We start from the raw sequence: 144179 nt of genomic DNA on the forward strand, positions 1-144179 counted from the left end.
AAGACCTTGATGTTGTGAACATGTGCTTAGATCAGTGTTTCCCAACCTTGGGCCTCCAGCTGTTTTTGGACTACAACTCCCATCATCCCTAGCTAGCAAGACCAGTGGTCAGGGATGATGGGAATTGTAGTTCAAAAACAGCTGGAGGCCCAAGGTTGGGAAACACTGGCTTAGATCCTTTCTGGAGTTTCAAGAAAAGCTACTGACTCAGGTGGACCAGTAAATACTTTGCAGGACACTAGAACACCTGTAATAATAAGTCTTTCAAGAGTTCAATAGGATAAGATGGGCTGGTGACTATTCCTATTTAGCTGGTTTTTCTGTGTTAATTTTTGTTTGTAAACCTGTCATGCTTTGTAACCACCAACTCCAGCTCCCAAGAGGGAATGTGTACTTTGTTGTGTCCCTGCCCTGAAGAGCTATCAGAGAAGGAATCCAGGAAGAAGAGAGGGTAGATAATAATAATAATAATTTTTTATTTATACCCCAACCTTCCCGGTTTAAAAACTGGGCTCAGGGCGGCTAACAGCAAATATAAAACATTGATTAAAATGTGACTTAAAAGCAGCATAAAACAGCATAAAATACAACAAAAAATGCAGCATCAATATCAATAAAATTCAAAAATCCAGAGGTCATTTTGGGGGAAGAAAAAAAAACTAGTCAGTAGACATCAAATGATGACCAGGGCTAACTGGCCAAGTTGGTCCTACTAGGGCCAGCAAGGAGACCAGGGAAGAATTTAAATGTGGGGTCCCAGAAAGGGTTTCTTCATAGAAGAGGAAAGGGAAAAGGGAATAGAGGATCAGGCTAATTCAAATTGAAGGTCAGGCGGAATAGCTCTGCCTTACAGGCCCTGTGGAAGGAGATCAAGTCCTGCAGGGCCCTAGTCTCATGGGACATAGCATTCCACCAGATTTGAGCCATCACTGAAAAGGCCCTGGCCCTGGTGGAGCATAGTCTGGCGGAGAAAGGGGGCAGAGAAAGGGGCATAGCTCAGTGGAAGAGCATCTCCTTTGCATGCAGGAGGTCCCAGGTTCAATCCCCAGGTATGGCTGGGAGATAACCCCTCTCCAAAATCCTGGATCACCACTGCCAGCCAGTGTAGACCAGGGTTTCCCATGCTTGGGTCTCCAGCACTCTTTGGACTACAATTCCCATCATCCCCGACCACTGGGCCTGCTAGCTAGGGATGATGGAAGTTGTAGTCCAAAAAAACCAGCAGGAGACTCATGTTATGTACTGACGTTCTCACCCTAGGCCAGCAGGGGGGGTACTGTAGATAGTTTTCACTCAGGTCCACATATGCAAATAAGGGATTGAAAGTGACGTTCAGTGATTGGATAGCTACAGAAAGTTGGTACAGTTACGTTGTACTGGAGCTCTATATAAGCAGGCTGGCTGAACCCTTCAGTTCAGTTCTGTTCTGGCCTGTGAATAAACAAGAGCTGTTTGAAGAATCACTGTGATATGTTCACCTACAACTTAACACCTCAAGCTTGGGAATCCCTGGTGTAGACAGTTCTGAGGTAGATGGGCCCATAGACTTAATCAGTATAAGACATCTTCCTGTATTTCTAGAATGGAACAAATAGGAACCTGAGCAAAGTGTGTTGTGTTGTTGTTTAATCATTTAGTCGTGTCCGACTCTTCGTGACCCCATGGACCAGAGCACGCCAGGCACTCCTGTCTTCTACTGCCTCCCGCAGTCATGCTGGTAGTTTCGAGAACACTATCCCACCATCTCGTCCTCTGTCGTCCCCTTCTCCTTGTGCCCTCCATCTTTCCCAACATCAGGGTCTTTTCCAGGGAGTCTTCTCTTCTCATGAGGTGGCCAGAGTATTGGAGCCTCAGCTTCACGATCTGTCCTTCCAGTGAGCACTCAGGGCTGATTTCCTTCAGAATGGAGAGGTTAGATCTCCTTCAGTCCATGGGACTCTCAAGAGTCTCCTCCAGCACCATAATTCAAAAGCATTAATTCTTTGGCAATCAGTCTCTACTTTTTTTAGCAAAGTGTAGAGAGATGAAATAAATGCCCTTGAAAAAGAAAGGCTGGGAACTGAAGGCAGGGCAAGGTGAGGTAGGAAAAGCTCAGACATAGTCCAAGGACAGGAGACTTGGAACTGGAAGAACTCCCTTCAAATACCATCCTCTGAGTTGAGCCACTTAAGTGCTTTGGAATTGCAATTTACCCATCATTCCTTCTGACTTATGAACAAACTGCAGGGGTGTAGAGGGTGTGTGTGTGTGTAGTTGTATTGTTAAGAACCTGGCAGATTCCCCACTCTCTTCATTGTGTTGACAGCTGTGAAATGTTGAGCACAGCACAGAGAAATTATTCATTTTCCTGGAAAGCTGACAGGCTCTCCAACACCTCCTCTTGCTCCCAAATATTTCAGGTTGAAAAAACAATGACTGGTGTGTGTGTGTGTGTGTGTGTGTGTGTGTGTGTGTGGTGTTTTTAACTTGCTCCTTCTTGCTGTTAATCTCTCACAATGGTATCACGCTGTTATGCTAATAAGAGAAAACCCTAAATGATTTCAAATCCTTTGCCTTGTCACTAAGATACCACTAGTACACAGAGAGGGAGACAAGGAGATGTTTTTTGGTGGAAACTTATGTGTTGTGCTTTAATGTTGCAACATACCCTGGGACCTTAGGGTGAATGGTGGGTAATAAATCAACAACAACAACAAAACAACAACAAGAAGAAAGCAGTTAAGCATCACTAAATAGAAAGGAAAAGAGGACCCAGATCTGAAGTGGGACCTCCTGCTGCCATGCCGCCAGAGCACGATTTCTGTTCTCATCTTGAAGCAAAGTTCTTAACCCGAGATACTATTTCTGGGTTAGCGCAGTCTGTAACCTGAAGCGTATGTAACCTGAAGTGTATGTAACCTGAGGTACCACTGTATGTACATACACCCATACAACTGAGATTTGGGCTACCATAAAAAATTGACCCTGAGGCGCCTCAAAGGGCAACTTCAGCATTTCCCTAGTAAGCTATTTTATTCTAGAGGATGATCTGTGCCTACAAATCTGGGCACAGAATCTGGCTACTAGCCAGGTGTGAGCTGAGCAGGGGTGCCAACCTGAATAAAATGTCGAGGGGGCCCAGGTAAGCCGCACCCTGCATAACTGATCACAAGACGCAGCACATCCAGACCATTTGAATGGCAATGCCCATCTACTTTCGGGGGCCCCAGACCCCTCAAATATTTTACTGGGGGGGCAAAGGGACCTCAACCCCTAGGAGTTGGCTCCTATGGAGCAGAGTATTATACGTGTTAAGTTGTGGGTGAACATATCAGATGACACAGCGATTCTTCAAACAGCTCTTGTTTATTCACAGGCCAGAACAGAACTGAACTGAAGGGTTCAGCCAGCCTGCTTATATAGAGCTCCACTACAACGCAACTGTAGCCACTTTCTGTAACTATCCAATCACTGAACGTCACTTTCAATCCCTTATTTGCATACGTCGACCTGAGTGAAAACTATCTACAGTACCCCCCTTCTGGCCCAGGGTGAGAACTTCAGTACATAACACCATGGAGGAGAGCAGCCATGCCCCTTTCAGTTGCTCCAATGCAAACAAAATAAAACAACTCTCCTGCCTCTATCCAAAGGAGAGAAAAAATCCTAGCCAAGCTGTGCTTATTTTTATTTTTATTTTTGCAGGTTAATTAGCGGCCTTAATTACACCCTAGCACTTCCTCTGGGGTTGTGCGTTGATTCTTTTGGCTGTGAAAGGATTCCCGGGACCTCACACACACGCCTTCACTGTTGGTAAATAAAAACATGAACCCTTTCTCTTTCAGAGAGACTGGGGACTTGGCCACATTTCCCCCCAAAGATGAAAGTGATTCTTGATCACACTGTTTGGTTCAGAACTGCAGAAACCCCTCCCTCCGTCCCTCCCTCCTTCGCTCCTCTAGCAATTGACATTTTATTCACAGCACCACACATCTCAAACATCCTCAGTCCTCCCCCCCCCCCGCTGCCCACCCACTTTTCCCTTTGCAGCCAGCACAATTCATGCTCCGAGTCTCTCGGCTCTCGCCAACTCCTCACTTGCGGTGGGAATTAGTGTATAACAGGGCTGGAAAAGGTGTTTAGGAAGACATCATCCCAGGGGTAGGCAAACTAAGGCTTGGGGGCTGGATCTGGCCCAATCGCCTTCTCAATCTGGCCCGAGGACGGTCTGGGAATCAGCGTGTTTTTACATGAGTAGAATGTGTCCTTTTATCTCAAATGCATCTCTGGGTTATTTGTGGGGCCTGCCTGGTGTTTGTACATGAATAGAATATGTGCTTTTATTTAAAATGCATCTCTGGTGAAATATACTGGGAGTCGAGAGTGGATTTCATGCTCTTTATTCAGCTCAAAGTGGTGAGGAGTAATGGAAGTTCCCCCAGAATGTCTGCTTTATATACATTATTTACACAATGGGCCCCACGTGATTGGCTAATTCCAGAATTCTCCTGTAGGCCAATCAGGTTGCAGATTCACTTCCACCTGGAGCTGGATTGGGTGGCTCCTGCGGACCAATCATACTGCTGCATTGTTCTAGGACCAATCAGACTGCTGCATTTTGGATCCTATTCAACTCAGTACATAACATCTGGGTTATTTGTGGGGCATAGGAATTCATTCATTCCCCCCCTCCAAAATATAGTCCGCCCCCCCCCCCCAGGTCTGAGGGACAGTGGACCGGCCCCCTGCTGAAAAAGTTTGCCGACCCCTGACTTAGAACGTTGCTTCCACCTGGTGCCTGTTATTCTACAGACCAGCAATGTTACTCAATGGTCGATACTCAGCTTGCAGAACTAAACCCCCTTAGAGCATTCAAACCACATTTTTAGTGTTAAATGAAGACTTAGGAAACCATAAACACAACAGCAATGTAGAAATCTGTGCCCTGATGCCGCTTGCTGAGCTGGCATTTTTTTAAAAAAAGTTGCTGGATTACAAAAATTAGCACCCACATAATCACAATGGTGGAAACAGAAGAGCGGTTTGAGATTCTGCGGTATAAGCCCCAGAAAAGGAGAGCTATAATCTACACACTGACTTGAAATCGCTCACTGATCTCTAGTTATTATTATTATTTTTTAAAAATGCAGGTGTCTTTCTTTTGCCTTAAATTTTGCATGTGGAACAGTTCTTTCTTTTTGCTTGACAGAGGGCAAGCACGGCTGCGTTGTACGGAATTCAAACCAGACAAAAGAGGGGGTTTGACTCAGAGGAGTGGCAAGGCTGTGACCCCTGCTCCTAAGTGTGTTTCTTATGAACTGGCACATTGGAACCGAGCCACTGAACGACTGAATAATGTCACCAGAGGCTGTTTCCTACACCCTGGGCTGTTGATGCTCAAAAATGCCAGCGAAGGCTCCAGACCAAACTGTGCTTCCCCTGTCTTGCTGCAGTGTGATTCTTCCCCAGGCTGGAACAAGAAGTTCTGTCCTGTAAACTCTGAATCGGAAGGGGGGCGGCGGCTCTCACAATGCTATAAAAGACTCCATTTTGGGCCCCGATGGAATTAGTGTCGTCTTGCCCAGATTCCTGATCCAGGAGACATTCTGTGTTCACAAATGTCATCCTTTAAGATGGGAATTGGAAACCTTGGGCCCAGGAAGAATGTGGCCCTGCAGACCTCTCTGTATGGCCCTCAAGACTCTCTCCAGGTGCTTCCTAGCCACACATCCTGTCTTCATGCCACACCCCCTTCCCCACCTTCCATTTCAGTTTTTGAGCCTGCTATAATTCATTTTTAATGTAATTTTCACTAACATGGGCGTTTTTCTACACACTTGACCCTGGTGTATGCATTTTTTTGCGCCCGTTACTTGGCTGCAGAACTGCGTTGCAAAATTCAGACAAGTAAGAATTCGGGGCAGAATTGTGTTTATGTTTGCATATTGTTTCAGAAAATTAGGAAGCTTTGCCTCAATATAGTAGTAGTAGTAGTAGTAGTAGTAGTAGTAGTAATAATAATAATAATAATAATAATAATAATAATAATAATAATAATAATATATTATTTATACCCCGCCCATCTGGCTGAGTTTCCCCGCCACTCTGGGCGGCTTCCAATCAAGTGTTAAAAACAATACAGCATTAAATATTAAAAACTTCCCTAAACAGGGCTGCCTTCAGATGTCTTTTAAAAAGAAGATAGCTGCTTATTTCCTTGACATCTGAAGGGCGCCACTACTGATAAGGCCCTCTGTCTGGTTCCCTGTAACCTCACTTCTCGCAATGAGAGAACTGCCAGAAGGTCCTCGGCGCTGGACCTCAGTGTCCGGGCTGAACGATGGGGGTGGAGATGCTTCTTCAGGTATACAGGACTGAGGCCGTTTAGGGCTTTAAAGGTCAGCACCAACACTTTGAATTGTGCTTGGAATTGTACTGTGAGCCAATGCAGATCTCTCAGGACCGGTGTTATGTGGTCCCGGCGGCTGCTCCCAGTCACCAGTCTAGCTGCCGCATTCTGGAGTAATTGCAGTTTCCGGGTCACTGAACTGCATTTCTTCCCTCATTCTTAGCCCAATGGAGATTACTTCTGAGTAAACATGTTCGGAACTGTGGTGCTAATAAACAAACCGCTACAGCGTGTTCTCCTTCATAGAGAGCATGTGTTTCGGTGGGGTCTGACAGGCCACCCCTCTGTTGCTGGGCGGGTTAGTATGGATGACCATCCGCAGTGATCGGGCGGTTGGGTTACTGGGCAAATTTTGGTGTTGCCATTTAGGGGGACGGACCAAAGGTTATAAAATTAAGTCATGCAGCACTGACTGGGCTCTTTTGCTGTGTGCATCGCATCACCTGCCCACCCTTCCTAATCTAGGGCTCTTGCGTTTGACCTTGCTATGCCTGTCATGGGGTCGTCTGCTTTTGGAGCAGGGGCCTGGTAGGAATTTTGTCCATTTGGCTGATTGGCTAGTGCCATTTGGTTTTTTGCCTACCGCATAGCAAATCGACACAACTTGTAAGGTTGTGGTTAAAGGTAAAGGTAAAGGGACCCTTGACCATTAGGTCCAGTCGTGACCAAATCTGGGGTTGCGGCGTTCATCTCGCTTTATTGGCTGAGGGAGCTGGAGTACAGCTTCCTGGTCATGTGGCCAGCAGGACTAAGCCGCTTCTGGCGAACCAGAGCAGCACACGGAAACTCCGTTTACCTTCTCGCTGGAGTGGTTACCTATTTATCTACTTGCACTTTGACGTGCTTTCGAACTGCTAGGTTGGCAGGAGCAGGGACCGAGCAACGGGAGCTCACCCCGTCACGGGGATTCGAACCGCCGACCTTCTGATCAGCAAGTCCTAGGCTCTGTGGTTTAACCCACAGCGCCACCCACGTCTTTTAGGTTGTGGTTAGGCATTGGTTAATTTTTGGTTGGTGGAGGGGCGAGGATTGGCAGTGCCTGCCCCTCCAATGCTGCTGCTCTAGGGGAATTCCTTTAAAGGAATCCAGGGGCTCGCCATTCTTGTGTCCGTACCCCTGAATGGGGTTTAGGGCCGTGCAAGCCCCAGGGAGGATGCGGGGGGGGGATGAGGGTCTGGTGCCCATCTCCATGCTCTCCCCAGTATTGTTTTCCCTTACTGGCTTCTGCTGGAATCCAGAAGTCAGTTCTGTCCTTGGGCATGGGGACAGACAGTCATAACCAATGCCTAAGCAACCACTCACATTTCTGTATTTTAATAAAGTTGTGGCCCAAATTATGCCAAAAACCTTAAGCAAAAATTATGTGTGAATTGTGAATTATTTAGGGGTGGCTTGGGGACCTCGACACACAACAGACACTCTGTAGAAGATGCAGAAACTTACCATTTGGCATCGCCAAAGGCTTGAGACAAGCTTCCCCAGCCTGGTGCCCTTGAGAATCCAGCATCCTTGACCACAGGGGCGGTTGGGAACTGGAATCCTACAATCTCTGGAGGGTACCAGAGGGTGGGCCCACATTGTGCCTCCTTCTTGGGAAGAAATGAGTTGCTGCCTTATTTATAACACGCCACAAATCATGCCTGGGAATGGCCACCATTTTGGAGAAACATTTATTGCCCGTGGACAACATGATTTACAAGTGCCGGCTCAACGCCCCGAAAGCCGAAGGGAAACAGATTGTTGGCATGACAAAAAGGTATTTAGCACTTTATAAACAAACCCCTGTTGCATTTCCTTTGAAAAATAAAAGAAAAGGGCAGCCTACCCGAAACCCCTCAGGAAGGAGAGAGATGTTTTCTGCAACTGTTCCAGGCAAAAACGTCCTAGACGACAGTCAGCGAAGCTCACTGGAAATCTTTTCGGGAAGGGCCGGTGAAAAACATTGTCGCTTCGTGATTAGAGCTTCCTAAATCAAGTTTTGCTGGCATGACATGAAGTGAACATGGGCAGTAAAACCGAGGAAGTACATTGTGCTTGTGTCCCGGCCTGGACACGGAGAGGTTATGGGCGAACCGAAATGTCAGCTGGCTGGGATTGTCTTGGTTAAATCCCTGGCCTTGAAAGGTGGGAACTGATCATTCACAGAGGGGGATGTAATCTACAAACTCAACCTCACATTGAGCTCTTCTGGTTCCAAAGACGGACATCATGCGATGGCAGCAGCTGCAAAGAGCCACCTTGGCTTTGGGGCACCATGAGGGCGAGACCTTCACCTATCCATTTCTCAGTCTTCACCATCCAATTTCCAGAGCTCCCAGTGAAGGGGGATTGTTAAATCACCTGGGAATTGTAGCTCCAGGAGAGGCATAGGGTGGGGTCTCCTAAGAACTCTCAGCTCCCTTAACGAACTACGACTCCCAGAATTATTTTGGGGGAAACGAAAAAGAATGTTCAGAGTAGTATCTCAGTGCTTTAAATGCATGTAGCGAATGTTATGTACTGAAGTTCTCACCCTGGGCCAGCAGGGAGATACTGTAGATAGTTTTCACTCAGGTCCACATATGCAAATAAGGGATTGAAAGTGACGTTCAGTGATTGGATAGTTACAGAAAGTTGTTACTGTTGCTTTGTAGTTGAGCTCTATGTAAGCAGGTTGGCTGAACCGTTCAGCTCAGTTCTGTTCTGGAAATAAACAAGAGCTGTCTGAAGAATCGCTGTGTCGTCTGATATGTTCACCCACAACTTAACAATGAATGCAGTCTTGGTTTTTAGCGACATGCTGTTGGGCTACCCATGTGGTACTGCAGTCTTTTTGGGAATGCACCCAGGGGATTTTGGGGGATTGGTAATTATTGTTGAGAGTAAGGGTGAGTGTGTTTGTGTGTGGGGGGAAATGTGTGCTGGCATAGGCTGGATTGACATTAAGTTGTGTTGGTGGGTGTGGTATTTGTTGGCAGTGTAGCTAAATTGCAGCTGGGAAGCCAAATCATGTGTGGTACCGACTCTTTTCTCAAAATTAAAACAATGTCCAAACACTTGTTAAAATATTCAACAGCTTTCTACTTTGAGAACATATAGCTAAAGAAAAAAATATGCAAAGTATTTACATTCGCATGCTTATCCAAGCATGGTCTAAGTTTTCCTTAGCTGAAGATTACAGCTTCTTCCTTAAACATTCAAGCAAATCTGTGTATTTCTCTCTTTCTGGGGCTTGCATGACCCAGCAAGGCCACACAGTTGCTTCTGGGAGGTTTCCACTTTCTCCTTCCAGAAGACTTCTCCTTGCTACTTTTTTGGGAGAATGTCAACGTCTGTACTTCTTTCTGGCACATGCATTCACACAGAAACATTACCACTCCTCTCTATTGTGTTGAGAGAGAGTGTTAACTAACACAGCCTCTTCTCCAACGTTCATGGAGATGCAGCCCTTACAGTTAAGTCACTCACACACCAAACAAAATGGAGAACAGAATAAGATACCTCCTGTGGGACCAGTTAACCAGTCACACAAGAGTTACTGGGGAACATTCCAGAATCAAACACACAACAATGCATTTAAGCACTCCCAATTTCAGAAAATTAAATCACTATACTTAACATAATTTGTGTGGGCATAGAGTAAGTGGAAATCTATTTTATAGATTTTTGATGTTTCATCTGTTTTATTGTGTTATGTATTTAAATGTATCGTTTGCTTTTCTTTGCAAACCACTTAGTCAAATGAAAAGCAGTCTATAAATATTTGAAAGAAACAAACAATATTACACATTTTGTTGAATGAACCAGCTGTTTTGAGTCTTGGGAGTTTGCATGTGCAGTCATTAGTGATAAGGCCCTGGGAGACCAGCGTTCAAGCCTCTCCTCAATGCTGAAGCTCATTGGATGGTCTTGGGTCAATCTCAGCCTATCCTAACTCATGGGGTTGGTGTGAGGATCATAGCTGTCAACTTTTTCCTTTTCTTGCGAGGAATCCTATTCGGAATAAGGGAATTTCCCTTAAAAAATGGGAAACGTTGACAGCTTTGGTGAGGATAAAATGGGAAGGGAGAAGCTATGTGAACCATCTCAAGCTCCTTGGAGGAAAGAGTGAATATAAATGCACTTAATAAACAATGAAATCAAATAATTTGCTCTCTATCAACTATGCATCCTGTTCAGTTGGACATCAATAGCCCTGGAACCTATAAACCAGGGGTCAGCAACCTTTTTCAGCCGTGGGCTGGTCCACCATCCCTCAAACCATGTGGTGGGCCAGACTATTTTTATTTTTTTTGGGGGGGGGGTGAATGAATTCCTATGCACCACAAATAACCCAGAGATGCATTTTAAATAAAAGCACACATTCTACGCATGAAAAAACACGCTGATTCCTGAACCGTCTGCGGGCCGGATTGAGAAGGCAATTTGGCCACATCTGGCCCCCGAGCCTTAGGTTGCCTACCCCTGCTATAAACCTCCACATTCCCCCAGCCTCAAAGCCATCGAGATCCACCCTTTGGACCATCAAAACCTTCCAGGACCTACCCTTCCAAACCCTGTTAGGTTTTACCACCCCTGCCCATCAAAAGCTTGCAGGCTCCGCCTGTTATCTAAGCCCCAGAAGACCAGGTATTTGTGAAACGCCTGTTTGGCAGCCCTAACTGTTATTCGCAAGGCTCAACCAAAACAAACAGGTCTAATGAGAGGATTATGTGTGTTGGACATAATTCACCGATATCTATTCTCTGCGCAATGCAGCGAGGGCAGGAAAGGCCAGTGGTTGTTTGTCCTGCACATTCTTTGCTTGCATTCTGCAAACAGATAAATACCGCTGGAACAGCATGGCGGCAAATACTTGGCATATTTAGTTGGTGATGATCTGCAGGCCTGGGCCCAAGGAGTTTCAGAAGATCTGGAAAGAAGCCAGTTCCAAACCCAAACCAAACTCTCTCTCTCAATCTCTTCACATCTCCCCTTTCCCCTTTTGTGCTTTGGGATTGCTGTGGAAAAGGAGTTTCTGCTCATCAAACACACCCCAGAAGCTCTCAATATCCCCAGCCTTGGCAAGAGCCCAGGGCCCTGTTCTCAGCCCATTTGTCAAGTGTTATCGGCTGAGCGCTGACTCCCACCAACAAGCAAATCCTACGTATCCTTTCTCAACTGCCAAGGCCTCCTGGAGAGCCTTGATAAACCTGACTACGTTAATCAAGGGATAGTTTCCCTTAAGCAACATTTCTGCGTGAATGTGAAGACTTCTACTTTGGAGGAATTCCAGGTGGATTCCGAAGCAGCCCCCCAATACTGGAGTGTAAACGAAGGAACATATGAAATGGTCTTATTTCCAGTGTGCACTCAGATGTGGGGGGTGTTGCCTTTGTTTTCCTGATTACAGTGGTACCTCGGGTTAAGTACTTAATTCGTTCTGGAGGTCTGTTCTTAACCTGAAACTGTTCTTAACCTGAAGCACCACTTTAGCTAATGGGGCCTCCTGCTGCTGTCGCGCTGCCGGAGCATGATTTCTGTTCTTATCCTGAAGCAAAGTTCTTAACCTGAAGCACTATTTCTGGGTTATCGGAGTCTGTAACCTGAAGTGTATGTAACCTGAGGTACTACTGTATAATGCTACCGCTTCTGTCCCCAGTGTGGTACTGTAGTTAGAGTAGGGGTCAGCAACCTTTTACAGCTGTGGGCCAGTCCACCGTCCCTCAGACCATGTGGTGGGCCAGACTATATTTTGAAAAATAATAATGAATGAATTCCTATGCCCCACAAATGACCCAGAGATGCATTTTAAATAAAAGCACACATTCTACTCATCTAAAAACACCAGGCAGGCCCCACAAATGACCCAGAGCTGCATTTTAAATAAAAGCACACATTCTACTCATGTAAAAACACACTGATTCCCGGACCGTCCATGGGCCGGATTGAGAAGTCGATTGGGCTGCATCCGGTCCCTGGGCCTAAGGTTGCCTACCCCTGAGTTAGAGTGTCGGACCAGGACCCAGGAGACCAGGGTTCGAATCCCTGCTAGGCCATGAAGCTCACAGAGCTGGGCAGTCACTGTTTCTTGGCTTCGACATGGGGATGAAATAAGGACCTGTGATCTGAAGTAGCAGGGCTCTTCTTCCATTCCTCCTCAAGTCGTACGAGCAAAGATTGAGCTCAAGAAGTTTGGGCAAAACTAAAAAAGAAAGACAGCATCTTAAAAAGTAGAGACATCACCTTGCCAACAAAGGTCCATATACTAAAAGCTATGGTTTTCCCAGCAGTGATGTATGGAAGTGAGAGCTGGACCATAAAGAAGGCTGATCGCCGAAGAATGGACGCTTTTGAATTATGGTGCTGGAGGAGACTCTTGAGAGTCCCATGGACTGCAAGAAGATCAAACCTCTCCATTCTGAAGGAAATCAGCCCTGAGCGCTCACTGGAAGGACAGATCCTGAAGCTGAGGCTCCAATACTTTGGCCACCTCCTGAGAAGAGAAGACTCCCTGGGAAAGACCCTGATGTTGGGAAAGATGGAGGGCACAAGGAGAAGGGGACGACAGGGGACGAGATGGGTAGATAGTGTTCTCGAAGCTACAATCATGAGTCTGACCAAACTGCGGGAGGCAGTGGAAGACAGGAGTGCCTGGCGTGCTCTGGTCCATGGGGTCACAAAGAGTCGGACACGACTAAATGACTAAACAACAAAAAAGAAAAGCTTTTCTGTTCACTTTTTGAAATATGGCAACCCTGCATATATATTTAGGCAGTCCCTAAATATATCAGCAGCCTGCTGGGACACTCTTGTAACAGTTTACACAGCAAACGGGAAGCCGGTGTTGTACTTCATCAGCAGGAGGGATTGTTCTCTCACGGAGAGTCGCCTCTTGCCAGCAGCTCAGAAGTGAACATAATAAAAGCAGAAATACTGTGGAGTAGTCATAATATTAACTCAGATAACAATAGGTGGCTTGAGCCTTGTTGAGAGACACGCTGAGAACTGATAGCATGGACAATCTGGACGGCAAATGTGTTCCCCTGAAAGATCACCAAATATTAGGGTACAAAAATAAAACCTCAGAGATTTGGGAGCTATTCCATCATAATAATTTTACTATTTATACCCCACACATCTTACTGGGTTGCCCCAGCCACTCTGGGAGGCTTCCAACATATATATAAAAACATAATAAAACATTAAACATTAACAAAATACCCTTCCCTACACAGGGCTGCCTCCAGATGGCTTGGGGATTGCATAACTCCATATCTTCCAACATTTTTCGCATGAGAATAGGGTAATCCTAAAGAAAAGCGGATAGGGACGCGGGTGGCGCTGTGGGTTAAACCACAGAGCCTAGGACTTGCCGATCAGAAGGTCAGCGGTTCGAATCCCCGTGACGGGGTGAGCTCCCGTTGTCAACCTGCTCCTGCCAACCTAGCAGTTTGAAAGCATGTCAAAGTGCAAGTAGATAAATAGGTACCGCTCCGGCGGGAAGGTAAACAGCATTTCCGTGCGCTGCTCTGGTTCGCCAGAAGCGGCTTAGTCATGCTGGCCACCTGACCCGGAAGCTGTACGCTGGCTCCCTCGGCCAATAAAGTAGATGAGCGCCGCAACCCCAGAGTCGGCCACGACTGGACCTAATGGTCAGGGGTCCTTTTACCTTTACCTAAGGAAAAGCGGGACATTCCAGAATCAAATTAGAAACCAGGACGGCTTCTGTGATTCTGGGACACTTGGATAGGAGCCTCATAACAACTCCCAGCACTCTTAACAAACTACCCTTCCCAGAATTCACTGGGGGACGCCATTACTGTTAAGGGTGCTGAGAGCTGCACTTTTCATGGTGGTTTAACAATCCCTCTTCCCAGGGAACTCTGGGAACTGTAGTTCTGTGAGGGGAAAAGGGCGTCTCCCGACAACTCTCAAAGCCCTTCGCAAGCTAAAGCTCCCGGAATTCTTTGGCAGAAGCCATGACTGTTTGAAGTGCTTCAAATATGTGGTGTGTCTGTGGCCTAACTTAGATCCATCATTTTAATGGCTCTATTCTGGGTAGAACTTGTTGTTGTTTAGTCGTTTAGTCGTGTCCGACTCTTCGTGACCCCATGGACCAGAGCACGCCAGGCACCTCTGTCCTCCACTACCTCCCGCAGTTTGGTCAGACTCATGCTGGTAACCTCGAAAACACTATCCAACCATCTCGTCCTCTGTCGCCCCCTTCTCCTTGTGCCCTCCATCTTTCCCAGCATCAGGGTCTTCTCCAGGGAGTCTTAGTTGGACACAACCCTTTGTTTTGTTACGTCAGTGGGGGCTTGTTTCTCACTGATATACGCAAGCATATATGTTTATATATAAATATATTGACAGAGGGCAACTAATACGTTTTGGAGAGATGCAGAAACACACGAGTGGCAGGGAAGGCCAGTACTGGCACTGGAAAACATAGGGAATTAACATTAAACACTGAAGCAGCAATTATGGTTGCTTAACACACAGTGAAATTGTCAAATGTTTCGCCAGACCAAGAGCCCTGCGTTCATTTCAAAGTTTGCTGGTGGTGTAATTTCGCGGCAGCCTAGAAATGCGTCTGTGCCCCTCTCCCCTGAAAAAATTTAATAGTCTCTCCCAAAAATAGGGTTTCCAATAGTGAAGATCTGAACAAAGTTGTTGAGGGGTTTTTTTTTGGGGGGGGAAGCCTTTGCTTTCCCCCGATTTTTAAAAGTAGCACTACTTGTCATATGTCCGAGTTTCCCCTGACATTACGCCAATTCCCAGACATGTCAGGAAAGACCCAGACACATGGCAGCCCCACCAAAACTCTCACTTGGGGTGGAATTTGGCAGCAATTCTATTTAAAAAAAATTTTTTTATTCTCACACACAGTTCCTCAAAAAACAGCCGTGGTTTTTTTTGGGGGGGGGTGTGGAGGGAGACAAAGTTGTTGTGACAGGACTAGCCAAAAGATCTTTCCCCCTTCACATCTGCAGTAGGAAGGGGTGTGTATCTTATTTTATCACCCTCTTCCCCACTTCTCTTCCCTGTCAGCTCAAACATTTTTCTCCTCAGCCCGGGCCGCATCTCATGTGTTTTGAAACCATGACAAGAGAATTTGCAAGAACAGTCCAGGGTGTGCGGAAATGCTTTCCTAACAGTAGTTTGAACATATTTGGTATGATTCATTTGTTAATTCTACAAATGGCCTCAAAAAAAGAGAAAGTCTTCTTTCCTGCTACAAATACAGTCAAGAGCCACCCTGAATTCCTTCGTTTGCTGCTTCTGTGGGGAAAATAAATAATAATGCCTAATGTTAATCTTCGGGCCTTTTTTTATTTACAAAATGGCATGTCCACTAAGTACAATATATTTTGCTTTAGAAATAAAATCTGGAGCTGCAAGGAGCATCGCCAAAGGCACGTACTACTACGTTATGCTGAAAACATTTCTCCTAAGTTTCGTATGCATTTGCTTTGCTTAATGGAAATTATAGCAAAGTGTAACTCAAAAGATATGCTGAAAGACACATTTCACTTCTGGTAAACCGAAGGCACAAGCGGGGAACAAGATAACCTTCCTGCAGTCCTTTGACTTCTCCCCACATCCAACCACCGCCGCCCCCAAACCTACTTCGCCGAAATAACAGAATCCAGCCCCAAAGTTGACCACAAACATTTCAAGCCAAGCTCCAACAAGAAGGAACCGGGCAGCGTCTCATCAGGAAAAGGCGAAGCTCTTTTCACCAGTGAAGACTGAGCGGCCACAAGAGAAACCGCCCACCTCTTGTCATTCCCCCCCCCCCCCCATACGTTCCTAGATAATGCATTTGATAGAATTACTGGAAACGCTTCTAGGGACGTTTCAGTCTAGACGTTTCGGTCACCACGGAGATCAGCATCTCCCCTGGGCAAATTCTCTCCTTAATCCCAGCCATATTGTCTGCTGGAATGGCCTGTGTGAGTCAGGGCCGTCTTGGAGATGATTTTCCCTGCCCATAATCCACACTGCTTACGGCTTGCCAGCTGGGCAAAGGAAACTCGCAACGCTGTGGCCTAGCTTCAACCTTAACTGCACTGTGACCGAGCTTCACGTGGTAACTCGCAACAGCTTTAAGGTGGGATCAGTTGCCAGAAATTCCTGCAGGGATTTGAGGCCTTGAAGGAGCAATTTATACAGTCATACGTCTGGTTGTGAATGTGATCTGTGCGGGATGCACGTTCGCGACTGCAGCAGCGCATCTATGCACATGCGGGTTGTGATTTGATGCTTCTGTGCATGCGCAAAGTGCGATTTAGCATTTCTGCGCAAGCACGACCCCTGAAACCTGGAAGTAACCCGTTCTGGTACTTCCGGGTTTCGGCGGGTCTGTAACCCGAAAAAACGCAACCTGAAGCATCTGTAACCCGAGGTATGACTGTACTGGGATAGCCACCATCGTGCTCTCTGGATGCTACTGGACTCCTGACTCCCATCAGACCTTGGTTCAATGGCCAGGGGTGATGGGAGATGCATTTGAGCAGTATCTGGAGCAGGCATAGGCAAACCCCGGCCCTCCAGATGTTTGGGACTACAATTCCCATCATCCCTGACCACTGGTCCTGTTAGCTAGGGATGATGGGAGTTGTAGTCCCAAACATCTGGAGGGCCAGAGTTTGCCTATGCCTGATCTGGAGGGACTCAGATGTTCGCTAGCTGCCCAAAGTGGCAACCCAGCCAGATGGACGGGTTATAAGTAATAAACTATTATTATTACCCTTACATGGAGTGACCCAGTCCCAGAGCTCAGAACCCTGGCAAAACATTAACTGGGTAGCCAAAGCCGTGTCCTCTGTTTTGTTTGACTACAATTCCCATCCTCCCCGATCACCATGGACAGCGGTCTGGGATGATGGGAGCTGGAGTCCATCAACAGATGGAAGACGTATCACTTTGGCTCTCCCCGATAGATGCCAATAAATCTGCGTCAGCAATGTGACCCTGCCTCCTTAGGCGGTGGAGAGGTGTTGCGGTTGTCATTTTTTAAATAATAAAACTGGTTGCAGTGGAGCAGGAAATATAGCTTGCAGTTAGGGTAGGACAGTGGTGGTAGGGACCATTTTCCACCAAAGAGGCTTGTCTCCTGGGGGGCAAAAGTAGAAGGACCAATGGACCTGACTCTTAACTTTTGTTATTATAGGCTACATTCCAGCTGCAAAAGTCAGAGGTATCTGTACACACCTCTCCTTCTATCCAGGCAAACAAGGGGCAGATTCCAGCCAGGCAAAAGCACCTGAATGGGGTTACTGTGCCCCTGAAGGACCAGGTGCGCAGCCTGGGAGTCATTTTGGACTCACAGCTGTCCATGGAGGCGCAGGTCAATTCTGTATCCAGGGTGGCTATCTACCAGCTCCACCTGGTACGCAGGCTGAGACCCTACCTGCCCACGGACTGCCTCGCCAGAGTGGTGCATGCTCTAGTTATCTCCCGCTTGGACTACTGCGATGCGCTCTATGTGGGGCTACCTTTGAAGGTGACCCGGAAACTACAACTAATCCAGAATGCGGCAGCTAGACTGGTGACTGGGGGTGGCCGCCGAGATCACGTAACACCTGTCTTGAAAGACCTACATTGGCTCCCAGTACGTTTCCGAGCACAATTCAAAGTGTTGGTGCTGACCTTTAAAGTCCTAAATGGCCTCGGCCCAGTATACCTGAAGGAGCATCTTCACCCCCATTGTTCTGCCCGGACACTGAGGTCCAGCGCTGAGGGCCTTCTGGCGGTTCCCTCATTGCGAGAAGCAAAGCTGCAGGGAACCAGGCAGAGGGCCTTCTCGGTAGTGGCACCCGCCCTATGGAACGCCCTCCCATCAGATGTCAAAGCGATAAACAACTACCTGACATTCAAAAGACATTTTAAGGCAGCCCTGTTCAGGGAAGTTTTTAATGTGTAACATCTTAGTGTATTTTTGGTCTTTGTGGAAGCCGCTCAGAGTGGCTGGGGAAACCCAGCAAGATGGGCGGGGTACGAATAATAAATTATTATTATTATTAAGGTGCAGAGCAGGACCGGTGAGGGGTGTGCCCTGTTTGGGGTGGGGGAGGAATCCTAAGGGCCAGAGACAGAGAGAGCTGGCAGGCCACATATGCCCCCAGGACTTGGGGTTCCCCACTCCTGGGCTGGAGCAAAAATAGAAAACAAGGAGGCAGTTAGCATTCAGGCCACTCTGCACACTGATGAATACTACGCGAACCTTGCAAGTGCAGACATAGGAAGTACCCAAATAACTATCTAGGTCAGGCATCCCCAACCTGCGGCCCTCCAGATATTTTGGCCTACAACTCCCATCATCCCTAGCTAACAGGACCAAGTGGTCAGGGATGATGGGAATTGTAGTCCAAAACATCTGGAGGGCCAAAGGTTGGGGATGCCTGATCTTGCTACTTCCTGGAGCTTCTGACTGACAGACAGAAGCTGTGCCTGAGACCCGGAGGTAAATGTTAGAGAGCCAATCAGCGATTGACAAAGGGGCACAAGCAATGGCATACAAAGGGATGGCGAGAGAAGCTTGGGTGACTCTCTTGACTTGGATCCCGGTGGAATTTCTACGGGGGACTTGCTTTGTTGCATTGTTGGTTATCCACTGAGATCGGGGCTGACAATCTAGCTACCTTCCCCAGTGGAAGATTGTGTCTTTGGAAGAGTAAGAAACCTTTATTTTCGCCTATTTTTTATCTGCTTCTGCGAAGTCTGGACAGGGGCGGGGACACACTGTGGGTGCGTCCTTGATAAAGCTTTTGTTCAATTTTTGCAACTCAGTCGTCTTCGCTGCACCAATTTGGTTTGGCCGTTGGATAAATTCGCAGGACCAGGGAAGTTGAATGGATGGGTTGCGGGGATATCCGCAGTTCAGGTCCTGGCAGCTCCTTAAAAAGGCCATAAAATGTTTTGGCAAGCCAGCTGTCATGATTCTAATATCTAGACTGTTTCAAAAGCACACTTAGATGCCCATCACGACGATGTATTGTGACCTGGCTTGCAGTGGGTGGCCTTTGATGCTTAAGAATTACAACTGGATAGTTCTCATTGTCCAACAATATTTTGCAGCTTGGATAAGGTGCCCCTTAGTGCAGGCACCAGTATACCCACCAGTACCTCCATAAAGGTCTCCATAAATATCACCTCAAAAATTCTCTTTGACCTCAGCTCCCATGTGTGCTGGCTCAGCCTCCTCTACACTGGACATGCCCCTTTAAAACATGACATTTCACTGGGTGCCAGGATTGGATGCCCATCGTCTGTGTGGCGTCTTCTTCCCTATTGATGGGATGGTTGGCTGGCGGTGGGGTAAGCCCCCGCCATTTTATGACTCTGTTTCTTATTCGGCTCTCTAAGAAGTGGCAACCGTTACGCCACACCACTGCAGCGGCCATCCTGTGCTATGTCACGTCCCGCCCAACGGCTGCCATTTTGTGACGGGCACCCACGGCACTTTCTCGGCATTCCAAATGGGCCTAACTGAGGCCTTCCTTGGTGGAAATAAGGGAGGACCAATGCTCTTGACCAGGCATAGGCAGACTCGGCCCTCCAGATGTTTTGGGACTACAACTCCCATCATCTCTAGCTAACAGGACCAGTGGTCAGGGATGATGGGGGTTGTAGTCCCAAAACATCTGGAGGGCTGAGTTTGACTATGCCTGCTCTTGACTTGGGTCTCTTGGTAGCCAGGAGTCAAAGGACCAACAAAAGGTTGAGGTAAAAAAGAGGGAAAATAATAATAAGCGTTGGCAGTGATACCCTTTGGTCCAGAGTGTTTGGGGAGCCACTAAGTTAGCCTAATGCTTGATCACGCCATTAGGAAGAACAGTTTCTTCTCTCATTTTTGTATGTGTGTGTGCTTGTGCACTCCGGTTTCCTTGATTTAGAACGGAGACAGTGAAAAAGAGCCAACTGTGGGCGCAGTCGGCGTTGTTTAGAAGCAGATACAATCGCAGGACGTGGATTGGATTCAGAAACGGAACTTGAGTAGATGTTGACAGATTTACTGCTCTCTCTCCCCGCAGCTTGTTTTGGCTGTCAAGGTTGGCTCTCCATTTTCACACGCGGCACGCAGCGCAGGCCCAGATGCGCGAGTGCGCACGGCCACTTGTTTACAACAATGGGAAGGAGGAGCGTGCGGCGCGCCAGATGGAATCCTGAAACGTCCTTCGGCCTCGCCGCGTGCGATGGCAGCACGCACGGCACCTTCCGGGGTTTTCCTATCGCTGTGGGAACGGGCTGGTTCTCAGTCGTTGTGGGCCGCCGCGATCACAGGATGGGTTCTGTACCGTTCCAGTCGATGACGGCGCCTTTCCACCTAAAGGCAAAGCAGAATTGTTTACTTGGATGGGTTTTAAGGTGGAATTACCACAAGACTGGCGAGGACCAGTTGAAGGAGAAATTAACAGCTGACCGTGAAAAACAACATGCAGGATCAGCCCCATCTAGTTCAATATCCTGTTCTCACACGGGACAACCAAATGCTGAGGAGATGTGCAATGCAAGCATGATCTGAGCACAAAAGCCCCTCCTGGTATTCAGAAGCATGACTTGCCTCTGGCTCTCCTCCCTTTGAGGTTTAATAATAATAATAATAATAATAATAATAATAGTTTATTTATAACCCACCCTCCCCAGCCAAGGCCGGGCTCAGGGCGGCTAACACCAGGTATAAAAACAAATGATTAAAATACAACTTAAAAACAAGATTAAAATGCAGCCTCATTTCAAACTCAAATCAAAAACTTTTTTGGGGATGAAAACCTCAAGTCTTCACCAAGGCTAACTATCCAGACTGGTCCTACGTGGGCCAGAAAAAAGCCAGGGAAGTCCCCAGATAGGAGTTCCATCACAGAAGGAGAAAGGAAAGAGGAAAGAGGGGGAGGAGATCAAGTTGATTCCAAGCCAAAGGCCAGGCGGAACAACTCTGTCTTACAGGCCCTGTGGAAAGAAATCAGATCCCGCAGGGCCCTGGTCTCATGAGGCAGAGCGTTCCACCAGGCCGGAGCCATCATTGAAAAGGCCCTGGCTCTGGTTGAGGCGAATCTGACTTCCTTAGGGCCCGGGACCTCTAGGGTGTTGCTATTTATGGACCTTCATGGATGCTTTAGCTGAGATTCCTGCATTGCAAGGGGTTACTCTTGGGGTCCCTTCCAACTCTACAATTCCACGAATCTATGATGCCAGAGCATAGCCACCATGGTTGGCATCCGTCAACAGACCTCTCCTCCTCTGTGAGCTCGGCCAGTCCTCTTTCAAAGCCATCTGTCCATCACTGCCTCCTGTGAACGTGAGTTCCACAGTTTAACTAAGTGCTGCGTCCAGAAGTACTTTATTTTTGTCTGCCTCGAATGTCCAGCATTCAGCTTCCCTGGACATCAGGGCTAGATTCGCCATTTTAAGCAAAACAAGCCCGTGCTCAGGGCATCAAGGGAAGGGCGGCACCCCAGATATTTTCCCGTTGCTGGATTTACCATGGACTGTATCACAGAGTTGCAGGGCTGGAAGGGACACCAAGGGTCATCTAGTCCAACCCCTGAAAATACAGGAATCTCAGCTGAACAAAAATAATGGCGTAGCTGACCAAAAATAAACGTTATTTTATACAAATACACCAAAATGAGCATTATTTCCCCTCTTACTGTAGGTTTCGTTTCATTTCGAAAAATCAAATTTTATTTTAAGCTTTATTGTTGTTTATATTTCGAATCAGATATATACAGGGGCACCAAAATCTTTTAAGCCCTTAGGACAGGGGTCAGCAAACTTTTTCAGCAGGGGGCCAGTCCACTGTCCCTCAGAACTTGTGGGGGGCCGGACTATATTGGGGGGGGGGAGAATGAATTCCTATGGCCCACAAATAACCCAGAGATGCATTTTAAATAAAAGCACACATTCTACTCATGTAAAAACATCAGGCAGGACCCACAAATAACCCAGAGGTGCACTTGAAATAAAAGGACACATTCTACTCATGTAAAAACACGCTGAGTCCCAGATTTAGAAGGCGATTGAGCCAGATCCGGCCCCCGGGCCTTAGGTTGCCTACCCATGATTTAGGACCTCTAAAGGACTTAATCTGGCCTTGCTAGATGTTCACGAGAGAGGGAGAGAAAAAAACTTCTCTCTATTCACTTTTTCCATGCCCTGCTACCATCCTGTCGCCTCTCACTCGCCTTACAAAACGGAACTGTTGTTCCTGAGTTGAGAGTCAAGATTCTGCGACTGAATGAGGCAAGTGAACCCTCTCAGGAGGAGCGCCTCGGCCCAACGATGACGTCACATGAACCGCCATTACAATGGGAGCTCATCAGCAAACGCTTCCTGCCGGTGGCCTTCGCAAAAGTGCCCCGAGGCTTGAATCAGCCTGGACCGATTGTTCTCTTAAGGACTCTTTTGACAGTCATGTTTATTTATGGCTATGACTTCAAAGGAGCTCCAGCGAGGAGCCAGAATCCTTGAAATACACTTGGGAGTTCAGTGGAGAGTCAATTCTCGCTTCTAAAAGCTTTTGTAACAGTGCAGGTTTGCCGCCTTAATTGACTCGGGAGTCAGTCCGGGAATGCCAACTGCACATCTTGTTTAATTTCTTTTATGTCCTCCAAACACGTATCTGTTTTTTTTAAAGACACAAAGGCCTCTCCGGGTCTCTGTTCTTCCCACTGTAACTCCGCACACAGATGCTGTAGAAACTTGGGTCTCCCACTGTTTTGGGACTACAATTCCCATCATCCACAGCCGCTGGTCCTGCTAGCTAGGGATGATGGGAGTTGTAGTCCAAAAACAGCTGGCGACTCAAGTTTGGAAAACCCTGTTGCAGATCATGCAGCTTTTGTGTCACATGTTTGCTTGGTTTTTGCTTCTGCATACGTTGTTTTGAATGTGCAAATAAACGGGATGCAGGAATCGTCTGACTTCCTTGATTTCCACTACGTATTTGTAGGGTCAGATGATTATCCTGAACCTATCTTCAGACAGACAACCTAGACAGCATCTTAAAAAGCAGAGACATCACCTTGCCAACAAAGGTCCGTATAGTTAAAGCTAAGGTTTTCCCAGTAGTGATGTATGGAAGTGAGAGCTGGACCATCAAGAAGGCTGATCGCCAAAGAATGGATGCTTTTGAATTCTGGTGCTGGAGAAGACTCTTGAGAGTCCCATGGACTGCAAGAAGATCAAACCTCTCCATTCTGAAGGAAATCAGCCCTGAGTGCTCACTGGAAGGACAGATCCTGAAGCTGAGGCTCCAATACTTTGGCCACCTCATGAGAAGAGAAGACTCCCTGGAAAATACCCTGATGTTGGGAAAGATGGAGGGCACAAGAAGAAGGGGACGACAGAGGACAAGATGGTTGGACAGTGTTCTTGAAGCTACTAACATGAGTTTGACCAAACTGTGGGAGGCAGTGGAAGACAGGAGTGCCTGGCGTGCTCTGGTCCATAGGGTCACGAAGAGTAGTAGTAGCCATTAGAAATAAAAGGAGTTATGCTTCACAGCTAGCTTCCGCGTTATTTATACTTTGCACGAGTCTGGTGCTCACAATGCACAGTTGTGGGTCCAGTGCATTGGGACCTTCTTTCCAGAACTGGAAGGTCTCTGAAGGTGCTCCAGTCGCGTTGCCCAGTCGGGGCAGAACCAGTTGTTGAGCCCAGTCGCTGACATCGGTCGAAAGGCGTACTGACAGATGGGAGTTGTAGTCTGACAACCTCTGGAAGGTACCAGGTTGTGGGGAGGCTGACCTGGGATAGCTCCGTCGGTAGTGCATGAGACTCTTAGCCCCACGTTGAGCAAAAGAGCATCGCAGGGAGGGTTGGAATAGAACCTTTGCATTCCAGAGATATGCAGCCAAGCCAAGGGAATTCCAGGAGAGGCAGGCCTCAGGAGTTAACAAAATAAGACGGCTGCCTTAGAGATCCCGGCGAGATCAAAGTTGCAGCCTACCCTTCGGCAGAGCTAACAGAAGTTATTTCCTCTTGCTGGAGACAGTAAACAACAGGAGGATCAGGAGTGTGATATGAACCTCTCTCTCTCTCTCCCTCTCTTTTTTATTCCTTGGGGCGATGGAATACATTACAGCCACATGACATTCTGGGGGGAAAAGTCGAGAAAGGCACATTCCTTTCGTCTCTCAGATCAGAACTGAGCTTCTCGCACAGGTGACGGGAGTTGCAATGCAGTCTGAGGCTGGAAGCAGCACGAGGAAGGGTTGTGGGTCGTGTCTCCCAGTTTTTCATTTCATACATGTCAGAGGAGGATGACAGGAGACGCCCCAGAAGAAGGGTTTGCTCTTAGGGATTTGCAACACATTAAAAAACATAGTGTATCCCAAATCCACTGAAATTATTGAGCCTAGTCAGGCCTACTAAATTAGTCAAAAGGGACGCGGGAGGTGCTGTGGGTTAAACCACAGAGCCTAGGGCTTGCTGATCAGAAGGTCGGCGGTTCGAATCCCTGCGACGGGGTGAGCTCCCGTTGCTCGGTCCCTGCTCCTGCCAACCTAGCAGTTCGAAAGCACGTCAAAGTGCAAGTAGATAAATAGGTACCACTCTGGCGGGAAGGTAAATGGCGTTTCCGTGCGCTGCTCTGGTTCACCTGGACCTAATGGTCAGGGGTCCCTTTACTAAATTAGGCACACATCAAAGTAGGACTAACATGAAATGCCACTCATAAAAATGACAACATCACACCATTTATCAATTCGCACAAAATAACAAAATGTTTTGTTAATCCTCCATGGGCAAGGTAAAGGTAAAGGGACCCGTGACCATTAGGTCCAGTCATGGCCAACTCTGGGGTTCTGGCGCTCATCTCACTTTATTGGTCGAGGGAGCAGGCGTACAGCTTCTGGGTCATGTGGCCAGCATGACTAAGCTGCTTCTGGTGAACCAGAGCAGCGCATGGAAACGCCGTTTATCTTCCCGCCTGAGCGGTACCTACTTATCTACTTGCACTTTGTGCTTTTAAACTGCTAGGTTGGCAGGAGCAGGGACCGAGCAACGGGAGCTCACCCCGTTGCGGGGATTCGAACCGTCAACCTTCTGATCGGCAAGTCCTAGGCTCTGTGGTTTAATCCACAGTGCCACCCACGTCCCAATCCTCCATGGGAGGAGCAGGCAAAACATTCATTGTGCAAGGATTCCCCATTGCCATCAGATCTGTGCTGGAGGAAAAACAGTGCCTGTTCAATTTCTGGCTGCCATGCAACTGTTAAAAGCACAGGAGCCCTGCCAAGGAAAAGAAAAGCCTCTTGTAGAGGAGTGGAGAGAGTTGGTGTGTTGTCCGCACATGAACTGTGAAGGCTGAATATTTGGGTAACATATCAGATAAGTTTTCGGATGTTCTGAAGAGGAACCCCAATTGGCTTCTGGTCGCATTATCTCTGGCCAAACAAGTTGGGCTTTTGAAGCATTTAAAAACCCCTTGAATCTGTTTGAACAGAGATTACAGCAGGACAAAGATAAATACATAAACGAAAGTGTGTGTTTGCAGACGACAGTAATTTTATCTAACCTTCCGGAAATTATAAAAGTGTAAAGAAAAGAGAGTCTAAGGGAGGAGGGGGACAATTAGGCAGGTGTATTAGCAACAAAACAGGTTGCGATGTTTGAACAAAGGCTTTCATGGCAGCTGAAAAGGCTCCTCAAGTTCTCTGAAAATTGCACATAGGCTGCAGATAACGGCTTTTGCTCAGCAGTGTGCAATTTAGCCGGCATTGTTGGGAGACGTGGAACCGAGAGATGCCACCTGCATTTTCGGCCTGCAAGACTTCCCAACTACCATCTGACTATCACGTCATACCAAAAGGACTAATTGGCTGCAAGCACGTATCTGGCACTGAAGACATGCAACGCGCTTGAAAAAAATATGAACACAACAAAATAATTCTGGTAAGTGGAAGAGAAGATGATTAAGAAGAGTTTGGACTTGATATCCCGCCTTTCACTCCCCTTAAAGGTAAAGGTAAAGGTACCCCTGCCCGTACGGGCCAGTCGTGTCCGACTCTAGGGTTGCGTGCTCATCTCGCTCTAGAGGCCATGAGCCAGCGCCGTCCGGAGACACTTCCGGGTCACGTGGCCAGCGTGACGAAGCTGCAGCTGGCGAGCCAGCACCAGCGCAGCACACGGAAACACCGTTTACCTTCCCGCTATAAAGCGGTACCTATTTATCTACTTGCACTTAAGAGTGCTTTCGAACTGCTAGGTGGGCAGGAGCTGGGACTGAACGAAGGGAGCTCACCCTGCCGTGGGGATTCGAACCGCCGACCATACGATCGGCAAGTCCTAGGCACTGAGGTTTTACCCACAGCGCCACCTGCGTCCCCTTCACTCCCCTTAAGGAGTCTCAAAGCGGCCAACAATCTCCTTTCCCTTCCTCCCCCACAACAAACACTCTGTGAGGTGAGTGGGGCTGAGAGACTTCAAAGACGTGTGACTAGCACAAGGTCACCCAGCAGCTGCATGTGGAGGAGCGGGGAAGCGAACCCGGTGCACCAGATTACGAATCTACCACTCTTAATCACTACACCACGTTGGCTCTCCCTTCCCTAATGCTGGATTTCACCTACTTGGTCCGAATGCAGTGTTCCAGCGGAGGGATGAGGTCATTATCCTTTCCTTCGATGTAAGACTGTGAGGTATCTACAGGGAACAAATCAGACATCCATTAACATTGCCTGTGAGAGCATCAAGCATACTTAACGGCTGCACAATTACTTTGTTATATTGTGTTTGGATACCTGTGCAGAAATAAGTCTTGCTTCACAGCAAAATTTCTTTAGGCCCAGTGTTTTGGTCAAGACCACACCCAGTCTTAACCTGAGGAAAGGCTGACCCAAATCATCCTTCAGTCTCATCTAGGTTTTACTTAGGCTGCTGATTTTTTAGTTGCATCCTTGCCCGGGCACCAGGATATGTGCAAATTTATCGCTTTCTTGTTTCTATTTCCATTGTTGTTTCTGTTAGAATAATGCACATTTTCCTGGTGGTGCTATGGGGCCTCTTAAACTTGACTTGGTTTAGGGTTCCAGCATGTCTTTTTTTGGGTATAATTTTTATTAAATTTTCTGTTTTACAATTTGGTATGTTCATTTAAACAACCTTAAAATGTCAGCGACGTCCCTTCTTCTCTTTCCGTGGTTCATTTTGCATATATCATAAATCCCTGCATATTTTACATAAACTAAACCATTCAGTATTCCATTATTCCCTCCATCAAAACTTGTTTACACTGTTGAATTTATCTTAATGCTGCCAACGTTTTCAAGTGTACACAATTCCCCCCATATAATAAATAAACATGTTTCAATTTCCTTTATTCTTGTTCTTCTTGTTCTCTTATTCTATATGTTAGAATAACAAGTTGCACATATTCCATAAGTTTAAGTTGCCAACCCTCTTTAGTTGGGACCTCGCTTGTTTTCCATTTTTGGGCTAACAAAAAACGGGTCGCAGTAGAGGCATACATAGGGGGGTAAAGGAACCCCTGACCGTTAGTTCCAGTTGTGACCGACTCTGGGGTTGTGGCGCTCATCTCGCTTTACTGGCCGAGGGAGCCGGCGTACAGCTTCCAGGTCATGTGGCCAGCATGACTAAGCCGCTTCTGGCAAACCAGAGCAGCGCACGGAAACGCCGTTTACCTTCCCGCTGGAGTGGTATCTATTTATCTCCTTGCACTTTGATGTGCTTTCAAACTGCTAGGTTGGGAGGAGCAGAGACCGAGCAAAGGGAGCTCACCCCGTCATGGGGATTCGAACCGCCAACCTTCTGATTGGCAAGCCCTAGGCTCTGTGGTTTAACCCACAGCACCACCCGCGTCCCTTTTAGTGGCATACATAAATAACCTTTTTTGACACCTGGGAATTTCCATCTGAATTATCCCCAACAAAAAGAACTATGGTTGTTGTTTTTTTGGAAAAGTACTTGATTCCAGCATGTCTGAATCTGGCCCTGTTGCTGTGTGCTAAAAGGAATTTCCCCTTTCCTGTCTTCGGGCTGGAGAAATCTGATTGTCCCTTTGACAGAGGAAAAAGCAGGGGTGGGATTCGCCCCCCCCCCCCGCAGGAGATGGGCCCGGGGGCAACATTTTGGGGGCGCCTTTGTTGAGTGTGACCAGAGGCAAAAGCAAGCAGAGCAGCAACTGCGACCTCTGAAATGCAGGCATCTTTTGCCCAACATGGGACTTGAACCCATAACCCTATGATTCAGAGTCTCATGCTCTACCGGCTGAGCTATCAAGGCAGAGGTTTCTATACATAAACATCTCTCCATCACCCAGGCAAGCAAGAGGTAGCTTCAGAATTCAAAGACTTATCCCAGCCAGGCAAAATAATTCTGTCTCTATAAAATCCTTCTCTCTTTTTCCAGCTAGAGCTTTAACTTCCTTGGTCAGTTTTCCTGAAAGCTCTGTAGCCCATCATTTTGGGGACATATGCAAATGTTTTTAATAATAATAATAATAATAATAATAATAATAATAATAATAATAATAATAATTTATTTTATTTATACCCCGCCCTCCCCAGCCAAGACCGGGCTCAGGGTGGCTAACACCAGGTATAAAAACAATTGATTAAAATACAACTTAAAGATTCCTCATGCTAATTGTTGTGCAAAGGGTGGGTGGGTGGGATTTTTAGCAGGATCATGGCTGGGGAGGGAAGGGTTAAGCATCCCCTCCCTGTGTGGTTGCAGTACGGAAAAGTATCGCACCCTCCGGCCAGGCAGGGAGCTGGGACTTTTTAAAATAAAAGCCAGGCGTTTCTGCCAGCCACGAAACTGAAGCGCCATCTATTTGGGCCCTGAATTCGGCCACTGAAGCCACCTTCTGGCTATGTGATAAAGGGAGAAAGAGGCTGGCAGGGCCCAGCCCTCGGGGGGTCAAATGCTTTTGGAAACCAGAAGGGAGTTGGGGGAGAATTTCAGAGCTCAGCACCGAATTCCACTCCCCTGCGGCTTCGTTTTCCCGTCGGCTGAACGACAGCTCTCTGTTTCATAACACCCACTGCCTCGCTCCCTTGCAGTTCCTCTATGAATAGCAGCCCACAGCTCTGGAGCTATTGGCAGCCGGGGTTTCCAGGATGGTTAGACGCGTGGGTGCATTTGGAATGAAAGCAAAGAGTTTTCCTCCGTTCAAACTGTGACGCGACAATACGCCGAAGAACAAGGAAAGGGCTGGAAAAGTTTGAGCCTTGCAGGTACCATGGCAGCAGGCTGGGGGTGAAAAATGTTAAAAAAAAGCCAGAGTTATGAAGGCGTCTAAAGTGAAACCTAGTACATGAACCACAGCGGCAGGAAGTTAACAGGAAGCAGCTTTTCTCAAGCTTCGGACTACAATTCCCATCATCCATGACCACTGGGCTGGGGATGATGGGAGTTGTAGTCAACCACTTGGAGGGACCCGAAGTTTAAGGAGTCTGGGATGGTAAATAAGGAGAGTTGACAGGATGCCACAGTGAAATTGCATCTGTTTTGAATGGTGATCCAGAAATAGGATTTCGCAAATTTCAAGACAGTGAGACTAAGCAATGCCGTGTGGGAAAACTTTAAGCTAGGGGTTGCCAACTGTTTTTCCAATAGCCTCTGCTGCTGTGCTTGTAGCAACAGGTTGATGTGCAAGAATTAAGCAGGTGAGGCTCATTCCACAATTTCACCTGCTTTTTGTGCGAACTGGGATGATGTAAGGGAGCGAGTCCTTCAAACCAGAACTGAAGACCAGGATCAAATCATGGTTTGAAAAGTTCTCTTAAACCATAGTTTGCTGGCTCAAATGTAAAAGTAAACTGTGGTTTGATCAAACTTATTCAGCTGCCAAGAGGGAAGAGAAGGGGAGGAATGGAGCTCACAGAACTTGTCCTTGCCTTCCAAAACATGGTTTGGAAAATCAGGAATGAGACGTCTGAAGGCACCCTAAGCCTCTTCATGAAATGCACGATTAAAAATCACACGCCCACCCCAGTTTCAATCTTTTGTTTGTCTCCCTACCGACGGTTAGGCGGATCTCATCTTGCTGATTGGCTAAGCCATCGTAGTAATAGAGGTCAAACCGCCTCTCGGTTTTCCAGTCCGCGAGCAGATCCTTCCGTAAGCAGAAGAGCACGCTGAAATGGCTTTCGCTGCACACAACCCAGATTGGGAACTTGGGGGTCTTCAGGTAACAGCCAACCTGAGCAAAGAAGAGGGGGGGGGGAGGGCACACGTTTGGGACACGGTTATATTTTCACAACTGGATAATGCCCAAAGGCTCTTTCGATCTTATTTTCGCAGTGGAAGACCATAAGCATTTTAAGTAGTATGAGGAAAGTCCCTTCAAATGTCATTTCTGCTTCCTAGCAAAAATCACAATCATAATAATTTATTTATATGCCACTCATCTGACTGGGTTGCCCCAGCCACTCTGGGTGGCTTCCAGCAAATTGTTTCACCAGGTGAGAACGTTCCTCTTCAACTAGGCCTTTGGTTGATTGATACTCTATAGCCTTTTAAATGTGTCTGTGGGAAGGAGGGGGTTATTTTGCTGTTTTGTTTTACTTATTTACTGGTTTTTATCCTGTATTTTATTCTGTGAAGTGCCCTGAGATCTTATGATGAAGGGCAGTTTATAAATCTAATAAAATAATAATAATAAAACCACAGTAAAACATCACACATTAAAAACTCCCCTAAACAGGGCTGCCTTCAGGTGTCTTCTAAAGGTCAGATAGTTGTTTATTTCCTTGACATCTGATGGGAGGGCGTTCCACAGGGTGGGTGCCACCACTGAGAAGGCCCTCTGTCTGGTTCCCTGTAACCTCACTTCTCGCAATGAGGGAACCAACAGAAGGCCCTCGGTGCTGGACCTCAGTGTCCGGGCTGAACGATGGGGGTGGAGACGCTCCTTCAGGTATACAGGACCGAGGCTGTTTAGGGCTTTCAAGGTCAGCACCAACACTTTGAATTGTGCTTGGACATGTAGCAGCTTAATTCCATACTGCTGATGTGACATTTGAAAGCCTAGGTGTTGTTGGCAAGGCCACTTGGCAGCTCTTTGAATGAGAAGGACCGATGTTGTGAACAACATCAGAAGAGCCCTGTTGAATCTGGCCAAAGACCCATCTGATCCATCATTGTGTTCTCCCATCCTAAGCTCTTGTGATTTCTAGCAGCTCAACACCACCACCTGTCTGGCCCAAAGGAAAAGGTGGGTGAACATTTGATCATATGTGGTGGAACTGTAAGGTGGTAAAAAGATTTTGGGAAATGATATATAATGAGTTGGAAAGAAAATGTTTAAAATAACCTTTGTTAAAAAGCCTGAAGCCTTCCTTTTAGGAATTCTAGGTGCCAAAATCCCAAAGGAACAGAAAAGACTATTTATGTATGTGACCACGGCTGCACGGATGTTATTGGCCCAGAGATGGAAAGAAGATAAAGTCCCTACCGGAGAAGAATGAAAGATGAAGTTACGGGACTATGCAGAAATGGCTAAAATGACCGGAAGAGGCAGAAATAAGGAAGACCAAAATTTTAACAAGGAATGGGAATTTTTTTAAAAAAACAAAAACTTACCTTAAAGACCATTGCAAACAGTTAAATGTAGGATAGGAATATCACTTGTAGTTTAAGGTTAATTCTGGACATAATGGAAGAGGTAAAGGGTTTGGATTATCATAAAAGATGCAGGAGGAATTGATTAATGATAGGACCCGCAAACTCCAGGAGATTCCTTGGAATCTTGTTTTTATGATTTATGTTTGATATATCTCTGCAAAATTTTAAGTTGAGAAACCAAATAAATAAATTTTAAGAAAAGAAAAGAAAAGGTGGGTGAACATGCAGGTTAGAACAGTGTAAAAAAAAGGTAAAGGTACCCCTGCCCGTACGGGCCAGTCTTGACAGACTCTGGGGTTGTGCGCCCATCTCACTTAAGAGGCCAGGGGCCAGCGCTGTCCGGAGACACTTCCGGGTCACGTGGCCAGCGTGACAAAGCTGCATCTGGCGAGCCAGCGCAGCACACGGAAACGCCGTTTACCTTCCCGCCAGTAAGCGGTCCCTATTTATCTACTTGCACCCGGGGGTGCTTTTGAACTGCTAGGTTGGCAGGCGCTGGGACTGAGCAACGGGAGCGCACCCCGCCGCGGGGATTCGAACCGCCGACCTTTCGAACGGCAAGCCCTAGGCGCTGAGGCTTTTACCCACAGCGCCACCCGCGTCCCATTAGAACAGTGTAGGGAATAATAAAAATATTTCAAAAGAGGAGGAAGAAGAAGAAGAAGAAGAAGAAGAAGAAGAAGAAGAAGAAGAAGAAGAAGAAGAAGAAGAAGTAGTGAGGGGTAGGAGCAGATTCAGAGGGGCTCTTCTCTGTGAATCCCTTAACGGGTCACCATCAAATGTCCAGTGATGCAGACCTTTGATGCCAGTTCTGAATGGAACAACTGCCTTCCAAACCCTGTGTCACTATAAGGCCACCTGACCTGCTTTCTTTTTGACTGAACAATTAGATAACCTTATTTCCACCCCCTCATTGGGGGGATAAACCGTTCTCCGCCTCATTACTTTGATAATGACTATTTTTAAAGTCATTGTTCCATACAATGGTTTGTTTGTTTCTTGGGTAAATTTTTGATTTGTGAACAGAGGCCCGCAGTTATAAATACGCCGTCAGAATTAAACAAAGAGAGAGAGAGAGAGCAAAAGGTAAATTTCAAATGGGGGAAAGATAATATCGCAAGGATTTCCTCTAGAACGCGTGCATATGGAAGCATTTTGAAAAGCAAACAAGCCGTTCAGTTCTTTCCCACTCCATAAGAAACAAATTCTCAAGAATGCCGTTTGATGTGAAATGAGAAACACATTGAAACATTTCTCCGGAGCGAAACCGCAAATGCCGCTCAATTAAAAGATTTTCAAACTTTCTAGCTTCAAGGAACCTTTTCCACATCTATTTGTTCTTTAAAAACGACCGCCAAAAACCCCCCTCCATGACTAACACAGAATGCCTGTAACTTGCACAGCAGGGACAGACAGAAAGCAAGGCTGGAGATACTGGTATATTTTTGGGTGGTTTGCAGAACATTGTCAAAAATCTGTGACTCTCCACAGTTTAACAAGAACAGTGAAGAAGAAGAAGAAGAAGAAGAAGAAGAAGAAGAAGAAGAAGAAGAAGAAGAAGACTCTATCTGCCCCACCTCCTCAAAGACCTCTGGATGCATTTGCCCAGAGTCTGGTTGGCACCTCTTCTATGCCTGCAAATTTCATGCACTTTTGTAAAAAGGGGAAAGAAAGTTATATCCAAATAATGAGTCCAATTGGGAAAACACAGAGCAGCTCTGAAACAGATCAGGTTGCTTTCCAAAGCTACAGATATAGATGCATGTCACATCTTGTGGCTGGTGCCTATCCATAGCCTATATACTTTCAAAGTTAAACTGTGGATAACCAGCTTTCAAAATGCTATAGTTGTGCAGAGATATGAACGAGGTATCAGGTCAGAGCGCAGAACAAACCTCTCACCTCTATTCATTAGTTCCAACACATTCCCAGCAATCCACTGCTGTGGGGGAAATGGTGGATCCAATATGATCAGAATAACTGCAAACCTCACTGCCCTTCTGACCAATGGAGCTCTTGCATTATTCTCATAAATCTGAACAGCCGTTTTCATTTTTTGGGGAAATGTCAACCTCTTTTACAAAGGGGCCTCTTCAAAGGCATAGCAATTGCCAGGAGTTCGTGCCTGTTTTACTTCATTCCATGCTTCCGCGATGGTAAATCAATTCCTCTCAACAAGGTCACTTCCAGAACAAAAGTTCTTAACACCCAAAGGCATTTTGCTCCTTGGTTAGAGCTGAGGGGCAGATTTTTTCCTGCAGGAGTGATGGGAATGAAGCCCAGACTGCTTCTCTGCCTTCAATGTTTGCAACATCCCAAAATGTAAATACATAGCTGTCAGCTTTCAGATTTGAAAATAAGGGATCAGCAGCCTCACCTGTCCCAGAAAGAGTCTACGGGATATCTAACAATCCGGGATAGCAGCGAGAAGCAGCGGGAAACGGCGCTGAAATAAGGGAATTTCCGGCAAAAAAGAGAAGGTTGACAGCTATGCAAATAGAGGGTGGGGAATCAGGCTATTGCCATTTTTTGCAAGATAAAAGGAAGGCACTACAGCAAACAAGGCGCCCCAACAAATTGCCAAGGAGGTTACACTGGATAGTGCAGAGAAGGGAGCTAATAATGATAGCAATAATTCATTCCGTTTATGAATCACACCCTATGAAACATCTCAAAGCAATTTAGCATCAAAAACACACATAACAGGATTTCATATATAAGAACAATTTCAAAACCAATACAGATTACAGGCTGGGTTAAAAAACACCACCACCACCTCTGTTTGAAAGGCCTGTTGAAAAAGGATAGGTTTTGATAGGTGCTGAAAAGACCCAATGCCTGCCTGAAGCAAGATGGGAGGGAGTTGCAAGTATTTGACATCGACACAGACCTTTTCACTGCATCTGCAAAGCATTTCACACTGATTATCTCAGAATGCCTTCGGTACAAGAAACAGAAGCGACCTAGATTTTCCCCGAGACCTTTTTCTTTGATGGTTCTCTTTTCCTTTTCTTTCATCCCACCTCCCTAAGTGGGATAAAAGAACTCCGTCGTTCTTTATGACATCCTCACCCCTGTACACATGCCCCACAATGCCCTGGAAGGATGCCGGGTCTGGGGCGTTGTGGAGGATGCAAAATGGCGTCCAGACGAACACCACAGGAGTTGTCCCTGTCTCTTGCAGGGACGGCACAAAACGCAGTCAAACAAGGCCATGGAACCCTTTCAAGTTTGATGGCCTCCTTCCCTCCTGACTGATCTTCTGAGGGCCGCCTACAGGTGTTGGATGGAGCCAAAGGTCAAAGTGTGTGGTGCAGGATAGAAGGCAAGGCTCTCAGCTTCCACACCGGCTATGCAGCCTCTGCTGAAATGCCACTGGCGAAGGTAAAGGTAAAGGGACCCCTGACTATTAGGTCCAGTCATGGCCGACTCTGGGGTTGTGGTGCTCTTCTCGCTTTATTGGCCGAGGGAGCCGGCATACAGCTTCCGGGTCATGCGGCCAGCATGACTAAGCTGCTTCTGGGGAACCAGAGCAGCGCACGGAAATGCGATTTACCTTCCCGCTGGAGTGGTACCTATTTATCTACTTTGACATGCTTTCGAACTGCTAGGTTGGCAGGAGCAGGGACCGAGCAACGGGAGCTCACCCCGTCGCGGGGATTCGAACCGCCGGCCTTCTGATCGGCAAGTCCTAGGCTCTGTGGTTTAACCCACAGCGTCACCAGTGAAGGACAACCTGTTAAATTCCAAGGCAACCTGTTTCATGGCCGAACAGCTGTTAGGTCTCTCCCAATGTTCAGGTGAAATACGCTTCCTTGCCATTCCAATCCACTAGCTCTAGCCCTCTGGGCAACAGAGAACGTGTCTTCTCCATATTCTACCTTGACAGATACTGGAATACACCTGCCACACCGACCCTTAACCTTCCCACTACCCAGGCTGAACATACCTAGTTTTTTCAACTGGTCTTCACAGGAAATGGCTTCCAGAGCTTTCTGCACCATGGTTTCCCTCTTGTGGATGAAGCCCTAGTTTGTCAATGTCCATCCTAAACTGTGTCGCCCCAAATTGTACTCCAGATTTGGCCTGATCGGTGCAGATCAGCACAAAACTTTATTATCGAGTTCCCTTAGGTGAGCTCAGCAAAGCAGGGTCCCGAGTCAACTAAGCTAAGCTCTTTGTTTCTTATTTATATTTTCAAAATACAAAAGTGATTATTACAAATTCCACAGTGTCATGAACTATCAAGATAATGCAGTCATATAATTTACACCCTGGTCGATTACAAATTGGGGAAAAGCGTAACAGTGCATTGTTCCTTTTTAAAGTACAGTTTGATTGGAAGTTTTTCCGTCTATAAGATGCCCCCATGTATAAGACACCCCCTATTTTGGGGGACTCAGATTTAAGAAAATGGGGGGAGATGGCCCCGTGTATAAGACGCCCCCTAATTTGTGACATTATTTTTTAGGGGGGGAAACCTAGTCTTATACACAGAAAAATACGGTAGTTGTTAATGCATAGCCAAACACTGGCCTTTTATCATACGACAAGGAAATCTATACGCAATCATTTTTCTCCCATTCCAAACATAACAATAACTCTCTTCAAAAAAAGTCCATTCTACTTGAGCAAATGCCTTTTGTGTATCAATATCTAAGCACTAGTCTTGATCTATCATTATCTCTTACACTGTGATTGTCACATTACTTTACCAGATAATCTTCTATACCAGGGTTTCCCAAACTTGCGATAATCGTGTATGACTTCCGGGAGTTTAGCCTTCGCCTTCTCAGGTGAAGGTAATTTGGTTTTAAGAATAATATTTTTTCTATGATAAATTAAAATAAAAAATTAGGCCACATACCCTTTGAAACCCTTTCATATATCTCAGCAGGGAGGAGTACCACACTTGGGGAGGAAAACTGTTCTATACAAAGCAACCTTCCCCCTTAGTAATATGTTTAGGTGAAAGACAACATGGCCACCCAACATTTTATAATCCAGAGATATTGGTCTGAATAGTCCAATCTACAAGAGATCCCCTCCAAACTTAGGTTTTAATATAATGGTTCTCTCAGGGGCTGTATCCTCCACTAAGTAGTCATACATACCCAATGTTACTTTGAATGACAAGATGCTTTTATATTACTGATAATATTCACAGGAAAAGCCAACTGGGCCTGAAGCCATATTTTAACTTACTGCTCAGACTTTTCTTATAGTTTCTTTTACATCTTTAACTCTGATAAGAGTTTCCAAGAAGCTAAATCGTCACCATCCAATCAATCAAAATGCATTTTCTTCTCTGCTGTTGAAACCACATTCTGATTGGATATAGTCCACAAAATCTATCACCTGCCAACATCTCTCCCTTCTACCACTTCTTTCTGGCCATGACAATTCCATACGACTTGCTCACCCCCAAAACAAAATTACACCTTTATTGCCCGTCATTCGAACGTGTGGTAAACCAGTCTCCCAATAACAGATTCCCATCAATTCAAACTCCCAAGCTCAATCCTTGCCGAGTTCATTAATTCAACAGCCTCGGCTCCGTTTACAGTCAATCAAAAGCTACAGGTCAGTTTCTTGACATCAAATGTCCAACTCAGCTCTATAAATAATGTTTCCAGCACCACTCCTTGGCTTGAACAAGGGTTCCCAGCACAGTTTATTGAAAGATGTTCCCATCACAGTCCATTTATCAGATTCCCAACAAGGCTAAAATCAAGTACCATATTTTTGGCTCTATAGGACGCAATTTCCCCCCTCCAAAAATTAAGGGGAAATGTGTGTGCATCCTATGGAGCGAATGCAGGCTCCTTGGTTTCAGCGATAGCAACGCGAAGCCTCCAAAGTGCAGAGGGAGTGCTCCCTCCGCACTCCAGAGGCTTCGCGTTGCTTTCACTGAAGCCTGGAGAGCGAGAGGCGTCGGTGCGCACCGACCCCTCTCCCTCTCCAGGCTTCAGGGATAGCCGCCTGAAGCCTTCGGAGTGCAGCGCGAGTTCCCGCTGCGTTCTGGAGGCTTCAGGTTCCTTTTGCTGAAGCCAGGAGAGTCTTGCTCTCCTGGCTTCAGCAAAAGGAGCCCGAATACTGAGGAGTGCAGTGGGAACTTGCACTGTGCTCCGAAGGCTTCAGGGATAGCTGCACGCAGCCCCTCCGGCAGGGAGAGGCTGCATGCAGCTATGGCTTCTTTAGCCCCGTGCAGCCTCTCCCAGCTGGAGAGGTTGCGCGCAGCTAAAGAGGAAGCCAAGACTGTCTTGGCTTGTTGCATGGCCATGTGCAACCCCTTCCGGTAGGGAGAGGTTGCGTGCAGCCTGTACGCTGCTCTTTGGGGCTGGGGGGGAAATAAGATTTTTTTTCTTGATTTCCCCCTCTAAAAACTAGGTGTAGCCTATGGTCTGGTGCGCCTTATGGAGCGAAAAATATGGTACTTGCTCCTTATTCTCTTTGAAACGAAACACGTGGTGCATCTTGTCTATGGGACTAGTTGCTCTATTTGTGTCCACCCCCCGCTCCCAGTGTCTCCGCTTTGGGCAAGGACCACAGCTCACTTGTAGAAGACAAAGTTTTCATGCAAAAGCTCCAAGGTTCAATTCCTGGCATCTCCAAGGCTGGGAAGGAGATGCCTGACACTCTTGAGAGACGGCACCAGCCAGCATTGACAATATTGCAGTAGATGGACCTGTTTTCCTCCCCCTCTCATAATACCAGCACTCAAGAGCCATCCTATGAAGATTCAAAACAGACAAAAGCGCACAACGCATAAAGGACAGAACTCACTATCTCAAGATGTAATGATGGACTACAATTTGGTTGGCATTGGATAAATTCATAAAGACAGATTCATGGAGTATAATGGCTACTTGCCATGACAACTAGGTTCTGCTGTTGGAGACACTGGGAACTGCGAATCTGCTGGGCATCGTGGATGGGGAGAGGCCTGTTAAGCTCAGGTCCTGGGTCCTGCATGTGGACTTCCCAGAGGCATATGGTTAAAGGTAAAGGTAAAGGGACCCCTGACCATTAGGTCCAGTCGTGACCGACTCTGGGGTTGCGGCGCTCATCTCGCTTTATTGGCTGAGGGAGACGGTGTACAGCTTCCAGATCATGTGGCCAGCATGACTAAGCCGCTTCTGGCAAACCAGAGCAGCACATGGAAACGGCGTTTACCTTCCCACCGGAGCAGTACCTATTTATCTACTTGCACTTTGACGTGCTTTCAAACTGCTAGGTTGGCAGGAGCAGGGACCAAGCAACGGGAGCTCACCCCGTCACGGGGATTCGAACTGCTGACCTTCTGATTGGCAAGTCCTAGGCTCTGTGGTTTAACCTACAGCACCACCCACGTCCCTTCATCTGGTTAGCCACTGTAAAAACAGGATGCTGGGCTAGTTGGGCCATTGCCATTCTAATTTAAAGAGCGTAATCTGTCAAGGGTGCTTCCCCGCCAAAGGAATGCACACGGAAAAAGCTGTCTCTTTATTGTCAAAAATGACACAGTCACTTCTACAGCTCTGGAGACTTATGCACACCAATCTAACAGCTAGGCAGTTATTCCCAGGTCTGTGCACTATGGAGCAGTTGCAGCAACAGAGGACACCCCCCTCCACCAGTTTATGTACCTTCGCCCGATGGGGCTGCATGCACACAGAGACTATGCCTGCATGGAAGCTGGCTCTGCTCATCCCTCTTCAGTCCGCTGCTGGTTCTGGGAGAGGGTGGTGCAGGAGAGAGTGGAGATGCACCCGGCCCTTCACCTGCCTGACCTGCCTCTTCCTCCAACCCACCCTGTGCTCCACCCTCCAGCTCTGAAGCTTTCCCCCCTGCCTCCAACTCTTGCCTTCTGGCTGGTACAGGTCCCCACAAATCACTGGGCTCCTCTCCCAAGTCAGACCCAGCACCGCTTCCCTGCTGCACACCCGCTAGACAGCATCTTAAAAAGCAGAGACATCACCTTGCCGACAAACGTCTGTATAGTTAAAGCTATGGTTTTCCCAATAGTGATGTATGAAAGTGAGAGCTGGATAATAAAGAAGGCTGATCGCCGGAGAATGGATGCTTTTGAATTATGGTGCTGGAGGAGACTCTTGAGAGTCCCATGGACTGCAAGAAGATCAAACCTCTCAATTCTGAAGGAAATCAGCCCTGAGTGCTCACTGGAAGGACAGATCCTGAAGCTGAGGCTCCAATACTTTGGCCACCTCATGAGAAGAGAAGACTCCCTGGAAAAGACCCTGATGTTGGGAAAGATGGAGGGCACAAGGAGAAGGGGATGACAGAGGACGAGATGGTTGGACAGTGTTCTCAAAGCTACCAGCATGAGTTTGACCAAACTGCGGGAGGCAGTGGAAGACAGGAGTGCCTGGCGTGCTCTGGTCCACGGGGTCACGAAGAGGCGGACACGACTAAACAAGAACAACAACTTGTAGGGTATTGCCAGTCCTGGAATTCTATTAATCCATAAACACACACACTTGGGCAGAGTCCTGTTAGATCAGGCCTGTTCTCACAGGGGCCAAGTAGAGGCCCACGGAAAACCTGTAAGCTGGACATGAGCTTCCTCCAGGAGGCTGAATGATTTGTCATTAATAAATCGCATTCCCATATGGACAGGTCATGTCTGAAAATAAACACAAAGATCAGGCTGTTCTATGATCACTTGCAGATTTGAATAGGAATGGAGAACATGAAAAGCAACGAAGAGAGGAGAGAGGATGGAAAGAATCGAGAGGTTCAGAGTAAATATAACAAGCTCAGATCTTGACAGGGAGGTCAATCAACTGTTTGATGCAGCAGCAAAGAATAGCTAATGCTACTCTCGGCTGCACTAACAGAAATAGAATGTCCCGATCAAGGGAAGTCATAAAAAAGGTAAGGACCCCTGACAGTTAAGTCCAGTTGCGAACGACTTGGGTTGCAGAGCTCATCTTGCTTTACTGGCTGAGGGAGCTGGTGTTTGTCCGCTTCCACAGACAGTTTTTCTGGGTTATGTGGCCAAAGCATATGTCAGAGGGAAAGGGAGTATCTCTCTGTGTGTGTTCATTAGACAGTTCATTTATTTTCCCAACCTGGTTGCTGAGAATAGAGGTATATTACCATTCTAGAAAAAAGTGGCTTCATTTTATCCAATACCTGCTGCATCCACTTAGCGCTGCGTCAAACGGCTCAGCAATGCATAATGAGCATGCACCATGAAATTTACAGCATGCGGTGCATTAAAAGAAAATGTTATGAAAATGATGTATAAAAGTAAAGATAAAGGACCCCTGACAGTTAAGTCCGGTCGCAGACGACTCTGGGGTTGTGGCGCTCATCTCGCTTTACAGGCTGAGGGAGCTGATGTTTGTCTGCAGACAGTTTTTCCAGGTTATGTGGCCAGCATAACTAAGCCGCTTCTGGTGAAACCAGAGCAGCGCACAGAAACACCATTTACTTTCCCGCCAGAGTGGCACCTATATATCTACTTGCACTTTTTGACGTGCTTTCGAACTGCTAGGTTGGCAGGAGCTGGGACCGAACAACGGGAGCTCACCCCGTTGCAGGGATTTGAACCAATGGCAGATTCATACTGGGCCATCCACAGATCATTTCGCTGTATTAGTTGTTCTCCAAAGCTTCCCCCATGTTATCATGTTGTTGCTGCCTAGAAAACGCAAACGTGGGTCCAAAAAATGTCTGTGGTCTGGGAAGTTCCAGGATTCCATCAGGAAGTGCTGGGAAAGACACCAGTTGGAAACAGAGTACAGTCAACAACCATTTTGCTGGGAATCGTGGATGGGGAGAGGCCTGTTAAGCTCAGGTCCTGGGTCCTGCATGTGGGCTTCCCAGAGGCATATGGTTAAAGGTAAAGGTAAAGGGACCCCTGACCATTAGGTCCAGTCATGACCGACTCTGGGGTTGCGGCGCTCATCTCGCTTTATTGGCTGAGGGAGACGGCGTACAGCTTCCGGATCATGTGGCCAGCATGACTAAGCCGCTTCTGGCAAACCAGAGCAGCACATGGAAACGGCGTTTACCTTCCCACCGGAGCAGTACCTATTTATCTACTTGCACTTCCGGATCATGTGGCCAGCATGACTAAGCCGCTTCTGGCGAACCAGAGCAGCGCACGGAAATGCCGTTTACCTTCCCGCCGGAGTGGTACCTATTTATCTACTTGCACTTTGACATGCTTTTGAACTGCTAGGATGGCAGGAGCAGGGACCGAGCAACGGGAGCTCACCCCGTCACGGGGATTCGAAGTGCCGACCTTCTGATCAGCAGGATTCCACCAGGAAGTGATGGAACCAGTTGGAAACAGAGTACAGTCCACAACCTTTTTGTGTGGGGGTTCTGTCCTGACGGGAGGCAGGCAGGATTGGGGCGAGTGACACTCCAACCCGGTCCAAACCTTCCCTGGACTGGTGCAAAGGTGGCCTAGATTTCTCTGTCTCCCTCTCTGGTATGGCTGTTGCTTCCAGGGCCTGCTTTTTTGGAGTTGTCTTTAGCTCCTGTGATTTCTGTTGGGTTTTACATTGGTCGGTTTTAGCCTGTGTTGGATTCTTGAGGTTTATTGTCACTTTTTATTTTATCTTGCTTAGAGCGCCGTCTAATTGGTCACATTTCTCACTGACGTGCGTGATGCCCAGAGACCTTGTTCACGAGGCATCTGAGAAGCCTAAGTAATACATGCCATAAATAAGTAAATATCCCACATTTCGCCCTGTGCTCTAAAGGGATTCTAGCATTTGATTAACATATGGCGTCTGGGGGAAATTGGGCTCCCGGCGAGCGACTTAATCAATTGCAGAAATCCCTGCAAAAGGGCATGCCCATTTTTTGCCTTAAGTGAAACTCCTGATGCAAAGAGGCTGGGTATATGTGTACATATATAATTATTGAAGCATGTGCCCCACCACTGTATGTTGGAAGGATTAAGTCTCCAGGCGCACGAGGGAAGCAGCGAAAGGCAAATGAAATTCTAGTGGGTTTAATTCTTCCTCGGCTCAGTTCTAAAGCAGGCTGGGGGAGAGCGGGTGTGCTGTCTCCTCTCAACCGCCGGTGTGTAAACAAGAGAGAGGCTCGTAATACTACTCCTTTAAGCAAGCTGGCATGACCAGAAACCAAGCTGAACCCAAACCTTTGCAATCACACACACACACACTTAATTCTCCTGCCCGAAATGTCAGCAAATGGGCTCAGTCAGCACTGAATTAACTCGCAATAACTGAAACCTCAGTGCCTAGGACTCAGTGGGTAAAACCTCAGTGCCTAGGACTTGCTGATCGTAAGGTCGGCGCTTCAAATCCCCGTGGAGGGGTGAGCTCCCGTCGTTTGGTCCCAACTCCTGCCCACCTAGCAGTTTGAAAGCACCCCTAAGTGCAAGTAGATAAATACCGTATTTTTCGCCCTATAAGACGCACTTTTCCCCCTCCAAAAATGAAGGGGAAATGTGTGTGCGTCTTATGGGGCGAATGCAGGCTTTCACTGAAGCCAGGAGAGCGAGAGGGGTCGGTACGCACCGACCCCTCTCGCTCTCCAGGCTTCAGGAGAGCCCCAGCACCAGCCCCACCAAGGTCGGGGGACAGAGGGAGGCGGAACGCCACCATCCCGCTGTCTGCCGAAGTGGTTTGGAGGCTGGCGGCGGGGAGACCCCGCCGCGAGCCCCGCAAGCTCCGGGGACAGCGTCTTCCCGCTGTCCCCGGACCTGATCTGAAGGCGGGTGGTGGGGAGAAGAGCGCTTCTCCCCGCTGCCTGCCCCGCAAGCTCCGGGGACAGCTGGGAGACGCAGCGCGTCTTCCCGCTGTCCCCGGACCTGATCTGAAGGCGGGTGGCGGAGAGAAGAGCGCTTCTCCCCGCTGCCTGCCCCGCAAGCTCCGGGGACAGCGGGAAGACGCAGCGCGTCTTCCCGCTGTCCCCGGACCTGATCTGAAGGCGGGCGGTGGGGAGAAGAGCGCTTCTCCCCGCTACCTGTCCTGCAAGCTCTGGGGACAGCAGGGAGACGCAGCGCGTCTTCCTGCTGTCCCCGGACCTGTTCTCAAGGCTGGCGGCAGGGAGAAGAGCGCTTCTCCCCGCTGCCTGCTCCGCAAGCTCCGGGGACAGCTGGGAGACGCAGTGCGTCTTCCCGCTGTCCCCGGACCTGATCTCAAGGCTGGCGGCAGGGAGAAGAGCGCTTCTCCCCGCTGCCTGCCCCGCAAGCTCCGGGGGACAGCTGGGAGACGCAGTGCGTCTTCCCGCTGTCCCCGGACCTGATCTCAAGGCTGGCGGCAGGGAGAAGAGCGCTTCTCCACGCTGCCTGCCCCGCAAGCTCCGGGGACAGCTGGGAGACGCAGCGCGTCTTCCCGCTGTCCCCGGACCTGATCTGAAGGCGGGTGGCGGAGAGAAGAGCGCTTCTCCCCACTGCCTGCCCCGCAAGCTCCGGGGACAGCTGGGAGACGCAACGCGTCTTCCCGCTGTCCTCGGACCTGATCTGAAGGCGGGTGGCGGGGAGAAGAGCGCTTCTCCCCGCTACCTGTCCTGCTGTCCCCGGACCTGTTCTCAAGGCTGGCGGCAGGGAGAAGAGTGCTTCTCCCCGCTGCCTGCCCCGCAAGCTCCGGGGACAGCTGGGAGACGCAGCGCGTCTTCCCGATGTCCTCGGACCTGATCTGAAGGTGGGTGGCGGGGAGAAGAGCGCTTCTCCCTGCTACCTGTCCTTCTGTCCCCGGACCTGTTCTCAAGGCTGGCGGCAGGGAGAAGAGCGCTTCTCCCCACTGCCTGCCCCGCAAGCTCCGGGGACAGCTGGGAGACGCAGCGCGTCTTCCCGCTGTCCTCGGACCTGATCTGAAGGCGGGTGGCGGGGAGAAGAGCGCTTCTACCCGCTGCCTGCCCCGCAAGCTCCGGGGACAGCTGGGAGACGCAGCGCGTCTTCCCGCTGTCCTCGGACCTGATCTGAAGGCGGGTGGCGGGGAGAAGAGCGCTTCTACCCGCTGCCTGCCCCGCAAGCTCCGGGGACAGCTGGGAGACGCAGCGCATCTTCCTGCTGTCCCCGGACCTGTTCTCAAGGCTGGCGGCAGGGAGAAGAGCGCTTCTCCCCGCTGCCTGTCCCACAAGCTCCGGGGACAGCTGGGAGACGCAGCGCGTCTTCCCGCTGTCCCCGGACCTGATCTGAAGGCGGACTGCGGGGAGAAGAGCGCTTCTCCCCGCTGCCGGCCCCACAAGCGCCTGGGGGGGGGGAAATAATTTTTTTTTCTTTATTTCCCCCCCAAAAAACTTGATGCGTCCTATGGGCCGGTGTGTCCTATGGGGCGAAAAATACGGTAGGTACCGCTTTATAGCGGGAAGGTAAACGGCGTTTCTGTGTGCTGTGCTGGTGCTGGCTCTCCAGTTGCAGCTTCGTCACGCTGGCCACGTGATCCGGAAGTGTCTTCGGACGGCGCTGGCTCACGGCCTCTTGAGCGAGATGAGCGCGCAACCCTAGAGTCGGTCACGACTTGCCCGTACAGGCAGGGGTACCTTTACCTTTTTAACTGAAACCAGGAATGGAAAAGCAGTAGGGGGAGAGATACATGTTCAAGGATAAATGCAGGGCTGGGGAACCTATCACTTTCCAAGCACGGTTGGGCTTTTTGTCAACAGGGGGAAAGGCTGTAGCTCGGTGATAGAGCATCTGTCACCCTTGCAAGCAGAAGGTCGCAGGTTCAGTCCCCAGCATGACTGTCAAGCAGCTCTTACTATCAGAAAGTTCTTCTTGAGGTTTTGTTGGAATCTCCTGTCTTGTAACTTGAATCCATTGGTTCGGGTCCTAGCCTCCAGAGCAGGAGAAAACAAGCTTGCTCCATCTTCCATTGGACAGCCCTTGAGATACTTAAAGATGGCTCTCCCATCTCCCCTCTGTCCCCTCTTTTCCAGGCTAATCATGCCGAACTCCCTCAACCGTTTCTAGACCCTTTATCATCTTGGTTGCCCTCCTCTGTCAATATCCTTAAATTGCCGTGCCCAGAACTGGACACAGTATTCCAGGTGTGGTCTGACCAAGGCAGAATAGAGCGATACTATGACTTCCCTTAGGGACGCGGGTGGCGCTGTGGTGTAAACCACGGAGCCTAGGACTTGCCAATCAGAAGGTCGGCGGTTCGAATCCCTGCAACGGGGTGAGCTCCCGTTGCTCAGTCCCTGCTCCTGCCAACCTAGCAGTTCGAAAGCACGTCAAGGTGAAAGTAGATAAATAGGTACCACTCTGGCGGGAAGGTAAACGGTGTTTCCGTGTGCTGCTCTGGTTCGCCAGAAGTGGCTTAGTCATGCCACATGTACGCCGGCTCCCCCGGCCAGTAAAGCGAGATGAGCGCCGCAACCCCAGAGTCGTCTGTGACTGGACCTAATGGTCAGGGGTCCCTTTACCTTTACCCTTTAACTGCAAGGATGGCTGAGCTTTTATCAATAGTTTCTCAATAGTGAACGGCACTATTTAGTGGGAAGAAACTCCAATGAAAATACTTGTCATTACAAGGATTATTATATTTTATTATTATTATTTACATGGCTGTTTATTTGTATATATTTTTTTAAAAATTATACGTGGATGTTTTTAGGATCGTCTTTATTTGTAATGCCTAATAAAGCTTCGGCAAAGTAAGCATCGTGGACATGTTGTAGAATACATGTCTCTCCACCCACCCACAAAATCCTACCAGGCAGGGAGGGGGCTGCTTCCTTCAAGACTCTTTACAGAGTTGGTCAGGCTCTAGCCACCTCTGCAAACGTTTTTGAAGAAAGCTAGAGGGATAATGAGATAATTCTTTAAAAAAAAAAAATTATTACCCAACCAATCAAATCAAATCAAATCACATCACATAAATTCTGAATTACAAAGCCGAATTTTAATTTTTTGTTGGGGGGACTCATATTTCAAGTTCTGAAGGGGATTCCAATCATCTTCTTGCTGCTGTGTTAATATCCACAAATCTGTCCAAATAATGTTCATAATTCTATCCAATCTTATCTTGCTGTTTCCATACCTCATCTTGTTCGTATATTTTTCTTTTTTTCTTTATGATCTCTTCTGATAATCTCCTTAAGCAGGTAAACACCAATTATAATCCTGTGTGAATTTTTCCGTTCCTCCAATCATCATATCAAGATGGTTTCCATATATCATCACTTTCATAAGTAACAGCACTCTTTCCATCATTAATCTCACAAATCTGTTGCTCTTTAGTCCCTCTGAGGAGGCTCACCCACAATATAAAAATAGATATGTTCCTCCTCCCAGACATAAGTCTTCTGACAGAACTTGCCAAAATGGCGACGGCATTTTTTGCTGCATCATTCCAAAGCTCTTATGCTCTGCACGATCTTCTTGAAACATGCTTTGGTTAGAAAATTATCTCCACACAGTCTTAAATCCACAGTTTAAGTCATTTAAACGGCATTTCTGACTTGTGATGTGGGGGGGGGGGGGATTCTTGGTTAATCACATAGAGAAAAGAAAGTAAAGTTTTTCCCCCTCCCCCATCCAGTCCCGTTGCCGAACATACCGAGCCTTGGTGTGTCTTCTCATGATTTATTCTTGTTCCTCCGACCCGTCTTGTTTATCAGAGATCTCTTCAGTTAGCAGTCTTTACTCCCCCCTTCTTCCTTGAAATATGTGCATTAGCTTCCTTCTAATTGTTTCTTTTGAAGTTGCTGCAGCTAGAGGCGCGAATCAGAGACAGCGTCCAGGAGCGCCGAGATCCGCACAAGGGCTTTCTGCCTAGTGCCCCCACCCCCACAAATTCGGGGGTGGTATAGGGCACAGCAGGCAAGGGCAGTCCCCCTCACACGCTTGGGGGGGCAGGGAGGCTGTTTACTCCCATCACAGCCTCTTAATTACCTCGTGTGGGTCGGAGAGATGTTATTGTCAGCCATCTTCCGATGCGCCCCTAGTGGCCCCTCGGGATAATGAGATAATTCAGTAGAAGGCACCTCCATATGCTCCTATATTCCCATGGGGCTGATTACAGAAATTCACCTTATTATCCTGGAATGCGGGAGGAGTAAGAACAACATAGAAGTAAAGGAACACGGACACACCCCAATTTTGCACAGATGTCAGGATGGAAAACAGTGTACCCTGTGGCTCAAAGAGGGTTCTCTTCCTGAACTAAATACAAGTAAATCAAAGACAGCCTTTCTGGACAGGGAAAAAGGCCAGTTTCATCAGTGTCGGAGGCCCTGGAATTTGGTGCGTACCTGACAGATGTTGTAGTGCTCAAAGAGGGACAGGACGCCGATGTCGCTGCGGGCGGAGACGCCTTTCAGGAGGGTGATGTTGCCGTTCCCAGAGTCCAGCTCCATCACATCGTTGAAAACGTTGGAGACGGCTTGGCCAGTCAGGAGCAGGTTGACTAGTTCCTGGTTACCGCAGAAGAAAAAGGGGCTCTTGGAACAGACACTGGTCTGGTAGGAAGAGCTGGTCTCATGTTCTAGGAACAAGCAAGGGGGTTGCCTCCTCCTTCTGCAACAAGCTCCCTTGCAGGACCAGAAGAGGCATGAAAAGGGCAGGGGATAGGTTGGTTGCACATGGGCACAGTCTCCAATTTCTTCAGGAAAGCCTTGGAGAGAAGGGGACTTAGACAGCTGTGGGGAGGTGGGGATTTTCAGTCCCAGCAACTGATCCCTGAGGATGAGCTGCTCTGCTCATTAGGCCTGACACTCAGCCAAGGCTCTGAAAATCCTGTTTTTGCTAATAAAGAACTAACTCCAACTTTGAACGGTGTGATTTACTGCCAGCTGGTTATTTGGCAGTGGGTGCCATGGGCAGCCCTCCCCCTAGAGTTCCATCTCTATGCCCTCTCCCAAATCAGCCCCTCCTCCTGCAGACAAAGAGAAACTTTTCCAAGGGATCTGGAGGAAAGTTGGGTCCAGCAGAATTAGTCCTAGAACAGGGGTTGGCAAAGTTTTTGTGGCTTGGGCCGGTTCACAGTCCCGCAGATGCCGCGGTGGGCTGGAGTGTGTGTGTTTGTGTGCACGCATGCACAAACGCTATTTCCGGTGCTCCTTCTGGCGCGGAGGAGGCGTGCGCAGCTTCCCATTGGCTGCAAGAGCTTCCTGCAGCCAATGGGAAGCTGGCTAGCCTCGCGGAAGGTGGTCTCCACTCTGCTCCGTACCAGTTTAGCATGGCGCACGGGAACCAACCGAGTGGGTGACGGGGGTCCCTGAGTGGGCAGCGGGGGTCCATGGGCTGGTTAAATGACCCCCATGGACCGCTTGTGACCCATGGGCCTTACGTTGCCGACCCCTGTTCTAGGATTAATTCTGCTGGACCCAACTTTCCTCCAGATCCCTTGGAAAAGTTTCTCTCTGTCTGCAAGGGCAGGGGCTGATCTGGGAGAGGGCAGAGAGATGGAACTATGGGGGGAGGGCTGCCCAAGTTCAAAGTTGGAGTTTGTTCTTTATTAGCAAAAACAGGATTTTCAGAGACTTGGCTGAGTGTCAGGCCTAATGAGCACAACAGCTCATCCTCAGAGATCAGTTGCTGGGACTGAAAATCCCCACCTCCCCACAGCTGTCTAAGTCCCCTTCTCTCCAAGGCTTTCCCCAAGAAATCGGAGACTGTGCTTGCATGCAACCAACCTCTCCTCTGCCCTTTTCATGCCTCTCCTGGTCCTGCAAGGGAACTTTTCACAGTAGGTGGCAGAGACACCTATGAGTCTTCACCAGCCTGACTCATCTCTGCCTCTTGGCCTCCTTCTCTCCTGCTTCAGCTTCTGCCTCAGATTCTAGACTTCTCTCTGCCACAGATTCTCCCTGCTCACTAAGCCCTGGCACCCCTTCTTCAGCTTCTGATACCTCTTTCTCCTCCTAGTCTTCTCCCTCTGATCTCTCATCGTCGTCCCACCACCAACCCCCCGGCTCTGAGCTTTTTCCCTTTGGGGTCCTCCCAGCTGGTTCCTCCCACCATTCCTCTGCATCCAACCAAACCATGACACCCGCTCACAAAATTCACCCCCTGATAACTATAGTTCAGCCCCGTCTCAGAAGCCTTTGCCATATTTACCTGCGTACAGTACCCGTGTGCGCCAATCAGCCGGTTTGTGATCACGTCAAAATCTCCACGTACTCTAGGGTGGGGGGATAAAAATGAAGGCAGCAAAGTTAGATCGACTGAAGTTCCCCCCCAAAACCTTCAAGGGTACATCAAAAACACATCATAAAAATGGGTCTAGTCCAGGGGTCAGCAAGGTCTACCTCGCTTGGGCCGGTTCACTCCAGCAGAGATCTCACTATGGGCCGGATCGCGCTCATGCGTGAGCGCACATAGGCACGATTTCCTGCACCTGCGCAGATGCGATTTTTGGCGTCTGAGCATGCGCAGACGCGATTTCCAGCACCGCAGAAGTCAGTCCCCACGCCGTGCTGCACCGATTTAGCACAGCGTGCGGGGACTTGCTGAGAGGGTGGCTCGGTTTGGGGGCAGCTCATGGGCCAGTTAAAGACCCCCATGTGATGCTTACGGCCTAAGGCCCTTTCACTCCATAAGATGCACCTGACCATAAGACGCACCTAGTTTTTAGAGGGGGGATGCAAGAAAAAAATATTCTTTAAAGGGAGCGCTGAGCAGAGCCTGTATGCATCCCAGGCTCTGCTCAGCGCTCCCTTTCACGAGCCGTGTGGAGTGTGTGTGCGGCTCTTGGGGGCTTTTCCCTTAGGAGGGAGATGGGCAGCCTGTCAGTCCCTTCTCCCACCTCCCGGAAAAGCCCCCAAGAGCTGCACACACGCTCCACGCGGCTTGTGAAAGGGAGCACTGAGCAGAGCCTCCCGCCTGCATTTCCCCCATAAGTCACACACACATTTCCCCTTACTTTTTAGGAGGGAAAAAGTGTGTGTTATGGAGCGAAAAATACAGTAGGTTGCCTACCTGGCTAGTCCAATATTTTGGAGACTGGGCCAGGTTCTGTGACATTCTATGAGATGGCTCTCAAATTCTGCCATGGGTGTGCAAAGTCCTATTATAAGTGTGCACCGTTCAACCCAAGTACATTTTGCATTGCTGCTGCACACTTTAAACCAGCCTTAGCCAATTTCATGCCCTCCAGATGTGTGGATTTCAGCTCCCTTCAGCCCCAACCAGAATCCAAAACATCTGCAGAGCACTAGGCTGGTGAAGACTGCCTTAAACCCTTTTGATATATATATGCAATTATTAAGTCAAGACTCTGGAGGAATCTGGGTGATTTAAGAAGGGCTGAACCTGAAAATCCTCCCCCAAAGTCAAATGCTAGAATCCATAGGCCTCCTCTATCTCTCTAAATTAAAGACTTTATTCAAAGAATAAGGCCACAATATTTTTTCACTGTCAACATGAGTATCTGTAGGAAGTATTGAGGAAGTTACTATGAGTACTAAAAGAATCAAAACAGAGCTTTTATCATGGGAAGGGCATTCAAAGAGCATGTTTACATTTTTAAAAGACGATAACTTATAAAATAAAACAATATTATTATTATTTTAGTTACATTAATGACCGGAACAGTTTTCAGAGCTGAACTGACAAAGCAGAACGTCAAATAATGAGCAGTCAAAGAGAAAATATCACTGCACACTTTCATGGGGCTTCAGAAAGAACCACCTTTGGCTACTGCCCACGGTTTTTCGCTGAGGGAACAATCGCACGCTGGAAACCCCAAACCTTTGCTAGAAACAACTGACCGGTGCAACCTGCGTCAATTAGGGGCCGTGGGATGTTGAGTCTGGACAATAGGAGGAAGTTTCTAATTCCATCTTTGGGTGCAAACGGTCTGGGAATCTTGAGTTGTACCTAAGACGCCCACAGAGGAGTGACATCTGCGCTTCCCATCATTTCTGAGAGTGAGGAAGCCATCAAGGACATGGGATGGAGACGGACGGCTAAGCTTGGGTTGTATTGAAATCCCCTGAGTAGTCTCCATTAGGTACACGTAACTTGGTGAGGAGACAACCAGGCAACCTATCAAGACAGGCCAAGCATGAACAACACGGGAGTTGGGTCCATCGCTTTGCCCTCCTGCTGCCCCGAATCCGGGCAAAATACAGTGGTACCTCAGGTTACAGACGCTTCAGGTTACAGACGCTTCAGGTTACAGACTCCGCTAACCCAGACATAGTACCTCAGGTTAAGAACTTTGCTTCAGGATGAGAACAGAAACCGTGCGTCAGCAGCAGGAGGCCCGATTAGCTAAAGTGGTACCTCAGGTTAAGAACAGTTTCAGGTTAAGAACGGACCTCCGGAACGAATTAAGTTCTTAACCCGAGGTACCACTGCAATTAATCTGAGCAGATGGAGGTGAAAGAGAAAGAGGGAAAGAGTCTCACACTTCCATCTTCCTCCTTTGGTTCGGCGCACTTTTCACGAGACAAAATAATGACCCCCCTCAACACCTCACAAGCAAGGGTGTAGTAAGTAGATGGGCCAGTGCTGGATTTGTGTATAAGTTACACAAGCTATAGCTTAGGGCCCCGCTCTCTTGGGGGCCCCCCAAAAAAGGAGAAAAAAAACTGGATGTACATTTCCAAAATATAAGATAAAAAACAAATAAAATAAAACCTACATACAGCAACAGTGTTTTGTGTTGTGTCGGCTCCTATGATGTAAGTAATGAGTCCCGCCCATTAGTGGACTACTATGGTGATATTGATATTATATAAAAAATGCATTGTATTAACTACAATGATAACACTTAATTTCATCTTAATAAAGCTATTTACAATTATTAGTACAGTGGTACCTCGGGTTACATACGCTTCAGGTTAGACTCCACTAACCCAGAAATAGTACCTCGGGTTAAGAACTTTGCTTCAGGATGAGAACAGAAATCGTGCTCCAGCAGCACGGTTGGCAGCAGGAGGCCCCATTAGCTAAAGTGGTGCTTCAGGTTAAGAACAGTTTCAGGTTAAGAACGGACCTCCGGAACGAATTAAGTACTTAACCCGAGGTAGCACTGTAGTTTGCATCATATATTTACACCTATTATTATTTCATGTTATAGCAAGTTTTTAGAGACTAGATTATGAGTCTTTGTAAACTGTGTTTCTAAAGGAACTTTTGTTATTGCCAAATGCCAATGTGTTTGCATTATTAAGTTTCTTATGAATAAAAAAAAATCATTTTAAGTTAGAGCTTAATAATTATTTCACTATTAATATACTTCTTCTTAATTGTATTTTACTAGTACTATACTTCTTCCTTATTGTATTTCAGTTCTTTGATAAAATACATATTTTCTTATGTGCAAATGGCTTTAGATACCTATTAGGTCCATAAATTACCCTATAGCATATATTCAACACAAAAAACAGTGACAATTTGTTGTTGACAAAGGACAGCAGGACATATAAAGAGCCCCAATACCTTCAGTAGCTTAGGGCTGCATCAAACCTAAATCTGGCCCTGGGGGTGGGATCAAGAGACATTGTGGTCACCCAGGGAAGGCCTTGAGAATGCCGCTGTCCCTGGGCTGCCTGAAAAACATTATTCCCTCGTCTGAATCTGCCCGGGCTTTGAGATCTTCGAAGGAGGCCCTTATCTCAGTCCCACTACCTTCACAGGCACTTTTGATGGGGATGTGGGACAGGGCCTTCTTGGTGGCTGCTCCAACTTTGAAAATCATAAGAGAAGCAAGACTTGCTCCTTCTTTGTTGTCCTTCTTGCTGGCAAGCAAAGAAGACCTTGTACCAACGGACTTTTGAGAATGGACTGTTTTGGCGCTCTGCTGTTTTCAATTATCATTATTGTCACTGGTGGGTTGTTTTTTCAGGGGATCTTTTTAAATGTTATTTTAATTCCAATAGTGTTTCTTCACACCTTAATGACCATCTCTGCTATGCTTTTGGCTTCTGTTTTATTTGCGCAAGGCACCTTGAGCCACCCAGACAGGGGGAAAGGGGAAGGGCAGAAATAGAATAATCATTATAAAAAATAATTCTCAGAGTCCCTTGTCAGATGGGAGCCAAACGGGGCTCCCCCACGTTCCATGACGTTAATGGACAGAAAGTAAGAGGCTCATGAGTTGACTTCAGGGGGAAACCCTAACTTACAGACACAAAAATAAACCATCCTTCTCTCCTCCCTGCTCTCCCCCCCCCCCCGCCTTTTTTAATTGTAGATTTTCCTACTCCCGGCTGCTTAAAAAGCAGAGGACGCCACGTGTGTGTGTGTTTTTAATGGGAGGCCTGGCAATTCTGCAGTTCCTCTCCATGTGGTGAGGTTTCAGTGCTCCAGGGCTGACCTCACACCCCTTTCTTCATGGCAACAGACTGTTAACATTAGCAAAACACACACAATTACGGGGTTGGCGACAGAAATAGGCCGCGGGTGGGGGAGAAAAGGTCTCAAAATAATTGCAAGGGACGCTTCTAGGAAACGGCAGCCTGGGCACAAGGGATCTCCGAAGGGATGTTCTCCTTGGCCATGTGCATGCGCCACCATGAATGGGTTTGGTCCAATGGCATGCAAGACAGGAGAGCCCAGCAGCCACATGCCCAGTGTATCTTTTACGGGTTGAAAATAATAATAATAATAATAATAATAATAATAATAATAATAATAATAATAATTTGTTATTTGTTATTTGTACCCCACCCATTTGTACGCCACTCTGGGCGGCTTCCAACAAAGATTAAAAATACACTAAGATGTCACACATTAAAAACTTCCCTGAACAGGGCTGCCTTCAGATGTCTTCTAAATGTCAGGTAGTTGTTTATCTCGTTGACATCTGATGGGAGGGCGTTGTACAGGGCGGGCGCCAGTACCGAGAAGGCCCTCTGCCTGGTTCCCTGTGGTTTTGCTTCTCGCAATGAGGGAACCGCCAGAAGGCCCTCGGCGCTGGACCTCAGTGTCTGGGCAGAACGATGGGGGTGAAGACGCTCCTTCAGGACCGAGGCCGTTTAGGGCTTGAAAGGTCAACACCAACACTTTGAATTGTGCTCAGAAACGTACTGAGAGCCAATGTAGGTCTTTCAAGACCGGTGTTATGTGGTCTCGGCAGCCACTCCCAGTTACCAGTCTAGCTCCCACATTCTGGATTAGTTGTAGTTTCCGGGTCACCTTCAAAGGTAGCCCCATGTAGAGCGCATTGCAGTAGGCCGAGCGGGAGATGACCAAAGCATGCACCATTCTGGTGACACAGTCTGTGGGCAGGTAGGGTCTCAGCCTGCGTACCAGATGGAGCTGGTAGACAGCCGCCCTGGATACAGAATTAACCTGCGCCTCCATGGGCAGCTGTGAGTCCAGAATGACTCTCAGGCTGCGCACCTGGTCCTTCAGGGGCACAGTTACCCCACTGAGGACCAGGGAGTCCTCCACACCTGCTCGCTCCCTGTCCCCCAAGAACAGTACTTCTGTCTTGTAAGGATTCAACCTCAATCCATTAGCCGCCATCCATCCTCCAAAGGTGAAGATCTTCCTGTATCTTCCTTCCCTATTCCCCTGTTGCCTGCAAAGCTAGTGTGTATTCTAATCTGCAATTTTAGCTCGGAATGCACACTTCTGACTGCCAATCTTACTCATTTTGCTTTTTCCATAAGCTTGCCGGTAACGTAGGTTTTCTAACCGGCAGTTCCATTTTTGCATTCTTTGTAACACCGCACGGAGGTCTCGTGTACAGTTAAGCAGCATACACATTTTGTTAAATACAGTGGTACCTCAGGTTACATATGCTTCAGGTTACAGACTCCGCTAACCCAGAAATAGTCCTTCAGGTTAAGAACTTTGCTTCAGGATGAGAACAGAACTCATGCTCTGGCGGTGCGGCAGCAGCAGGAGGCCCCATTAACTAAAGTGGTGCTTCACGTTAAGAACAGTTTCAGGTTAAGAATGGACCTCCGGAATGAATTAAGTACTTAACCCGAGGTACCACTGTACAGTTAATAATAAAAAAAACCATTTAGAAGATCCAAGCTACGGCTGCCGCCTTGCATGCAAGATGCAAGAGGCCGGGGTGTGAAGACTGAGATGTAAAATATCCGGAACACCATGCGGTGCTAATAGAAAGGAGCTGTTGGCAGCCCACACAACCAAAGCTGCAATTTTCAGGGTGTGAGCACTTGTATTAATTTGAAGGCAGTGTGAGTTGAGGAGGAATTTCTCCTACACATTATAGAAACGGCAATGGGATAAACATATGTTTGAATGCACAGCAAACCTCTGAACCGTGCAACGGAAGCCCGGTCCCCTTCAGGAGGGAGGTGGGAATATTTTCAGGAAGGTAAGAGGCGAGAGAGAGAGAGAGAGAGAGAGAGAGAGAGAGAGAGAGAGAGAGACCTGGCCACTCAAGTTCTGAGGCAGATTAAGAGGCTATGAAGCACATTTTCCACGGATTAGAATAGATTGCTCTTAATGGACCAAACAGCCTCCCCAATTGACCTTCTGTGTCCCTGAGACTTGGAGCTGTTTTCTCAAGGCCATTGTTTTTTGGCCTGTTTTCTTTTCTTGTTTTTAATGATGCTATATATTCCTGATTAAACACATAAGCAGCCATTGTTTGCTCCATCGTCCCCAAAAGCAAAAAAAAAGTTTCAGAGAGGAAAGTTAAAAAGCTCCGAGAGTTTTCTGGGAGTCTAAACTGGGATGGGGATCTGTGTTCCAAACACGCTTGATTCCGCATTCAAAGAAGAGGAGGGAGGCCAGGAGGGAGTTATTCTGAGTTGCGGGCTCACGATAATCATGGCCCAAAATGCCATGCTAACTGTCTTGTCTGTTAATCCTCTAGCAAAGTGTCTTTCCTTATGACAGGTGGCCTACACCTGCCTTAGCTGATGTCAATCTCCGGAGGCTCTTCTCCTCCACAGGAAGTAGCCTGACAGAATCACAGAGAGTTGGAGGGGACCCCAAAGGACATCTAGCCCAACCCCCGCAATGCAGGAACCTCAACCTCATACTGAGTCAGACCGCTGTTCCATCCAGCTCAGCACTGAATGACTGGCAGCGACTCTCCAGGGTTGCAGATGGAGCCACACTCTGTCCTACCTGGAGATGATGGGGTTTGAAGTTGGAACCCTTTCCGCATGTGAGGAAGAGCGCAACAAGAGCCTGTTGGATCAGGCCAATGGCCTGTCTTGTCCGGCATCCTGTTCTCACAGTGGCCGATGGGAAACAGCAGAGTAGAGAATCACAGAACCATGGTGTCAGGGGACGGCCATCGGAACAGGGGAGGAAGGCAGGGGGGCTGCTGGGATACAGAGAGCCTCCGAAGCTCCTAAGGAGCAGCTCCTCTTTCAGTGATGGGAAAAGCCACACCTCCAGTGGAGAAGAGAGGGAAGGGGCCAGCCGAGCGAGGAAAAGGCTCGAGGATGCTCCTGAAAGCCCCAGCACCTCACCTAGCCAGGCGGGCCAGGAGGGACGCACACCACTTCCATCGCCCAGCTTGCGCAGAGGGGTGAGACGCAAGGAGGGGAGGCGGAGGCTTGGGGTGCCGAAGTTCTTATGTTGGGGGAGAAGCCGGAAGGGGCCACTCCCGGATTCTGCAAGTGACTAAGACAGACATGAACTTTGTGTATCTGTACTGTAAACAGTTTGCACAATAAAACCTGTAAAAGACAGGTCGGAGTCCTGGCTGGTTACTCACAAGCAACCACCACACAGTATCTGACACACAGAACCGTAGAACTGGAAGGGACCCCAAGGTCCATCTAGTCCAACCCTCTGCAATGCAGGAATCTCAGCTCAAGCATCCATGACAGATGGCCACCCAACCTCTGCTTAAAAAGTGCAAGGAAGGAGAATCCACCACATCCCGAGGGAGACCTTAGCAAAAGAGTGCTCTCTCCTCCTGTAGTTTTCAGCAACAAGGAGGCATGGAAAATGTCCAGCTTCTCTCAGGCCTTTGCCTAATTCTTTGGCTAACTCTCTCTCTCTCTGTGTGTGTGTGTGTGTGTGTGTCTGTTTGTTTCTTACTTACTTACTACAATACTGTATGTACTGTTGTGTTTTTATATTGTAAACCACCCTTCATCTTTATATAGAAACAATAATACAGTAGTACCTTGGTTTTCGAAAATAATTCGTTCCGGAAGACAGTTCAACTTCCGAAACATTCGGAAACTGAGGCGCAAAAGGCGGGCTGCAATATCAATGGGGGAAATTGGGGGGGCGGGAATTCAGCGAAAGCCGTTTGACTTCCGAAAAGCGTTCAAAAAACGGAAGCAATGACTTCTGGGTTTCGGCGTTCGAAAACCAAAATATTCGGCTTCCGAAAGACTCGAAAACTTGAGGTACCACTGTAATAAGAACAACAACAACATTTATAATTCAAAAGCATGACTGCTTCCAATCGTGGAGGCAAAGCACAGCTATCGTGCCTAAAGGTAAAGATACGCCTGACCGTTAGGTCCAGTAGCGGATGACTCTGGGGTTGCGGCGCTCATCTTGCTTTATTGGCCGAGGGAGCTGGCATACAGCTTCCGGGTCATGTGGCCAGCATGACTAAGCCGCTTCTGGTGAAATCAGAGCAGCGCATGGAAACACCGTTTACCTTCCCGCTGGAGCGGTACCTATTTATCTGCTTGCACTTTGATGTGCTTTCGAACTGCTAGGTGGGCAGGAGCTGGGACCGAACAACAGGAGCTCATCCCCTCGCGGGGATTCGAACCGCAGACCTTCTGATCAGCAAGCCCTAGGCTCTGTGGTTTAGACCACAGGGCCACCCGCGTTGGGCTGCCTCCAACCGTGGAGGCAAAAGCACAGCTATCATACCTAGTAGCCATCAATATACTTGTCCTCTGTGAATTTCCCTCATTGTCTTTTGAAGCCATCCAAGTTGGTGGCCATCACTCCCTCTTGTGGGAGGGAGTTCCGCAGTCCAGCTATGCGCTGTGTGCAGAAGCGAAGGCTCTGCCGCTGTGGATATAGGAACATATTCAGACCATTGGTCCATCTAGCTCCACATTGAAGATGCTCAAGAGTGAGGTCAGGACCCTCTGAATGCCAAGAAGCTGCTCTGCCGCTGAGCCAACCCCCCTTAGTATCCCCTCTGCATTTCAGATCGGGGCAGGGAAGGACTCTGAGGCCTTTAGTGCCCAAGGTCCTCTGCTGAGCTTTTGATGAAGACGATGCTTGAACTGGAGACTTCCAACCAGGGCCAGATTTACGTATAAGCTAACAAGCTACAGTGGTACCTCGGGTTAAGTACTTAATTCGTTCCGGAGGTCCGTTCTTAACCTGAAACTGTTCTTAACCTGAAGCACCACATTAGCTAATGGGGCCTCCTGCTGCCGCTGCGTGATTTCTGTTCTCAACCTGAAGCAAAATTCTTAACCTGAAGCGCTATTTCTGGGTTAGCAGAGTCTGTAACCTGAAGCGTATGTAACCTGAAGTGTATGTAACCTGAGGTACCACTGTATAGCTTAGGGCTACCGCCAAAAGCTACAGCATCAGTCTTGCCGTTTGCCGCGGCAACACTAAGTAACTTACACAATTTACATAATGAATTATAGAAATTGTGCAGCCCACTGTGGATGCTGGCCTGGTACAGCAGGTTCTTCTTTTAAGCACTGACCATTTTTTTCTCCGGGTTCTGCGTTCATCAGAATTCTCCAACTGCCCTCGCATCCAGCCTGTGCCGGATTTACGTATCAGCTAAACAAGCTATAGCTTAGGGCCCCACTCTCTTGGGGGCCCCAAAGAATTAAAAGGGGAAAAAAGCTGGATGTACATTTCCAAAGATAAAAAACCCAATAAAATAAACCCTACATACAGCAACGGTGTTTTGTGTTGTGTCAGCTCCTATGATGTAAGTAATGGGCCCCGCCTGCTAGGCTGCTCCCTAAAATATCACTGGTTTGCTCATTTCTATATATAGGGTGCCTACATTCTGCATGTGCAAATGGCTTTAGATACCTACTCGGTCCATAAATTACCATATAGCATATAGGTAAAGGTAAAGGTACCCCTGCCCGTACGGGCCAGTCTTGACAGACTCTAGGGTTGTGCGCCCATCTCACTCTAGAGGCCGGGGGCCAGCGCTGTCCAGAGACACTTCCGGGTCACGTGGCCAGCGTGACAAAGCTGCATCTGGCGAGCCAGCGCAGCACACAGAAACGCTGTTTACCTTCCCGCCAGTAAGCGGTCCCTATTTATCTACTTGCACCCGGGGGTGCTTTCGAACTGCTAGGTTGGCAGGTGCTGGGACCGAGCAACGGGAGCGCACCCCGCCGCGGGGATTCGAACCGCCGACCTTTCGATCAGCAAGCCCTAGGCGCTGAGGCTTTTACCCACAGCGCCACCCACGTCCCTTTTGTGTTGAATATATATAGCATATATTCAACACAAAAAAACAGTGACAATTTGTTGTTGACAAAGGACAGCTGGACATATAAAGGGCCCCATTGCCTTCAGTAGCTTAGGGCCGCATCAAACCTAAATCCAGCCTGGCTTCCAACGCTCTGAGTATCAAAGTCGGGAGAGGCGGGCGTTGCGAATCAGAAAACACACAGCAATCAAAAAGGCATTAGCTGAATCAGAGCCGCTGCCCAGAGGAAGCAAGCAGAGGAACTAAAATGCCCCAGTTCTTATCGTCTGTTTACATTCAAGAACTTTAATGAGTTTATCGCTTATCTCTCCCAAGAATGACTTGTGGGGTGTTGCTGTTTTTTGGACGGCTCTGCAGGGCAGGAGTGGAAGGAGCAGGCTGCCCTGCCCTAAGTATATTTCTAATTACTACTGTCAAAACTTTCAGGGGAAGATGGATTCGCTTGTTTTCTTACCCAAGGGAAAAATACGTACCAATGAGTTTCTGGTACAGGCATTGCGAAGGGCAGCTAAACGGACAAGGCAGGCATTGTTTGGGCATGGGAAGCAATGGAAAGGCCGGGGATTGCTGGCCAGCTGTCCTGTTATAACAAAGAAACTTTGCAGGAAACCCACACGACTAACGGGAGAACCCCACCCTAGTTTCCTTCTTACGTTTTGGTAGGAGCTGTGGGAATGCGGCTGCCTTCACATGTCTTCTAAAAGTCTGGTAGTTTTCTGTTTGACATCTGGTGGGAGGGCGTTCCACAGGGCGGGTGCCACTACCAAGAAGGCCCTCTGCCTGGTTCACTGTAACTCGGCTTCTCACAGTGAGGGAACCGCCAGAAGGCCCTCGGCGCTGGACCGGTGGGGGTGGAGACGCTCCTTCAGATATACTATACTATATACTATACTAATAGTTCCTCTATCCAGAATAACTGTTCTGCTGTTTTCCGCTGGAGCGCCTATCACCGCTGCAGGACATTGACTACTGAAAGGCATCTTGCATACATTGCAGTGTGCTTTGATAGTGACTGTCTATGCTTAACTTTTCGGTTTAATGAACTTTAAAACACTGCACATGTACAGATGCTACCTGGGCAGGTGGAGCGCAAGGAGCCCATACGGCTCTAAAAATCAACGCTGACGTGCCCATTAAGGGAGTCTCAGGGAAGCCTTTTTTCGAGAAACCAGGGCCTAAAGAATTCCATCTGCGATAAGCCAGAGCATACTTGGAAACTTTGGCCACGCTGCACATCGCACAACTATATCCCAGAGGCTTAGGAGCCAATGCCAGCCACCCGTCAGAAAAAAATGCAGAAATACTCACTGATCGATGGATCTTGATAGTATTGCGGACAAAGTCAGAAGAATGCACCCGTACGGACCAGCTTCAAACTGGGAGGGAAGGAAGGGAAGAAGGTCAAGGTTCTCAGCTGGAAGGCGTACCTTTCAAACTAGTCTTTCGCAGCAGAACCAAAAATGCATCCATTTATGTTATTTAAAAAATAATTTTTGTATTAAATTGCAAGGTGGCAGTGCTGACTGTGTGGAACAGGACCGCCAACTATCCTTTTGGCAGATACTTTGGTTTCATCTTAAAAAATGTAAAGGTAATTATGTTGGTGCTTAAGAAAAGAATCCCAAACCCACAAACCTCTCCTGGTATGCCCCACGGAGGACCTTAAGGTCCACAAATAACAACACTTTGGAGGTCCCTAGCCGCAAGGTGGTTAGATTGGTCTCAACTAGGGCCAGGGCCTTTTCAGTACTGGCCCCGACTTGGTGGAGCGCTCTGTCACAAGAGACTAGAGCCCTGTGGGACTTGTCATCTTTCCACAGGGCCTGCAAGACAGAGCTGTTCCACCTGGCCTTTGGTTTGGACTCAGTCTGACCCTTATATTTCCCTCCCCTTATGGTTTTGATCTATGGGCTACTTTTTAAATGAGGCTGCATTTTAAATTGCAATTTAAACCTGTATTTTAAATTGGTTCCCCCCCCCCCATTATGTTTTTACTGTAATTTTACTGGTGTTAGCTGCCCTGAGCCCAGCTCTGGCCGGGGAGGATGGGGTATAAATAAAGATGATGATGATGATTAAACACAGGTGGCCTTGTGGACTAAACCACTGAGCCTCTTGGGCTTGCTGATCAGAAGATCAGCGGTTCGAATCCCTGCAACGGGGTGAGCTCCCGTTGCTCGGTCCCTGCACCTGCCCACCTAGCAGTTCGAAAGCACGTCAAAGTGCAAGTAGATAAATAGGTACCACTCCGGTGGGAAGGTAAATGGCATTTCTGTGTGCTGCTCTGGTTTCACCAGAAGCGACTTAGTCATGCTGGTCACATGACCCGGAAAGCTGTCTTTGGACAAACGCTGGCTCCCTCAGCCTGAAAGCGAGATGAGTGCCGCAACCCCATAGTCACCTTTGACTAGACTTAACCACTCGGGGTCATTTATCTTACCTTTCTCAGACCCATTGAAAAGAATGGACATGACTAAGTTAGGTCCATTGATTTCACTAGGTCTACTCTTAAGCAAAACTGTGAACTACCACCCGATATTAGGCCAACCAAAATATCACAATATTTATTATGATGATTGATTGGGGGGGGGTTGAATTTATTTTGTACTGATGTAGAATTGGGAGTTGGATTGTAAGTCATTTTTGGTGTCCCTGCAAAGCCTGTGATTTTAGAAACATAGGGGAGCTGCCTTATACCAAGGCAGAATGTTTGGTCTGTCTTGCTCAGTATAGCTTACTCTGACTGGCAGAGGCTGTCCAGGATTTCTGGCAGGCAGCCTCTCCTAACCCTGCCTGGAGACTTCAGGGATTGAATCAGTTAGCTCCTGCTTGCAAAGCAGACATTCTGCCTCTAAGCTATGGACCTTCCCAGAATTCTGTACCTGGAAGATGAGATTTTGTAGAAGCAGAGACAGCTAAAGGGGTCAAATCCAGGCTCTTTGACAAGTTACTGTCGCCAGCCAAGTCTGCTCCACAGAAACTTGCTAACGGAAGATTATAGAAGGCAAGCTAAAAGAAAGCATGTCCTCCTCCCTTTCCTAGTTGGAGGTAAAGCCACCAAGGTAGAATTGTAGAATCGTAGTTATTTATTGGGACAGTGTGATTTTTGCAGCTGCTGTAAAAAGTTGCAAAACAACGAAACACAGGGCAGAGCAATGGAGAATTTCTGAAACAACAATGGGATATCAGCTCTGCCCAAGGCAGGATGCAGAACAGCAACAACCAGGAAAAGATAGATATAACATTTTACAAGGACAGGAAGAAACATCGCGGACAGAATAGTTGGCACACACAGGAAGAACAAGGATACAGTTTGAGTGCCTCACTTGTAGTTTTATGAATCATGTAAGGCAACGGGCAAATGGAAATAAATGCTCTGAACAAGTGTGTGTGAGAAAAATCACACTGCGATTGAGAAGCGATTGAGAACCGGACCGGGCCGAGATTCGTACCTGATGAATATTTTGTTGCAGGAACCTCAGCAGGTCTTCGTAACTTGTGGCAACGTGCAACAACAGCTGCGAAAGGAAGAAAAATGAGTGGGGGAAAATTCAGGTCAAAATACAACGGGCATATTCAGCCAAGGTCTAGGCGACAAATCCCAAACAGAGAGAGAGAGATAGGATTACTGTCATGTGTAGCAAAGAGTTTCTCCTGGTGGAGACAGGCATTCTGCTACGTACTAGGGTCCTGAGGCTTTCTAAAGGTAAAGGTACCCCTGACCATTAGGTCCAGTCGTGACCGACTCTAGGGTTGCGGCTCTCATCTTGCTTTACTGGCCGAGGGAGCCGGAGTTTGTCCGCAGACAGTTTTTCCGGGTCATGTGGCCAGCATGACTAAGCCGCTTCTGGCGAACCAGAGCAGCACACGGAAACGCCGTTTACCTTCCCGCCAGAGTGGTACCTATTTATCTACTTGCAGTTTGATGTGCTTTCAAACTGCTAGGTTGGCAGGAGCAGGGACCAAGCAACGGGAGCTCACCCCATCACAGGGATTCGAACCGCCGACCTTCTGATCGGCAAGCCCTAGGCTTAGTGGTTTAGACCATAGCGCCACCCGCGTCCCCTATGGACAATGGGGATAGATACAAAACAGAGACTATGAAATGATATGCAATTGGAAGTGTTGACAACAGGACCCATGGAGGGGATGGGGTGGGGGAGTTGTGAGATTCAGAGAAATCTCGTTTTACGGATACGTATTTGGTACTGTAACTAATTCTCATTTGTAAAATCAATTAAAAATGACACACACACCCCCCCCTTCAAAAAAGCAGAAATGTGGCTCAAATGGGTTAAGGAGAAGTCTTAGTGGAGCTTTGAAGAAGGGGGGTGTGTGTCCCGGAATAACGTACAAGAGCCCGGGAAGCTGCCTGGTCAGGTGAGACAATTTGTCTGCCTAACCCAAGATAGTCTCTGACCAGCCACAACTCCCCAGTGTCTCAAGTGGGGGAGAGCTTTCCCATCACCGGGGACCCTCTGAAGACAGAAAGCCCTGAACTATGGTCTCTCTCTTTCTCTTTCTCTTTCTCTTTCTCTCTCTCCCCCCTGCTTTTTGAGATGGTCAAGAGATGTAGGGCTGATGAGGATCCTCCGTTGCGGAGGTGGAACGCGAAGTTCCGCGGCTCCCCAGGGAGGCTTAAATTGAAACGCCTTGTATTTTTCATGACGTTCATTCCACAAGAACGATCTTTCCGGTTCATTACTGTTTTGATCTCATCTCCGCTCTGCTCAGTTTGGGGCTTGCTGCACGGGTTTTGTGCAAACACGTATATTGGAGTCCCGGTGTCAAGGTTTCTGTTTGTTTTTTTAAAATGCTTTTTATTGATTTTCCAAAACAAAAATAAACAAAGCATATACTCTTACATTCAACATTTTTGTGTCTTCTTATTTACCATGTGCGCTATTGCGCCCAGACTTCCTTCCTTCCCTACATCGGCTTTCACAATTAACATGCTCTCTTACAGATTCTTATTTACACGTCACAAGATTTATATTAACCTTGCTACAGTCTTTAAGCTTCTACAATTATTCTGTATGTACTCAACAAATTTACTCCAACCCTCTCCGAACTTTGTTACTTTTTGGTTCCGAATCTTATAGGTCATTTTCGCCAATTCTACGTATTCAAACTTTTTCGTCTGCCACTCCATTAAAGTTGGGATTTCCTGGGTTTTCCATTTCTGAGCCACTAGAATCCTAGCGGCGGTCGTGGCGTACATTATGGTTTGTTTTTTAACTGTTGTGTAATGTTTTACGCCTTTTCCCCACCCTAACAGCAGCCCTGCTGGAAGAAAGGGAATTTGTGTCCCCTCTTTTTTGGGAAAACACACACACGCAACCACACCCTCCCAGGACTCTGGAAATAACTGTCAAGCAGCTAAACCCCCAGATTTGCTGAACCCTGCTCTGGCTTCTCAGCGTTTGCCAGACACTGACCACATATTTCCCGGTTCTGTTCTTGTTGCCGTTAAGGGCTAGAAGCATGCATTTTCAAGTTTGATGGATAGCAGCGATTCTCAGGATTCCGAGAGCGCAAATCCCAGATGCACAAGTTTGCAAATTCCACACGTGCCGAATAGAGTACAGTGGTACCTCGGTTCTCAAACTTAATCCATTCCGGAAGTCCGCTCCAAAACCCAAGCGTTCCAAAACCAAGGCACGCTTTCCCTTGGAAAGTAATGCAAAATAGATTAATCCATTCCAGACTACCCCTAAAACCGCAATTTAACCTGATTTTTACTATCTAATGACACCAATTGGTCCATAAAATGAACGCAATAAACAATGCACTGCAGCCACACAATCAATCAGTAGCTGAACTGGGTTCCACAGTGTCACAAAAGCAAAAACCGAAAGAGCCACAAAAACAAAAACACAAAATAAATAGCAAAAAGAGAGAGACCTCAGCGTAAGACTCAAAACGGAAGTGCGTCACTCAAATCGGAAGTGAAACACTCAAAACGGAGCACGTTCAGCTTGCAGAAAAAGTTCGCAAACTGGAACACTTTACTTCCGGGTTTGCAGTGTTTGGGTTCCAAGTTGTTTGAGTACCAAGGCGTTTGAGAACCAAGGTACCACTGTATGCTATTTCTAACTACAAAGCAGAAACATATACCAAAGAAAGGTCCCTGCATTGCAGGGGGTTGGACTAGATGACCCCTCAGGGTCTCTTCCAACTTTCTACAATTCTACGAAAGGTTGAGGGCGGGTGGAGGACAGTTCTGGCTAAAACATTACCGTTTCCAAGATCCCATCTGCTTTGTATTTCCCTACAGGAGTGAACTGCTGCGTTCCAGTGCACCTAAAAAGAACAGAACAACAAAAGATCTGAAGAAGGAAAACAGCCGATGAGGAGCTCCGTTCGCTAAGGGCAGGAGTCATTAAAGGACTGTGCCCTTTGCATCCAGGGTCAATATTTGGCAGGGGCTGGAGGAGCAACTAGAGTCTGGAATCTCTCCCCCCCCCCCCCCGATACTTTCCCAGGGAAGAGGAAAACGGCAATCCCATGTGCTTTTGTACTTCAGATTTTCTTTAAATAGGAACCTCAGAGGTTGGGAAAACATCCTCTCCTCCGAGCGACACCACTGGTCCAACTATGGTCCAAAGAACTACCAAAGCTATTATAAGGTTTTTCTATGGAAAAGGGGGCCAATATATCCTGGCAGCCTCCCATGTCTTTGCTGCAATACACACACACACACACACACACACACAGTTTTTTTTAATATATCATTTTCAACAGTAATTAAACATACATGATTAGTCCTTGCTGCAAAAATAATTAATTTGCTGCAAAAAATATTAACAGAACTGACACATTCTGACTGATTCTGCTACTGCCAGTGAGCAACAAGGGCCTCTCCCTGAAAACAGCAGCGCGGGCTCCACGCTGCAACCTTTTGTTGCAGCGCTCGCCGCTGCAGTTTCATAAACGGACGATTGCTACGTGTGCAGAGTGGGTGCGGTTGTCACAATGCTCTGTGCAACTTTTGCAAACATACCAGGGTGGGTGGGTGTGTTTTCCAAATTAGGAGCAGATGTGAAAGGCACCAAAAAATCTTTGGGACTTGAGTGGTGCGGAGCGGCCAGGATTAAACCTTCTCTCCCTTGCTGCGGTCCTAATGAAGAACACCACTCCCTGCGGCTGCTGTTAACTAGGAGAGGGAAAACCCAAGGGATTTTCACGTAGCATCCCGCCTGGTTTGGCGTGCTCCGACATGCACAATATTTCCCCGTATCTTCCCGGGGTGGAAAATCGGTAAGGGAGGCCGAGCTGTCTCCGAAGGAAGCTGACCCTCTATTATCAGGATCTTTATTGATGAAATGTGCGAAAATCGGTGGCTTAAGGAGGGCGTTGTCGGAAGGGGGCGGGAAAGGGAGGAGGTCTGCTCAAACTTTCCGAAAACACATCTTCCACTTACAAGGCAACCGTGGCTTTCCTGCGGCCACCTCCGCGCCACAAAATGCCGGCGATGGCCAGAGCGAGGCACTGGGTTCTGGTAGCTGCCGGCACTTGGAGGCACTGCCTGCTTTGAGACAAAAAGAGATAGCAAGGAGTCACCGGCAAGAAACGTTGCAATGGGAGAAATGAAATGGGCAATGAACAGGGAGGACCATTCTGCAGTGAACATAGTAGTAGTAGTAGTAGTAGTAGTAGTAGTAGTAGTAGTAGTAATAACAATAATAATTTATTATTTATTATTTATACCCCGCCCATCTGGCTGAGTTTCCCCAGCCACTCTGGGCGGCTCCCAATCAAGTGTTAAAAACAGTACAGCGTTAAATATTAAAAACTTCCCTGAACAGAGCTGCCTTCAGATGTCTTTTAAAGAGAAGATAGCTGCTTATTTCCTTGACATCTGAAGGGAGGGTGTCCCACAGGGTGGGCGCCACTACCGAGAAGGCCCTCTGCCTGGTTCCCTGTAACCTTACTTCTCGCAATGAGGGAACCGCCAGAAGGCCCTCGGAGCTGGATCTCAGCGTCCGGGCTGAACGATGGGGGTGGAGATGCTTCTTCAGGTATACTGGGCTGAGGCCGTTTAGGGCTTTAAAAGTCAGCACCAACACTTTGAATTGTGCTCAGAAACATACTGGGAGCTAATGCAGATCTCTCAGGACCAGTGTTATGTGGTCCCAGTGGCCACTCCCAGTCACCAATCTAGCTGCTGCATTCTGGATTAATTGCAGTTTCCAGGTCACCTTCAAAGGTAGCCCCACGTAGAGCGCATTGCAGTAGTCCAAGTGGGAGATAACAAGAGCATGCGCCTCTCTGGCGAGACAGTCCGTGGACAGGTAGGGTCTTAGCCTGTGTACCAGCCTGCGTAGAAAGCTGCCTTCTGCCAAGTCAGCTCATTGGCCCCTGTAGCTCAATAATGCCTACACTGACTGGCAGCAGCTGTTCTGCAGGGCTTCCGATGGAGAACATTCCCAGCTCTTCCAGGATCTGCTGGGATTCCAATATTAAATTCCGATCCCCTCAGTTCACATGAAAACACACCAGCATTTTAGTGTGAATTTCTAATAATATAAACATATTTTTTTTTGTATTTCCTCCCAGATTTTTCAAAGCAATTTTTGCCTCTTGTTCCTTATTTTCACAAATATGCATATTTTATTTGCATGCTTTCCTCTCCTAGTATATGCACTTTTGTTACACATTGTAAAGGTAAAGGTAAATGTTACACATTTTAAAGGTAAATGGCAGATGAAGGTGATGGATTACATGGAATTAGCGGAAATGACCGGCAGGATCCGAGACCAGGGGGAGGAGTCGGTGGAAGAAGACTGGAAGAAATTTAAAGATTATTTACAAAGACACTGTAAAATTAATGAACTTTAGAATAATGTTGGATTGAAATTAAGTGGTTTCTAGCTGTAATGGGTTAAAAGAATATGAAAAAATGGGTTTATAAAAGTAAAATTTTAAGATCACAACAATTTAAGAATAAAGATTTGGATAGAATAAAGAGGGAAACAAATTGCTGAGCTAATAAATTGAATTGGAATACAAAAAAGAGAGGTATGAGGAGGTCCGAGAAACAAGTAAATGAAAAATAATGTGATGGAAAGATTGATTGTTTTTAACAATTTTTATTCTGTATTTCTTCTTTTTTTCTTTTTCTTTTATTTTTTGTAATGTAAAAATCTTAATAAAAATCATATATATATATATATATATGCAGGTTTTGGTGTCCTCGGGTGTCTTCCCGTGTAAAAGATGGGGTGTCTAGGCGACGTTTCGACGAGGTCTCACTCGTCATCTTCAGGCTGGTGTTTTCGGCTTCTTGTTACTGGAACAGAGCAGGGTCTCAGTGTTTGAGTTCCTATAAATACTGTTGAGGTGTGGTGTATAGCCTCCAATGTTCTTGGGCAGAGAGGAACTTCCTCTCTGCCCAAGAACATTGGAGGCTATACACCACACCTCAACAGTATTTATAGGAACTCAAACACTGAGACCCTGCTCTGTTCCAGTAACAAGAAGCCGAAAACACCAGCCTGAAGATGACGAGTGAGACCTCGTCGAAACGTCGCCTAGACACCCCATCTTTTACACGGGAAGACACCCGAGGACACCAAAACCTGCATTCCTGTACCCGTGAAAATCTACGAAAGCATATATATATATATATATATATATATATAAAGGTAAAGGTCCTGACCATTAGGTCCAGTCGTGGCCGACTCTGGGGTTGCGGCGCTCATCTCGCTTTATTGGCCCAGCTTCCGGGTCATGTGGCCAGCATGACTAAGCCACTTCTGGCGAAACCAGAACAGCACACGGAAACGCCGTTTACCTTCCCGCTGGAGCGGTACCTATTTATCTACTTGCACTTTGATGTGCTTTCGAACTGCTAGGTTGGTAGGAGCAGGGATCGAGTAACGGGAGCTCACCCTGTCATTGGGATTCGAACCGCCGACCTTCTGATCGGCAAGCCCAAGAGACTCAGTGGTTTAACCCACAGTGCCACCACATACTTGGCTGCAAAACTGTGTTGCAAAATTCAGAGAGGTGCGAATTTCAAAAGAAGGCAATGTTTCAGTTTCCATATTGTTTTGGACCGTAAATTAGGTCAGTTCACATTTAACTGTGAACCGGATTCTATTTCTCCCCCATCTCTACCTGAGAAAGTAAGTTCCACTGAACACAGCAGGACTTCCTTCTGAGTAAACACGCAAAGGATTATGCTGTAGGGGAAATCGCAGTCTGTACACCTCTTCCTTCCTCTACCCCACCAATAAGCTGGATGTGTTGAAATGTCCTCTTCTGAGCCACACTCTCATCAGAGGCTGTTCTAGGGGAGAACCAAGCAGCCAATTCTCTCACATATTAGCCTTACTGTTGCTCAAACATTGGTAGACACCATTCTGGTTCATGCAGAATACTCTCTCTTTTTTAACATAATTTTTACTTTATTTTACAAGTATAAAATTAGAAAAATAACATAGCATACCCACAATTAAGAGATTTCTCCAAATCTCTGGACTTCCCACCATCCCTTCCATGGGCTCTGCTATTAAATCTTTTCTACTGCATCTTTTTCTATACAATCACACCTTGCTTGTCGAACGGCATCCATTCCAGAAGTCCATTCGACTTCTGAAAACGTTCGAAAAACAAGGCACAGCTTCCGATTGGCTGCAGGAGTTTCCTGAATTCAATCGGAATCTGTGCAAACCATGTCAGACGTTCGGCTTCCAAAGAACGTTCGCAAACCAGAATACTCACTTTGTGGTGTTCGGGAGCCAAAACGGATGAGTACCAAGGCGTTCAACAACCAAGGTACGACTGTGCTCCCTAGTATTATTATTATTGAAAACTTCATTATCTCCAGAATACCCGTTACATTACAAGTGTTATTGCAACCCTGCTAATGTTTTCATCTGTTTGTAGTGCAGTTTTTTCAAACAGATGAAGCAAAACTTCACATTTAAATTGCACACAATTTGTATGTACCGTATTTTTCGCTCTATAAGATGCACCAGACCACAAGACGCACCTAGTTTTTGGAGGAGGAAAACAAGAAAAAAAATAGTCTGAATCTCAGAAGCCAGAACAGCAAGAGGGATCGCTGTGCAGTGAAAGCAACAATCCCTCTTGCTGTTCCGGCTTCTGTGATAGCCGCACAGCCTGCATTCGCTCCATAAGACACACACACATTTCCCCTTACTTTTTAGGAGGGAAAAAGTAAGTCTTATAGAGCAAAAAATACGGTACTTTCTATGCAAGGTGCACACTTGAAAAGAATTGCTAACGTACACACAATTTGACATATTCGGTTGCAAAATGCAAATTTTGCACGCATCTTTGGCACGCAATACGCCTTTGTATGCACTGAAACAAAATCTTGAGAGGTGCAGAAACCGACAAGGGGGCCGGCCGTGTCATGATCTGCAAGCAACCTTTGCGCTGGCCGCACAAACTCCTCTTCCTTAATGCCCTTTCCATTTTAGATCTTTGGTTCAAAGAACGACACTCCCTTTTCAAAGGAGGCCGATTGATTTCTATGAGAGGCGGCCGGGCGAGCAAAGTGTCGGCTTGCAGAGCACGATGGCAGATGTCTGGAAATAGCTGATGGGTTCAGATCGGGAGGGAAAGGAAGTACTTAGCATAAAGGTTAAAAGCAGAGGGAAGGCATTAGGAAAGGGCCGTTTCGGGCCAGATATTGGAAAACGACCCCGCCCTGGACAGCGAGTTCCGTAGGATGCAGAAGAATGTACTTTGGCTAGGGCAAAGGAGACCCCAAGGGGGACATTTTGTGGAACGGCTGAGAGGGGAAGAAAAACCAAAACAAATGAACATCATGATGATGATGGGCTGATGACTCTTGATTGTAACCCATAAGCCTAGGAGTGGGAGGCTTTAGGTTGTCTCTCGCTGCCAGGGTTTCAACATACCACTGAGCCCCCAGAATTGAAAGCAGAGGCGGAGAAATGCAGAAACTGGAAAAAAAAACAGCTTCAACAGCTTTGGCCCTGTATACCTGAAGGAGCATCTCCACCCCCAATGTTCAGCCCGGACACCGAGGTCCAGCTCCGAGGACCTACTGGCTGTTCCCTCACTGCAAGATGTGAGGTTACAGGGAACCAGGCACAGGGCCTTCTCGGTAGTGGCGCCCGCTCTATGGAACACCCTCCCATGGAGATGGCAAAGAGATAAGCAATTATACAACTTTCTTTAGACATCTGAAGGCAGCCCTATACAGTGGTACCTCGGGTTAAGAACTTAATTCGTTCTGGAGGTCCGTTCTTAACCTGAAACTGTTCTTAACCTGAAGCACCACTTTAGCTAATGGGGCCTCCTGCTGCCGCCGTGCGATTTCTGTTCTCATCCTGAAGCAAAGTTCTTAACCTGAGGTACTATTTCTGGGTTAGCGGAGCCTGTAACCTGAAGCGTCTGTAGCCTGAAGCATCTGTAACCCGAGGTACCACTGTATCAGGAGATTTATATATGTTGATGTTTCATTGTGTTTTTGTACATGTTGAAAGCTGCCCAGAGCGGCTGGGGCAATCCAGTCAGATGAGAGGGTTCAGATAATTAAAATATTATTATTCTTCATCCCAGGCTGATGACAGTTTGAGGTCATGATTTGGGACAGGAGTAGTGACCGGCAGAGAAGTGAGCCGTAGGACTTGCACCTGCTCCCACCTGCTAAATTTTGGGTATTCGCCATGTCAACACCTGCCCAAGTGGGTCCCTATTGGATGCAATCCATCTGACGCAAGGTAGGCTAGTCTTTGCCAACCTGGTTTCCTCCAGTAAGCCCAGCCAACCCAACTCAACTGCCCAACTGATGCTTGGCCTTCAAGGCTATTGATCTGACCCCTGGCACTGTGTCCTTAAATGCTCCCAAGAAGCACCCAAAATAGCTGCGGGTGACATAAGATCTTGCTTCCTTTTTCCTCGCCGGTAAGTGACCAACACCAAGAAGTGCCCAGATTAGCTGTGAGTGATGTAAGGTTTCGCTTCGCCTTTATCTACTTCCCTGCAAGTCACCAACACCCTTCCGAGGAGACATCCCACACTGTCCCAAAGGCAGAGGAAGAACGCCAAAGGACTCTCTTTCATGTCTGATGCTTTGATTTGATGTTTAGTCTTCTCAAACGAGTAGATCTTTTGAGCAGACCAGCGATGGGAACACCAAGAAGACTTATCTCTCACAGAGAGGCCTGCTATTGTCTAAAATTCCAAATGGTGTCTTCATCTGAAATGCGGATGTTTCAGATTTAGAATGTGCGTGGAAGGGATTTTGATCTTATCCCCCTTTCGGTTTACTTCAGGGGGGTGAGTATTGGGAGCGACATTGCAGCCCTGATGAATTTAACCAATTTAATTTTGCTTCATTCTTAAGGAAATCATTCTTAAGGAAATCAGCCCTGAGTGCTCACTGGAAGGACAGATCATGAAGCTGAGGCTCCAGTACTTTGGCCACCTCAGGAGAAGAGAAGACTCCCTGGAAAAGACCCTGATGTTGGGAAAGATGGAGGGCACAAGGAGAAGGGGATGACAGAGGACGAGATGGTTGGACAGTGTTCTCGAAGCTACCAGGATGAGTTTGACCAAACTGCTGGAGGCAGTGGAAGACAGGAGTGCCTGGTGTGCTCTGGTCCATGGGGTCACGGAGAGTCGGACACGACTAAACAACTAAACAAACAATTTTGCTTTTCTTTCATCTCAGGTCAGGAGCTGCATTTGATGGGAGGACCAGAAATGGTCAGGAATGACCTCCTTCCCTCAAAATAACCAGCTGCCAAGACCATCTTCATATACACCAGGCACAGGCAAACTCAGCCCTCCAGATATTTTGGGACTACAACCCCCATCATCCATGACCACTGGTCCTGCTAGGGATGATGGGAGTTGTAATCCCAAAACATCTGGAGACCTGAGTTTACCTATGCCCGATATACACTGTTCCTCCACAGCCCACCTCCCTCCTCCAAGGTCGGTAATGGAAGGAGACAGGTGATATTATTATTCAGTGGGGCAGCCTTGGTCCGTGGGCTAATTGCTGCTGACACCTAACCATATGAATGGACACCCTTCGCCATCTCAAAAATTGCAAGCTCACTTTCTTAGTAAACCTTGAACGGGAAACCTTGCATTTTGGAAAGGCACCCTGATAAAAGTGTTGTTGTTGTTGTTTAGTCATTTAGTTGTGTCCGACTCTTCGTGACCCCATGGGCCAGAGCACGCCAGGCATTCCTGTCTTCCACTGCCTCCCGCAGTTTGGTCAAACTCATGCTGGTAGCTTTGAGAACACTGTCCAACCATCTCGTCCTCTGTTGTCCCCTTCTCCTTGTGCCCTCCATCTTTCCCAACATCAGGGTCTTTTCAAGGGAGTCTTCTCTTCTCATGAGGTGGCCAAAGTATTGGAGCCTCAGCTTCAGGATCTGTCCTTCCAGTGAGCACTCAGGGCTGATTTCCTTCAGAATGGAGAGGTTTGATCTTCTTGCAGTCCATGGGACTCTCAAGAGTCTCCTCCAGCACCATAATTCAAAAGCATCAATTCTTCGGCGATCAGCCTTCTTTATGGTCCAGCTCTCACTTCCATACATCACTACTGGGTAAACCGTAGCTTAGGTATTCATTATTTTAATCGGGAGGAGTTAGCAGTCAGCAGCAGTCAAACTTAGCTCATTGCGGCTTCTGGGAGCTCGTGGCTGAGAGTTGCAAACAGGTCTCTCAAACGGGGGCATTTGCAAGGGCATTTTGCAGGGGAGTTTAAGGGGGAGGCAGAGAGTACTTTCTCACAGTGTACATAGGGCCAAGAGATATGGCGGTGGGGGGAACTGATGCAGTGACCTGCCAACACCTGTGCCATGTTTGTGCATGCAGAGGGTGTTTGTGCACTTGCGCAAAGCGACACACTGCTTCTACAGAGGGTCCGTCTGGCTTCCTAGCCCTCCCCAAATGCACCCGGCCTGTCACGAACAACGTGTGTTTTGCAAGTGCACCTCAAGGACGGTGTCCATTACCCTCTCAATCAACACAGGCGCTGCAATTTGGACTTTATCTCCCGTTAATGAGGTCAAGACCAGGAAGACCCCTTTTCCCCTTCCAACAATAGAGGGGGATTAGCGCTCAGCTCAGGGTGGAAAACAGGCCGGCTCTCACCAGCATCGACTCACCATGTATCGCTGTTCCTGCTGCTGTCTCCAAAGATAAGATGTCGCAGGAGGCAGGCTTGGACTACTGCCAGGACCCCGCACGGCCCACCCTAGACAGCGGCAAAAGGCAAGGGACGGAGAAAAACAATGAGCGCCGTTTGAAGCTGGTGAGAAGCTTGCAACCCTCTTCAGCTCCACCTAGTCTCCTGCCTCTTGTTTCCCTTTGTTTTCTGTGTTTTTAACCGCTGTGGCCCAAATGTCGTGGACGCTGCAACCGGCTGAAAATTCTGCGCTTGTAATTAAAAGGTTGAGTCCCTGGATGTTTTCCCAAAGAAGAAAACCTCAGAACAGTATGTGCGGGCGATGCCAAGTTCTGGAGCATGTGGTTGATTTGTTCTGTTGTCGGGGGGTGAAGCAGGGGTCTGATTTCTCTCGGAGGCCTGGGAGCAAACGGCTGGAGCAAAAGAGCTCAAATATCCCGGCCAGGAGGAGATTCGAACCCTGGTCTCCCCGTCTGTCTTGCTCTTAAAGGTAAAGGATCCCTGACCATGAGGTCCAGTCGTGGCCGACTCTGGGGTTACGGCGCTCATCTCACTCTATTGGCTGAGGGAGCCAGTGTACAGCTTCCGGGTCATGTGGCCAGCATGACTAAGCCGCTTCTGGCGAACCAGAGCAGTGCACAGAAATGCCGTTTACCTTACCGCTGGAGTGGTACCTATTTATCTACTTGCACTTTTGGCGTGCTTTCAAACTGCTAGGTTGGCAGGAGCAGGGATCGAGCAACAGGAGCTCACCCTGTTGCTGGGATTCGAACCACTGACCTTCTGATGGGCAAGTCCTAGGCTCTGTGGTTTAACCACAGTGCCACCCGCGTCCTAAGTCTTACTCTTAGGAGGTCGGTAATGGATCCACAGACTTGAGCACATGGGACACTGATACGAAGTCCTCTTCCTTAAGGCAGCCAACTGGGCAATGTTTGGAGGGTTCAGACTGGGAGACCAGGGTTCGAATCTCCACCTGGCCAGTGCGCTCACTGGGTGATCTTGGGCCCATCACTATCTCTCAGCCTAACCCACCTCACAAGGCTGTTGTGGGGGTTAAATAAGGAGAGGGGAGAACCACGTACGCCCCCTCGAGCCCTTCAGAGGAAAAGGTGGGGCATAAATGCAATAATCAAATAATAAACATATAAACAAACAAACAGGCTGTGGAGATGCAAAAGCATATGTCTGGAGATCACACAATTAAAAAAAAGTATCCATTGCTTTCACGAGGAAATGTTTATAAATGGTTTTTTTTTAGGATGTGTTAAGCTTGGCTGGCCAAAGAGCGAAAAACTATTTCGTTTCATAAGCGATCGCCACAATCCTAAATGGAACAGAGGTGGCAAATCTCCGCCCCACTCCAGGTACTGCTGGACCCCCAACTACCACCAGCCCTACCCAGAATGGCCAGCAGCCAGGAATCATGGGAGCTGAGGTCTAGAAATACACGGAGCACAATTCTGCTCTGTGCATGAATATTCAGTGGGGAATGACTGAACAGAACTTTCTGTGTCCTGAAGTCGCAGGTGATCTGCTCTTGTCCCAGAAGTGGGATCGGTGCATCAGGAATTCTGCGCATGAACTGTTTGCCACAGCTTCCGGTTCCTTCAGCTGCTTTACTCATCCCCTGCCCCCAACTATATGACCGAGGCACGAGTCTGTATTGCTGCCAAAGAGCAAAGACAGTCTTTCGTGAGGTCACCAGTACAGCCGCATCAAGATGTGCGGTGATTTATGCACAAGCACAATTGACCGAGCCTAGTGTTCCGTCCAGATGAAAGTCTCCTTGCACACTATTACACTAGCGCCATTCCAACGGGACTGGCCTAGGACAGCGCCCCCCCCTTCCCCCCATAAATTGTGCCCACAGTGGCTTCGAAATCCTGCCTCCAGACTTTACCTTTTTCTGCACAATGCCATACTTCAGCTGAGGGTTGTCATTAAACATAAAGCTCTGGATTTTCCATTCCTCGCTGAAGCAGCCGAGGCTGGAGCCAAACAACAGGATCTTCAGGTCCTTGATTTAAACGAGGAGGGGAAACATGAGATTAAGAATTTTAAAAAGGGAAGGACAGACCTCCTGTCCTTTTTCAAATCTAATTCTTCACTCTGGGGGGGTGCACAAAAACTCCCAACAAATAAGTTTTCAGGGACGGCCCAAGGGCGCATGCGTGATCCAGACAGTTAGGATTCCAGCCAGCCACGCCCTGTTTCAGGGAACTCCATTCCATTTTCTCTTCCCCTGCATTATAAACCCCCCTGTCAGCATTCTGAGCCCCCTGATTCCTGCAGGGATTTCCAAGCAGGAAGGAGAAACCCAGTGGCACGCTGCCCGAGCCTGTCTCGCCACACTTGTAAATTTAATAAAAATAAATGGCGTATACAGTTGTCCTGATTAACCCGAGGAGTCGTTTTTTCCTTCCCTCGCAATGTTCCTTCAGCATAAATGGCTCTGTGTGTGTGTGTGTGTGTGTGTCACTGCAACAGAATGAGGCTTTTTGGCTGCAGACCCACTTGGGACTCAACCAGTCTTCCATTATCTTCGGGAAGGCTGTGCCAAGCCTAATTGTTAAAAGAAAATGGAACCCACTGCAGCTTGGGGGGGGGGGAGGCAGATAATTAATTTGAAAAGTTGAAAAGCATATTTTTTCCCCAGGGTATTTGTGGGCCTTGCTATCAAAATATTACAGCGTGGAGCACTCCTGCTCAGGATGGGTTCCACCAGTTTGGCTACAACATTGGCTCCCGGTACGTTTCTGAGCACAATTCAAAGTGTTGGTGCTGACCTTGAAAGCCCTAAACGGCCTCAGCCCAGTAAGTGGTACCTCGGGTTAAGAACTTAGTTCATTCTGGAGGTCCGTTCTTAACCTGAAACTGTTCTTAACCTGAAGCACCACTTTAGCTAATGGGGCCTCCCGCTGCCGCCGCTGCGCAATTTTTGTTCTCATCCTGAAGCAAAGTTCTTAACCCGAGGTACTATTTCTGGGTTAGCGGAGTCTGTAACCTGAAGCGTCTGTAACCAGAAGCGTCTGTAACCCGAGGTATCACTGTATACCTGAAGGAGCGTCTCCACCCCCATCGTTCTGCCCAGACACTGAGGTCCAGCTTGAGGGACTTCTGGCGGTTCCCTCACTTTAAGAAGTGAGGTTACAGGGAACCAGGCAGAGGGCCTTCTCGGTAGTGGCACCCGCCCTGTGGAACTCCCTCCCACCAGATGTCAAAGAAATAAACAACCACCTGACATTTAGAAGACACCTGAAGACAGCCCTGTTTAGGGAAGTTTAAATGACTGATGCTTTAATGTATATTTAATCTTTTGTTGGAAGCTGCCCAGAGTGGCTGGGAAAACCCAGCCAGATGGATGGGGTATAAATATTTTGTTGTTGTTGTTGTTGTTGTTGTTGCCAGATGGACAGGGTATAAATATTATGTCGTTGTTGTTGTTGTTGTTAAAATATGGTATTAAAATCAGCTTAAAACCCTTTGCAGTCAAAGAGAATAGGTGAATCTTGAAGGGCAGGGTAAATGAAGAAGGCTAAGTTAAAGAGATGCATCTTCAGCGTAAGACAGAATTGGTGCAATGAAGGTGACAGCCAACTTTTGAAGAACCTCTCTCCAAAGAGCTGGGCCTGAGACCTCCTAAATGTTGACCACACACTGGGCTAGATCTAGGGTGCTGGTCTGCTTCCATGTACAGCAAGAGTCATTCGGCCTTTCCAACAGAATGTTCTGCATTGGCCACATCAATGTGTTTCTTACCCTTGCAAGATAGTAGTCAATGGGCTTTGATGTTACTTGGACAGCATACAGAGCAGAAGAGTCGGGGATCATGTAGACGTCCTCCAAATTTTCTTCGTCCTCAACATCAACTGCGGAGGGCAAAGGAAAGGCTGTTTAATATCCAGAACACATACTCAGAAACATGCAACCCCAAAACATTAGCTTTTGTGGCTTTGGCAATTGAAGGCGCCCTCCGTTCTCTTCCAGTCTTTAAAGATTTGTTCCGTCTATATATCTGTCGCGGCTGAAGAAGAAGAGTTTGGACTTGATATCCCGCTTTATCACTACCCTGAGTACCCTGAGGAGTCTCAAAGCGGCTAACATTCTCCTTTCCCTTCCTCCCCCACAACAAACACTCTGTGAGGTGAGTGAGGCTGAGAGACTTCAGAGAAGTGTGACTAGCCCAAGGTCACCCAGCAGCTGCATGTGGAGGAGCGGGGAAGCGAACCCAGTTCACCAGATTACGAGTCCACCCCTCTTAACCACTACACCATGCTGGCTGACACACACAAGCATCACCCTCCAGGAATACTGATTTGACACGTACATAAAGTTCTGCTATAAAGAATTTGGATTTTCATTACGAGAGCTTGGGGTCATAGCAGGCAGCTCGATGAAGACCCAGTGCGCAGAGGCTCTAAGATGCTACTGGAAGGAATTTTTTTTGTTTTGTTTCGACTATGGCAGACCAACACGGCTACCTACCTGTAAATGAAACATAAAGGTAAAGGTAAAGGTACCCCTGCCCGACGGGCCAGTCTTGACAGACTCTAGGGTTGTGCGCCCATCTCACTCAAGAGGCCGAGGGCCAGCGCTGTCCGGAGACACTTCCGGGTCACGTGGCCAGCGTGACAAAGCTACATCTGGCGAGCCAGCGCAGCACACGGAAACGCCGTTTACCTTCCCGCCAGTAAGCGGTCCCTATTTATCTACTTGCACCCGGGGGTGCTTTCGAACTGCTAGGTTGGCAGGCGCTGGGACCAAGCAACGGGAGCGCACCCCACCGCGGGGATTTGAACCGCCGACCTTTCGATCGGCAAGCCCTAGGCGCTGAGGCTTTTACCCACAGCGCCACCCTAAATGAAACATATGTTGTAGATATTTTCCCACATCTATTATGCTATTTTTGTGACATACAAATGACATGGAAAACTTGCTATACTTATTTGTATTTTATTCTTGTTTATAAAGCCCAATAAAATAAATCAATAAAAATTTCTATCGGCCTCCAGAAATAGTGATGGATAAACATGTAAAATCCTTACCATCGCCATAAGTGAGCTAGTTGAGAATGGAAGAAGACATACCTAGTTCCAGAGCGTCTTGGTTCAAGCTGTCTCTGCTGGGAGAGGACACAGGCATCTTTCTGGACAGAAACAAATCAAGCACACAGATGACCAAACAAGAGGCAATTTATCAGAAAGGCTGCTGTATAAACAGAGATGAACAACAACATTTCAGCAAGGAGAGCAGTTTTTCATCCGCCTTCTGTGCTCAGAAGGATGGGGGCGAAGGGGGCATCAAGTCCCCCACCCCCCTCAACAAAATTCAGGGACTGTCAATCTCAGTTCTCAGTTTCCCGATCTTAAATTCAGACCTCCACAGCAAATTTGCCATTTCTTCTTTAATCCTTGTAGAGATTCGCCAGCACTTCCAATTTCTCCCAATAAACCCATTCTCGTCTGCAGTTCCGACCAACGTACAGGTCTTAGCAAGCAGTTTCCCCTAAGGGAGTGCATTTTTGTGAGGTATTTTGCTCTCACATTAGTTTTCATGCCCCAAATATGTGCATTTTTTTGTAAATGTTGCTTGGTTGGAAAAGTGCGCCGCAAAAAATCAAGTGAGTGAGAATTCTGAAGGATAGCATAGCTGTATTTTGGTTCGCAAAGTGTGAATTGGGTAGCTCCACACTGAAATGCAAACAAAATTAAACCCCCCTGTTCCTATTGGGGGGGTGTACAATTTTTAGTGGGGGGAGAATGCCCTGCTGCCATGTTTTCTCTGAAAAGCCCTGGCAGGCTACTCTATATGATGTAGCAGCACTCATATAGTTTCAATATCTGCCATTTTGGGATGCAGGAAATGGTTGCTCCAGTGATGGACAGGAGTCCTGATGCTACCGCAAATCCCGTCCCTGCAGTGGAAAAGTCAAAATTGCCCTTTCATTTTAGTATCTGCTAATAGAGTAGTGAAATGGAAGCGTGGGTGCAATTTTAGCCCAGGGCCTTCAAAAAAACCAACAACCTCTTGACGACATGTTGTGATGTACCGGTGGTATTTAACCCCTACTAAGTTGGCAAAAATGTATAGGACAAGCACAAATACCTGCTGGAAATGTAAAGAAAATGAAGGTAACTTTTATCATATGTGGGGGACTTGTAAGGTAATCAAAGCTTTCTGGGAGATGATATATCAGGGGTGAGCAAACTTTTTCCACTGTCCCTCAGACCTTGTGGGGGGCTGGACTATATTTTTTGGGGGGAAATGAATGAATTCCTATGTCCCACAAATAACCCAGAGATGCTGTGCTGGTCCTGTGGGTTTCCGTGAGGCATGGTCCGAGTCCAGTCTGAGGTCAAGGGTGCAGTATTGAGGCCGTCCGTCAATGCTGAAGCTGGGTGCAAGGCAGGGAGTTGGGCGAGGTCAGGAGATCCGGCAGGACAGGGACTAGCAACCAACAATGTTGCTCCTGCAACCTGGGACTGGGGCTGGCTGGCTTTTATCTGCCCTGAGGCATAGGGCAACCCCGATCCTCTGGGGACTCACCTCTCCTGGCCTGGGAACTTAGTTCCCTCCGCCTCTCTGCCCTGAGCCTCTGCAGCTCAGGAGAGGCTGGAGGGTTACCGGACCCAGAGGCAACCTCAGCTTCCCCTGACAGGGCTGAGAGTGGAGCACCTGCAGGCAATGGGTCCTCCATCACCTCAGGAGCCAGAGCAGACTCAGCTGGTGCCTGCACCTGAGGATCCAGCACAGGTGAGGACCCTTCAGGCTCAAGCCCCAGCCCCGGCTCAGCTGGTTCTGGAGGCGGGGACTCCTGTGCAGGCTGGGATTCCTCAGGTTCAGCCGAATCCCAGGCCATCACAGATGCATTTTAAATAAAATCACACATTCTACTCATGTTATACCAGGCAGCCCCCACAAATAACCCAGAGATGCATTAAAAAATGCTTAGAATAACCTTTGTTAAGAAAACAGAAGCTTTTCTATTAGGAATTATAGGTACCGATATCTGAAAGGACAACAGCCGCTTGGATGCTACTAGCCCAGAGATGGAAAGAACACAAAGTCCGTATCAGAGAGGATTGGCAAACCAAGTTGATGGGACTACGCCAAAATGGCAAAACTGACCGGAAAACTCAGAAACCAAGAGGACAAAAACTTTATAAAAGAATGGGGGAAATGTAGAAGTTATTTAGGAGACCACTGTAAGCAGATGGAAACATTAGCAGGATTTTGATTTCACCGGTAGTGTGACAATCACCATGGATAATATGGTTTGATATAAAAATTGGAGTGTGGAAGAAGATGCAGCAGAAAATGTTTAAAATGGGACCCCATGGAGAGGGTGGGGGAGGGGAATGCAAAGATTCGGAGGAATCTCTTTATATGGATATACAGTGGTACCTCGGTTTACGAACTTAATCCGTTCCGGGAAGTCCGTTTTTAAACCGAAAACGTTCTTAAACTGAGGCGCGCCTTCCCTAATGAGGCCTCCCGCAGCCGGTGCCCTTCCACCATCCGGAGTCCGTTCTTAGACCAAGGTAAAGTTCTCAAACCGGGACACTATTTCCGGTTTTGTGCAATTCGTAAACCGAATCGTTTTTAAACAGGGCTGTTCTTAAACCGAGGTACCACTGTACTTTTTGATTCTTTGTTTATAATTTTGTATTTGTAAAACCAGTAAAAATGATATATTTTTTTAAAAAACACAAACCTCTTGTCACAGAGGACTTTTAATTCTTATTTTGACTATTATTGCATGGTACGTTGCATGGGCTCTTTCCTCCCTCGTTTTGCACATTGCGTTGTCTTCCCATCGGGCTGTTAAACCTACTTGGATCTGCTCCAGTTTGGTAACTGAAATTGGACCATATTCCTGGCATCTTTTTGTCTCCACAGAGTGAGGGAACCGTTTCCACACCCAGGTGGGAGGAGAGACGGAGGTCGTTATCCAGGATATGGGATCCCACACATTCCCAGCTCAACAATGTCATCGCATCAGCGGCTGCCGACTTGCAACATCCTTTCCATTCATACGTTTCCCCTCCTGGCTCTTTAGCAGGAGATGAGCAAAGCAGGGAACTCCCTTCGTGACATTCAGGACCTTCGTAGCAGAATACGGGGGGCTTTTTCTGGTGGGGCGGGGGTGTCTCCTGGACCTCTGACTACTGGACCCCTTCTGCAACTTAAGAACATAAAGCTAGCGCTTGTTCTCACCCTGGAAAGCTATAAGGAATTGATTCAATGACGTGACTCAGTCAGGAGAACTGAAGCATGCGTACACACTGGAGTAGAAAATGAATCACCGGCGTTAGGGGTGAGTCAAGGCAAAAAAAGAAAACCCCACCCAGCGAACATCCGTGTTTTAAAAGACCAGTCATGGGATTGAATCAAATGGGTTGCAAATCAATAAAATTAGATTGCAGTGGGATATGGTAACCTTTGGGACGCAGGTGGCACTGTGGGTTAAACCACAGAGCCTAGAACTTGCCGATCAGAAGGTCGGCGGTTCGAATCCCCACGACGGGGTGAGCTCCTGCTGCTCGGTCCCTGCTCCTGCCAACCTAGCAGTTCGAAAGCACGTCAAAGTGCAAGTAGATAAATAGGTACCGCTCCGGCGGGAAGGTAAACGGCGTTTCTGTGCGCTGCTCTGGTTTGCCAGAAGCGGCTTAGTCATGCTGGCTACATGAACCGGAAGCTGTATGCCAGCTCCCTCGGCCAATAAAACGAGATGAGCGCCACAACCCCAGAGTTGGTCACGACTGGACCTAATGGTCAGGGGTCCCTTTACCTTTATGGTAACCTTTGGCAAGGATATCTAAAAGTTAAAAGGTAAAGGACGCCTGGATGGTTAAGTCCAGCCAAGGGCGACTATGAGGTTGTGGTGCTCTGTTCAGGATTGGCCTTGACTCAACAGGGTCAGATTCCACATAGTGATTTTATACAGTTCATAATGGAAATATTCTCCATCTTGTAGTGTTCAATTATATTACGAGATGAGCATGGTTTTCCTGAAGTTCTTCGACACGAAATGTAGAGCAAGCTTGCGCATGTGTGCCATCAGCAGGGTGTATTGGGAAATGTAGTCTCTCAAGGTACCTGAGAGTGACCTTGGGCCAGTCGCTGCCTCTCAGCCTAGCCTACCTCGCAGGGTTGTTGTGGAGTTCAATTAGGAAGGAGAGTACCTAATGCGCTCCTTGGAGAAAAGGGTGGAGCATGAATGCAAGAAACAGACAAATAAATAAGTGTGGACCAGGGTAAGGTAAAGGTAAAGGTACCCCTGCCCATACGGGCCAGTCGTGTCTGACTCTAGGGTTGTGCGCTCATCTCACTCTAGAGGCTGGGAGCCAGCGCTGTCGGAGACACTTCCAGGTCATGTGGCCAGCGTGACGAAGCTGCTCTGGCGAGCCAGCACCAGCGCAGCACACGGAAACACCATTTACCTTCCCGCTATAAAGCGGTGCTTTCTTAAGCACTTAAGGGTGCTTTCGAACTGCTAGGCAGGCAGGAGCTGGGACCGAGAGACGGGAGCTCACCCCGCCGCGGGGATTCGAACCGCCGACCATGCGATCGGCAAGTCCTAGGCACTGAGGTTTTACCCACAGCGCCACCCGCGTCCCTTGTGCACCAGGGTACAGCAACACAACTCTGACATCTGCACACTGCCTCTCAGTCAACACATTGCAAAAACCACAATCCAAAAAGTTGAAACAAGAGGGTTTCTGGGACTGGGAAAGACTCGCAAGGACTTTACCACCTTTTCCCCTTCAGGAGATGATCTCGCAATCGCAACTATTGTATACATAGCACGCATGGGTTGGTGGAGCAGGGAAATGCACGGTTCCCGCATGTTGTAAGAAGGAAGCAATCCATCACATTAGGAAAAGGGGGCAGGAAGAAAATAGGCCTCCCCATAAGGAAGCCATACGGCGCTCTCTCCAGATTGACAGGCCTCCCCCTTTTGATCTCTGCGTACTGCGGGCCCGGTGTTTACACGAAGAGCAACGCTGCTGGGGAAAGTCCCTCTCTTGATACAATAAGGCCCTCTTCCTCTACAGCTTCCTATTTACAGTATAGAACAAATACACAAAGGGTTTCTTAAATAAGCAGTGGTCACCGGACACTTCAAAACAACCAACTCTCCTTGCAGGAGAAATCAGGCTGCAGCATTGGGATGGCTTGCTTGATGGGCTTTCCATGGCATGGTGGTAGCTTTAGAAATAAATCTAGAGCTTCAAAAGAACTCTTCTAGGCTTATAAAAGACATCACCTTGCCGACAAAGGTCCGTATAGTTCAAGCTATGATTTTCCCAGTAGTGATGTATGGAAGTGAGAGCTGGACCATAAAGAAGGCTGATCGCCGAAGAATGGACGCTTTTGAATTATGGTGCTGGAGGAGACTCTTGAGAGTCCCATGGACTGCAAGAAGATCAAACCTATCCATTCTGAAGGAAATCAGCCCTGAGTGCTCACTGGAAGGACAGATCGTGAAGCTGAGACTCCAGTACTTTGGCCACCTCATGAGAAGAGAAGACTCCCTGGAAAAGACCCTGATGTTGGGAAAGATGGAGGGCACAAGGAGAAGGGGACAACAGAGGGCGAGATGGTTGGACAGTGTTCTTGAAGCTACCAGCATGAGTTTGACCAAACTGCGGGAGGCAGTGGAAGACAGGAGTGCCTGGTGTGCTCTGGTCCAGGGGGTCATAAAGAGTTGGACACGACTAAACGACAACAAGGATTTATAAGAACAGAAAGAGAGTTTGTAGGATAAGTCCAGTGGCCCATTTGAGCCAGCATTCTGCTCTCACAGAGGCTGAACCTCCTATTATTATTATTATTATTATTATTATTATTTATACCCAGCCACACTGGGCACTCCCAACAGATAAATAAAAAGAATAAAACATCAAACATTAAAAACTTCCCTAAGCAGGGCTGCCTTCAGATGTCTCCTAAAAGTCAAATAGCTGTTTATTTCCTTGACATCTGGTGGGAGGGCGTTCCACAGGGCGGGCGCCACCACCGAGAAGGCCCTCTACCTGGTTCCCTGTAACCTCACTTCTTGCAGGGAGGGAACCGCCAGAAGATACTTGTGGGAAACCCGCAAGCAGGATTCGCGCAATAGGAGACTGTCACTCAGAAGCATCGCTGCCTCCAACCATGGAGGGTAGAGGACAGCCATCATGGCTAGTAGCCATCAGTAGTCCTCTCCTCCATGAATTTATTGCATCTGGGTTGCTTTTAAAGCCATAATAATAATAATAATAATAATAATAAATTTTATTTATACCGCACCCTCCCAGGCCAGAGCAGGGCTCATGGCAGTTAACACCAGTAAAATTACAGTAAAAACATAATGGGGGGGGAGGGGAACAATTTAAAATACGGGTTAAAATGCAGCCTCATTTTAAAAGTAGGCCATAGATCAAAACCATAAGGGGAGGGAAACATAAGGGCCAGACCGAGTCCAAACCAAAGGCCAGGCGGAACAGCTCTGTCTTGCAGGCCCTGCGGAAAGATGTCAAGTCCCGCAGGGCCCTGGTCTCTTGTGACAGAGCGTTCCACCAAGTCGGGGCCAGTACTGAAAAGGTTGGTGGCCGTGACTGCCTCCATGAGGCAGGGAGTTCCACAGTTTAAATGAACAATCTATTTCCCCATACAAGCCCAAGACGGTGCCTGAACATTATGCTAGATTCCCTTCACTAGGTATCCAGCTTGTGGCTGGATGCACTCAGTGGTGCTAGGCAAGGCATTCCCTCTATCTCTCTCGCTATCCAGAGGCAAAGTTGGCAGGGGCGAGGCATTCCATCTCTGAAGCAAGGTGCCAGCTGTCATTCCCTTCTGCCATTTCCTGCCTGCCAGGGCTCCAAAGGCAGCAGTGACGTCAAGCTGGGGAATTAGGGGCACAGGAAATGAAGAGCTACCCTTTGCATGACGACAGCCTGGGAGTCAGAGAGGAAGGGAAGAAGACTCAGACTCGGAAGCTGGACCCAGAGACAAAAGGCCCTTTCCTCCCCAAAAAAAGACAACCACACAGGACTTCCTTCCAAAATTTGGTACCAACTCCACCAATTCCCGGTTTCTGAATCAGAGGCAACACCCACCTAGTCCAGCTCTGGAATAATATATGCATATATATATTTACAGCTGTAAAGTTAGTAAGATGTACCAATCAATGAAAAGATAACCTTTAAAAACCCATTTTATTCTCTTGTTAATTATGCTGTGCATTTTATATTTGACTTCACTTAGCAATGCTTGTGGGGGTTTTTTTGAAATGTTTAAGGTTTTTTTTGTTAACTTTGTGTTAAATACGTATTCTGCAGTTGACCTCCTTTGCAATCTTTTGAAATCTTTAAGATAATATTTTAAGTTTGCTGTTAATTATGTTGCTTTGACTGTATGTTCTATATCTGACTTTCTTCAGAAAGGTTTGGTTCTGGATTGTTTTACTGATGTTTCAATATGATGTAAACCACTTTGAGATTTTTCTTAAAAATATAAAGCGGTATAAAAGGTAAAGGGACCACTGGCCATTAAGTCCAGTCGTGGCCGACTCTGGGGTTGCGGCGCTCATCTCGCTTTATTGGCCAAGGGAGCCGGTGTACAGCTTCCGAGCATGACTAAGCCACTTCTGGCGAACCAGAGAAGTGCATGGAAATGCCGTTTACTTTCCCGCCGGAGCGGTACTTATTTATCTACTTGCACTTTGACGTGCTTTCAAACTACTAGGTTGGCAGGGACTAGGGACAGAGTAACGGGAGCTCACCCCGTCACGGGGATTCGAACCGCCGACCTTCTGATCGACAAGTCCTAGGCTCTGTGGTTTAACCCACAGCGCCACCCGCGTCCCATAAAGTGGTATAGAAATGAAATAAATAATAAATAACAATAACAACAAGAACTGTAACTGAGGAAAGCACAGATGTTGTTTGCAAGGTTTTCTAAATGGCTCAGGACCGCAGTACCTCAACGATCGCCCCTCTCCATATGAACCTACCCGGACCCTGAGATCATACTCTGAGGTCCTTCTTCGTGTGCCTCCTCTTCAAAAGGTCTAGAGGGCAGCAACATGAGAACGGGGTCTTCTCTGCAGTGGCTCCCTGTCTATGGAATGCACTGATTTATTAATATTTGGCATTTATAGCCCACCTTTAAACTATTTATGCCCCACCAAACTACACATCCCTCGCAGCTGCCTGATGCTTCATGACCCTCTTTCCATCCCATAATTAACTGGACGGAGCACAAAGTCGCTCAAAAACAAACTGGGTGTTTTCTTCTTCTTCAAAACACACACAGAGATACAAGGTGAATCTTGGAGCCTATTCACATTCCTATCCTGTACATGAAAAAACAACAACCCAGCGTGCTGCCAATAAATTTACCTTCCAAGTTAGGATGACCAGAGACAAGATGCCCTCTTTCCTTCTACAACACCTGGCATCCACTGAGGTCCCGTATGAGAAATGACAATCCATCAAGTGAGACAACCTGCACAGAAACATCTGGAGGAACCTATCGGATTACAGTCTTTAATATGCATCACAAACCGGTTTTCTAAGTAACTTGAAGCTGCTGCTATGCCTTTTTCCAAGAAATGACAGACTAGCTGCTATTGTTGTTGTTTATTGTATTTTAAATTGTGCTTATTACATGTGAAAAAGCAATAAAATGTATTAAAAGAAAAGGCTGCGTCGTCTGCCACGAGACCAGAGTCCAGGGAAATCTAATGGATATCAGGCTTCCCTTGACATATGCACCACCGGGGTGCAAAGATCCGCCCAGCGCCCCTAAATTTAGTTAATTTCTTGGCATTGTAGGGGAGGATGTTAACAGACAGGACTGTAAGTTGTTTTTATATGCAGTAACGGCAGCAAGAATACTATTGGCACAAAAATGGAAGCAAGAAGAATTACCGACGAAAGAAGAATGACAAATGAAATTAATGGACTACGCAGAATTAGATAAATTAACAGGAAGGATTCGAAACCTGCGGGACCAGAAGACTGGAGTAAATATCTGAACTATTTGAAAAGCAACTGTAATAAGCAGATTACGCTAGTAGGACTGCAAGAAGTTCTGTAAGGAGGATTATATGAAATATTGCAAGGAAGACTGTGAAGAGAATTATTAGTTAATGATAACTAAAAGTAACAGAGAAATTAAGAAATGCAGAATAAGTGATAAAGAACGGAAAATCTTCAGAGGTTGTTGACGGAAGTCTAAAATATTGTATAAGATAAGTTATGTTAAATGACTGTTGGAAATGATATGTTAAAAAATAAATAAAAATGTGTGTGTGCGCGCGCGCGCGTATATATACAAATAATTTAGTTAATTTCGCGTGCACAGCGCCACTGAGAACGTTGAGTCTGACAAGCACTGCCGTTGTGAATGACAAGCGCCACGTCTTTTGCAAATAAGTGCACAAAGTCGAAAGTAGTGAAACAGTAGGTATACATTTCAGTAATACCTAGGTATGTATGTATTTTGTTTTTCTAGCTTGATCAAAATTATTTATTATTTCGTAACAGGTAGATAGTTAAGAGCTTAGGCGGCTTCAGCGGTGGGAACCTGGCACCCCCCAGAATTCGGCACCCGGGTGCCCTGCACCCCTTGCACTCACAGGTAAAAACGGCCCTGTCCCTTGATGAAAGAAGTGAGACAAGTCACTCTGGTGCGGAAGGTGGCGATTGCAGTTTCCATCCTCTAACTGTGACAGAACTGTATTGCTAACCAGAATAAGGGGCAGTTGGATGTGCCCCCCCCCCACCAAATCTAGAGCCTAAGGACTGGGCTGGTTTCACAGCCAGCCAAATGTTCCACAGAACAGACAGGAGCAGCATTGACAGAGCAAACGGCAAGGCTTGGGTAGAGTTTTATGGAGAGGGAAGAACTAAGCTGCGGTTTAGATAATATTAGATAAACACTTTTCCCATCCCCAGAGCCTGTCCATGTTCCCCAGCGGCTCAGCACTCAGGGGGGTGTCATAGGTTAAGCGCCGTCTCAAAAACTTTTTACAGCCTCTGCTACTGGTGGGTTAACTTGTTAGAACCGCTATGCGTGGCAGCTTGGGAAAACAGGCTGCGAAGAAAACGAGACGAAAACTTCCATCTGCAAAAAAACCAAACAGGGTTTTGCTTTACAGGGTTGAAGCAAAGTGTTAGAGAAGAATCAGGGCAAACAGGTTTGCTGTTGATCTCACGAGCCTGCACTAAACTTGGACCAGCCTCGCCAAAGATAATGGGATTTACGAACGCCAGATTTCCTCCACAAAATGTTGCAGGGAAGGAAGAGCAGTGACTGTACGCCGAATGCATCAGGTCCAAAGGGAGAAAAGCAATAATCCCCCCCCCCAATCTTCATCAGATTTGCAGATGACTCCAAACTGGGAGGGGTACCTAATGCACCGAAGACAGAATAGCAGGATTCAAGATGACCTTAAGAGATTGGAGAACTGGGCCCAAGCTAACAAAATGAGTTTCAATGGAGCAGCTGTAAGTGATGGCCCAGCTGGAGGCAACGAGGTACCGTATTTTTCGCTCTATAACACGCATCTGACCATAACACGCACGTAGTTTTTAGAGGAGGAAAACAAGGAAAAAATATTCTAAATGAAACAGTGGATGTATGATTTTTATGGTTCATGCTGTGGCCACAGACATGTGATCTGACAGTGAGTTTGGGGTAGCCCAATGCAAAAATCCTGAGGATCAATGTGGATCCATGGTTTGTAACCACGTTTTTGCACCATTGCGGCCCCATGAAACAGTGGGTGCATGTGTTTTTTGGTGCAGGCTGTAGCCATGGAAATGCTATGTGATCTGATGGTGAATTTGGGGTGACCCAGTGCAAAAATCCTGAGGATCCATGTGGATCCGTGCTTTGTAACCACGTTTTAAGTGGGGAGGGAAGGAAAAGAACTCAAGGGACAAGGAGCACACGTGGGGTGTGTGGAGAAGGAGCTTTTCCGCGGGGAGGAGGGAGGGAAAGAGCACTGTTGCTTTAAAGGTATACTTAAGGTATTTGCCCTGTGCCTGGGTTTTTTCCATTTAACAGATTGCAGCCTTTTCCTTCCGCTCCTTGTTTTGAGGCAGAATAGATTTGAGCAAGTGAGGAGGACTTGGATTGCAGGGGATTCGCCATTAGCTGTGTAAAAGTGCTCCTCCTTGCAGCCTGAACGATAAGCAGCCACCAGCAGCAATAGAATGGAGCACAAAAAAGCGGTAGGGGCACTAGGACCCAGACAATGCTCATATCTATCCTGCCTGAAAACTAGCTGCTCCATCCCAGCCGATCAGTTGAGACGCGGGGATTTGTGAAGTTTTCCCCTCTCCCTCCTGCCCTCCCCAGCCTTTTTTTTTTACTTCCTGGTTTTCACTGCGCTGGCTCAGAGCTCGAGGTTGGTTTTATTTTGCTGCTGGTTGCTTAAATTTTATCTTTCCTGCCCTCCCTCTGCAGCCTCATTGCTCTGTTTAGAGAGCGCTCGGACTTTTGCTAGCGTCTGTCCCTCCTCCCGTGTAAGCGGCTGCTGCCGGCTTTGCTGCCATGGCTCTCCTTCCCTCCCTCCTCCCCGGCTCCAGGTCGCTTTAAAGAAAGCAAAGTGAGAGCCTCGTAGAGCGTGTAAGCGGCTCCCACTTTGCTTGACTGACGGCAGCCATGGCTCCGATCCGTGCATTCGCTCCGTAACACGCACAGGCATTTTCCCTTACTTTCTCGGAGCAAAAAAGTGCGTGTTTTGGAGCGAAATTTACGGTAATCCCTGCATCTGGAGCCAGGGCAGGCTCAGGCCCCTGACTCGGCCCAGCTGATGCTTGTTGCAGGGGAACCTGTGCAGACTGGGACTCTTCAGGATCAGGCCCCAGACTCGGTTCAGATGCTGCCTGAGGCAAAGGATCCGGTGTGAACTGAGACTCCTCTGGATCCGAGCCAGAGTCCCAGGCCATGACAGTGTTCACCTCCTGCCATCTATCCCTCCTTCTCTCCTCTGAATGGGAAAGAATTAGTACGGACCAATGCCTCATCTTTGGCATGGAAGATTTCGCCTCCCTCCCCCCACAACCCACCCACCCTGCACAGAGGCAAGTGCTTTTTAATAGCTCCTGAAATATCACGGCAAAAACCCCATCATTTGATAATGGGTTGTTTTCCAGCCGCGTTCATGGAGGGATCCTGAAATGGCCACAAAGGCTTAAAAGGCCTCTATTGGAAAATTAGTCATGTTTCAGAGAAGCATTGTTTTTTTTTTAAAAAAAAGGAGACACTTCAGGCTATTTTGCTTCCCAGACGATTACTCCAAGCTGTGCCTTTGCGTGCGTGAGAGAGAGGGGCTGTTAGCTGGTCCCTGTATACAAACACAGAGCTATAATGGCTGTGTTTGCACATCACATAGAACCATAGTGGATCATGGATCATAGAATCCCAGCTCCTGCCAACCTAGCAGTTCAAAAGCACGTCAAAGTGCAAGTAGATTAATAGGTACCGCTCCAGTGGGAAGGTAAACGGCATTTCTGTGCGCTGCTCTGGTTCGCCAGAAGTGGCTTAGTCATGCTGGCCACATGACCCGGAAGCTGTACGCCAGCTCCCTCGGCCAATAAAGCGAGATGAGTGCTGCAACCCCATGGTCGGTCACGACTGGACCTAACGCTCATGGCTCCCTTTACCTTTACCTTTACCTTTACAGATTTTTGGAGTCCGTGAACGGAACTTCCGCTCTGTATTGCTTTTGTTTTTCACTCTCTCCGAGAAGAATGACAAGGCCATGTTTTTCTTTGTCCAGATTTATGTATAATAAATGTGTAGCTTAGTATCATATCCATGCCTCGGGCCTGATTCTGTTGTGTGATTACTCTGCTGAGTAATGTGTGCTCAAGCATGCCCAGAAGTTTGAGTCGCAGACGCACGTCGGAGGAGGATGACTGATGGATCTCCGCAGCGGCAAGGCTGAGAGGGGAGACGCTCCGGCTGGGTCCGAGCCAGCTGGCTTTTCATCCCCGGTTCCGACAAGCTAGTCCAACCCCCTACAATGCAGGAATTTTAGCTAGGGTTTAATCAAGGGGCTTGTGGGGCTTTTCCAGACCAAGAACCACATCCCCTTCTGGGGAAACTTCCAAGATTCTTAAATGTCCTGCAATCACTTGATTTCTCCCAACCTTTCTGCAAAGCCAGCCACTGCCATCACCGTTCCTGCGCTGTTTCTCCTCGTTCAAAGCGCACGATGCAAAACACCGAAAGGCTGTGTTTATATGTTGTGGCTTAATTAATATAGTGCACAGAATACTTCTGCTGTGTTCCTTACGTGCTGTTCTGGCTTGCTGGGTCCTTGTCGATTCTCTCCCAGCTGTAATCCACTCCAGCAGAAAACTGAGTCTCCCCTCTGCTCTGCCACGGCCAGTTCTTGTCAAAAGGGGCAACGAATATTATGGGGGAAAGTTCCATTTGCTAGCGATGGGATAGATCTCAGTGCTGGGGACCATTGCAAGTGAGGGATGAGGGGAGGAAATACCCCCATAGCCTGTGCTTTAAAATTCATGCATTTCACAACTTCCCCTCCTCGTACATTTCGAAAACCCCAGATATTTATTATGCTTCATGGGAAGGGAGGACCACTTTTATTTCTGGGGAATCTTTCCATAAATCAAACTCGAGACATTTGCAGGGGAACCAAAATGTTTGTTTACAAAGCTATCGTACTACCAACCTTACTGTACGCTTGTGAAACATGGGCCACTTATAAACTCCATTTCCAACTCCTCAAAAGATTCTATCAAAAGTGTCTCCCAAAGAATTTACACATCACTTGGGACGACAGGTGAACTAATATCAGTGTTCTGGAAGAAGCAAAGATCACCAGTGTCGAAGCAATGATTCTTCAACATCAACTTCGTTGGACTGGTCATGTTGTGCGGATGCCTGATTATCATCTTCCAAAGCAACTACTCTATTCCGAACTTAACAATGGAAAGCGTAATGCTTGTGGTCAAAAAAAAGAGGTTGAAAGACGGTCTCAAGGCAAATCTTTTAAAATGTAGGATAAACACCGACAACTGGGAAACACTGGCCTGCGAGAGCTCCAACTGGAGAACAGCATTTACCAAAGGGGTCCTGGGCTTTGAAGACACTCGAACTCAGGACACAAGGGAGAAACATGCTAAGAGCACGCTTGGCAAATCCACACTGCGATCAACTCCCACCCGGAAACCAATGTCCCCCCTGTGGAAGGATGTGTGGATCCAGAATTGGCCTCCACAGTCACTTACGGACTCATTGTTAAAATTGTGTTTATGGAAGACAATCTTACTTGGCTACGAGCGATCGCCGAAGGAGAAGAAAAAGAAGAAGAAGAAGAGGAGTCCCAAGGACCATATAGAGAAGAAATCCAGCCCTCAGGCCTGAGATTCTCCACTCTTCTTTTACCCTTCCCTAAAACTAAAAAGCAGCATCTTCCTTTCACTGGCCAGCTATCTATCTATCTATCTATCTATCTATCTATCTATCTATCTATCTATCATTTATTTATTTATTACCCTCTCCCTCCCTGATGCCTCAAATTCATTGCTCTTCAGACAAGTCCTTTTGATGCAGCGCTCTGGTTCTCGGACCTAATCCCTCTCTAGACAGCATGCATAGGCAAAAAAATAATAAAATAAAGGTGCCTCAGGCTAGTGGCGGATCAGCAACAGGCGTTTTTGAAAATGTCAAACCACAGGGTGGGTGGGTGGGTGTTTAAAAAGAAAGAAAGAAAGAAAAACCATCAACACCACCAACAAGAAAAAAAAAGTAGAACGGGAAGGAAAAGAACAAGAAATGTATTGCTTGGTTGGCGTTTCAGAGGGCACACCCCAGAATTCCCAACAGCTGGAACTGACAGAGAGTTGTCTTCCAAGGATGGGAGAGGAAAGAGCAAAGTCTGAGCTAGTGGCGGTTAATGACGTCTTTAGAGCCCAATGATAACACTTAGAACAGTCACGGCTCCTCCCGACCAGAGAAGAATGGCGAACCAAGCTGATGGAGTTATGTATGAATTATTTAAACCACAGAGCCTAGGGCTTGCCGATCAGAAGGTCGGCGGTTCGAATCCCCGTGACGAGGTGAGCTCCCGTTGCTCGGTCCCTGCTCCTGCCAACCTAGCAGTTCAAAAGCACGTCAAAGTGCAAGTAGATAAATAGGTACCACTCCGGCGGGAAGGTAAACGACATTTCTGTGCGCTGCTCTGGTTCGCCAGAAGCGGCTTAGTCATGCTGGCCACATGACCCGGAAGCTGTACGCCAGCTCCCTCGGCCAATAAAGCGAGATGAGTGCTGCAACCCCATGGTCGGTCACGACTGGACCTAACGCTCATGGCTCCCTTTACCTTTACCTTTACCTTTACAGGTCAGGGGTCCCTTTACCTTTACCTTAGACAAGCTAAGGCCCAGGGCCAGATCCGGCCCACGGACGGTCTGGGCATCAGTGTGTTTTTATATGAGTAGAATGTGTCCTTTTATTTAAAATGCATCTCTGGTTTATTTGTGGGGCATAGGAATTTGTTCATTCCCCACGCCCCACGCCCCACCCCCCAAAAAAAATATAGTCCGGCCCCCCACAAGGTCTGAGGGACAGTGGACCGGCTCCCTGCTGAAAAAGTTTGCTGACCCCTGATTTAGGAGACCACTGTAAGCAGATGGAAACACTGGCAGGATTTTGATTTCACTTATAGTGTGACAATTACCATGGAAAATATGGACTGATATGACAGAGTATGGGAAAAGATGCAGTTTAAAATGTTTAAAATGGGACTCCAGCGAGGGGAAAGTCCTGAGATGCGGAGGAATCTCTGTATATTGATGTGTATTTTATCATTTTTCTTATAACTTTGTTTTGTAAAATCACATAAAAATGAATTTCAAAATAACAGTCACCCCAGAATCCTGGGAGGTGTAGTTTGTTAAGGGTGCAGAGAGCTAAAATTCCCAGAGTTCCCTGGGAAGGAGTCTGGCGCGTCCTGGTTTCATCATTATCAATAACAACAACTGAATTTGTATACTGCCCTGCAACTGCAGACCTCATGGCGGTTCGCCACGTAAAATCACAACATGAAAACCACAAAATATATAGATAAATAAGAACAGCAGCAAGCCAATAACCCCTTGCAGAACGCATTTAACAGGGCATTGGATGCCGGAGCGTGAGACTCTTAATCTCATGGTTGTGGGTTCGAATCCCACATTGGGCAACAGATTTCCGCATTTCAGGGGGTTGTTGTTGTTGTTTAGTCGTTTAGTCGTGTCCGACTCTTCGTGACCCCATGGACCAGAGCACGCCAGGCACTCCTGCCTTCCACTGCCTCCCACAGTTTGGTTAAACTCATGCTGGTAACTTCGAGAACACTGTCCAACCATCTCGTCCTCTGTCGTCCCCTTCTCCTTGTGCCCTCCATCTTTCTCAACATCAGGGTCTTTTCCAGGGAGTCTTCTCTTCTCATGAGGTGGCCAAAGTACTGGAGTCTCAGCTTCAGGATCTGTCCTTCCAGTGAGCACTCAGGGCTGATTTCCTTCAGAATGGATAGGTTTGATCTTCTTGCAGTCCATGGGACTCTCAAGAGTCTCCTCCAGCACCAGAATTCAAAAGCATCCATTCTTCGGCGATTCAGGGGGTTAGCTTAGATGATTCCTGCGGTCCTTTCCAACTCGACGATTCTGAGATTGTTAAATCACTCTGGGAAGTGTAGTTCCTTGAAGGGAGCCTCTTAGCAACTCTCAGCACCCTCAACAAACTACAGCTCCCAAACTTCTTTGGGGAAAGTTGTAGCTGTTTAAATGCTTGCCGTGAACGTGGCCGGAGGGTGGGGGGACAAAATCTTTCTTTGCACCACACACACCTTTAGAAATCTCCCAGCGTGGCCTTCCTCCCTCCTAAATCACCTTGTTTTTCTAAAGACTGGACCCCCGAAAAGTCACTCTCTCTCCTTGCCTGCAAGGCGTTGCAATCCTGCGATCGCTGATCACACCAAACCGAGTTGAACTGAGGCAGCTCCTCCTGCTCAAAGGTCAGCGATCGCACGTCTTTCTGAAGCATTAGTCAGAAGCTCTGAGTCACAGCATTTTGGATGGTGAATTTTGGGAGCTGGCAGAATGGGGGCAAGCTATCTGCCAAGGAAGCAACGGCAGGGAGCATTGCTTTTCAGAGAGTGCCCTCTGCTGGACTTCTGAATGTATGACCGTACTGCAGGCATCCCAAGTCAAAAACGAAAGCAGTTCAAACAGTCCATCTCCCTCCGCAGGGGGACTCTGGGAATCGTAGCTCTGGGTGGGGAAGAGGAACCTCTTAGCAGCTAACCAGCACCCTTGAGAAACTACAGCTCCCAGAATTTTTCAGGGGAAGCCACAGCTGTTTAAAGTGTTACCATAAGTGCTTTAGATGTATGGTGTGAATCTGACATATAGATGGTATTTAACGCCAGCTAAACTTGCCAAAGGGGACACGGGTGGCACTGTGGGTAAAAGCCTCAGTGCCTAGGGCTTGCCGATCGTCAGGTTGGCGGTTCGAATCCCCGCGGCGGGGTGCGCTCCCGTTGCTCGGTCCCAGCGCCTGCCCACCTAGCAGCAGAAAGGTAAACGGTGTTTCCGTGTGCTGCTCTGGTTTCACCAGAAGCGGCTTAGTCATGCTGGCCACATGACCCGGAAAAACTGTCTGTGGACAAACGCCGGCTCCCTCGGCCTTTAAAGCGAGATGAGCGCCGCAACCCCAGAGTCATCTGCAACTGGACTTGACTTACCGGTAACTGTCAAGAAAAGGAAGGTATTTTCTATCACATGTGGTGGACTTGTAAAGAGGTAAAGGCTTTCAGGGAAATGGTATATAATGAGTTAAGGAAAATGTTTAGTGAGCTGAAAAATGTACAAGTGTTTTCTCTGCTAGAAAGGCTATGCAGCTCACTTAATTTTGTATTTCTTCCATGCATGTAAATTTTAATCTACAGATTTAATCCTCAGTCCATCTCCTACAAGGGTGTCAGGGAGAATTCGGAGGAGCAAGTGACAGAAGAGGTGGAGCAGGGGCTTGGGGATGCCGTGGAGCCCTTCAACCGCCCAGAGACAGAGGAAGTGGAAGAGAGGGCGGAGATTAGCCAGGAGGAGGAAGGGCTCAGGGATGCTACAGAGCCCTTCAACCGCCCAAAGGCTCAGGAAGGGAGCTCAGACTCTGGAAGGGAGGGGGCTTTCAAATCAGCACAGACAAGGAGGGAAATGAAACGTAAGGATCAAAGACATCTCGCGCGATTCCCACGCCTACTTTGCTGGCGCAGGAATTGAAGGAAGCCACTCCCAAATCTCACTCAACGGGTTCAGACACGTAATCCTGAACTGTACCGGTTTCTTGTAGATATGTAATAATGGATGGAGCATCTACTTTGAATGCGGAACATCCAATTCTCTGTGCCCAGCATCTCGTCACAAAGCAGCTTCTAATCTCCAGTAACCATTACACAACCTATTCTGGTTTAAATTCAAAAGAAATGACCAGCCTCAACCTGGCGCCCGACAGATGCTGTAGCTTGTCAGCCCAAACAGTCATTCATCTGGGATGATGATGGAAGCTGCTGTCGAACAACATCTGGATGGCTACAGATTGGAGAAGGCTGAGCCAAAAAGCTCTCTCCCAACCAAGGTGAAAGACTTCTGGGAGAAGATTTATAATGAGTTGGAAAAAATGCTGAAATATGCATTTGTTAAGAAACCAGAGGCCTTTCTTCTTGGAATAATAGGTTTGGAACTGCCCAAAAAAGATGTTAGATTGTTTTTGTATGCCACAACTGCAGCTCGAATTTTATTAGCCAAGAATTGGAAAACACAAGAGATATACCAACAGTGGAGGAATGGCAGATGATGGACTTTCCAGAGCTAGCCGACCTGACCGGAAGAATCCGTGATCAGAAGGAGGAGCACCAGGAAGAATGGAAGAAATTTAAAGACTATTTATCCAAATATGGTAAGATAAATTAAATAGAAATACTTGCAAAATAACAGATAAGCTAAGGATTTAAATATGTGCATTATATAACATTATGTTTAAAGTTAAGATGAAAAGTGATAAAGATGTTAAGAGGATTAAGTTAATTTTATGTGATATTACGGTATTTTGGAAAACCGTTACAATGATATATAATGAAATTCAGTCAAGGGAATTTGAGGAAGTCATTCAGCTATGATAATAACATGGGATTAAGTTTAGTAATGATGTGTGTTTGTTTAAAAATGTGGAAAATTACTAAAAAATGGGGGGGGGGGAGTTCTCTTCCAACCAAGAAAGGGAACCTTTCTTTTTGGTTATCATAATATTATAGAATTGTAGAGTTTGAAGGGACCACGGGGGTCATCTAGTCCAACCCCCCTAGTCCAACGCAGGAATCTCTTTGCCCAACATGGGCTTGAACCCACAACCCTGAGATTAAGAATCTCATGCTCTTACCGACTAAGCTATCCTAACCTACCAGAAAATAAAGCACTGGAGTGGCATATTTACACATAAGTGTGTGAATAAACAACTGGACGTCGTTAATAATAATAATAATAATAATAATAATAATAATAATAATAATTTATTTATACCCCACCCATCTGGCTGTATTTCTCCTGCCACTCTGGGCGGCTTCCAACAAAACACTAAAATACAATAACCTATTAAACATTAAAAGCTTCCCTAAACAGGGCTGCATTCAGATGTCTTCTAAAAGTTTGGTAGTTATTTTTCTCTTTGACATCTGGTGGGAGGGTGTTCCACAGGGCGGGCGCCACTACTGAGAAGGCCCTCTGCCTGGTTCCCTGTAACTTGGCTTCTCGCAGCGAGGGAACCACCAGAATGCCCTCAGCGCTGGACCTCAGTGTCCAAGCAGAACGATGGGGGTGGAGACGCTCCTTCAGGTATACTGGACCGAGGCCATTTAGGGCTTTAAAGGTCAGCACCAACACTTTGAATTGTGGTTGGGAACGTACTGGGAGCCAATGTAGGTCTTTCAAGACCGGTGTTATATGGTCTCGGCGGCCGCCCCCAGTCACCAGTCTAGCTGCTGCATTCTGGATTAGTTGTAGTTTCCGGGTCACCTTCAAAGTAGCCCCACATAGAGCGCATTGCAGCCCACATAGAGCGCATTTCAAATCTTGATCCTACCTGAATTCTGTATTTTGAGGTTCGCTCTTCGGTGTGGATCTCGCTGTCCTTTCACGGTCAGCTCCCGTCTGCCTCGTAAGAAAGTTCAAGCGGCTGCTCGCCTTATTCATCTCCGCAGGGTACAGGGGCGCAGCTTTCCTTTCTTCAACTGGGCGTCTTTCGGACATCAGTTTGGCGAATGGGCCTTCGATGCTTTGGGCTGAATTTCTTGCCCCTTCCCCGCCGGCATTTGTGTACGAGCCAGTCAGGATCATGGATGAATAGTCCTTGGTTACGTCAATGGAACGGCCAAGGTGCGGAGAAAAGAGATTTGCAGATGGCCTGGAGATTCCTGCCCCCTCTTGCGAATCCCCCATCGGAGCAGGGAAACGGTCTCCAGTTTCTTTTTCCTCTCCGGGTTTAAATGTTCTCCGGATTCCAGATGGTTGTTTCGTGCGCCGTCTTTTCAAGGATTCCTGAAATAAATTGTTGAGACAGCGGTAGTAAGAACACGAGGCTTTTAATCTCAGGATTATGAATTTGAGTCCCATGTTAGGCAAACGATTCCTGCATTGCGAGGGTTGGACTAGATGAAGCTATATAGCTATATAGATGAAGCTATATAATAATGTTGGAGGAGACTCTTGAGAGTCCCATGGACTTCAAGAAGATCAAACCTCTCCATTCTAAAGGAAATCAGCCCTGAGTGCTCACTGGAAGGACAGATACTGAAGCTGAGGCTCCAATACTCTGGCCACCTCATGAGAAGAGAAGAATCCCTGGAAAAGACCCTGGTGTTGGGAAAGATTGAGGGCACAAGGAGAAGGGGACAACAGAGGACAAGATGGTTGGACAGTGTTCTCGAAGCTACCAGCATGAGTTTGACCAAACTGCGGGAGGCAGTGGAAGACAAGAGTGCCTGGCGTGCTCTGGTCCATGGCGTCATGAAGAGTCGGACACGACTAAACAACTAAACAACAACAACAGCAATATAATAACAATAACAACAACAACAATAATAATAATTTTTTATTTATACCCCTCCCATCTAGCTGGGTTTCCCAGACACTCTGGGTGGCTTCCAACAAAATATTAAAATACAGCAATGCATCAAACATTAAAAACTTCCCTAAACAGGGCCGCCTTCAGTTGTCTTTTAAAAGTATAATAATTGTTTATTGCCTTGACATCTGAAGGGAGGGCGTTCCATAGGGCGGGCGTGACTACTGAGAAGGCCCTCTGCCTTGTTCCCTGTAACCTCACTTCTCACAGTGAGGGAACTGCCAGAAGGCCCTCGGAGCTGGACCTCGGTGTCCGGGCTGGATGATGGGGGTGGAGACGCTCCTTCAGGTATACAGGCCTTGCTACAATTCTATAGGCCTTGATGCACCAAAGCACCCTAAAGATTCATGTTTTTAGAATAAAATGAGAATATACACACAGCAGTGTTTTTTATGACAGAGGGGTACCTGACCTACGCTTGTCCTTCTCTTCTGTACAAGCGACATTGATAGCTCAACTCCTCAAAACATCTAAAGGTGGCCCTAGGATGAGCCACACATGATGGCAAAGAATCAAAAAACTGTAGAGTTGGAAGGGGCACCGAGGGTCATCTAGTCCAACCCCCTGCAAATGGAGGAATCTCAACACACAGTCTCCCATCCAGTTTGGAACCATGTCAGACCCTGCTTAGCTTTGCAAATGTGCAGTTTTAATTGCTGTACCATAGGGATTAGGATGGTTGAATCTGCCTTACATTGAGCCAGATTCTGGGTCCATGTAGCCCAGAATAGGTGGTTTCTCTTCAGGGCAAAATGGGGCACTGCCCTTCTCCCAGCCAGGGTTCAACACTGTTCTTGTCACCCCAACATAATGACCCACATAATCATCAATTAGATCACTCAGTCTGCCTCTGGTGGCCAATCAGCTGCAAGTCTGCAGAGAAATGCACCCAATGAGCAGTCACTATGTGTTGCTAGGCCCCGCCCCCTTGTCGCCTGGTGAAAGCCATTTTCCCCAAACAATTACTTTCCCTTACAGGGAAAGCCTGGGTAGGTCACTCACTGGAACCCAGATCTCCTCCATTAACAGCACATACTCAAAGAAAACAAAAGAGATTATTGTGGACTTTAGGAAATGTAAATTGAATATTCAGCCACTCATTATTGAGGGGAAGTGTGTGGAACAGGTCTCAGTGTTTCGATTTCTGTGAATGGAGATGAGAGATGACCTAACCTGGGGAGAAAACATCAAAGACCTGATGAAGAGAGCACAGCAGAGGTTATATTTTCTGAGAATTCTCCGGAAAAATAATCTCTCAAAGGACCTGTTGATGGCATTTTACCATTGTACTGTGGAGAGTGTATTAACTTAAGGAAGTCCCTGCCTTCAGGTTCTGAGGAAACCACCTGAGATGACTCTGGGGGGATTTTTTATTTTTATTTTTTTTGCTATGTTTACATATTTTCCAATGTTGGGGTTTTCTTGTTCTACTTTCATATCTGAAACTGCAAATTTTTCCTAGGCTGCCTTGTCAGAAAGGTGGTACAGACGTGCAATATATAAAATTATTTAATTTTTTTTATAATAATAAAAACAAAAAAAATGTTTAGAATGAGAGCAAAGAACCTCTGGAGAGTTGACTGGGGGGGCCGCCATCGTTCCTCTGTCAAATAGACCACCGCTCCTGGATTGGGGTTGCTCCCTCGTGGCATTCAAAGACAGCTCAGGTGTCCTCAAGTCCCCGTAGTGGTGGCTCGCCGGTTTCTCTCCCTCAGAAGGAGAGCTGCTCTCGAATGCCGTCCCAGCCTTGCACTTTTCGCTTTTCTTGTGCAGGTCTCGCTTGGGGATTACTTCCCCATCGATCTCGTAGCTGCAAGGACACAGATGCAAGGAGGTCTGTCATTTAGACTGCCTGAATGAAGTTCATGGACCACTGATGGTTCTACAGACCAGTGTACAGGAAGAAGAAGAAGAAGAAGAGGAGGAGGAGGAGGAGGAGTTGTTGTTTGGATTTGATATCCCGCTTTATCACTACCCGAAGGAATCTCAAAGCGGTTAACAATCTCCTTTCCCTTCCTCCCCCACAACAAACACTCTGTGAGGTGAGTGGGGCTAAGAGACTTCAAAGAAGTGTGACTAGCCCAAGGTCAGCCAGCAGCTGCATGTAGAGGAGCGGAGACATGAACCCGGTTCCCCAGATTTCGAGACTACGTCTCTTAACCACTACACCACACTGACTCTCTAAGCAAAGATCACCAGTGTCGAAGCAATGATTCTTCAACATCCACTTCGTTGGACTGGTCATGTTGTGCGGATGCCTGATGATCGTCTTCCAAAGCAACTACTCCATTCCAAACTTAAAAATGGAAAGCATAATGCTGGTGGTCAACAAAAGAGGTTTAAAGACAGTCTCAAGGAAAAACTTAAAAAAAAAATAGCAGTATAAACACCAACAATTGGCTAACACTTGCCTGCAAGTGCTCCAATCGGAGAACAGCCTTTACCTTTGAAGACACTCGAACTCAGGACGCAAGGGAGAAATTTGCTAAGAGGAAGGCACGCTTGGCAAATCCACACCGTGATCATAACCTGCCCGGAAACTAATGTCCCCACTGTGGAAGGACGTGTGGATCCAGAATTGGCCTCCACAGTCACTTACGGACTCACTGTTAAAACCGTGTTTATGGAAGGCAATCTTACTCGGCTTCGAGTGATCGCCAAAGTACAGTCCACAGTATGGGAACGGCTGCTTGGAGAGCCATGGAGTCGGATAGAAGCACACTTTGGTTTAGAAACTCTGTCTCATGGTTTAAGCAGGCATGGGTGTCATTTCAGTGAGCTTTCTCTCTTCCGTTCATCAGGCACAGGCGCATAAATAAAACCATAATATGACAAAGGAGCCACCAGTGACCTTGCTTCCAAGGAAACCAAGCCCTCTGGGATCTCTTACTATTCAGAGATTGGGGTGTGCACAGCACTATATTAATAGGAAGGCAACAACAGTATATTGTGTTGTTGAGCTGGGGATATATGTTGAAAACCATCGTGAATCCCGACAAGACAGAAGTACTCTTCTTGGGGGACAGGAGGCGGGTGGGTGTGGGGGAATCCCTGGTCCTAAATGGGTTAACTGTGCCCCTGAAGGACCAGGTGCGCAGCCTGGAAGTCATTTTGGACTCACAGCTGTCCATGGAAGTGCAGGTCAATTCTGTGTCCAGGGCAGCTGTTTACCAGCTCCATCTGGTACGGAGGCCGAGACCCTGCCTGCCCTCGGACTGTCTTGCCAGAGTTGTGCCTGCTCTGGTTATTTCCCGCTTAGACTACTGCAATACGCTCTAAGTGGGGCTACCTTTGAAGGTGACCTGGAAACTGCAATTAATGTAGAATGTGGCAGCTAGACTGGTGACTGGGGGTAGCTGCCAGGACCATATAACACTGGTCCTAAAGTATCTTCATGTTTCCAACCACAATTCAAAGTGTTGGTGCTGACCTTTAAAGCCCTAAACAGCCTCGGTCCAGTATACCTGAAGGAGCGTCTCCACCCTCAACGTTCTGCCCGGACACCGAGGTCCAACTCCGAGGGCCTTCTGGCAGTTCCCTCCCTGCGAGAAGCGAAGTTATAGGAATGCAGGCAGAGGGTCTTCTCAGTAGTGGCGCCCTCCCTGGGGAACACCCTGCCATCAGATGTCGGGGAGATAAGAAACTACACAAGTTTTATAAGACAACTGAAGACAGCCCTATATTGGAAAGTTCTTAATGTTTGACCTTTTATTATGTTTCTATAAGTGCTATAGGGACGCGGGTGGCGCTGTGGGTAAAACCTCAGTGCCTAGGACTTGCCGATCATATGGTCGGCGGTTCAAATCCCCATGGCGGGGTGAGCTCCCGTCGTTCAGTCCCAGCTCCTGCCCACCTAGCGGTTCGAAAGCACTCTTAAATGCAAGTAGATAAATAGGGACCGCTTTATAGCGGGAAGGTAAACGGCGTTTCTGTGTGCTGCGCTGGTGCTGGCTCGCCGGCTGCAGCTTCGTCACGCTGGCCACGTGACCCGAAAGTGTCTTCGGACGGCGCCGGCTCACGGCCTCTAGAGCGAGATGAGCACGCAACCCCAGAGTCGGACACGACTGGCCCATACGGGCAGGGGTACCTTTACCTTTTTTATAAGTGCTATAAGGGACACAGATGGCGCTGTGGGTTAAACCACAGAGCCTAGGACTTGCTGGTCAGAAGGTCGGCGGTTCGAATCCCCATGATGGGGTGAGCTCCCATTGCTTGGTCCCTGCTCCTGCCAACCTAGCAGTTCAAAAGCACGTCAAAGTGCAAGTAGATAAATAGGTACCGTTCCGACGGGAAGGTAAACGGTGTTTCCGTGCGCTGCTCTGGTTCGCCAGAAGTGGCTTAGTCATGCTGGCCACATGATCCGTAAGCTGTACACCGGTTCCCTCGGCCAATAAAGCGAGATGAGCACGGCAAACCCAGAGTCGGTCACGACTGGACCTAACGGTCAGGGGTCCCTTTACCTTTACCTATAAGTGCTATAAGCTGCCCAGACTGGCTAGGGAAACCCAGCCAGTTGAGCGGGGTATAAATAATAAAATTATTATTATGACTATTTATCATTAACTAGATACCACCCAGCCCTAGTTATGTGGCACCTGTAGGAGTGTTAATTGCATCAATTGAAGTGGTCAAGCAGGTGCATTTGGGTGAGGCGATCTGGCAGGTTCTAAGGGCTTTAAATACTATCAATAACTTCTTGAAGATCATCCAGTAGTAGTAATAATAATTATTTATTATTTATAGCCTGCCCATCTGGCTGGGTTTCCCCAGCCACTCTGGGCAGCTTCCAACAAAAGATTAAAAATACATTAAAATGTCACACATTAAAAACTTCCCTGAACAGGGCTGCCTTCAGATGTCTTTTAAATGTCGGATAGTTGTTTATTTCCTTGACATCTGAAGGGAGGGTGTTCCACAGGGCGGGTGCCACTACCAAAAAGGCCCTCTGCCTGGTTCCCTGTAACTTCGCTTCTCGCAGTGAGGGAACCACCAGAAGGTCCTCGGAGCTGGATCTCAGTGTCTGGGTTGAATGATGGGGATGGAGATGCTCCTTCAGGTATACTGGGCCAGTCCGCAACTGGAACAGACCTCTGAGTCCAGGCATTATGTAAATGCACACAAGGCCTCACTCCTGTCAGCAATTGTGTTGCAGCATCCGTGCCTCAGTTGCGTGGGCAAAGGATGGAGAGAGGTTTGTGTATGTAGAAACCCCTGACCTTCCTGTGGCTGGAATCACCTGTGCAAAGGTCAGAGTCACATCCATTGCTCCACCCACTAGCCAACTAGAAGGATCTCCAAAAGGGAATGCAGAGGTGAAAAATGCTCTCCACTTCTGAGTTACACCAAGATGATTCATCTGTAGCGACATTTCTTGGCCCAAGAAAAGGGAATTAGAATCAAAGCGCTTATCCATACCTGAAGGTCCCGGTTTTGCTTTTTTCAGGCCCAGTTTGCAAGCGGGCATCTTCATCAGAGAGATAATTCTTCAGGACAGAGTCCTCTGTACACCTGGGCTGGGGGAGCTTCTTCTGTGGGGCTGGCGGGCTCCCCTTAAGGCCCTTGGAGCCGCTTGTACGCTCCAGAAAATAGCTGGCCATGACCTCAAGGAGGGTTTTCAAGGGATTCTCCCTTGCCTGCAACAGAAGAGCTCAGCTGGTTAGAGAAAACCTCTGTCTTCCATTGAACCATTAACTGAGATATGTGGACAGAGGGACAGAGGAAGATTCTTCAGACTACCGGTTCAACGAGCTCAATATTGTCTACACCAGGGGTCAGCAAAGTTTTTGTGGCTTGGGCCAGTTCACGCATGTGCAAACACTATTTCCGGCGCGCCTTCCGGCACGGAGGAAACATACACAGCTTCCCACTGGCTGCAGGAGCTACCTGTTAAGTTGTGGGTGAACATCTCAGACGGCATAGCGATTCTTCAAATAGCTCTTGTTTATTCACAGGCCAGAACTGAACTGAACTGAAGGGTTCAGTCAGCCTGCTTATATAGAGCTCCAGTACAACGTAACTGTAACAATTTTCTAAAACTATCCAATCACTGAACGTCACTTTCAATCCCTTATTTGCATAACTATCTACAGTGTCCCCCTGCTGGCCCAGGGTGAGAACTTCAGTACATAACACTACCCTTCTTCTCTTCCCGTGGTTCATTTTACATATCATATACATCCCTGCATATCTTACTATAACTGTTCAAATCCGTTTTCCACTTTCGCATCCATCAAAAATTATTTACTCTGTTGAATTTATCTTAATGCTGCCAGCGTTTTTAGCTGTGTACAGTTATTTTCCATATATTCAGTAAATGCTTTCCAATCTTCTTTAAATGTATGTTCTTCCTGCTGTCTTATTCTATATATTAAACCTGCAACTTCTGCATATTCTGTCAACTTAAGTTATCAACCCTTTTTAGGTGGGACCTCACTCACTGTCCATTTATGGGCTAACAAAACACGGGCTGCAGTTGTTGCATACATACAAGTAAAACTCGAAAAATTTGAATATCGTGGAAAAGTTCATTTATTTCAGTAATTCAACTTAAAAGGTGAAACTAATATATGAGATAGACTCATGACATGCAAAGATAGATATGTCAAGCTTTATTTGTTATAATTGTGATGATCATGGCATACGGCTGATGAAAACCCCAAATTAACAATCTTAGAAAATTAGCATATTAAATGAAATCAGCAAAACAAGGATTGCAAATAGAGCAATATTGGACCTCTGAGAAGTAGAAGCATGCATATGTACTCAGTACTTGGTTTGGGCCCCTTTTGCATCAATTACTGCCTCAATGTGGCATGGCATGGATGCTATCAGCCTGTGGCACTGCTGAGGTGTTATGGAAGACCAGGATGCTTCAATAGCAGCCTTCAGCTCTTCTGCATTGCTTGGTCTCATGTCTCTCATCTTTCTCTTGGCAATGCCCCGTAGATTCTCTATGGGGTTCAGGTCAGGCGAGTTTGCTGGCCAATCAAGCACAATATTATAATTTTTTGAGTGTCACCTGTAAATTACCTTTCCTGACACCTAGGAATTTCAGTCTGGGTTATCCTCGATAAAAAGGACTCTGGTGTGTGTGTGTTTTGGAAAAGTAGTTTTAAACATTTTTTTCAACTCATTATAAATCATTTACCAATACACTTTTACCTTTTTACATGTCCAGCGAGTTCCGTAGTTTATCTATGGAACGGCTGGCCTCATCTCCACCCGCCCTCAGGTTTCCAAAGGATCCGGGGAATTTTGTACAGAGGATTCATCTTCTCACCTTGTTTTGCTTGCACAAAGGCTGGAGGTGCAAGACATTTCGCAGCTCATTTCTGTTGTTGATGCTGAGAGCTGTTCGTGGCAATTCTTCGTCCATCACAACAATGGTTTTCTTCAAGCACTGCAGAGGGAAGAGAGAGGATGGATGTGAAGCTGTACAGGATACAGACCTCTCCCCATCCTGTCTTAACAGTTCAGGACAACTTGTCGATAAAGTTCCTACAGAAAAATACTATCCGGTGAAGTTGGCATAGCACATAAAGGTGTAAAGGGACCCCTGAGCATTAGGTCCAGTCGTGACCGACTCTGGGCTTGCGGCGCTCATCTTGCTTTATTGGCCGAGGGAGCTGGCGTACAGCTTCCGGGTCATGTGGCCAGCATGACTAAGCCACTTCTGGCGAACCAGACCAGCGCACGGAAATGCCGTTTACCTTCCTGCCGGAGCCGTACCTATTTATCTACTTGCACTTTGACGTGCTTTCAAACTGCTAGGTTGGCAGGAGCTGGGACCGAGCAACGGGAGCTCACCCCGTCGTGGGGGTTCGAACTGCCGACCTTCTGATCGGCAAGTCCTAGGCTCTGTGGTTTAACCCACAGCGCCACCCGCGTCCCTGGCATAGGGGCATGCAATAGGATTCTGTGCATAAAGCAAAGGTTGCCAACCTTTTGGGGTCTGTGGGCAGATTTTGAGTTTTGGTAGCAGGGTGGATTTGATTTAAATCAAAGCAATTTAAATCACGATTTAAATCACTAGTCAATAAGACTTGATTTAAATCACTTGTTTTACAGAAAGACTTATTCTTGCTGGTATAATCTTAATATTTACAACCAGAGGAAGGTTTATTTTTTTGGAATAATAAATTTTCAGAGTAGTTTTTACAATTATATCGAAAATTACTGATTTGGTTATACTATTAGAAATACATAGACAGATAATTATGAAATCATTGTTTCATAAGTTACCTGTTTATATTTGGACAACTTTTCTGCTGTACTTTATTGCAAGGAGAAAATTAATCATTTCCTTAATCACCATTTAAGCAATTTATTTAACTAAAGCAATAACATTATAGCATATGTATCCATGTTTGTTAACTGATGTGGTTAAATATTTTTTTAAAAAAACTTAGACTGAGTTTTAGCAAACATGAAAAACTTAAATCCTTATTTCCTGATGACTAGCCTTTGGACTAGAATGTAACTTAAATAGAAAACTATCTTTAGAAAGATTTATGCTCCAAAAGCATTTTATTTTAAAAATCTGATTTAAATTTTTTTAAAAAATCCGATTTAAATAAAAAAAATCAATTTTTTAAAAAATTATTTATTTTTTAAATCACTGATTTTTATCCACCCTGTTTGGAGGAGAGGTTGCGGGTGTTTACATCCCTATGCTTCTCCAGCGAGTCAGGATCCTCACCAGGGCTGGATCCTGAGGAAGTACAGGAACCGTATTGAAGCGATAAGGTTAAGCTGCTTTGCAACTTGTGGTGGGGGAAAACAAACAAACAGAACTGATACAATGCAAATGAAATCATATAACTTTGCAAGGCTGACAGCAAAACCATTTCCCCCCCAGGCTTCAGTTTCTTTAAAACTGTGACATTATGGCAGGTGACAAAGCTGTACAGTGGTGCCTCGCAAGACGAATGCCTCGCAAGACGGAAAACTCGCAAGACGAAAGGGTTTTTGGTTTTTTGAGTTGCTTCGCAAGATGATTTTCCCTATGGGCTTGCTTCGCAAGACGGAAACGTCTTGCAAGTTTGTTTCCTTTTTCTTAAAACCGTTAAGACAGTTGCGACTTGACTTCGAGGAGCAACTCATAGCACGCGGTGTGGAAGCCTTTTTTGAGGTTTTTGAAGACTTTGGTGATTTTTGAAGCTTTTCCAAAACTTTTCCGACACCGTGCTTCGCAAGACGAAAAAAAATCGCAAGACGACAAAACTCGCGGAACGAAATAATTTCGTTTTGCGAGGCACCACTGTATTGTAACTTTTGAGTTTGTTTGGGTTTTTTGTGTGTGTTTTTAAAAACCATTTTAAAAAGTTATATGATTTCATTTGCATTGTATCAGTTCTGTTTGTTTGCCCCCCCCCCCCAAGTTGCAATATATAATTTTTTATTGAGCTTGCAAGCTGCCCCCGATGATATGAAGTGGCGGCCAAGCATGTAAATAAATGCCTAAACAAACATAAACAAAGGATGCAGAGCATTGGACTAGATGAGTCGCTTCCCACACGGCAATTCTATGATTCTGTGAAACTAACAAATAAGATAAATAATCCAGGCTTGGATTAGATGTGTGAAATGGATATGGGTCACAAAAGCAGACATGCATTTTTAATATTGGAAATTCTTTCTCTTTTTTCTCACCACTCTGCAGCTTTTAATGGATAAAATGCTAGAAGCGGCCAAATAGATGGCTTTTAATAGCACCTCCTACCCGGGAGCTCTCAATCCCTTTCTCCCCTCCATTTTTAAAAAATGTTATTTTTAAACAGAATAATCACTAGCACAGCTTCATTGCTCGAGCTTTTTTCCTCTCTCTGTGTGTTCAACACAATCTACTCTCTGTTTTAACATTTGGACAGCCTTTTCGTATCAAATTGGGTGGAAAAAACTCATGTTTCTGCTTCCGCGTTCATGGGAATCCCAAGTGCATTCTGGGAAATGTAGTCCTCGTGGTGGGTGGCAGAGAGCTTGTTGTTGCAGCCTGAATCAAAGTCATTCTCATATATGTTTATATATATATATGTACACACACACACACACACACACACACACACACACACACAAAAGCACTAATTTCCCCAATTCCCAGCAAAATTTGGGGAAAGCAGAAAGAACGTTTTAAGCTTAACAAAATGCATTGCTATTTTTTCCCCTTCCCAAAGCATCGTAAAGCGCGCATGCAGTGCTCTCCAAGGCAGATCGCAAAGCTCTTTATTTTTATTATCCTTTACCTTTTTGCTGAGAAATTCTCTCACCAAGGAGGCAGCCACCTCTTCCAGGAAAGAGGCTTCCATTGCAAAGCTCCCAGAGCATGCAAAAAAAGGGAGATCTGCGTTTGCTGGTTCAGTTTAAGGACAGGGAGAAAGGGAGAAAGAGAGAACGCCTTTGTTTTGTGCGCCTGGCGAACTGCAGCTGCACAGCTTCCAGGTCTCCATCTGCAACCCGGCTGTTGCGTTGCCGTTGGCAGGTTGCCGTGGCGATGGAATCTTGGCCCGGAGAGCGTTCGCAGCGCCCCCTGCCGCTCCTGCGGGGGCAAGGCTCCCGGCGAGGCGAGGCAACTCACCTGGGCGCGCACAGGTAAGCGCGCAAGGCAAGGTGTTCGGCGCGCCGGGCACTTCGGAGGGACCCAGCTAGTGCCGGATTTGCCTGCGAGCGCTCCAGTTGGAGAACAGCCTTTTCCAAAGGTGTCATGGGCTTTGAAGACACTCGAACTCAGGACGCAAGGAAGAAACGTGCTAAGACATGGGTTTTGACCAAACTGCGGGAAGTAGTGGAGGACAGAGGTGCCTGGCGTGCTCTGGTCCATGGGGTCACGAAGAGTCGGACACGACTAAACGACTAAACAACAACAACAAAGACATGGGTAGGCAAACGAAGGCCCGGGGGCCGGATCCAGCCCAATCGCCTTCTAAATCCGGCCCGCGGACGGTCCGGGAATCAGCGTGTTTTTACACGAGTAGAATGTGTCCTTTTAATTAAAATGCATCTCTGGGTTATTTGTGGGGCATAGGAATTTGTTCACTTTTTTTTTCTTTCCAAAATATAGTCTGGCCCCCCACAAGGTCTGGGGAACAGTGGACTGGCCCCCTTTGGAAAAGTTTGCTGACCCCTGGTCTAAGAGGAAGTCACGCTTGGCAAATCCACACCGTGATCAACCCCCGCCCGGAAACCAATGTCCCCACTGTGGAAGGACGTGGATCCAGAATTGGCCTTCACAGTCACTTACTGACTCAATGTTAAAACTGTGTTTATGGAAGACAATCTTACTCGGCTACACGGGATCGCCAAAGAAGAAGAAGAAGAAGCTAAAGAAGCTATAGCTTAGGGCCCCACTCTCTTGGGGACCCCCAAAAAAATTAAAGGAGGGGAAAAACGACGTACATTTCCAAAATATAACGTAAAAAAGTACATAAAATAAAACCAACATAAAGCAACAGTGTTTTGTGTTGTGTCGGCTCCTAGGATGTAAGTCATGGGCCCCTCCTGCTAGCCTGCTCCCTAAAATATCGCTGGTTTGCTCATTTCTCTATATAGGGTGCCTACATTCTGCGTTTTATAATTATTAGTGGTTTGCATCATATGTTTACACCTATTATTAATATTTGATGTTATACCAAGTGTCTAGAGACTAGATTATGAGTCTTTGCAAATTGTGTTCCGAAAGGAACTTTTGTTATTGCCAAAGTGTTTGCATTATTTAGTTTGTTATGAATAAAAAATCATTTTAAGTTAGACTTAATAATTATTTCACTATTAATATCCTTCTTGTTAATTGTATTTCAGTTAAACAATTACTTTGATAAAATACATATTTTGTTATGTGCGAATGGCTTTAGATACCTAGTAGGTCCATAAATTAACATATAGCATATATTCAACACACAAAAAACAGCAACAATTTGAGCTTAAGGCCTCATCAAACCTAAATCCGGCCCTGGACCCAGCCAAACGCTAGGAAGGAGGCTGAGGGCAGAGGGGAGAAAGATGGAGGCTGCAATGCCTATCAGATGCTTTCAGGGGCGCCGACTTATAAAAAAATATTGGGGGGGCCCATACCGGGGTCCTGCCCCGGGAAGTTTTCTAAGTTCCAATGTCAGCGGCGCCTGGCAGAGCAGCCCTCTCGGCCACGGCAGCCCGGCTCTCCCAGCCCCCGGAGGCCGCCCTCCTCCCTCGCGCACCCGCAGCGTTCCCGCCCGGGGAGGCGGCGCCCCCAGGAGAGGTGGCGGCGGCAGCAGCAGCCGCGCGCGGCCCGGGCTCCCCTTGCCGGCCGCGGGAGCCAAGGCGCGCGACGAGGGCAGCCGAGGAAAGGAGCACGCGGCCCCATCCCGCCCTCGCCACTCACCCTTCTGCAGCGGCCCCGCCGCCGCGGCGGCAACTCCCGCAGCGCCTTTTCTGCAAGGCCCGGGTGACGTCACCGGCGGAGGACGTTTCCGCTGCGTGCGCCCAATAATTTTCTTAAATTATTGGGGGGGCAGAGCCCCCCCAATAAAATTTTTGAGGGGGCTCGGGCCCCCTCAGGCCCCATGGAGTCGGCGCCTATGGGCTTTGTAAACTCCCGAGTCGTTTCTTCTCAGGAAGATATGCCGTAAGGCAGCAGAGGTTTAGGATGACTTTACCTTCATTCTCTTAGTTGGACTACCTTCCATGGGTGCAGCCGGGGGGGGCAGGGGGCGGTTGCCTCCCTAAATCAAAATATTTTTCTTTTTTTTCTTTATGCTTTTCAGGTTTATATGTTTCACTAATTTTACAATCATTTTAACATTTCAGAACTTGACTTCCTCCCCCCTCTTTCTGCGGTTCCTTTATTTTTAATATCTTCTGCACATTCCAAATTAACTTAATCCGCTCATTTATTCATCTACTTTAAATATATACTCTTATAAAACTGCAGGTTATTACAATAATCCTGCCAATTTTTTTTTATCTGTTTACAATCTATCTGTAAATATTCAATAAACCATTCCCATTCTTTTATTTAAAAAGTTTCTCCATTTCTACACATTCCACAAGTTTTTGTATCCACGCTTCCTTTGCTGGGACTTCTGCTTCTTTCCGTTTGGGGCGAGTAACATTCTTGCCACTCTAGTCACATACATGAATAAGTTTATATACAGTTTCGGTAGTTCTGTCCCTGTAATTCCCAAAAGAAAAGCTTCTGGTTGTTTTGTTTTGCTTTACAAACATTTGTAACATTTGTGATATGATAGCCATGTTCAAATATATAAAAGGATGTCATATAGAGGAGGGAGAAAGGTTGTTTTCTGCTGCTCCAGAGAAGCGGACATGGAGCAATGGATCCAAACTACAAGAAAGAAGATTCCACCTAAACATTAGGAAGAACTTCCTGACAGTAAGAGCTGTTCGACAGTGGAATTTGCTGCCAAGGAGTGTGGTGGAGTCTCCTTCTTTGGAGGTCTTTAAGCAGAGGCTTGACAACCATATGTCAGGAGTGTTCTGATGGTGTTTCCTGCTTGGCAGGGGGTTGGACTCGATGGCCCTTGTGGTCTATTCCAACTCTATGATTCTATGATTCTATGATTTCTAAAACAATCAAAATCAATACAAATTTAAACAAGACTGAGGTTCTGCCCCCTCCTCACAAAAGCCTGCCCCCCCAACAAAAATCCTGGTCTCCCAGTGTGGCGTTTGCCCTCCTATGTGTGTGACATCATACTGGGTTCATAGGGAACGGGTTAACTAATTGTAAAATGACTAACCAATGGGAACCCAGGGGGCAGAGTTAACTGTGTATAAGGCTTAAGCACAGAGAGAAATTGTTAAGAGAAGTTAGAGTGGTTGAGAAGACAGTCTGGAGTTAGAAGAGAGAGGGAAGATAAGTCTGTGGGTTGGGCTAGTCTGGTGTGAGAGAATTTGTTAAGAGGAGTCAGTCAGACAGTTGAGATAATCAGTCAGAAGGTATTAGGAAGGTCTAGGCCGGTAAAGAAACTACAGTTAAGATACTGACAGGAATATCATCTGAGAAACCATAAACTTGTTAATGTTTGTAAAATAAATTGGTTTTTGGTTCACTTTTAACAGCTGACTGGACTCAGTGTTTTACCAGAGAGTAACTGGTTGGTAGGGATGCGGGTGGTGCTATGGGTTAAACCACAGAGCCTAGGATTTGCCGATCAGTGGTTCGAATCCCAGTAACGGGGTGAGCTCCCGTTGCTCGGTCCCTGCTCCTGCCAACCTAGCAGTTTGAAAGTACGTCAAAGTGCAAGTAGATAAATAGGTACTGCTCCAGCGGGAAGGTAAACAGCATTTCCGTGCACTGCTCTGGTTTGCCAGAAGCGGCTTAGTCGTGCTGGCCACATGACCTGGAAGCTGTACGCCGGCTCCCTCGGCCAATAAAGCGAGATGAGCGCCGCAACCCCAAAGTCAGCCACAACTGGACCTAATGGTCAGGGGTCCCTTTACCTTTACCTAACTGGTTGGTGGCGGCAGGGAAGCGATCACAGTGGTGGCACAGGCATCAATAGACCGTTAAACGTCCAGGGACCCTGTGTGATCGCCACAACCCCCATGCTACCTTTCCAAGTGGGTGAGCCCCTCTTGACCCTCACTTCCCTCTACAGCACATGCGGAGACCACCTTCTTGACTGTTGAACCCACTGTTGGTCTCATCCGCCATCTTCCTATGCAGGACAAGTCTCTCACTCAACGAGGCTTTGAGACCCATCGTCTACCCTCACCTGGTTTCTTCTTTGGCGATCCCTTGTAGCCGAGTAAGATTGTCTTCCCTAAACATGGTTTTAACAATGAGTCCGTAAATGACTATGGAGGCCAATTCTAGATCCACACGTCCTTCCACAGTGGGGACACTGGTTTCTGGGCAGGAGCTGATCACGGTGTTGATTTGCCAAGTGTGCCTTCCTCCTAGCACATTTCTCCCTTCCATCCTGAGTTGGAGGGTCTTCAAAGCCCATGACACCTTTGGTAAAGGCTGTTCTCCAACTGGAGCGCTCGCAGGGAGGCCAGTGTTTCCCAATTGTTGGAGTTTATACTACATTTTTTAAAATTTGCTTTGAGACTGTCTTTAAACCTCTTTTGTTGACCACCAGCGTTACGGTTTCCATTTTTAAGTTCGGAATAGAGTAGTTGCTTTGGAAGACGATAATCAGGCGTCCGCACAACATGACCAGTCCAATGATGTTGATCTTTGCCTCTTCCAGTACACTGACATTAGTTTGCCTGTCTTCCCAAGTGATGTGTAAAATTTTTCAGAGACACCATTGATGGAAACTTTTGAGGAGTTGGAGATGGCGTTTATAAGTGGTCCATGTTTCACAAGCGTACAGTAAGGTTGGTAGTGCAATAGCTCTGTAAACAAGCATTTCGGTTTCCCTGCAAATGTCCTGGTCCTCAAACACCCTGCACTTCAATCAGGAGAAAGCCATTGCTCTGTCCCAGCTTCTGCCAACTTAGCAGTTCGAAAACTCGCCAGTGCAAGTACATAAATAGGTGCAGCTGCGGTGGGAAGTTAAACGGTGTTTCCGTGCGCTCTGGTTTCCATCACGGTGTTCCGTTGTGCCGGAAGTGGTTTAGTCCTGTTGGCAACATGACCCGGAAAGCTGTCGGTGGATGAACGCCGGCTCCCTCAGCCTGAAAGCGAGATGAGTGCCGCACCCCATAGTTGCCTTTGACTGGACTTAACCGTCCATGTGTCCTTTACTTCTGCTATGCAGCATTCTTGAGCAATCTGGAATGTGTCCTTCAACGCTGAGATTGGGATTGATGAGCTGCTCTGCAAAGGTGGGATCTGCACTCATTGCCCTGCACACTTTTTTGACCCTGACCCTGCCCGCCGCTTGAATGTGGCCCCCAGGAGGATGCCCAGAACAGAATGTGGCCCTTGGACTGCAAAGGGTTCCCTACCCCTGCCTTATAGTGAAGGTTAACAGCATCCCTGCTTTCCACCTCTGCGTTCTTGGTTCATCTCACTAGCCGACCACTAGGTGACAGCATTAACACACAATTGGATCTTGCAGGATGCAAACAGGTCGCTGGGCAATTGTGGTGATATTGGAGCAGGATCCCACCCCATTACCAGCCCTTGAAGCGGAAGGGTTATGAGTCAGTAGGGATAATTTTGGCCATCTCACCTGAATAATGGGCTCCCATTTGCCTAAGCGTCTCACTTACTATTTTATTTTAATGTTTGTTTGCTGTGTTTATATCCCACCCTTTTCTCCAGGGACCTCAGTCTAGCATTCATGGTTCTGCCTCTCCTCATTTAATCCCCCAACAACCCTGGGGGGTAGGCTAGCCTGAGAGAGAGAGAGACTGGGCCAAGGTCACCCAGTGAGCTTCATGACAGAGCGGGGATTTGAATCCTGGTTTCGTGGGTCCTAGTCCGACACGATAACTGCTGCACCAAACTGGCTCTCACACTTGCAACAATGCCTGGTGCTCATTGGGACCAGTGGGGCAGGAAGCAGGGAGAGCAATTGTAGGCGGAGCCTGAGCAAATGATAGAGAGTCTTCTCTTCTCCTGAGGTGGCCAAAGTCTTGGAGCCTCAGCTTCAGGATCTGTCCTTCCAGTGAGCACTCCAGGCTGATTTCCTTAAGAATGGATAGGTTTGATCTTCTTGCAGTCCATGGGACTCTCAAGAGTCTCCTCCAGCACTATAATTCGAAAGCATCCATTCTTCGGTGATCAGCCTTCTTTATGGTCCAGCTCTCACTTCCATACATCACTACTGGGAAAACCATAGCTTTAACTATATGGACCTTTGTTGGCAAGGTGATGTCTCTGCTTTTTAAGATGCTGTCTAGGTTTCTCATTGCTTTTCTCCCAAGAAGCAGGTGTCTTTTTATTTCATAACTGCTGTCACCATCTGCAGTGATCATGGAGCCCAAGAAAGTAAAATCTCTCACTACCTCCATTTCTTTCCCTTCTATTTGCCAGTAGTTGATGGGACCAGTGGCCATGATCTTAGTTTTTTGATGTTGAGTTTCAGACCATAATTTGTGCTCTCCTCTTTAAACCCTTTAAACCCTCCTCAAAAGATTTTTTAATTCCCCTTCCTGGATCACTGCCTTGTCGTGGCGAAGGGGCTTGAATAACTCAGAGAAGCTATGAGCTATGCCGTGCAGGGCCACCCAAGACGGACAGGTCATAGTGGAGAGTTGTTGTTTTTTTTGTTTTTTTTAAAAAAAATAATTTTTATTATTTTCCAGCAAGTGTTAAAAAAAAACTAATCCACAAACATTACAAAACAACAAAATACATATAACGTAAATAACTACACACACAAAAAAGCATTAAGGGGTATTGATACCTTAATCCGACTTCCTCCCACCACAGTTTGAACTGTATCTCAATGTTATCTTCTGCAGTGTCTTTTTACGACCATTATCCCTACATCGCGGGTTTTATATTACGCCTACTGTGATTTTAATGTTTCCTAGGTTCGTTTCCATGTATAAAATAAATTTGTTCCAATCATTAATAAATTTAAGGTTTTTCTGATACCTGATCTTCTGTGTCATCCTTGCTAGGTCTATATATTCAATTAGTTTGGTTTGCCAGTCTCTAATTGTTGGGATATTGGGTGTTTTCCAATTCTGCGCTAGCAGTATCCTGGCTGCTACTGTTGCATATTGGAACAGGGTTTGGTCCTCTTTCTTAATCTCATCTCCCACCATTCCTAAGAGAAAGGCTTCGGGGTTTTTTTGGGAAAGTGTATTTAAAAATCTTTTTTAACTCGTCATAGATAAGACCCCAGAACCTCTTTACTTTTTCACACGTCCACCACATATGGTGGAAGTCCCCCTCTTTCTTTTTACATTTCCAGCAAGTTTTGTCCCCGGTCTTATACATCTTTGCCAACTTCACTGGGGTGATGTACCAATGATACATCATCTTATCCATATTTTCTCGGAGTCCAACACAAGCTGTGAATTTCATATCCTTATTCCAGAGTTTTTCCCATCTGTCGTAGTCCAGATTGTATCCCAAATCTATGGCCCATCTAATCATGACCTCTTTCACCTGTTCATCCATGGTGTCCCATTCTAATAATTGATTATACATTTTGGATAAGAGTTTGGTGTTCCCTTCTATTATCTCTACCTGGTATTTGGATTTTTTCTCATTCATTCCTACTTTTTTGTGTTCATTCCATATGGCATTAATTTGGTGGAACTGTAACCATCCCGTTAATTTATCCTTTATCTCTTCATAGGGTCTGATTTTCCATCCTTTGTCTGAATTTACCAAGAGATCTTCGTAGGTCCATCTTTGGCTTTCCATATTTAGTTTTTTAATTGTTAAGATGTTAATTGGTGATAGCCACCAAGGGGTGTCCTTTTCAATCAGTCTCTTACTTCTATTCCATACCTCTAACAACGCCCCTCTAATGATATGATTGGAAAAACCCTTGTGGACCTTTTCTTTATCGTGCCATAGGTATGCATGCCATCCAAATCTAGCATTAAATCCCTCTAAGTCCAATAAATCAGTATTATCCAGTACTATCCATTCTTTAATCCAACACAGGCATGAAGCCTCATAGTATAATTGTAAATTCGGGACTGAAAACCCTCCCCTTTCTCTTCGGTCTGTGAGAGAGTTTTGACTAAACGTGATCCACCTGGTGCAGGAACCGGCAAACCACGGCAGTATCCCTGCCAAGAAAACTCCATGGACAAAGACAACAGGCATATAGTAGTGAATAGTATACAATAATATACAAAAATGGATATTTGGGAAATTGCACACGAATGTGCATATTGGGAGAAGTTTGCACTAAAATGCTCATAAATTCTCACAACCAAGTTTTTTAAAAGTAGTAAAAGTAAATCACAGATGCTGTGGAAATGTGGGAAAGTAAATTTAAAATTGGGAAAATGTGAATGGGAGAAACAAGCATATCTACCTATCCCTATTCTCTGGCTACTTTCTACTCCTGGCTTGGATGCATAGCTGTCAACCGTCCCTTATTTGGCGGGAAACTCCCTTATCCCAACACTGTGTCCCACTGCTGTCCCTTATTGTTGATGTCCCTTAAATTTCCCAGGTTTCAAAGGAAGCAGCTCCTCTCTCTCCCTCCCTGCCGGCCAGGGAGGAGGGAGGCGCCAACTGTGTTGCTTGGCTGCGTTGCTCACCCAATAAGGAGTCTAAGAACGACTGGGGGGTGGAGCTTGCATGCCTTGTGCCAATCAAATCGGCCGCGTTGCTTGGGGACTTGCCTTTGCTCAGCACTTCCCAGTGGAGAGGTGACGGTGGTTTTCCTTGCTGCATCCCCTTTGCCGGGTTGCTGTGCTGTGGGAACCACCGCTTGAGGCTTCGTTTGGCTGCTGGCTGGGTTTTCTGCCTTTGGCTCAGAGGGGCTCAGAAGTTGAACATACCTGTGTTCAGAAAATCCCTTATTTTGGCTGCTGGTCCCTTATTTTCCAATCTGTAAGTTGACAGCTATGCTTGGATGAGTGCTCTTTTGGCCTGCTGAACCCTGCATAGCTGGTTGGGATGCACATTTTAGGCTCATGTGACGTATCCTGCACCCCATAATCTGCTTTGGAACTGAGATTTGCTGGTGTGAACATGTTCAGGGGGGCAGAAACATCCCTCCCTACAGAGTTATCCAGATCCCACCTGACTTTGGTTTCAAAATTTGGTTGAACAGGCTGCAGGTCTTCTCTTTGTTATAAATACAACCTTTATATCCGATATTAAGCCTTCAACGTCTCCTTCCTGGGTGTCTAGGCAACCCCTCAGCTGTTGTCCCGTGTCAACAGTCAAGGTACTCTCTAAGCAGCCAAAGGGGAAACTCTTCTTCCACGTGGTTGATAATAAACCCGTAACAACTTCATTAGAGACCTTATTATAGTACCAAGGCTAATTTTTGGAAGACTCAATGTTGACCCAGTTTGCTTTGTAATGCCACTGCTGTTTCACTCGGCCATCTATCAAGTTTGACACCATCTCTACTTAGGGGAGATAAATCTGTGAGCCAAGCAAACTTCATGGAGAAATACGTTTTGTCAACCCGGTTTAAGGTCCCTTGTGCTCCTGAATTCCAAAAATGCAACTTTCATAGTGCAAAATAAATAAATAAAAATAAAACAAGATTTATTCATTTCAGATTGTTAGTCTTGCTGCAGTAGATTAATCCCATTTGTGCCACGGACTCTAGAGTGCCAAAGCCTCATAATTCTTTTGTGGGAGAAAGATGGATCCCGCAGGGTGCTGAATGGATGAATTCAATAAAACATAATTATACAAGCTATGGGCCCCCCAATGTTATTGGACTACAACTCCCATGAATCCTGTCTACTGGCCATGCTTGGCTGGGGCTGATTGGAGTCGGAGTCCAGCATTATCAGGAAGGCCACTGGTACACAATGCCTGGGTAAGGATGCAATTGGCTGGCAATTTGTTTGTCTGTGAACTTCCTGCTGGTTGCTGTGGTTCTTGCAAAGGATGCTGAATTAAGGTGGACTGATATCTGCTCCAGCAAGGCACTTTTCACTCTTGCTTGAAGACTTGGACTCACCGGACAGTGTAAAACTTGTGATTGTTGTTGTTGTTTAGTCGTTTAGTCGTGTCCGACTCTTCGTGACCCCATGGACCAGAGCATGCCAGGCACTCCTGTCTTCCACTGCCTCCCGCAGTTTGGTCAAACTCATGCTGGTAGCTTCGACAACACTGTCCAACCATCTCGTCCTCTGTCGCCCCCTTCTCCTTGTGCCCTCCATCTTTCCCAACATCAGGGTCTTTTCCAGGGAGTCTTCTCTTCTCATGAGGTGGCCAAAGTACTGGAGCCTCAGCTTCAGGATCTGTCCTTCCTGTGAGCTCTCAGGGCTGATTTCCCTCAGAATGGATAGGTTTGATCTTCTTACAGTCCATGGGACTCTCAAGAGTCTCCTCCAGCACCAGAATTCAAAAGCATTCATTGGCGATCAGCCTTCTTTATGGTCCAGCTCTCACTTCCGTACATCACTACTGGGAAAACCATAGCTTTAACTATACGGACTGAAATTAATTTATCTAAGGTGCCCATTGATTTCAATGGATCTGCTCTGAGCAGGACTAACGCTGAATGAAACCCTTAAGCCTTTCATTTCTATCTGCACTAGGCAAGATATTTCTTGATCAGCATTCCCTGTACCTCCTGTATTAATTTTTTTTAATGGCCTCTTTGATTGTTGCGCTGTTTAAATAAGCTTGTTTCATAGCACATTTTCATTGCAGATTTATTGTTAACATTTCAATGGAACGGTTTGATTGTGTACTTCAGTTACATGCGTTTATATTTATCTGTAATTGGTTTTATACTTGTTAAATGCTTGAGGACCAAGGAGGAGAAAGAAGAACACAGAAAGCTGCCATATACTGAGTCAGTCCCTTGAGTCCTGTTGGCTATTTTCTGAGTCATGCAGATTTCACCATTGAAGCCCTAGTGATGAAGTAGACTCCACACCCCAGACTTTGAAGAAGGGCAGCAACTATTACAAGCAAAATCATACATATACAGTGGTACCTTGGTTCTCAAACGCCTTGGTACTCAAACAACTTGGAACCCAAACACTGCAAACTTGGTAGTTAGTGTTTTGGTTTGCGAACTTTTCTTGAAAGCCAAACATGCTCCATTTTGAGTGTTATGCTTCCAATTTGAGTGCCACACTTCCATTTTGCGTGTTATGCTAAGGTCTGTTTTTGCTATTTATTTTGCATTTTTGTGGCTCTTTTTTGTTTCGTTCTTGTGACTGTGTGGAACCCAGTTCAGCTACTGATTGATTGATTGATGGTGTGACTGCAGTACATTGTTTATTGCTTTCATTTTATGGATCAATGGTCTCGTTAGATAGTAAAATTCATGCTAAATGGCTGTTTCAGGGGTTGTTTTTAAAAGTCTGGAACGGATTAATCCCTTTTGCATTCCTTTCTATGGGAAAGCATGCCTTGGTTTTGGAACGCTTTGGTTTTGGAACGGACTTCTGGAACAGATTAAGTTTGAGAACCGAGGTACCACTGTATATTAAGTCCAATGCAATGTGTTTCACTCCCTTGAGCCCAAGAGAGGCTCATCTTGATTCTTGATTCTAAAACTCCCTTGAAGTAGTCCATGAATTGTAGCTCGGTCCTCACCAACTCCTCTGGGCCGCATGTGCTTGGAGTTTTCACACTCGTCAAAACAACCAGCCAATTTCCCACCCATCCTATCACTACCCATGATCACTTTTAAAGGGAGCTATCCATTTCTGTGACCTTAATCGGAGTCACAAGATTTTGCAGCTGTTACATTACATCACATGGGTTTTCTCTTCCCCCAGTTCTTTGCAAAACGCAAAGTGCATTTCCTAACAAATACGGAACCAGCACAAATACTAACATGCCCATCTAGCTCAGTGTCAGGAGTGCGTGCAGGAGCCAGGCCCTGTGACCAGTAGGGCTTCGCACGACTGGGGCCTTCCTAAGTTTGTTCTGGAGAAGCAAGACGCAGCCACACAGGTGAGGCCACTTGGTAACTTACTGCACCTGGTGGCAAGAGCCGGGAAGGGATATAAGGTCAGCATTGTTGGGATCTTCGCTCAGCCAAGCTGATAAAGCTCATCCTCCTCCGGCCGAGTCCTCCAGAATCGCCTCCTATGTGATTGACGACCTGAGCCTCTGATAAGGCTCCAGTCACATCCCCCCATTCAGGAGAGTTTCCAGCAGCATGCGGAAGGATGAGATAGTGTGAGCTACATGCTATGCTTTCTTTTCTAGCTATGCAGACAGCAAAGAAAAACACATCCTCTCTCTGTGAAAGACAGAGAGCAAATGAAACAAACAAAGGAACAGGAAATCAGTAAACATCACATCCGTCTCCTGTCTTCCATGAGACTTCCAACAGCCTGGAATGTCTCTGGAATGTAAACAGAGTCTTGTGACTCTAAGCAACTGCACAGTGGCAAACAGAAACGAAGAAGCATTTCCATTTGGCTCTTTGCCACAGCAACACGTTTCCTGCCTTGCTGCATTTGGCTTCTTGCTTCCTGATCCTTGGACCTCGGCTCCTTGACTCCTTGCTTCTCGACCCTCAGACCCTTGACTTCGTGACTCCCTGCTTCCTGACCCTCGGACCCCTGACTTCTGGACTCTCGTTCCTGCTCCCACCCTGCCATCTTGCCCCCGGTCTCGACATCCTCAGCCGGGACTTCCATCGCCTGTAGACCGGACAGTGACACTCAGCAGCAGTGCACACATTGGGCCAAATTCTTTCAGTAAAAAGCTCGGTAGCTGCAGGTCCTGGAGGGTTCAGAAGGAAGCCCCAGGTAGGAGAGGTGTAAACATGGGAGGTTGCTTTCTACGGAGTTAGATCCTTGGTCCATCTAGGTCTGTATTGTCTACACTGACTGGCAGCAGTTCTCCAGGGTTTCGGACAAGGGGACACTCCCGGCCATACCTAGAGGTGCCAGGGATGGAACCTGGGCCCTTCTGTATGCAAAGCAGTGTTAGAATTCCAGCTCCATGATTGCAGTCATGGGATTGTTGTCTATCACATGACAGTGTATGTTTTGACTCCGCAGTGTGGGAAATGATGGAGACAGGATGTTTGTGAGAGCCAGTGTGGTGTAGTGGTTAAGAGCTGTAGACTCGTAATCTGGGGAACTGGGTTCGCGTCTCCGCTCCTCCACATGCAGCTGCTGGGTGACCTTGGGCCAGTCACACTTCTTTGAAGTCTCTCAGCCCCACTCTCCTCACAGAGTGTTTGTTGTGGGGGAGGAAGGGAAAGGAGAATGTTAGCCGCTTTAAGACTCCTTAAAGGGAGTGAAAGGCGGGATATCAAATCCAAACTTTTCTTCTTCTTCTTCTTCTTCTTCTTCTTCTTCTTCTTCTTCTTCTTCTTCTTCTTCTTCTTCTTCTGTGTTCCGTGAAGTGGGACTATTGTCCTTTGTTCTTTCTCTCTTTGCTGTCTGATACTAGAGTGAGAGGGAGCCATGCTGCAGTGCTCTGTGCGTGTTTATATGTAAATAAAGTAGATTAGCAAAAATGCTGAGTTGCTGAAGTCTGTTACGCAAGCTGCAAAGACTCTGCGGATCCCTAAGTGTGCCGATGTCTGTTGGCATCGGTCGCCGTGATGTTTGGGCAGAAAAAAGCTTTTGAAGCTCCCGAACAATCAACCAGGAGGGAGAGAACATGCCAGTCGGGCATGTGTCTCTGCCAGGGTCCTACTCGAGAGTAGGACGAGCTCCTGACAAGCAGATCCTTTGCCACTGAGCTATGGCACTTCCCCGAGAAAGAACGAGGAGCAGGAGGAAGAGGATGGAATGTTGCTTTGCAAACACACGACACCATGGAGTTCTCTTAAAGAGAGGGCGGGACAGAGAGACAACAAAAGGCACAACTTTTCAGCCCTGGCCCCAGCCTGGTGGAACACTCTGTCACAAGAGACCAGGGCCCTGCGGGGTTTGACATCTTTCCACAGGGCCTGCAAGACGGAGCTGTTCCACCAGGCCTTTGGTGTGGGCCTAGACTGACCCCCTTCTTTCTATGGGACCCTGTGTAAGTGGCCTCCTTGGCTTTTTGCATCGGCCCATATGGGACCAGCACGTGTGGCCTTTTAATTCCTTACCCCTACGGTTATGATTTGTGGGTTCCCACTTAATTTTGACCAAACTGCGGGAGGCAGTGGAAGACAGGAGTGCCTGGCGTGCTCTGGTCCATGGGGTCACGAAGAGTCGGACACGACTAAACGACTAAACAACAACAACAACTTAATTTTAGTTTGATTTTAAATATGATTTAAATTGTATTTTAAACTAATTGTTTGATTTTGTGTTTTTAATGTATTATCTATTTGGTTTTAGCTGCCCTGAGGAGGGCGAGGTATAAATAAAATATTATTATTATTATTATTATTATTATTATTATTATTATTATTATTTATTAACTGAGTCACCCAGTTGTTGGCTTCCTGCTGCAGAGGTCAACCATGGCCCTCTCTGCACACACACACACAGACAGTTTCTCTCCAGTAGATCACCAGGACGGAGCCCAAACTTAGAATCCATTAGAACTTCTCCATCTCTTAATTCGTCGTTAACATGGCTCTCCTGGAATAGGAGCTCCCCAGAGGAGGCTTCCGTGTTCTGTATTTTCTCAAAACTGCCAATCAGTGTCTTCCTACACAACTGGGAATGCACACGCAAAGCTCTTTATGAGGTTGTTGTGACTTTTTCTAGAAGCAATTTATCGCTGGATCCGGCTGAGGTCGTTCCATTTGGCAAGAAACACAAATCCCCTCTAGAGAAATGGCTTATTTTAGCTCATGGCGGGCTCATATCCTTTCCAAAGCAGGCACTTAACAGTCCCAATGGTGTGTGCTTGTGTGCGTTTCCCTGCTGACTACTGAAAATATTTTCTTATTTATTGCAAGCATTGTTTTTACCACCCACTAACAGTTAGTTCTCTGGGCAGTGCACTTTTTTAAAAAAAGCATCAAATCTAAAGGTAGAATAAACATCAGTTAAAACAGGAATCGGATCAAACTACAAATTACTCAAGAAGCATTCAAGTGTGTGTTTTCCAAAACCCTAGAAAATAATGAGGAATTCACCTAGCACCCAAAGGCCACAAAGCAGGCACAGTTCACTTTTAGGCTGAGAGGGGATTTGAACCCTAGCGTCCCAGGTTCCCGTCCAAAGCTCCAACCACTGCACAACGCTGCCTGTTTTGACTATTGATTTGCCGGCTGGACATTGGCGAAGAGTCGGAAACGACTAAACAACATCAAACAACAACAATGCGGCTGAGTTGAGAAAGCCTCTCCTCCTTCCAGAGGGGAGGAGTTGTGAGTGGGAGCCGGTATCTGCGTCAGCAGGGGGACGTATTCGGCCCCCTGCGTCAGTTACCCGGCTGCCACGCCACGCCCATCAGCCAGCCAATAGGGCTGGCTTGGGGCAGCACCGTGCCCTCATTCTTTTATTTCCCTTCCCTGATCTTTTATTTCCGTCCCTCCCCCTCCCCCTCCCCCTTTATGAAGATCACCCGCTCTGAGACCCCACAGCTAATTCTCCCCTGGCCTCCTCGCTGGCCCAAGTAGGACCAATTCAGCCAGCTAGCCCTGGGGATTATCTAATGCTTATTTCCCCTAAATTGATTTTTGAATTTTATTGTTATTCACATTTTAATAGTGTGTTTTATGCTGCTTTTATAATGAAGTGTTTTAAATTTGTTGTAAGCCACCCTGAGCCCGGTTTTTGAACTGGGAAGGGCAGGGTATAAATAAAATTTTTTTTTTATTATTATTATTATTATTATTATTATTATTATTCTGCTACCAGAAGTCATTGGATCACCCGCCTACTCTCCCTTTAGGATATATTTATGCTTCTGACCTTGCTATGGACCTTGGTTGGTTGCCTTGGTTGACCAGGGGGCCTGGTAGGAATTGTTATCCATTTGGCAAATTGGCACCAGCCTCTTGGTTTATCGCCTACCTTGTAGCAAATCATCACAACTTTTCGGGTATTGGCGGTTAGGCATTGGAATATGTGTTGTGTGCTGGAGGGCAGGTTGTGGCCATCACCTACCCTTCACCTTGTTGGGTATTCCGTTAAAGGAATCCAGCTGTCGTGGATCCTGTCCAATGCCCTGCTGGTGGCTAGGGCCATGGCACGACCCCCGGTGACATCAGGGGAAGCTTCCAGTTGTATTTGCATCAACAAGCTCCTCCCACTGGTTGTTAACCTTCGGATGACTCCCCACTGAGCGGGGTGGAGTCATATATTAGATTGCTTGATCCAGTGCCTAAGCCAATACCACTCACATGCTGTAACCAATAAAGTTGTGGCCTTATTTAGTCCATTAACCTAGAATACATGTGTCCTTGTGTCTTTATTTATTTAATAGGTGGACACTTCTCCTAATGTTGCAGCGCAGTTCACTAGCCAAATAATGTGTACAAACATGCATTTTTATTAAGGAAGATGTTTATTATTATTATTATTATTATTATTATTATTATTATTATTATTTACACCACTTGATTGAGGAGGGACCCTTCCAATCAGTTTCTAAAGAAGATAAAACAATAAAATTATCAACAGCTTTGTTGGAAAAGCTAACACGGAAACAGCAGGTAGCAAGGGGCCAAAAGAAAAACGATAACTTCTATGCAGTATGGGGCGATTTTATTGAATACACAGGTAATGAGGAACATGGGGGTGTTTGGGGTGGGTAACATAGTAATACTTGCATTTTAACCTTTCATATTGTTGCAGATATAATGTATTCTTTCCTTTTAATGAGATTGGAGCACATGATGTGTTATTTTACGGTTTTCAAGATTATGAGATTGTTTGAAATATATACTGCGGCAAATAAACCATTTTTAAATTTAAAGAAACACAATATAATGATCAATTAAAATAATTAGTCGAAACTGCATACAGATATGTCCTTATTATGCTAAGCTGCATGAAAATGCTGGTGTGTTTTCCAAAGTGGTGTGGAAAGGCAGATAGCTGAACGTAAAATTGGAAAAAGGAGAAACTGGAGGCAATTGAAATGGATTCCTCTCTCCCTCCTTAAAGGTAAAGGTAAAGGGACCCCTGACCATTAGGTCCAGTCGTGACTGACTCTGGGGTTGCGGTGCTCATCTCGCTTTATTGGCCAAGGGAGCCGGCGTACAGCTTCCGGGTCATGTGGCCAGCATGACTAAGCCGCTTCTGGCGAACCAGAGCAGCACACAGAAACGCCATTTACCTTCCCGCCGGAGTGGTACCTATTTATCTACTTGCACTTTGTGCTTTCGAACTACTAGGTTGGCAGGAACAGGGACCAAGCAACGGGAGCTCACCCCGCTGCGGGGACCTTCTGATCAGCAAGTCCTAGACTCTGTGGTTTAACCCATAGTGCCACCTGCGTCCCTCTCTCCCTCCTTACGGCTGTGATATTCTTTGGCGCTGCAGAGTTCATCCTGCTATGTTTGGACGTCTGTTTGGCAACTCTAAAATCCCAAGGCAAGTTTTGCCCAAGAGATCTCAGTTCTTAACGTGGGTCAGAGGAGTGGGCATAGCGATGCTGTCCAGAAGGGTCCATTTCCCAAAAATTGCTGGGGAGGGTGATAGAATGGAGCAGCAATAAGGTGAAAGAGGTGGGGTGTGCAGGAATGGTGCTGGCATGTAGGCAGGCAGACAGACGAGAGGAGCTGAGTTTTCCCCTGGCTCAGTTTGAGAATCCGAGCCAGAGAATAACTTTGGAAGTCATAGTACTTGCCTTGTATCTTAACTTACGATTCCATGTCACTGAGGTCCACATTCTGAGTCGCCGAATTGCTAAGCTTGGCAGCACCATTAATAATAAGACACCTTTAAAGGGACTTAGAAAATATTCAAGAGATAAAATTGCATATAGCTTCCATCTAGCTGATACCTCGGGCAGATGAAATACATACTCGGAAGCAGAGCAACTCCCTGTGGTTGTAAATATGCAAAGTTCAATCTGATAGCACAAATTGGAACTTTATGCCCTTTAATGGTATATATTAACAGGAGCACCAGAGCATCGTTACATCGAAACCCTATGCAGGAAAATGGACATTACGGCTGCTTTTAGAGCTGCCTTTACTAAGCCCTTGTGTGGTTTGATTTGAGTTTGCAGCTGTTGTCCATTCATGTGCCTCCAGGTTCAAAAACTGGAACAAGGCCCCCAAATGTTGCTTGCAAAGGTTTGAAAATTCAGCACCATTGAAAGGAGACATGGCGTGACTCGCGTTCCTGCAGGCAAAAATATCGGCGGACATGTCTCTATCAGCAGGGAGGATTTTGAAGAGCAGAGTTCCTCTAGCAAGACACTCCCTCCCTTTTCCTCCCTCCCTGCACCTTTTGACTACAGCTGATTGCCAAATTTGACTGCGTTTCCAGCATAACAAAGGGCATAATTTTTCATATCTGGAAATGGCTGTTATCAGCATATATTCCGTATGTCCCAGCAAATTCAGGGAAGCTTTGCATTCTAGACATACCACCCTGCCTTTGCTAGCTGGTGAAGTGAGACTGGTGTCTCTCCTGGAAATCTTGTTCTCACATTGCTAGTGGATAATTCCTGCTTTAAATGCGCTCTCACAGACACACGCAAGCATGCGCACGCAAACCAATTATGTTCCTTCTTTCCCTATAACACAGAGAACAGGGCAAAAGGTCTTGCATCATCCTGGGCTTTCTCGTTCCAAAACATTACAAAGGGTGACTTTTCCCCTACAAAACACTTCTCACTCAAACAATCTAGAAACGGCTTTTTAAAATGTTTGTGCCCAGGAATGAACATTATGTTCCCAGACTCGGGTTGTTGAAATAGCTTTGCAGGATCGTTTGCCTTAATTTTTAAAGCAGCGCCTCTTGTACAGCATTCCAAGGCACCCAGAGGCTCCCTTGATGGAAATATAAGCAACAGTGTGCAATTTACCCCTCCTAAAAGAAGCCCCCCCCCCAAGTATGGAGTTTGGGAATGCTTGGAATAAGTATGGAGTTTGTTGCTTGAGGCTCAGGTAGACTCAGTGAGAGCCAGTGTGGTGTAGTAATTAAGAGCGGTAGACTCGTACAGTGGTATCTCGGGTTACAGACGCTTCAGGTTACAGACTCCACTAACCCAGAAATATTACCTCGGGTAAAGAACTTTGCTTCAGGATGAGAACAGAAACAGTGCTCCGGCAGCTCGGCGGCAGCAGGAGGCCCCATTAGGTAAAGTGGTGCTTCAGGTTAAGAACAGTTTCAGGTTAAGAACGGACCTCCAGAACAAATTAAGTTCTTAACTCAAGGTACCAGTGTAATCTGGTGAACCGGGTTCGCATCTCCACTCCTCCACGTGCAGCTGCTGGGTGACCTTGGGCTAGTCACACTTCTCTGAAGTCTCTCAGCACCACTCAACTCACAGTTTGTTGTGGGGGAAGAAGGGAAAGGAGAATGTTAGCTGCTTTGATACTCCAGATAGTGATAAAGCGGGATATCAAATCCAAACTCCTCCTCCTCCTCCTCCTCCTCCTCCTCCTCCTCCTCCTCCTCCTCTTCTTCTTCTTCTTCTTCTTCTTCTTCTTCTTCTTCTTCTTTGGCTACCAGTTCCTTTTTCCTGCTATGGCTGAGATGCCAACTGCAGCCAAGCTTGGACAGGCGATACATACACTGGTAACTTCAACACTTGATTACTGCAGTGGGCTCTATGTGTGGCTATCCTTGGACCTGGTATGGAGGCTCCTGCTGGCACAAAGTGTTGCAGCTAGACCAGGGGTCAGCAACCCGTGGCCCATGGGGGTCGTTTAAACAGCCCCCTAGCCGCCCCTGAACCAAACAGCCAGCCCCTCTTCACAATGAATTCTGGGAACTGCCTCTCTGTTAGGATGCAAGGCGCCATTTTCAGTCAAGATGAAGGGCCAAAAGCTGGCTTTGCTGTGGCTTCACAAGGTTTTCAGCATGATGGGTCCAAACTCACAAATTATGCTATCCATTTAAAAACAAACAAACAGACAAACACTCCCTACAAGTTTAAATAGAGGTCAGGGGTGGGGAACCTTTCTCAGTTCAAAGGTTGCATCCCTTAATATGCAAACACAGAGACACACATGGTTTTTGGCTCTTATTTTTGAAAAGATTTCGAGCAACTGCTGTAGAGGAAAAATAAAACCCAATCTCCGCAGGGATTCCAAGCACCGCATTTTTATTTAAAGAGAAAGAAAAAGAAGAGCTCATTAGAAATGCAGCCGAACATAAGAACTTAACGCTTATGGCAGTAGGCAAAATATTGCGAAAGTTGATGATTACAACCAGCTGTTTAATTTGTACCTCTCACGAGGCTGCCCGTGAGAGATGCCTGGTTGGAATTATGGAGGAAACTCCATAAAGTTGTCTTCGTGAGACCTGGCATTAAATCTCCATTGTCTGAGTAACCAATTGCCTTCCTTTCTCTTCCATGCACTGTTTTAGTGGGGATGCCTTAGGCAGAAGGAAGAGAATCGTAGCTGTGGATCTGGCAGAGTGTTACAGAAGGAAAACAGAGAGAAACGGATGTTACCGACTCTCAGATAATGGCGTTGCTCCGAGTAAAGTCCCACCCCCCCTCCTATTCTACATCATCAATGCGCTGGCTGATCTGTGCATTCTGCCTGTGAGCTCTCTGTTCCACTACTCTCAACGCTCGCCTGGTCCTGAGAAGGGGCTCAGGAATGCTTTCTAAAGACACTGAGTCAGTGGCGGATTTACGTATAAGCTAAACAAGCTATAGCTTAGGGCCCCACTCTCTTGGAAGCCCCCCAAAAAATTAAAGGGGGAAAAAACTGGATGCACATTTCCAAAATATAAGATAAAAAAGAAATAAAATAAAACCTACATACAGCAACAGTGTTTTGTGTTGTGTAGGCTCCTATGATGTAAGTAATGGGCCCCGCCTGGTAGGCTGCTCCCTAAAATATCACTGGTTTGCTCATTTCTATATATAGGGTGCCTACATTCTGCATGGACTGATTGCATGGCAAAATGTGCAAATGGCTTGAGATACCTTTAGATAAGATAAGTTCAACAAGTACTTTGATAAAATACATATTTTGTTACATGCAAATGGATTTAGATACCTCTTAGGTCCATAAATTACCATATAGCATATATTCAACGCAAAAAACAACGACAATTTGTTGTTGACAAAGGACAGATGGACCTATAAAGGGCCCCATTACCTTCAGTAGCTTAAGGCCGCATCAAACCTAAATCCGGCCCTCCTCAGGAAGGTTCAGGAAAAGGGGCGACGGTCCCCACCATTCTTCCTCAGTCCAGTCCCTGACACACACACACACCCTTTTTAGAGAACCTCGACTGTGGACCAAGTGAGTTGTGATTTACTAAAATGGGAAGAGATAAACACAGGAAGAAGACCTGATCAGTGCCCCAAGGATGTTTCTTTTTCAATGCGGCTTTTCAGTGTGATCAGATATTGATACCGCCTGCCTGTTACAGAACGGCATCTGCAGTCATTGTCATGGGCAAGAGCAGCCTTAACAGCTTGCTGCAGTCATCAAAGCTGAAATAATATCTTTTGTGCCTGGTCCATTTAACATTACTAGTGTTATTGCCCTGCAGCATTTATGTGTGTGTTTATAAAAGTGCAATGGCAGCTTGTATGCTAACTTTTTATATAACCTCCCCCCTCCCCGCACCCTCTTCCCCCTCCTTCAAAAAACTTAGCAACTGTCAGGCGATTTCTGAGCAAAACTTGAATCTGGCTCTGTGTGCATTTCCTGTTTTAGAAGTAAAAAAAAAGAGGAGGCGAGCGATCACAGGTTATGTGCATTCTGCTGTATTTTTCTTGAGGTTCAGATTTTGTGTAAAATGGAAAGCCAAATTGGGTTTGGTTTGCAGGGAGAGAGAAAAAGATCTAAACCCGAAATTAACGCAGGTGAATTTTTGCATTTGGAATGCAGTCAAAGCTTCTTCTTGATTCACTGAATTCCCCCCCTTTTCGACAATTGCGCAATCAGCTCTTGTCTTAGGTTGGTGAGGCAATCAATACATACAGCACAGATAGGATGAAAACCAGAAGGTTTGTCTCTGTTGTGCTTATAGCACCTATGGAAGACTTCTTAAGAACGTTGAAAGAGCGTGCTGCATCAAGACACATCTTGTTCACAACCTGTGATTGTAGTAATGAACCAGATACCTATGGGAAACATGCAAGCAGAATCTGAGCATATAAACACCCGCAGAATGTGCTTCTAAGTGAAAACAGGCACGCCCCATTCCTCCGAGTGGTTCGAGTCAGGGCCGCCTTTGTGGTGGCTTCACAGCTGCAGAATTTGCTTCCAGCTGAGAATTGTCCTCCTCTAAAGCCCTCAAAGGGGGACATGGGTGGCGCTGTGGGTTAAACCACAGAGCCTAGGGTTTGCTGATCAGAAGGTCAGCGGTTTGAATCCCCGCGACGGGGTGAGTGCCTGTTGCTCGGTCCCTGCTCCTGCCAACCTAGCAGTTCGAAAGCATGTCAAAGTGCAAGTAGATAAATAGGTACCGTTCTGGCGGGAAGGTAAACAGCGTTTCCGTGTGCTGGTCTGGTTCGCCAGAAGCGGCTTAGTCATGCTGGCCACATGACCCGGAAGCTGTACGTCGGCTCCCTCGGTCAGTAAAGAGAGATGAGCTCCGCAACCCCAGAGTCGTCTGTGACTGGACCTAATGGTCAGGGGTCCCTTTACCTTTTCCTTTAAAGCCCTCCAAATGTTCTCAAATCAGGGGTTCCCAAACGATGGGCTGGAGACCACTAGCAGTCTGTGAGTTTGTTCCGGAGGTCCAGGGCATATCTGTGAAGAACATTTGCCGCTTGGATTCTATTGAATTCAAATTGTAATACGATAAAACACGATATAAGAAATAAAAGATGTCACTCATCTTATGCATTTATGACCTGAATACTTCACAGTGAACCAGGAGAATGGTTTGCGCGTTATGTGTGTGATTTGCACATCACATCCAACCTCATCTTGTGTCACTCTGACCTACGCTGCATTCATCCTTCATTTAGGAATCTCTCCCGCTCTCCTCTTTAACAACAACAACAGGTGCCCAGTTTCCGAGGCACCTCAAAAGGACCTGCCTTTCAACAAGCAGGTGCTAAGCTAAAAGCCAATTATAGTCCCCGGCTTCAGGGATTAAGTCCTCCGGTTTTGTCTTCGGCAAGCTCATGTTTTCAGCTCCTGGGGCCTCGGGGTCACCTCTGGGCTAAAGCATCTTGCTGTCAAATGAGACACCTGGCTGCTATGGTTTTAATAATGTTTTAAACCCCAAACCAGCATGTGTGATGCGCATGGAATAGGATGGCGAGAACTGAGAAGAAAATCAGCATCGCGGGGGAGAGAGAACGGTGTTAATTCCTGGTTTTCACATATTGGTGCCACACGGGGGAATCAAATGCATGAAAATGGAGAGGGGGGTGGATTTGAGCTAAAGAGTTGAGGGCCATGTAAACTAAGCTGCACGCTGAGGTGTGGAGGCAGGCAGCTGTGTGGTGGAAACAGCTTTGTCTCCAGGAAACCAGAAAGAAAAGCTGATTCTCGATTGCCCAACACCATGCCTGGATTTGAGGGGGTGAGTTTGGCCACGCCATCCCTGCACCAACTTGTGTGCTGGGGGGCGCCTCCAATGGCCACACATTTAGCATCGGTGGGGCTGGATCCTATTCCTGCAGGACTCTTCCGAATGAGGGGGAAACCTGAGGGGATCTGCACTGGCTCCCAGTGGAGTACAGGATCAGGTTTAAGGTGCTGGTTTTAACCTTTAAAGCCCTATACGGCCTAGGACCCTCATACCTACACGACCGCCTCTCCTGGTATGTCCCACGGAGGACCTTACGGTCTTCAAACAAAAACATCTTGGAGGTCCTGGGTCACAGGGAGGTTAGGCTGGCCTCAACCAGAGACAGGGCTTTTTCGGCTGTGGCCCCGATCTGGTGGAATGCTCTGTCACAAGAGACTAGGGCCCTGCGGGACTTGAAATCTTTCTACAGGGTCTGAAAGACAGAGCTGTTTCACTAGGCCTTTGGCCAAGGCACAGTCTGACCCCCTCCTTTGGTAATCCTCACAGAACTCTAGCCCAATGGTTGCCATTAATTTGATTTGAACTGATGTTATAATGAATTGATTTTAGAATGCTGTATTACTTTACTGTTGTTAGCTAATCTGAGCCTGGCTTCAGCTGGGGAGGGCGGGATATAAATAAAATGTTATTATTATTTATTATTCTATCCCAGGATGGGCTTGTAGCCCAGGCAGATGGTTCTGGATAGGGACACAGAGTCCAGGGAGAAAACTAGGTTGCATAATGTCGGCACTGGTTGGAGAGCCAAGAAGCCGAGTCAGGTCAAGCAAAGGGCAGGTTCCAGTCAGGCAAGGTCAGGCAAAGCAGAAGGTGAGTCCGGATAAGAAATATCAGGCAAAGCAGAGATCAGCATCCAAGAAGCAAATTGGTCAGCACCTTGGAGAGCTCCAAGTGGAGCTTTGGGCTGAAAGTCAGACAAGGCAGGCTTGAAGGTTGGTGCAAAACTCAAAGATAGGCTTCAACGGGGCTGCAGTGGCTTTTGGTAGCTAGCTGCACCCCTGAAGAGTGGAACCTCTACCTTTGATCCAGCCTGCTTTAAGAGTCACAGACTCTAGAAGAATTTTGTTTTGTTTGTTTAGTCGTTTAGTCGTGTCAGACTCTTCGTGACCCCATGAACCAAAGCACGCCAGGCACTCCTGTCTTCCACTGCCTCCCGCAGTTTGGTCAAACTCATGCTGGTAGCTTCGAAAACACTGTCCAACCATCTCATCCTCTGTCGTCCCCTTCTCCTTGTGCCCTCCATCTTTCCCAACATCAGGGTCTTTTCCAGGGAGTCTTCTCTTCTCATGAGGCGGCCAAAGTATTGGAGCCTCAGCTTCAGGATCTGTCCTTCCAGTGAGCACTCAGGGCTGATTTCCTTCAGAATGGATAGGTTTGGTCTTCTTGCAGACCATGGGACTCTCAAGAGTCAAAAGCATCAATTCTTTGGCGATCAGCCTTCTTTATGGTCCAGCTCTCACTTCCATACATCACTACTGGGAAAACCATAGCTTTAACTATAGCTTTAACTTTGTCGGCAAGGTGATGTCTCTGCTTTTTCTACAAGTTTGAGTCCTAAAAGTCTGAAGATCATTATTATTTATCTGTTGCATTTATATCCCACCTTTTTCTCCAAGGAGCTTAAAGGGGGCGTAATATGTTCCCAGTTCCCCATTTAATCCCCACAACAACCCTGTGAAGTATGTTAGGCTGAGAGGCAGTAACTGTCCCAAGGTCACTCAATGAACTTCATGGCTGAGTGGGGATTTGAACCCTGGTCTCCCAGGTCCTAGTCTGACACTTTAACCACAACACCATGCTTGGTCTGTAATGATCTCCAACAGGACACAGCACACACACTCTCCATCGTCCTGAGAAAACCCCTCAATCCCAATTTTATTTAATTTTTTGGTAGATTATTCTCCTCCTCTTCCCTGAGCTTGAAAGTAGCAGCACTGGCAGGGGAAATAGGGACATTCAAATCAGAATCCAGGATGGCTTTTGTAATTCCAGGACTGTCCCTGGAAAATTGGGACATCTGGAGGGTAAATCACATTCAGCTTAGCTGAACTTACTTTCAAGTAAAGGTGTTCAGAATCCGACTGAAAGCCCGGGGCAACACCAACACTGTATCATTGGAGCACAAACAATGTGTCAGCCATGACCAGTTTCACAGTCTAGCTATGGAACCCTGTGAATCTCTACTCAAAAGTAAGTCCCACTGAGTTCAAGAAGGCTTATTCCCAGGCAAGCATGTATAGGATAGTAGCCTTAGCAATTATTTTAATCAACTATGTGTTATTCGCCCCTAAAGGTAAAGGAAAAAAGACCCCTGACTGTTAGGTCCAGTCACGGGCGACTCTAGGGTTGCGGCACTCATCTTGCTTTATTGGCCGAGGGAACCGGCGTACAGCTTCCGGGTCATGTGGCCAGCATGACTAAGCCGCTTCTGGAGAACCAGAATAGTGCACAGAAATCCCGTTTACCTTCCCGCCGGAGCGGTACCTATTTATCTACTTGTACTTTGTTGTGCTTTTGAAGGTTGGCAGGAGCAGGGAGTGAGCAACAGGAGCTCACCCCGTCATGGGGATTCGAACCGCCGACCTTCTGATCGGCAAGCCCTAGGCTCTGTGGTTTAGACCACAACGCCACTCACGTCCCATGATTTCCCCCCCTACCCTACCCCAAATTATATGAGCCTCCTTCAGGGCCTGAAAGACAGAATATGAATTGAAAATAATTTGATTAGTAGAAACTCATGTTGCACAGCTGAAATGCAACCCCCAAGGGGATTAGAGGGACTGTAAATTCAGCAGTTCAAGATGTCGGAGGATCCAGCCAACTGCAATAACAGAAATCCGAAATCACCACAGGGCAACTGTTTTTCCGACCGGCATCACAAATTGGAGAAGACGTTTGGTAGTTCATAATCCGCCTCCCTCAAAATTCGCTCCAGGCTGCTGAGATGAACCATGGGCAGATGTAATTTTGGGAAGTCAATGTGCCATGAATATTCATCTTCTAACCCAGAGAAGTTAACACCAAGACTCAGTTAAAAAGTGGAGTGGCTTTCAGTGGGATGTTCACATCACTCTCTTTACTTCACACCTTCGACAAGGCCCTTGGGACATATTTCTAATTATACTCACGGGTTGTGTTTTCACTGCCCATGTTTCAAATAGCTGGAGTGGAGTTGGAGCTCCTCAGCAAAGGAAGACCTTCCAAAAGCAGAGCAAGATTCCCACCCTGGGCGAGAGAGATCCACTGTGCAGACAGAATTGCACCCATTATCCTTTAAGGTCCTGACTGCCAGGACCGGAGCAGGTAATTTTCCCATCCTACCCTGTTTATTCTTAGCATACTGCTTAATGCAATAATAAGGTACGTGGGTGGCGCTGTGGGTTAAACCACTGAGCCTAGGATTTGCCGATCAGAAGGTCAGCGGTTCGAATCCCCGTGACGGGGTAAGCTCCTGTTGCTTGGTCCCTGCTCCTGCCAACCTAGCAGTTCAAAAGCACGTCAAAGTGCAAGTAGATAAATAGGTACTGCTCTGGCGGGACGTAAACGGCGTTTCCATGCGCTGCTCTGGTTCGCCAGAAGCAGCTTAGTCATGCTGGCCACATGACCCGGAAGCTGTACGCCGGCTCCCTCGGCCAATAAAGCGAGATGAGCGCCGCAACCCCAGAGTCGGCCACGACTGGACCTAATGGTCAGGGGTCCCTTTACCTTTACCTAATGCAATAATAATAATAATAATAATAATAATAATAATAATAATAGCTACAAAGTGGTTTACAAGAATAAAAATGTCCATGTAGAAACATCCATAATTAAAATGTGCAGTAAGCCAATCCAATTAAAAGACAGCAATTAATATGGAGACCCATCTTCCCCTCTCATCGAAAGATGCGGGGGGGGGGGACTAGATACCCCTAGTGGTCCCTTTCAACTCTACAATTCATAGAATTGTACGATTCTCTGTAGAGTTGGGACGGGACGCGGGTGGCGCTGTGGGTAAAAGCCTCAGCGCCTAGGGCTTGCCGATCGAAAGGTCAGCGGTTCGAATCCCCGCGGCGGGGTGCGCTCCCGTTGCTCGGTCCCAGCGCCTGCCAACCTAGCAGTTCAAAAGCACCCCGGGTGCAAGTAGATAAATAGGGACCGCTTACTGGCGGGAAGGTAAACGGCGTTTCCGTGTGCTGCGCTGGCTCGCCAGATGCAGCTTTGTCACGCTGGCCACGTGACCCGGAAGTGTCTCCGGACAGCGCTGGCCCCCGGCCTCTTAAGTGAGATGGGCGCACAACCCTAGAGTCTGTCAAGACTGGCCCGTACGGGCAGGGGTACCTTTACCTTTACCTTTACCTTTACTGTAGAGTTGGAAGGGATTCTATGAATTCCACGATTCTGTGAGAAGGATCTGTGAAACTCCCTCTCCAGCAGTAGAGACTGAGGTTGACGGCACCCTGCAGCTTCTTAGCTGCTCTTGGTAGGAGCACAGGATCACTCCGTAGAAGGATCTATTTCCATTCCTTTATTTTGTGGGATGTGAAACACAAGAGCAGTCAAGTACAACATTCCTAGAGTGAATATGTTTACATATGGGGAGGAATGTTTGTCCAGCCAGCAGGTAAACTTCCTGTTTCCTTCTGGGCTGGGACAGACTTCCTCTGCATGTGACTAGAGGTGGGTGTGGCCTCACCTGTGCAGGTAACGACAAAAGCAAAGGGCAGGGCAGCCATCTCTCTCTTTGACTACATGCATTGAAGAAGCAACATCTGCTTAGCCAAAGATGGTCTCTTGGCCTCCAGTCAAGAGAGGACAAAGGGACTGTCTCCTTATGAGATAGTTTCCAGGTGTATGTAACTTTTCTAAGCTAAGTCTGCCTTCTGGGATCCTATTGTGAACAGAATGATGTGTGAGTAAACTCTTTTTATACTTTTATAGAAGACTGTGTCGTGTCTTATCTTTTATGAGGGAATAAGGGGGAAAGGAAAATACCAGAAAAGTTATTATAGAGGCTTTAGCGAGCCTGAGCAAACACATCTGCTGTGAGTTTAAAAGGGGGAATGTTACTCTGCTAAACTGTGAACTTGTTAACACAAGTTGGAAAAGCTATAATCAGACAATATATCCTCTCCTGCATCCCTGAACATTCTCACATATTTACAGCTTCAAGGGGACCCAGCCAGCTGAAGGTCTCTTCTCTCCTGTGGCTATAGGAAGACATTGTCTCAACAAGGTGTTAGAGCCCATGGAAGCCTTATGTAGACTGACAAGACCTAGAGTATTGTAGGCTGCCCCTCCCTGGAGAACTGGCCAAGTGGATGGGCTTTTCTGAACCCATGAAGATATAGGACCGGTCCCCTGGAAAGCCTCAGAGAATAGTGGCAGGTTTTGTTCCCCAGGTAGAAACAAGGACAAATTTTCTGTTGGTCTAATTCATCTCAGAACAGGACTAAAGTCCACCCCATCCTGTCTCCATCCATTATTTTAAGGACAAATAGTTGCACACGATTTTCCAATAGGAAAAAGAGTTACAAAGTGGTCCGGGTTTTGTTTATGAGCTTTCTTCTTTTGTTGTGGTCGTATTTTTTTTTTTTAAGAAAGTAATTTCAGCTGCCTGAAACCATTAAACTGTTTTAATTGCTGCCCTCTTTTAATGGGCTTATTGTGTTGCACATTTTAATTGTGGGTGTTCGTTTTAGTGTCTTGATGGAACTGTCTCAGCGAGTATTTTAATGATGTGTGTTTATATATTTTTTCTAATTGGTTATATACTTGTAAATCGCTTAGAAGGCACTCTGGCAATCAAGTGGTGTATTAAATATTAATTGCTCCTCTGGGAGGAAGGAGGGGATATAAATTATATATTATTATATATATATTACTTCACATAAAGTATGCACAATTCTCCCTATGATTCTAAAAGAGAACTGAATGTAAAATACATACACGGTAAGTAGAATTATCACTGAGATTCTTGTGCTATCATCAAGACTCATTGCTCTTGGTGGGATTTGCTGTTGATTTCAATGTTGCCCCCTAAAAATACCCTCTTAAATAAGACAGGCAGGCAAGCCCCAAGACTACCTCTATGGAAACCTATAAGGAAAGATTGGGCAATGCAAAAATTCTGGAGAACCCCCAAGCCCCTTTCCCCACATTGGTTAAGGTTGGTCGAATCAGGTGCATTTAATAATAATAATAATTTATTGGGTTTCCCCAGCCACTCTGGGCAGCTTCCAACAAAATAGTAAAATACAGTGGTCTGTTAAACATTAAACGCTTCCCTAAACAGGGCTGCCTTCAGGTGTCTTCTAAAAGTCTGGTAGTTGTTCTTCTCTTTGACATCTGGTGGGAGGGTGTTCCACAGGACGGGTGCCACTACCGAGAAGGCCCTCTGCCTGGATCCCTGTAACTTGGCTCCTCCAGTGAGGGAACCACCAGAAGGCCCTCAGACCTGGACCTCAGTGTCCGGGCAGAATGATGGGAGTGGAGACGCTCCTTCAGGTATACTGGGCTGAGGCCATTTAGGGCTTTAAAGGTCAGCACAAACACTTTGAATTGTGCTTGGAAATGTACTGTGAGCCAGTATAGGTCTTTCAAGACTGGTGTTATATGATCTCGGCGGCCAGTCCCAGTCACCAGTCTAGCTGCCACATTCTGGATTAGTTGTAGTTTCCGAGTTCCCTTCAAAGGTAGTCCCGTGTAGAGTGCATTGCAGTAGTCCAAGTGGGAGATAACTAGAGCATGCACCACTCTGGTGAGACAGGGTCTCAGCCTGCGTACCAGGTGGAGCTGGGAGACAGCTGCCCTGGACGCTGAATGGTCCTGCGCCTCCATGGACAGCTGTGAGTCCAAAATGACTCCCAGGCTGCGCACTTGGTCCTTCAGGGGCACAGTTACCCCATTCAGAACCAGGGAGTCCTCCACACTTGCCCGCCTCCTGTTCCCCCAAAACAGTACTTCTGTCTTGTCAGAATTCAACCTCAATCTGTTAGCCACCATCCATCCTCCAACCGCCTCCAGGCACTCACACAGGACCTTCACCACCTTCCCTGGTTCTGATTTGAAAGAGAGGTGGAGCTGGGTATCATCCGTATATTGATGGACACCCAACCTAAACCCCCTGATGATCTCTCCCAGCGGCCGCATGTAGATGTTAAAAAGCATGGGGGAGAGGACAGAACCCTGAGGCACCCCACAAGTGAGAGCCCAGGGGTCTGAACACTCATCCCCCCCACCACTTTCTGAACACAGCCCACGGCTTTTGGAATCCCAGCTTGTGGGGTTTATCTCCTTCCACCTTCCCTACTGCCACCTGGGATGGCCCCAAATAAAGTCCTGGATACTTGCTTCCTGGTCCTTTTTAATTGGAGATTCCAGGAATCCCACCAGAGAGATATCGCTTGCAAAGTATGGGCTCTGACACTGAACCATGGCTGCCTCCTTCTTTTCTCTTGCACAAATTCAGATGAAAAGGACTACGGTTTCTTGGCATGTTCCTGGGAGCCAAATGGTTTCCCCCCACATAGTTTAAAATATCTGCCTTCACTAATTGAATGAGAATGAAGTGTTGTCTTTCCTGTCACTGCCTGGAGACATCTCTGCTCCTTTCTGTTTTGTCAAGAGCTGTTGCTTCTCACTGCTTCCTTGCCTGTAGCCTCCTGCTAGGTGAGAAACAGCTTTCTGTACAGGGCTGCCTTCAGATGGCTCGGCAGTCAGATAACTCCACAGCCCACAACATTTCTCTGAAGAAATTTGTTGTTGTTGTTTAGTCGTTTAGTTGTGTCCAACTCTTCGTGACCCCCTGGACCAGAGCACACCAGGCACTCCTGTCTTCCACTGCCTCCCGCAGTTTGGTCAAACTCATCCTGGTAGCTTCAAGAACACTGTCCAACCGTCTCGTCCTCTGTCGTCCCCATCTCCTTGTGCCCCCAATCTTTCCCAACATCAGGGTCTTTTCCAGGGAGTCTTCTCTTCTCATGAGGTGGCCAAAGTCTTGGAGCCTCAGCTTCAGAATCTGCCCCTCCAGTGAGCACTCAGGGCTGATTTCCTTGAGAATGGATAGGTTTGGTCTTCTTGCAGTCCATGGGACTCTCAAGAGTCTCCTCCAGCACCAGAATTCAAAAGCATCCATTCTTTGGCGATCAGCCTTCTTGATGGTCCAGCTCTCACTTCCATACATCACTACTGGGAAAACCATACAGACCTTTGTTGGCAAGGTGATGTCTCTGCTTTTTAAGAAATTAGGGACATCCTAAGGAAAAGCAGGACACTCCAGGATCAAATCACAAATTGGTACAGCTTCTGTAAATCCGGGACTGTCCCTGGAAAATAGGGGCACTTGGAGGGGGACTAAATTAGAATGCAAACCATATCTTATATCAACTGTCTTGTATTTTGCAAAAATTAATCAAAGCTTAATAAAGATGTTACTTAGGAACAATGTTTTTTTTTTAAAACAGATTCTATAAGACTCCCATTCCTTGCTGAATTTTTGGGTTGTTCGTTTCCTAATTATTTCTGTCATTTTTACTATATCATATAATACCAAGAAATGAGAAACATTTAAAGAAGGCAGTTAATTAAGGGGAAAGTGTGACTCGTATTGAAG

At 47.0% G+C, this 144179-nt stretch overlaps 1 protein-coding gene and 1 non-coding gene across 6 annotated transcripts; both read right to left on the bottom strand.

Annotated features, from left to right (window-relative positions):
* Positions 1-16151: 16151 nt before the first annotated feature.
* MINDY4 (MINDY lysine 48 deubiquitinase 4) lies at positions 16152-112009 on the bottom strand. Of its 5 annotated transcripts, none has more exons than XM_028749701.2 (19): positions 111760-112007; positions 108798-108917; positions 106934-107151; positions 103085-103328; positions 100478-100932; positions 80416-80474; positions 79088-79197; positions 77229-77345; positions 75306-75394; positions 67598-67705; positions 66414-66477; positions 63627-63692; positions 61483-61550; positions 49947-50010; positions 48140-48301; positions 30344-30524; positions 26929-27001; positions 17006-20681; positions 16152-16814 (listed from the first exon to the last, which is right to left on the bottom strand). In XM_028749701.2, exons 1-18 carry the CDS (start codon positions 111820-111822, stop codon positions 20633-20635), a joined length of 2310 nt encoding a protein of 769 aa, XP_028605534.2. In that variant the 5' UTR covers positions 111823-112007; the 3' UTR covers positions 16152-16814; positions 17006-20632. The 5 variants fall into 5 exon arrangements, with proteins under 5 accessions (XP_028605534.2, XP_028605535.2, XP_028605537.2 ...); XM_028749702.2 differs by having other exon boundaries at positions 67598-67702; positions 111760-112006; XM_028749704.2 differs by lacking the exon at positions 48140-48301 and having other exon boundaries at positions 111760-112009.
* Positions 28528-28600, bottom strand: TRNAQ-CUG (transfer RNA glutamine (anticodon CUG)). The gene has a single exon. It is a non-coding gene; the product is annotated as a tRNA-Gln (tRNA).
* Positions 112010-144179: the final 32170 nt, after the last annotated feature.

The sequence above is a fragment of the Podarcis muralis genome, chromosome 12 (assembly GCF_964188315.1).
Source record: "Podarcis muralis chromosome 12, rPodMur119.hap1.1, whole genome shotgun sequence".
In the NCBI taxonomy this organism is placed as follows: domain Eukaryota; kingdom Metazoa; phylum Chordata; class Lepidosauria; order Squamata; family Lacertidae; genus Podarcis; species Podarcis muralis.

Coding starts and splice junctions, on each gene's coding strand:
- MINDY4 (XM_028749701.2), bottom strand. CDS start 111,822: ATGGAAGCCTCTTTCCTGGAAGAGGTGGCTGCCTCCTTGGTGAGAGAA. Junction 80,475..100,477: donor CCTCAAAATACAGAATTCAG/GTAGGATCAAGA, acceptor GTTTCTGTCCAG/AAAGATGCCTGTGTCCTCTC. Junction 77,346..79,087: donor TTGACTACTATCTTGCAAGG/GTAAGAAACACA, acceptor GTTTAAATCAAG/GACCTGAAGATCCTGTTGTT.